This window comes from Salmo salar, chromosome 13 (genome assembly GCF_965601325.2).
Source record: "Salmo salar chromosome 13, fSalSal1, whole genome shotgun sequence".
Lineage (NCBI taxonomy): Eukaryota > Metazoa > Chordata > Actinopteri > Salmoniformes > Salmonidae > Salmo > Salmo salar.
This window is the reverse complement of record NC_138303.1, coordinates 79,177,108-79,296,010: the sequence shown is the minus strand read 5'-3', so window position 1 is coordinate 79,296,010 and position 118,903 is coordinate 79,177,108. Positions and strand designations below refer to the sequence as shown.

The following is a 118,903-nucleotide window of genomic DNA, read 5'->3' as shown; positions in this document are numbered from 1 at the left end:
ACCACCTTCCGGAGACACCTGAAACCCCACTTCTTCAAGGAATACCTGGGATAGGATAAAGTAATCCTTCTAACCCCCCCCTTAAAAGATTTAGATGCACTATTGTAAAGTGGTTGTTCCACTGGATACTATAAGGTGAATGCACCAATTTGTAAGTCGCTCTGGATAAGAGCGTCTGCTAAATGACTAAAATGTAAAAATGTAAAATGTAACATTTTCTGGCCGATGGTGTTGCATGTGAATGTTTATCCTTTTAAGCTTGGAAAAGAGACCCCAGAATTGGACCACACACCCTCTCCACTGAATAGCAGGCTAGTGATTGCTTTGCAACACTTGCAGTTAGCCACTGATTCCTTCCTAACCACTCATTGTTGAATTAGCGATTTCAAACTTGTTGTGTAATGTTTATGTCCAATGGCCAATGAGAACTGGGAACTCAAAGAAAAAAAAAGTTGAATCATGATGACGTCAGTGATCTTCAGGTCGTAGCTCTAGAAAGAGGTCCATGTTCCCAATTCCGAGTTGGATATAATATAATTCCCGAGTTGGGTGAAAGTTCAAAACTTATTTTCCCAGTCGTAGCTCGTTTTTCCCCGAGTTCCCACTTGTCTTCAGCTCACTAAAGTCAGATTTTGCAGTTCTGAGTTAACAGTTGTTTTGAGTGCAGCACAAATCATGCTTCAGTCCAATCAAAGCTACTGTAGATATAACGTGATTTGACATCATTTTATCGTCATTTTATCTCTTCACCCCCCAAAAGTCAATACTTTGTAGAGCCACCTTTTGCAGCAATTACAGCTGCAAGTCTCTTGGGGTATGTCTCTATTAGCTTGGCAAATCTAGCCACTGGGATTTTTGCCCATTCTTCAAGGCAAAACTGCTCCAGATCCTTCAAGTTGGACGGGTTCCGCTGGTGTACAGCAATCTTTATGTCATACCACAGATTCTGAATTGGATTGAGGTCTGGGCTTTGACTAGGACATTCCAAGACATTTAAACGTTTCCCCTTAAACCACTCGAGTGTTGCTTTAGCAGTATGCTTAGGGTCATTGTACTGCTGGAAGGTGAACCTCCATCCCAGTCTCAAATCTCTGGAAAACTGTATTTAGCGCCATCCATCATTCCTTCAATTCTGACCAGTTTCCCAGTCCCTGTCGATGAAAACAGGGATGGTGTTCTCGAAGTGATGAGAGGTGTTGGGTTTGAGCCAGACATAGCATTTTCCTTGATGACCAAAAAGCTCAATTTCACTCTCATCTGACCAGAGTACCTTATTCCATGTATTTGGGGAGTCTCTCACATCCCTTTTGGCAAACACCATAAACATCACTCTTCCATAAAGCCCAGCTCGGTGGAGTGTACGGCATAAAGTGGTCCTATGGACAGATACTCCAATCTCCGCTGTGGAGCTTTGCAGCTCCTTCAGGGTTATCTTTGGTCTCTTGTTGCCTCTCTGGTTAATGTCCTCCTTGCCTGGTCCGTGAGTTTTGGTGGGCGGCCCTCTCTTAGCAGGTTTGTTGTGGTGCCATATTCTTTCCATTTTTTAATAATGGATTTAATTGTGCTCCGTGGGATGTTCAAAGTTTCAGGTATTTTTTTAGAACCTAACCCTGATCTGTACTCCTCCACAACTTTGTCCCTGACCTGTTTGGAGAGCTCCTTGGTCTTCATGGTGCCGCTTGCTTGGTGGTGTCCCTTGCTTAGTGGTGTTGCAGACTCTGGGGCCTTTCAGAACAGGTGTATATCATGCGATCATGTGACAGATCATGTGACACTTAGATTGCACACAGGTGGACTTTATTTAACACATTCTGTGACTTCTGAAGATAATTGGTTGCACTAGATTTTATTTAGGGGCTTCATAGCAAAGGGGGTGAATATATACGCACGCACCACTTTCCAGGTTTTTTTAGTAATATTTTTTTATTTAAATTTCACTTCACCAATTTGGACTATTTTGTGTATGTCCATTATATGAAATCCAAATAAAAATCAATTTAAATTACAGGTTATAATGCAACAAAATAGGAAAAACGCCAAGGGGGATGAATACTTTTGCAAGGCACTGTACCTGCCCGAATGCATAGTGCCATCTGTAAAATTTGGTCAAGGGGTTGTTTTCATAGTTTGGGGTAAGCCCTTTAGTTTTCTATTTATTTAACCTTTATTTAACTAGGCAAGTCAGTTAAGAACAAATTCCTATTTACAATGATGGCCTACCCCGGCCAAACCCGGACAACGCTGGGCCAATTGTGCGCCACCCTATGGGGATCCCAGTCACGACCGGATGCGATACAGCCTGGATATTTCCAGCGAAGGAAATCTTAACGCTACAGCATGCAAAGTACAGAGAGATCCTTAATGAAAACCTGCTCCAGAGCGCTCAGGACCTCAGACTGGGGCGAATGTTCACCTTCCAACAGGACAACAACCCTAAGCACACAGCTAATACAACGGAGGATTGGCCTTGAGACAAGTCTCTGAATGCCATTGAGTGGCCCAGCCAGAGCATAGACTTGAACTCAATTGAACATCTCTGGAGAGACCTGGAAATAGCTGTGCAGTGACGCTCCCCATCCAACCTAACAGAGCTTGAGAGGATCTTCAAAGAACAATGGGAAAAACTCCCAAAATACAGGTGTGCCAAGCTTGTAGCGTCATACCCAAGAAGACACGAGGCTCTAATCGCTGCAAACGGTGCTTCAACAAAGTACTGAGTAAAGGGTCTGAATACTTATTTAAATGTGATATTTCCGTTTTTTTTTTTTTATAAACTTCCAAAAATGTCAAAATAATTGTTTTTGCTTTGTCATTATGAGGTTTTGTTTGTGGATTTATGAGGGGAAAAAACTATTTAAAATAGGGCTGTAACGTAAGAAAATGTGGAAAATGTCAAGGGGTCTGAATCCTTTCCAAATGCACTATACTTCATCCAAAGTAATCCCAATATGTACCTTAGCAAATATCTTCCCCAACAAGTCAGCTTTTACTTGATCAATTACGGCCATTTTTTTGACCCACAACCAAAACTAGAATTCGAGTGGACTTGCTTTTTCCAGTCATCTTCTTTAATATAGACCATACATCCCCCAGCTCAGTACCCCTGCCTATTGTAAAGCAGAACATGCATTTCTCTATGACAGATTTAAAGACCCTGCAAACTAAAGCTCTCTTTCCTTTGGAAATCAACTAGATTCTCAGTAGTCATATTCCTATGCAACACTCTGTAAGCCCCATTTCTTTCTTGAATAGCCGCAGTGCTCTCTTCAGTCCATCAATGAACCACCTTCCTTTTCTCACCCACTTCCCTCACTGGTACATATAAGTTCGCAGCACTCAAAATCAGAGAGGTCACAGAGGCAGCACATACATCAACCGGCCTTTCTAAAGACAACTCTCCAACATACATTAAACAATGATCACCAAACTTTTCCCAGTCTGCTTTATGAAAGCCCCATCTTCTGAATGGTACTCTATCTGGAATAATAACATCAAAGTTCATGGTACACGAAACCGGGAAATTATCCCTTCAAACAGTAGAATGTTTCATTACATTACATTCACACATAGATGCAATAGAGTTAGAAGCCATTGTGAGGTCCAGGCAGGATGTAACCCTCTAACAACATCAACTCATGTACCACATCCATCGTTAAGACATGCTAATGCTCTTGTTTCCATCATATCTTCCACAATAGTACCACTAGCATCTGTATGTCTACTTCCCCATAAACTACTATGTGCATTAAAACCGCCGCACCATATCTCTCTAGAGCTCAATTCTCCTGATATTTCATCAAACATCACTACAGATAGTTGACGACAAGGGTTGTACAAATTTTATAACTTAATATTACTACATGCACTGTAGATTTCCACCATCACACATTCATATTCAGATGGGACAGGTATATTATATACAACCACCACCCTGTACAATTGATCTATCAGATCTGATTGAGCAATAACCAGGAAAAATAAATCAAGATGTGGTCCAAGTCATGTTTCTTGAACACATATCACATCATGTTTGATCTCTAAATCAATTCCATATAAAGTTGAAGTCGGAAGTTTACATACACCTTAGCCAAATACATTTAAACTCAGTTTTTCACAATTCCTGACATTTAATCCTAGTAAAAATCCTCTGTTAGGATCACCACTTTATTTTAAGAATGTGAAATGTCAGAATAATAGTGGAGAGAGTGATTTATTTCAGCTTTTATTTCTTTCATCACATTCCCAGTGGGTCAGAAGATTACATACACTCAATTAGTATTTGGTAGCATTGCCTTTAAATTGTTTAACTTGGGTCAAACGTTTCGGGTAGCCTTCCACAATCTTCCCACAATAAGTTGGGTGAATTTTGGCCCATTCCTCCTGACAAAGCTGGTGTAACTGAGTCAGGTTTGTAGGCCTCCTTGCTCGCACACGCTTTTTCAGTTCTGGCCACAAATTTTCTATAGGCTTGAGGTCAGGGCTTGATGATGGCCACTCCAATACCTTGACTTTGTTGTCCTTAAGCCATTTTGCCACAACGTTGGAAGTATGCTTGGGGTCGTTGTCCATTTGGAATACCCATTTGCGGCCAAGCTTTAACTTCCTGACTGATGTCTTGAGTTGTTACTTCAATATATACATATAATTTTCCTCCCTCATGATGTCATCTATTTTGTGAAGTGCACCAGTCCTTCTTGCAGCAAAGCACCCCCACAACATGATGCTGCCACCCCCGTGCTTCACGGTTGGGATGGTGTTCTTCGGCTTGCCAGCCTCCCCCTTTTTCCTCCAAACATAATAATGGTTATTATGGCCAAACAGTTCTATTTTTGTTTCATCAGACCAGAGGACACTTCTCCAAAAAGTACGATCTTTGTCCTCATGTGCAGTTGCAAACTGTAGTCTGGCTTTTTCAGGGAGGTTTTGGAGAAGTGGCTTCTTCCTTGCTGAGCGGCCTTTCAGGTTATGTCGATATAGGACTCGTTTTACTGTGGATATAGATACTTTTGTACCTGTATCCTCCAGCATCTTCACAAGGTCCTTTGCTGTTGTTCTGGGATTGATTTGCACTTTTCGTACCAAAGTACGTTCATCTCTAGGAGAAAGAACGCGTCTCCTTCCTGAGCGGTATGATGGCTGCGTGGTCCCATGGTGTTTAAACTTGCATGTTATTGTTTGTATAGATGAACGTGGTACCTTCAGGCGTTTGGAATTTGCTCCCAAGGATGAACCAGATTTGTGGAGGTCTACAATTTGTTTTCTGAGGTCTTGGCTGATTTCTTTTGCTTTTCCCATGATGTCAAGCAAAGAGGCACTGAGTTTGAAGGTAGGCCTTGAAATACATCCACAGGTACACCTCCAATTGACTCAAATTATGTCAATTAGCCTATCAGAAGCTTCGAAAGCCATGACGGAATTTTCCAAGCTGTTCAAAGGCACAGTCAACTTAGTGTATGTAAACGTCTGACCAACTGGAATTGTGATACAGTGAATTATAAATTAAATAATCTGTCTGTAAACAATTGTTGGAAAAATTACTTGTGTCATGCACAAAGTAGATGTCCTAACCGACATGCCAAAATTTGTTTGTTAACAAGAAATTTGTGGAGTGGTTGAAAAACTAGTTTTAATGACTCCAACCTAAGTGTATGTAAACTTCCAACTTCAACTGTGTCTACCTCAAATGCCTCGTACCCCAGCATATTAATCTGGTAATGGTACTCCCTGGATATAGCGCCATTGACATATTTTATTCCTTGTGTTACTATTTTTATTTTCATTCTAATGTTTTACCTCTGCATTGTTGAGAAGGGCTCGTAAGCATTTCACGGTTGAGTCTACACCTGTTGTATTCAGCGCATGTGACAAGTCAAATTTGATTTGATATCAGCTGCGTGTGCGTCTATCCAATCATAGTGAGAAGGGTGCAACTGCAGCCCTCAATTCGGGGTGTTGCTGCATGTGGGCATTCCTGCATATGCAGGAACCCCTCTTTATACTTCTATTGGTCCATTTTTAAGCTATGACTCCAGTACATAGGTGGGAGGCAGTGCTGCTCCAGAACAGTAGATGGCGGTAACGCACCATAACCTTGGATGCCAACTGCTGATAAACCCTATCGAAGAAGAGGCACGGGTAACAATGGTAGCTAGCTATAGCAAGTACACACTGGTAGAGTTTCCTTCGCCACCTGCCTGCTCATCTGTGTGAACGTGCCTTAGTCATGCTGCAAGGAGGCATGAGAACTGCAGATGTGGCCAAGGAACTGCAATGTCCGTACTCTGAGACGCCTAAGACAGCGCTACAGGGAGACAGGATGGACAGCTGATCGTTCTCGCAGTGGCAGACCACGTGTAACATCACTTGCACAGGATCGGTACATCCGAACATCACACCTGCGGGACAGGTACAGGATGGCAACAACTGCCCGAGTTACACCAGGAATGCACAATCCCTCCATCAGTGCTCAGACTGTCCGCAATAGGCTGAGAGAGGCTGGACTGAGGGCTTGTAGGCCTGTTGTAAGGCAGGTCCTCACCAGACATCACCGGCAACAACGTCGCCTATGGGCACAAACCCATAGGACTGACAAAAAGTGTTCTTTACTGACGAGTCGCAGTTTTGTCTCACCAGGGATGATGGTCGGTGTCACGAGAATTTCTATCTCAATGTTCTAACTTAACTATTTTAAATCTCTGTCTAATTCCTGAAGGTTGTAAAGCTCCAGTTCAAAGAAATAGACAGTCTCAGCCAGCAATAGATCAATTCTTTATTTAGAGAGCGCTCTGCCCTTCAGAGCGAATCTTTTATACGCACACACAAACAAGTTGTCATCTTAAGCTACGCCTTGCTCAGACAGTCTGTACTTTTCCACTACACACATACATTGTTTATCATATTCTGCAACATGTTTCATAATTTTCTGCAAGTCAAACAGTTTCTCCACTCCACGGGTGGGGACAGAATGTTCTGTTATTGGTTTCACAGTTGCACAAGTTGTCTGTCGATAGCTCCTCTTATCATTTGTTTCACACTTGCACCCTGCTTACATAGCTAAAAAGTAACACAATGGCCTAATCTTAAAAGGTCTAGTCACACACATTATTGGATTATTGTCTTATGTCTCTAACACATTTAAAACAATGATATGGTTTCAGGGTGGAATACTTTAGTCATTATCTTAAACATACAAATTCTTCTATCAATCGGATTCACGTTTATCATTGAAGGAATGAGCGTTACACCGAGGCCTGTACTCTGGAGCGGGATCGATTTGTAGGTGGAGGGTCCGTCATGGTCTGGGGCGTTGTGTCACAGCATCATCGGACTGAGCTTGTTGTCATTGCAGGTAATCTCAACGCTGTGCGTTACAGGGAAGACATCCTCCTCACTCATGTGGTACCCTTCCTGCAGGCTCATTCTGACATGACAATGCCACCAGCCATACTGCTCCTTCTGTGCGTGATTTCCTGCAAGACAGGAATGTTAGTGTTCTGCCATGGCCAGCGAAGAGCCCGGATCTCAATCCCATTGAGCACGTCTGGGACCTGTTGAATCGGAGGGTGAGGGCTAGGGCCATTCCCCCCAGAAATGTCCGGGAACTTGCAGGTGCTTTGGTGGAAGAGTGGGGTAACTTCTCACAGCAAGAACTTGCAAATCTGGAGATGCACTGCAGTACTTAATGCTGCTGGTGGCCACACCAGATACTGACTGTTACTTTTGATTTTGACCCCCCCCCTTTGTTCAGAGACACATTATTCAATTTCTGTTAGTCACATGTCTGTGCAACCTGTTCAGTTTATGTCTCAGTTGTTGAATCTTATGTTCATACAAATATTTACACATGTTAAGTTTGCTGAAAATAAACACAGTTGACAGTGAGAGGACGTTTCTTTTTTTGCTGAGTTTATGTGCCTGTTAGCTACTACTTGCTAGCTTCATTGACAAAAAGAGTTGGAACAAAGGGCTCTTTTCAATCTGTAAAGGTGAAGCGTTACAGATTCCGCTATATAAATGTAAAGGTAATTTCCCATTGAACCAACATATGCAGCGTTTACCGTGAATGCAGTCTCTGCTAAAGCAGGAACATTGCCTTTTAAATTTCAATCATGCTGTAAAGCTGAACTTCCGTGATGCGGATTGAATAGAGCTAGCTAACAAGTGATTTTGGGCACTGATAAACAGCTTGTAGCTTGTGCTTTATGATAGCTTGAAAGCTTGTAGATGAGGAAGTTGTAGACATGTTATTGAATGCACTGACTAATTTTCATGCATTTTTTTACTTGAGAGTTACTGCATCAAACACCTTAGCTAAATGTAAAATAGCACGACTAAGACCTCCTCGGCAAGAACGTCAAAAGGAATTAAACATTTCTTGATTTATCTTAAATTAATTCTCACTATTTTAAGGAAGTGGCTATGTTGTTGCAATGGTGACTCAGGAGTGACAAACAACAGTACCTGCCAGGGTTCGATATGTGAACATAGCACACATTGACGCCAAACCACACCCCCAAGACAACTCTTGGTTTCAGTCATCACCGCTGGCATTTCTTAATGAGTAATCTTCAAAACGAGGCCAAATCAGGAAGTGCAGTTGCACTTTAAATTTCAATGGAGTTATAATGCGAAACTTCGGCAATATGGATTGAATATAGCCCTTGGTGATACTTTATCCATAGCATTTCACACCTGAATCTAGAATTCTGTGAGCAAAGCATAACTTTATATTTTAACAGCATACTACTTGCTTATGATTACTGTAAATCATGGACTCATTCTGACCAGTTTGGTGGACTGTCGGTCTCCATGAAAATTGTACATAAATACCCATTCACAAAGTTCATTGAAAGGTCACAGAATAATATCCCTTTGCCGCCGTCGATGAATCAACCCCTGCATTGCTCAAATGTCTCTCGATAGAGCGATACTGAACTGAACCCAGACCCTCCCCCCCCACCGTGCGCTCTTTATATAACTTCCAATTTCCATCCCTGCCAGACGGATCAAATCCAGCCAGTCCTGCAGATTTCACAGCTTGCTCTGGCTGTGTGACTTCCTGTCACTATTTTGCACCGGATTGCTTTGATACAATCAAAAGCACTGAATGTAATTGGTGCAATCACCGTACACCAGATGTTGCAGTTAAACGACAATGTGAGGCACAAGGGATATGTACACTATATGACCAAAAGTATGTGGACACCTGCACAGGGGCATTGTCATGCTGAAACAGGAAAGGGCCTTCCCCAAACTGTTGCCACAAAGTTGGAAGCACAGAATTGTCTAGAATGTCATTCTATCATGTAGCATTTAGATTTCTCTTCACTGGAACTAAGGGGCATGGAACACTATTCCTCCTCCACCAAACTTTACAGTTGGCACAATGCATTGGGTAGATAGCGTTCTCCTGGCATCCGCCAAACTCAGATTCGTCCGCCGGACTGCCAGATAGTGAAGCGTGATTCATCACAACGCGTTTCCACTGTTCCAGAGTCCAATGGTGGCGTGCTTTACACCACTCCAGCTGACACTTGGTATTGCGCATGGTGATCTTAGGCTTGTGGTGCAGCTGCTCGGCCATGGAAACCCATTTCATGAAGCTCTCGACGAACAGTTCTTGGGCTGACGTTTCTTCCAGAGGCAGTTTGGAACTCGGTGAGTGTGGCAACGGAGGACAGATGATTTTTACACGCTACGCGCTTCAGCACTCGCCGGTCCTATTCTGTGAGCTTGTGTAGCCTACCACTTCACGGTGGAGCGGTTGTTGCTCCTAGACGTTTCCACTTCACAATAACAGCACTTACAGTTGACCGGGGCAGCTCTAGCAGGATAGAAATGTGACAAACTGACTTGTTGGAAAGGTGGCATCCTATGACAGTGCCATGTTGAAAGTCACTGAGCTCTTCAGTAAGGCCATTCTACTGCCAATGTTTGTCTATGGAGATTGCATGGCTGTGTGCTCAATTTTATACACCCGTCAGCAATGGATGTGGCTGAAATAGCCAAATCCACTAATTTGAAGGGGTGTCCACATACTTCTGTATATATAGTGTATGCATAGCTAGCCTAAAATCATTCATCGATTGTTGACTTCCTAACTGGGTCCAAATGCAGCAACTGTTCTGAGGTTTCTGTACCTGATCGATATAGAGGCAAGGTGCGATCTAAAAATCAATGACTATGTGATGATGATGCAGGTAAATCTTTATTTCACACAGTAACCTACTATTGAAATGAAATTTGAGGGACTAAAATGGAAAAAACATGGAATACAGTCTTATCTAAGGAAATCATTCAAGCAATCAGGGGGTAACACTATAAACCTCAATGGGGGGGGGGGGGGGGGGGGGGTAACCCATGCAGATCTACTAGGCAGTGAGCAGACAGGTATATGGTCTGGACACAAACAAGGTTAAAAATATTCCAATTTGTTCCATCTGTTCTCATTGAATGAAGGGTAGTAAACGTATACATACAAATAGGCCTACTCATATTTGTAAGTTCTGTACGGCTCATCAAATAGGAGAACAGGCATTTGGGCATCAAAATAACATGACATCCATAGAACACTAATTTCAAAGCATAAATTAGACCTTTATTTAATTATTACAATATTACAAAAAGAGTAGCACAACTCTCACGCTTTTGCGTCTTCTGTCGTACAGCCAGAGTGACACGTAAAAGAAAGGCTTATTGGGCCTTCTTCCATTTCACAGCAATAGTAAAGGGAACAAAGACGAAAAATAAGATTTAAATAACAAGAAAATCAAGTATTATAAATAGTCACAACTGAAGCTTTGAAACTTTGATTTTTTTTGTTACAACCCAGTAACTACACATAGCTTTAAAATATAATTACAAAATATTACTCCATTTCTTCTTTTCATTAAAAAAAAGAATTTAAGGAATTGCTTTTTCTATTCAACAAAAACTTCATTAAAAAAATGTTTAACAGAAATTGCTGTTCCTCTGTATGTATCCTTGCAGTCTTCCTTCAATCATCATTTTTGATTTTCATTATAACCATGCTTGTTTTCAAAGGAAAGTCCAAGGACCAAATACTTAAGGCTTTTTAAGGGCTTTTTGGGAGGGAGGTGAACAGAATGTGTATGTCAGTGTCAACCCACTCTCACATACAGACACACACGAGCACATACACAACATACGTTTATACTCAACCCACGTCAGCAGGCATCATTCTCACACACACACACACTACACTTTAAAGTTAGAGTAGTATAGTAGGTAAGCCAGTGTACAATAAAATAAACAATGCATTTGCTGTTTAACTTAAGTCATTTTTGTTTACCTCCAAGTGATCTTGCAAGTGATCAATTTGGTCTCTTCAAGCACACTTCATATCAGAATCAGTAGCAACTACACCTAACTTAACGATAAATAAAACATTTAAAAAAACTCAGGATCAAAACTCTGATTTGGTTCATCGTTAGTTTCTAATATAATATTAGTAACAATTATATTTCTTCCACTCCAGTAGTAAGGTTTAGTCCTGCTAACTAGCGCCCTCCCTTCACTAAACAACTGCCAAACAGAACTTTGCATCTCAACAATTCAAGTAATAGTTTTCGGGTTTACCAAAATTATAGGAAAAAAATGTAACCAACATAAAATGGCACATATTTTAAAAGCTGTTTTTCCTTGTCAATTATGTGACTTTGGCCATTTCAGGATTCAGACAGAATGAACAGATTATAATTTATTTTTTCACTCCATTTAAATAAAAAGATGTTATTCCACAATCATGTTGCCAACCGCAATTGGCAATGGTGACAAAATGGTTTGTAATAGACACCTGAATTCATTGCAGCATTTTGAGCAAGAGAGCATCGGTTGGTTGGCTCCCCCAGTCAGTCCCCACATTAAATTGCTCCCTGCAGGATCTAGATGTCAATACAGTATATATCTATACTCTGTACAAACATCAACCTGATTAGATACTTCGATGATAAGACAGGAATCAACCTTGAACAGTGGGTGACCTGATTCATAAAACAGTCCTATTACACAAATAAATAAATACATAAAAAAAAAGCCTCTTTGTACATGTGCATATGGCAAGTGTCTCCGTCTGTACTTTGTAGTGTCCAGTGACTGACGGTTCCACACTGAACCATTCACTAATTATCTCGTCTCTGTGGTGATTTCAAGAGGAAAATATATATATGCTTTTAATTTCGATGTCACGACGAGATTCACATGTAAACGTAATAAGGGAAAATTAGCCACTAGCCAATAAAACTAGTCGGAGTGGAGAAATCCCCACTCGACCCTGTAAAAACATCAAGATCCTTATGAGAATGTATTTTCTTTCCTCCGTCAACGATCAGTGCGTTTTCATCCAGCGTCTGCAGGAGACATCTTTTATGCTTAAAAGAAAAAAACTCTCAGGACAGATCCGAAGTAAAAATAACTCCATATTCCTTAAATCCAGGCACACTGATAGACAGGTAGGATGGGAAAAAAGGTAGGGAATGACGACAATCACATACATAGGAAACGTTCCCTAGAGGGTGCCAACTGAAAGCACTCATTTACAAAATCAATTGATCACTTGCAAGATTGACTACAAAAAAAGAAAACACTGCTCTTTATTAAATATATTTGTCCTTTTTTTAATGTCAGTGTTCATTTTTACTTAATTTAATTGTATTTCATGTTTTTCCTTTCTTAAGACTAAAAGAAGAAGGTTCTTGTTTTTGATAACTGCTGTGTAGACAATGCCGGCAATAGCTTATCTTATCTGTACCCTGGGTGCTGGATGTGAGCGGTTCTGCCGTCCCCTGGGCCAACCTCGGGCCCCACCCTGTTCATTGGTGGCCTGTGCATCTTGCCCATCAGCCCCAGATTCTGATCTCGGAAGCAGGGCGTCTGAAAGTCCCCGCCCAAGTAATCTGCTGTTTTCATCAGACTAGTCTGGCTGGAGGAGGAGGAAGAGGAGGTGGAGCCGCCACCCCCGAGCCTGTAATGGCCTCCCCCAGGGGGCCCGCCGCAGTCTAGCGTGGTGGTGCCCCCTGAGGCCCCCCCATGGAACGGCATGGCCAGGTCCTGAGACCCGGAGCTGTCACTGTTGGGCGTGGGCAGGATGCTGCTGTTCCACACAGCGTGTGGCTGGAAGTAGTGGCCACCATTGGTGTAGTGGGCCAATGGACCCCCAGGCATTGCGTTGTTGTTGATGGGAGGAGAGGGGGTGGGCTTCTCTATAGGAGGCTTCAGGCTGTATGAATGGCCCACACACAGCTCCGGGGGGTAGCCCATGCGGGAAGGGTGCTTGCAGGGGTGGCCCCCACCGTCCTGCTGCATGTGCTGTAGATAAGCCAACTGGTGTTGGTTCCAGCGCATCTGCTGCTGCTGTTGGTGATTATGTTGTTGTTGTTGTTGTTGATGCTGCTGCTGTAAATGCCGTTGGTGTTGCTGTTGTAAATGCTGTTGGTGCTGCTGTTGTAAATTATGTTGGTGCTGCTGCTGTTTGAGATCATTGTGGTAAACAGGCATCCTGTTCATGGCAGCCATGTTGTTTTGGGGGTTAGCGGGGGCAGCAGCCTTGTCTGCGGGACACATGATGCAGTTGGGGTGTGGGGGCAGGCCGGGGGTGCAGGCGTTGGCGTGCGGGTTGCTGTGCATGGACACCCTGGAGCAGGCGTTGTTGAAGAGGTTGCGGCTGATGGGGCTGGGGTTGGCAATCTGGCCCTCACACATGGAGGTGGCTCCAGCCCCCTGGGCCCGGGCTTGGCAGAACTGGTTTATCTGGTGCACGATGCTGCTCAGGTCTGGCTGGTGGCTCTGGTTCAGGCCAGCAGCCATGGTGAGCGGAATGGTTGAGGTAGAGACTGTAACGTTAGGCGGTGCGTCGGCATCGGGCAGCTTCCGGCCAGGGCCACCCTGCAGTCCAGGAGGTGGCTGCCCCTGCTGCTGAAGGTGCTGTTGCTGCTGCTGTTGGAGCAAGAGGGTGAGACCAGAAGGAGGCTGGGGATGGCCCAGTGCTTGGGAGTGGGACAGTGTCTGGGGCCTGGGCAGACCCTGTTGCGGTTGCTGCTGTTGTGGCATGCAGGGTGGGTGTCTGAGGCCCTGCTGCTGCTGGGGGTGAGTCTGTTGTAGAGTCTGTGGGTGAGTCTGGCTCCCAAGTTGAGGGTTCAGGCTCTGCTGAGACTGGGACCCACCCTGGCCTTGGGAAGGGGGATGGTGGAGGTTTAAAGTGCTGGCCGAGGCAGCTGCTGTAAAGGGCCCCCCAGGGCCAGGGGGGTTCATGATGACCCCAGAGGGGTGCAGGCGCACCCGGCTGCCGTCAAAGTCTTTGAGGATGCCCTTGACGACAGGCACCTTGACGATGGCAAGGAGGCCGGCCTTGGCGTTGGCCTGAGAGGGGGGGTAGGGGCTGTAGCGCTGGCCTGAAGTATCCAGCCCGTTGACTGTGCGGCGCACGTGGTTCCTCTGGGGGACCTTGACGCTGTTGGGGAAGATCTTGATGGTCAGGGGGTTGTTGGCAATCTTCTTAGCATAAGCATCCAATTCCGCAGGGGTTGGATACTGAGCGGATCTCATCCTCTGTGTAGTGTCCCCTGGGGTGACAGAGACAGAAAGATAGAGAAGTGGGTGGAGAGAGGGAGAGCGCACGGGGGGGAAGGACAAAGGGGGGAGAGAGAGAGAAACGTGTTAACGCAGGTAAAAAGCTAAATGTCAGGTTTCTTGTCAGAAGAGCAGAAGTGTGGTAATCTGACCGGAGGTTCTAAGGTTCTCTTCTGAGAAGAACGGAACCGGACTGACTTCAACAACATTCTCACATTCCAAATCTCAGCACTTCCCCTAATATCAAAAACAGCACAGTGCTCTCAACATATCTCACAGGGACACTATAGAAGCTGAACCCCAAATGGTACCCTATTCTCTTTATAGTGCACTACTTTTGGTTAAAAGTAGTGCAGTATATAGGGAATAATGTGACATTTTGGACGCATACAGAGAGTTTGATCTTGACTGGATTCCCCGAAGCATGCAACACATTCCAATCTCTATTCCTATTCTGAAGTGCCGTAGTTGAGGTTTACAGTCAGTGAGTAACATTGAGGTCAGTAGCTTCGGGTCATTATGAGTTGTATCTAACAATAAGTGTGTGTGAGATGTGAATCAGAGAGTGACAAGGAAGAAAGGACTTACTTTGCCTGCTACTGATTCCCAGACTAAACAAGGCAACAGTAAACATGTCGTCCCCCACGAATGATGCAGCGCCCCCCCTTGGGCCAATTGAGATATCGCACGTGACTAACATATTTCAGTGAATTACAATAGCTCCTGCCTTGGGCCAAATCAGTGTAATTTTATAAATTCCGGATCTCGATGGTAAGACACATCATTCACCCAAGTTTAGAAAAAAATCGGGCCAGAGTTGTCCGAGATCTTGCATGTGACTAACGTATGAACGAATGGACGGACAGAGACAGATCCACAGTTCCCTCCCCGATTTCATTGTGGGGGACAACAAAGAGGAGTGAGGCAGAAAGGGAGAGGAGGCAGTGTTGGTGCCCTGTGTCTGCCAGGGGGATAGTTCTCCTCTGTCTCAAATGGGGAGGGAGGGAGGGGGGTAGGGAGGGAATGAGGGAGCGCAAGAGGCAGAGAGAGAGAAAGTGCAAGAGAGGTAGAGAAAGAGCGGAGCACATCCATGACAGCAGACAGTAATCACACAGCGTTTCTCTGATCTCTGGAACACCACTGAGCCCTCAGCCCTCTGAGACATTTGTTACAGCTACTAAGCACCTCACTGGCTATATTTAACAATGCCCCAGCGTGTCTGAAGATGCTGTAGTTTGAGTGTGTGTATGTTTTTGTGTTTGGGGGAGTGTAAGACCGATAAGGAGTGTGTTTGACATGTGCATTCAGGCGCCCGTGAGTGTGTCGTGTGTGTGTTCAGCATGTGCTAAGGTGATGGCGTGTTTCTGTCACTCGGTGAGACTCATTTTCTTTCCCCAACTGTAAAAGTCAGTTATAATGTAATATGAGAGAGAGGGGCCTGCCTCCAGCCATTGTGATCTGGGAGAGGTTCTGTATGCAACCTCACCAAGCCTCCCCTCCCCGGGCTGAGCCCTAGGCCTCAAACCCGGTCACCCTCCCTGCCCCAGCCAGCTAGCCTGACCTACATACATACACATGCAGTCGTGTCCCAAATGACACCCTATTCCCTACATAGTAAACTACTTTTGACCAGGGCCCATGGTGCCATTTTGGATACACCGACAGATAGTGAGACACAGGCAGTCCCACAGTGATGCCTTTTGAAAACACTGTCTGAACCAAAGTGAACCCTCATCTTTTAACATCCAAACCATACATTCTTATATTTAGTTATTGTATTAAATTACTATATCTAGTACAACATCCTTCTATTAAATACGTGGGTAAAAAAACAAAACTAGAGTTTTGGAGGGTGGCTAGTTCTGTGTTTACTGGGGACGAAATGTCTAAAATGTCAAGCAATGCTACCGGGTTCCATCACAGACTCATCTCCTAATGTGGATGTGAATAGGTTTCAGTCTTTCCACTCTAGCTGTAAGTCTCTCTCCATCTACCTCTCCTCAGCCTCACAGGCAGCATGCAGTGAGTGGGCTAGGCAGTGTGGCACTAGGCAGAGAGCTGAGCTGTGAAGACTGGCACGGTGGTGTCACAATGCTAAGGGGCTAATTAATCCGCTCTCTTTTTTAACGCACAGGAAACAAAGGATGGCAATATGATGGGCCCCATCGATGAGGAGGGGCGTGCTCTCGCTTCTGTCTCCTGTTGTACACGATAAGCTGCTTCTTTTTGTTGATGTTGAGGGAGAGGTTCTTTTCCGGGCACCTCCCTCTAGTCTCGTTGCTGTTAGTAATCAGGCCAACCACTGTCGTGTCGTCAGCAAACTTGATGATTGAGTTGGAGTTGGGCGTGGCCACGCAGTAATGGGTGAACAGGGAGTACAGGAGGGGGCTGAGCACACCCCTGGAGGCTCCAGTGTTGAAGATCAGTGTGGTGGAAGTGTTGTTGCCTACCCTCACCACCTGGGGTCGGCCCGTCAGGAAATCTAGGATCTAGTTGCACAGGGAGCATTTCAGACCCAAGGCCCGAGCTTAGTGACGAGAATGGAGCGCACTATGGTGTTAAAATTTGAGCTGTAATCGATAAACAGCATTTCAGATAGGTATTCCTCTTGCCAGGTGGGATAGGGCGGTGTGCAGTGCAACGGCGAGTGAGCCGTTGAATTGAGACTGTTTGGAGTTACTTTACTGTGGTTAAATGCGGTGGTTCACGCTTAAAGTTTGGCGTGAATTCTGCCATCTATCCACGGTTTCTGGTTTGGGTACGTTCTAATCGTCACAGTAGGAATAACATCCGATAATGCACTTCCTGATGAACCCAGAGACAGTCAGTGTATTCGTCAATGTTATTGCCAGAGGGGCCCAGTCCGTGATCAAAATAGTCCTGTAGCATGGATTCCAAAATCAATCATTTTTGCCCGCAAAAATCACAAAACAATCCTAACGAAATCCTGGAGGGAGTGCCCAATGGAGGAACACATAGAAAAAGTATTTCACAGTCAGTAACACAGACAACTGTTTTTACCAAACAATATTTAAACAGTAGGGGGGCCAAAGGCTGGCTGGCTCAGTCATTTCTCTCTCAAGACAAGAGTGACTTAACGAATCTCTTACTGTTTAAATTATGTGGACATAGGGAATGTAGTTGTGATCTACTTCAGATCTCCGTATCTCTCATGTAGCCCCTTCGGTAAAGTAGCTGCTGTACAGAGTAAAATTGTTCTGCCTGCTCCATTTGTTGTAGTTCTCTCTACAAGCTTCCTTCTCTGTGCTGTGGAGGAATCGGGGGGCCATTTCCACTTTCCAAGCTGCTGAGGTTAACAATCGCTCTCCCAACAGCATCAGACTCAGTTTGAGAACAAGCTGTTACTGTGTACTTGACCCACTCCTCTCCTCTGATAGTCCTCAACATTTCACAGGTATCGTGTGTGTGTGTGTGTTCTCATCTATTTAACATTGCTCTTCAGTCTCTCTCCCCAATGATAAATAAAGCTTCTGCCCTGAGCCCTATACTACGAATGTAGTTAGAGGAGTTAGCGAGGTAACTTTGGTCAACTCGGAGTTCAAACAGTACCACAGAAGTGGCTCACCTTTCAGCCAGCTAAATTTCTATGGCAACGAGTCCTTCAGATATAACCTGCTCCGGGCAGGCTAACTCAGGGCTTATTACATTTAACCGGAATTAAATGTCTGAGCTGCGAGTTGAAGACTAATGAAGTCAGATTTCCTCCCTCTCACAAAGATTGAGTCAACATAAACTTCATTTGCGGAAGACAACTGATTAAATATTGTATTAATCAAATGTGTTTTTGTGTGTTAAAAAATAGTAATGGTCAAATGCCTATCACGTTACACATTTAGAAATGACAAATGCATTTGAAACTTCACGCACAGTAAAACTTGTATGACTTATTACAATTATTTTATCGATAGGAATGGGAAAAAAGGTACTCGTTCATTGATAAACCAAATCAAACTTTTACTTTCAGCCCCTACTGCTTTGATGTAAATTACAGAACACAGCAGCGCAGCAAGCGACAGACATTATTACAGAGTGGACCTTTTTAAAACCAAACTTGTTCCACTGTACTCTGTCACATGCCTGCCAGAGGAGAGGAGGAGGAACAGAACAACATGGCGGACGTTGGCACTTAGTGAGACTCCCCCTCACTTGGCACTGTGCTCCTGGGGGTAGGCGGATTACAGTGATTCTGAAATTACAGTCTTGATGAGCCATAGATGGAGAGAGACAGTGTTTTATAACACACAAAACTGCTACAGGAACTATCTAGAGGGAGATAGAGATCTCTGTGCCTCAGGGAGAGGGGGAAAAGGGGGGAGATCTAAATCAAGCTGGTCTGTTGGGGTATGCCCTGGGTTGGGTCTGATCAATAATGCACAGAGAACGTAATCTAAAAGCTTTCCCACACTGATCGTTGGATTCAGTCTTTTAAGATAATTAGATGTCACACTGTGCGATGTTACCAAATACAATTTTTTGATATCAACCTAGACAGATTGTATGACTTGCTTGTTCTGTAGAAACATTGTGCGATTGGCTTGCGAGGCTATGTAAGCCGACGTAGGCTACGTCAACTGCAGCGGTGTATTAGATCTGCGCATGTACCAGCACCAGCCAGTATGCATCTTACAAATAGTTTTCATATACAAACTTTATATGTCCGAACTCAGATTTAAATAGGCTTCCCAAAAATAACATGGTCGCTATGGTAAAACGTTTATTTTGATTGGCGATTGTCCATTTATCAAAATCCCATCAGGTGGCCTGATTTCAGATATGTTATGTAAACAAGATTATTAGGGAAATCATTCGTCTTGCAAAGCATGTAAACGTTTAAATCATACTATTATATTAAATCGGACTATTCAAAATCGTATTGTTGTGCGCATACTCAGTGTAGGTCAAGTTCCTATTGGTCAGTCACCAGGATCGGCTCGTAACACCAGCCACACTGCACGATTAAGGCTCCATGTTTTTGCCAGAACTTTGTCGGAGCCTACGGCCGCACGTAGTGCTACATAAAAATCAACAGACCTCGACCCTGTCACAATGAGCGTGCCAAGACATTCCACAATCGTTTACGGCCTAAGATTTTGCACACAACGTGAACATTATGTCTGGACTGCAAAAACGTGGCATAAGATGGCCAACATCGTACAGTCGGAGAGCTTGGATAGGAGATTTGAGAAGATTTCTACAGGACTTGGCACCAGTTCTGAGGGACCAAAAAGACAGGAGAAAACATGAATGGGTGTCCATTGTTCAAAACAACATGCATCTCCTGTTACTCCTGTTTGGTTGTACATTTTGGGCAATGTAACCATCATGTGATCGTAAACCATAGGAATCTCAAATGAATTCAATAACAGCAAATACCGAAAATATTTAGGACTATCGACTGAAGTGTGCGTGCGTGTGTGTGAGAGAGATATGTCACCTGGGGTTGGGAGAGAGGGGGTGGGGGTGAGGTGGTATCACACGTTGAGATAGGTGAGACTGTGCGAGAAGGGTGTGTTGCTCACAGATGGGAAGAAGATGTTCACAGCTTTCTGTAAGTATACTTTTTATTTCTCAACTCAATTTTGAGCTCAATAGCAACTATTTTACAAACAAGATATTTGATATGGCTTTGACATACGGAAAGTGCGAATGTTGGCCATTGGATAGGCCTCATTGGGTGCTAGGCTACAACTGCAAAATGTATTTTTTTACATTACACGTGCTGTTAAGATTAATACATGGCCACTAGCAGGGGGTATTATCTTTAGAGTTAGTGATATAGCTAATGTGCTTTGAGTTTCCCCCAAAATTAGCCCATGATATTAGAGCACAAAGATTTTAGATTGTAGTGGACAAAGACGAAAAGAACATTGGCGGGGCCAAATGCAGGGCAACACGCTATTCAGGTAGGATGAAATTTTGGAACTTTAATTTTTCCGTATTAATAATAATTTGTTTTATTATTATTATTATTGTATTCATTATTATTGTAGGCCTGTTTATTCATCTAAACCAGTTCTTTAAAATATGGAAAATGTGTTTTGTTTCATTCTGTTCAGACATTTGTTTGCTAAATTAAGTTTAATCTGCCTCTAATTGTGTCCCCGTATTTACACTGAATAAAAACAACACACAACATGCAACAATTTCAAAAGGTTTTACTGAGTTACAGTTCATATAAGGAAATCTGTGGATTTGAATAAATTCAGTAGGTGCTAGTCTATGGATTTCACCTCATGCAGCACAACACCTCCTTCGCATAGAGTTGATCAGGCTGTTGATTGTGGCTTGTGAAATGTTGTCCCACTCCTCTTCAATGGCTGTGCGAAGTTGCTGGATATTAGCAGGAACCGGAACACGCTGTCGTACACGTCGATCCAGAGCATCCCAAACATGCTCAATGGGTGACATGTCTGGTGAGTATGCAGGCCATGGAAGAACTGGGACACAACTTACAGAAATTGTTCACAACATTGACATCAGCAAACCTGCTCGCCCACACAATGCCAAACATGCTATCTGCCATTTGCCCGGCACAGTTAAAACCGGGATTCATCTGTGAAGAGCACACTTGTCCAGCATGCCAGTGGCCATCGAAGTGGAGCATTTGCCCACTGAAGTCGGTTACGACGCCAAACTGCAGTCAGGTCAAGATCCTGGTGAGACCGTTTCTGACATCTTGTACAGAAATGATTCGGTTGTGCAAACCCACAGCTTCATCAGCTGTCTGGGTGGCTGGTCTCAGACGATCCTACAGGTGAAGAAGCCGGATGTGGAGGTCCTGGGCTGGCGTGGTTGGACGTACTGCCAAATTCTCTAAAACGACGTCAGACTCGGCTTATGGTAGAGAAATGAATATTAAATGATCTGGCAACAGCTCTGGTGGACATTTCTACAGTCAGCATGCTAATTGCACGCTCCCTCAAAACTTGAGACATCTGTGGCATTGTGTTGTGTGACAAAACTGCACATTTTACAGTGGCCTTTTATTATCCCGAGCACAAGGTAAACCTGTGTAATGATCATGCTATTTAATCAGCTTCTTGATATGCCACACCTGTCAGGTGGATGGATTATCTTGGCAAAGGAGAAATGCTCACTAACTGGGATGTAAATAAATTGGTGCATTTTAGTGAAATAAGCTTTTTGTGCTTATGGAATATTTCTGAGATCATTTATTTCAGCTCATGAAACATGGATCCAACAGTTGTTGCGTTTATATTTTTTTGTTCAGTATAGCTTATAAGTAGGACTGTTGTAAAATAAATATTAGCCTATTGCTGTCATTTGTTAGGTATGGTAGGCACGAGCCTTTCTTTTGTAATTGCTGCAATATAGCCCATGCAAAACTTTTGTGACAGTTTAAACCAGTTCGCAATTGTTTTGTTTCTTTCTGTTGAGCCATTTTCTTGCACAAAATTAAGTTACAACTGCAATGTTGTGTTTGCCACAACATAATATCCTGCTCGTATTTTCCCTATAAACAATGGTTTGACTTACTTCTGATATTACCCTTATAAAGTTTAGAAACTTTTGTTAAGTTTTGGTGTGGGTATTTGCCTATTATACTGCAGGCTTATGTTATGAAGGCAGTGAGCATCAATGCTTCAACTGACTCAGAGGGAGAAAGTTTTAGGACTACCATAATTACTCCTCTAATCTAACAATGCTCAACTTTATAAAAAAAAAATTGGATCGAAAATGTACGAATTAACCTCCTTCCGTACACCAATATCTGTATTGCGAGGTGGTATAACCCCGCTGCTACCTGTGCACTGCCTTTAAAAGACCTTGGGTCTTGTAAATGAAATGAATGACGTGTGTGTGTGAGAGAGAGAGGGAATGAATGACTTGTAAGTGTGTGTGAGTGTGTGTGTAGGAGAGTAGAGTAGAGACCCTTACATTTCTGAAGTCCAGTGTTCATCTGCGTGTGGGAAAGAAGCTGGAGGGAGAGGTCACCTGGCCCTGGCAGGCAGGCCAGCATTTCACAGAGACACTAATGCAACATGGGACATTCGTTGCTACTCACACTGCAGAGAGAGAGGGGGAGAGGGAGGAAGAGAGAGGACAGGAGAGAGGTCAGAACTCAGACATAACTGCAGGGACACATATGCTACATAGAGATACTATAGTAACAGTATAGAGCAGAGTGCTGGCTAATCGAACTCTCAGTCCTGGGGGGGGGGGGGGGGGGGGTCAGTTCATGCAGGACACAGTTACCTTTCAATTAGAAAGTGTTCCACACCTGGAGCATCAGGTAGAGGTGTCATTTGATGTGAATAACAACTTAAATTAAAACATCAAACAGCCAAGGTAAAACGTGGGGCAGACTCTTCCCCCAGGCCTTGGTAGGTTTAAAATTACTATGTCACAGAGTCAACCCCGCCCCACCCCCTCAAAAGCAAGTGAAATCGCAAAAAAAGCGTCAGCACCCTTCTACAACATTCATTTGGATATATATATATTTTTTTGTTGTTGATCTGGTTGTAAAAAAAGCAAACTTCTCCTTTAATTACAGATATGAACTCCACTCACAAAGAACCCACTCCAGAGAGCAATAGTAGGAACATGGCAGTAAGAAACAAATCAATACTACGGTCTAGGGCTGGGCGGTATATCGTATTTTACTATACACGGCCCGGGTTTTTACTTTACCTTCTATAACGCTATTTGAATGTTTGGGTTGTTAAATGTGATATACCGTGTGTAACCTCCATTTTTATAGTTTACTATGAGTCTTCCCTCTCCGCTCTATCTCCATGCCTCTTTCCACACAGACCTAGTCCCACCGTCACTCAAGGAGCGCATTTGTTGGTTGCTTGACCACGAGCCACGTTCGTTCAGTCTGCATGGTCAATGCAGCACATGCATCATTGATCTTAATATAAATCCACAAGCGCTCTATAATTACAATATTAGTTTGTGTTTCTTACATCTGCAAACAGCTAGTTTGTATTTTCTTAGCAAGTTAAGCTAAATAGTGTTAGCCGCTAATCGCTAGTTAGCTGGCTAGCGATTAGCTAACTACCTAATAAAAGTACTGAGTCAGAGCAAACGGAGCTAGCTAATACAGCTACTACCTAATAAAAGTACTGAGTCAGAGCAAACGGAGCTAGCTAATACAGCCTGATACCAGTACTGGTGGAGGCTTAAATAAGCATGTTGTTTGTGCAACAGTATCTTCTAAATCAAAAGAGGAATAGGCGAAGCATGAATATGTTGGTTATATGAATAAAGATTTAATGTAGCCAAAGATTATAGGGTCCCCTAGGAAACACGGAACATCACTTTGGTTCCTACCCTGTCACAAAACTCGTCCATGGCATTTTCATTCGTTATGTCAAACAACACTGCATTCAAAGTGCCCACTATTATTTATATTCTAACTATAGAATTATAATAAACATTCTATTTCCATGATTCCAAAAGTTCACCCAAGTGTTTTGATCTAAATCGCAATTGCAACATTTGGTTAAAAATAAGGTCTAGTATTTTTGCCCATATGGTGGCAGCGTGGAAATTATCTCAAATGAGTGCAGGAAATACAGAAATTGATGGAAATGCAAGAAATTATTTTAGGTTGAAGTTGAATGGAACAGTATAAAACAATCCGAATGAAGAAAGACCCATTGAAATAATTTAGAATATGCGTTTCCACCCTATGGTCACACACTACTCAAAGCAAATTTAGAACTTATTCATCAAAAACATAAAATACCGTCATAAATTTGAAAAATACCATGATATGCTATTTTGGCCATATCGCCCAGCCCTACTACGGTCCCCAACAAGGCCTCAAGAGGCATCAGCCACAACATGAGTACATTTAGGGGATATCAAACAATGGAGTAGAGAGACCGTTTAAAATTAAATAAATAACAAGGTACTTTAATAATGAGAGGCTGTATGTGTGTGAGAGCTTGCCACCCAGTAACATAATCAGAGGTAACATCAGCAGCAGAGAGAGAACAGCTTTAATTGCAGACTGCTTCACTTAGTTACAGTATTCAAAACACCACAGATGCTTGTACTGAAGAACAGTCAGGGAGCAAATTAAGTCGACAGAGTGTGTTGCCCCGTGCCCTTCTCCTTTGTTGCCGTGTGGCATCAGAACAAACACCGGAGCACAGACTAACACACACTGCGTTGTTATAAGGAAGGAAATTACCCACAAAACAACCTTGGCATGGCCGTCTGCCGCAGGGTGCCGGCTTAAAAGTGCCTGTCCCCTGTAGAAGGGGAGAGAGGGTGAGATGAACTCCCTTTAAAAAAATACAGGAGCTGAAAAAGGTCAGGATGACAGCTCATTTAAATCCTCCCTGGGAGGGGAAACAAAACAAGCCTTAATGAAGCTGGCAGTTACACAGAGAGAAAGACAGAGGTGGAAGGGCGGTTAGGGCTGGGGGAGGCTTGACGGGGGTAGTGGGCGGTAGAGGGAGTGCGCTTTCTTCACACCACCAGACAGATCATGGATTTGCTGCTGTTCTGTTCAATGTGGCAAGGGGTGATGCTGCGTCATCCTCCCTGACACCCCCTCCCCTCCTCCTTCAGTCCTGCACACTCTGCTTCCTGATTTACAGCCTGACCAGTGGCCAACCATATGGCAGCAATCCCTGCCCTTGATTCAACGTGTCACCACGCATTAACTTTAATTGGCCTGATAGGTTGGTTTTTCCCTCCCTGTAAGGATTTGAGGAATAGAAGATTTCAGCACCGGTCTTACAGCTGCAAGGAAGATTTTCCCGCTTTGCGCCGGTAAACCATTTTCCCCCCCTCTTTCCATTCTTTCATCTTAGTGCCAACGTTTCTCTACAAGGATGACAATCTTTTCAAGAACACAAAAGGCATTGGGGTGGAGGTAGTCAACCTCACATCAAATGCAGACATGTGGTTGCAGAGGAATATAGATAGACGAGGATGGGAGGGTTCAGTCAAAACAAGATCCCAATTTATTGGTTTGTTGCATACACACCCAGAGGAATGCATCAACACACACACACACACACACACACACACCAGGGCTTGACATTAACTTTTTTAGCCACTTGTTAAGACAAGTAGGACAGATTTTTTACTCATGTCACTTTTTTACTCAAGTTGCAACAAAAAAAATTATCTTACACCATGGGCCAAAACCATGACTTTACATTTTGCTGTATGATGCAAGGAACCACTTCACAAAATTAAATGCATGTTAATCACTGGTATTGACAATGGAAGGCTGCTGTTCTCTGATCCCATATTTTATATCTGCTACAGTTGTGGCTTTGAGCAAGGCACTTAACAAAACGAAGAAGCGGATCGTGGACTTCAGGAGACAGCAGAGGGAGCACGCCCCCTTCCACATCGACGGGGCCGCAGTGGAGAATGTGAAAAGCTTCAAGTTCCTTGGCGTACACATCATTGAAAATCTGAAATGGTCCACCCACACAGCCAGTGTGGTGAAGGTGGCTCAACTGCACCTCTTCAATCTCAGTAGGCTGAAGAAATTTGGCTTGGCCTTTAAGACACTCAAACTTTTACAGATGCACCATTGAAAGAATCCTGTTGGGCAGACCACACCACCCTCTGGAGAGCCCAACGCATCACCAGGGGCACACTGCCCTCCAGGACATCTATAGGACCAGGTGTCACAGGAAGGCCAAGAAAATCAAGGACCTCAGCCACCTGAGCCACGGCCTGTTCACCCCGCTATCATCCAGAAGGCGAGGTAAGTTCAGGGGCATCAAAGCTGGGACCGAGAGACTGAAGAACAGCTTCTATTTCAAGGCCATCAGACTGTTAAATAGTTAATACTGGCCGTCCTCCACCCAGTACCCTGCCCTGAACTTTTGTCACTGTTACTAGCCGGCTACCACCGGGTTACTCAACCCTGCACCTTAGCGCTATATATTTTTTTGCAACTGCACTTGAAGAAACGTTCAAAGTTCTTGAAATTTTCCAGATTGACTGACCTTCATGTCTTAAAGTAATGATGGACTGTTGTTTCTCTTTGCTTATTTGAGCTGTTCTTGCCAAAATACGGACTTGGTCTTTTCCCCAAATAGGGCTATCTTTTGTATACCACCCCTACCTTGTCACAACACAATTGACTGGCTGAAACACATTAAGAAGGAAAGAAATTCCACAAATTAACCTGTAACAAGGCACACCTGTTAATTAACTTTTAACAAGGCACACCTGTTAATTGAAATGCATTCCAGGTGACTACCTCATGAAGCTGGTTGACAGAATGCCAAGAGTGCAAAGCTGTCATCAAGGAAAAGGGTGGCTACTTTGAAGAATCTGTAGGTGTGTCCAAATGATCTATGTACCCCTATGTGGGGTATATAAACACCCACACAGTACCAGTCAAAAGTTTGGACACAACTACTCAATCAAGGGTTTTTCTATATTTTTACTATTTTCTACATTGTAGAATAATAGTGAAGTCATCAAAACGATGAAATAATACATATGAAATCATGTAGTAACCAAAAATGTATTAAACAAATGATATTTTAGATTCTTCAAAGTAGCCACCCTTTGCCTTGATGACAGCTTTGCACACTCTTGGCATTCTCTCAACCAGCTTCATGAAGTAGTCACCTGGAATGCATTTCAATTAATAGTTGTGCCTTGTTACAGGTTAATTTGTGGAATTTCTTTCCTCAATGCATTTGTGCCAATCAGTTACCTTTTTGAGCCAACGCCTACCTTGTTCTGACAAGGTAGGGGTGGAAAACAGAAGTCCATATTATGGCAAGAACAGCTCAAATAAGCAAAGAGAAACGACAGTCCATCATTACTTTAAGACATGAAGGTTAGTCAATCCTGAAAATTTCAAGAACTTTGAAAGTTTCTTCAAGTGAAGTCACAAAAACCATCAAGCACTATGATGAAACTGGCTCTCATGAGGAGAAGGACCACATCAGGAAAGGAAGACCCAGAGGAAGATCCTCTGCTGCAGAGGATAAGTTTGTTAGAGTTAACTGCACCTCAGATTGCGGCCCAAATAAATGCTTCAGAGTTCAAGTAACAGACAACTGTTCAGAGGAGACTGCATGAATTAGGCCTTCATAGTGAATTGCTGCAAAGAAACCAATACTAAAAGGACACTAATAGTAAGAAGAGACTTGCTTAGGCCAAGAAACACAAGCAATGGAGATTAGACTGGTGAAAATCTGTCCTTTGGTCTGATGAGTCAAAATGAGATTTGTGTTCTAACCGCCGTGTCTTTGTGAGACGCAGTGTAGGTGAACAGATGATCTACACATGTGTGGTTCCCACCGTGAAGCATGGAGGTGGTGTGATGGGTGCTTTGCTGGTGACACTGTCAGTGCTGTTTAGAATTCAAGGCACACTTAACCAGCATGGCTACCACAGTATTCTGCAGCGAAAAACCATCCCACCTGGTTTGCGTTTAATGAGACTATTATTTGTTTTTCAACCCGACAATAACCCAACACACCTCCAGGCTGTGTAAGGTCTAATTGACCAAGGAGAGTGATGGAGTGCTGCATCAGATGACGTGGCCTCCACAATCACACGATCAACCCATTTAAGATGGTTTGGGATGAGTTGGACCGCGAGTGAAGGAAAAGCAGCCAACAAGTGCTCAGCATATGTGAAGCTGGTTGAAAGAATGAAAGAATGCCAATACTGTGCAAAGCTATCATCAAGGCAAAGGGTGGCTACTTTGAAGAATCTAAAATATGCGTTATTTCTTAGTTTGATGTCGTCCATATTATTCTACAATGTAGAAAATAGTGAAAATAAAGAAAAACCCTTCAATGAGTAGGTGTGTCCAAACTTTTGACTGGTACTGTATGTGAGAACACTTAGTCAGATTGAGAGAGAGCAGCTGGAGTAGCAGTGTTCTCTGGGGTGATCCATGTCTCCATCATCGCCAAAAAGTCAAGGGACTGAAGGGTAGCATAGGCTGAAATGAACTCGTTCTTGACCGCAGATCGGCATTTCCAAACGCTGCCGGAGACCAGGAATTCTTAAGGCTAAAATATTTTCAGTGGAGCTCCTTGTCATTTAGGCTATTCTAAGAATATCTTTGAGAGGGGGGAACGTTGTCAGAAGTACTGAATAGGAGAATACCAGCATTCCAATGGTGTCAGAATTACACCCAATTCTGAGCACTTGAGACAGTTTTACAACCGGAGTATGCAGCATTGGTTTCATCAACTGTGCACCCGTATCAACTGCATGTTAGCCATTTGCGGTTATACACGAGTGCTGGTGGAACGGTTTTTAGTACATTGGAATGACAATTGCATTAATACATGCAACTAGCTAAATAGTTAACTAGTGAGGTAGCCAATTTAAAGCATATTGTGTCGTTTTGCTGGTTATCTATTTAGACGTATACCGGGGTATTTGGATATAGCCATGGGATGGTTTTACTGACAAGGTACAAATCTGTCGTTCTGCCCCTGAACAAGGCAGTTAATCCACTGTTCCTAGGCCGTCATTGAAAATAAGAATTTGTTCTTAACCTTTAGTTAAATAAAGGTTAAAAAAAATGTAGCTAAGTGGTTAGGGTCACTTGGTAACAGCAGAGAATCCCCTCTGGATCAAGAGTCTTGCTGTCTAATATTTGTTTTCTGCATGCAGCAAACTGAGTATAATTTTTTGTTACTTGAATAACTTTAAGAGTCTGTCCTGCAAATACTTTAGGTCAGAGACTCAAAATGTTCGCAATGTGCTCATTAGCATTTAGTTAGCATTCTCTATTGGATTTTACATGCATCTTTTCATTTTGCTAACCTTCGAATTACAGAGGATCAGTGAGGTTTGAAAAGGGTGCCCCTTGTGTTCAGTGCCGGTATTACCGAATATCCCGATATGGCTCAAGGTCGTTATGAAGGTATGGCAATCTGGATAACGCCCAAGTGCACTGGCACACGCAGGTAATGCATAACACCATGCCCTTTTCAGGATTTTCATGACTAACAATTAGCTATAACTGGGCAAATAACTCACTAACAAGCAATGAATATCAACCACGTGTACAGTAGGCTGACTTTGATCAAGAAAATGCAGGCCTCCAATAATTCTACTCCGAAGCGCTCTGCAGAGATTGGTAGGACAGCGCACAACACATGGCAACTGGAGGACACTTTGAACCCATTTTGATTGGAGTAGCCTAGTTGTTTGACATTGTGATTTTTGCGGGAATTTATTTTACTTGTCCATTCAGACAACTTAAATCTATAGTCTGCTTGGCCAATAGTATTTTTTTTGGGGGGGGGGGACGACGACACTTCCTTTGCACACAAACACCTCCCCCACAGCGCCCCTGAATGTCAGAAAACTGGGGAGCGCAGCAGCAAAGGTCAGCCTATGGTAATGCTCCAGCTGACACTCTGCTCTATAGTGGTAGAGAGACTACAGCAGGAGCTGGAACCAGACAGACAGGCAGACAGAAAGACAGACAGGGCAATGGTCTCCTACCCAGTGACTAGGCCACATCAACTTGAAATACATATATCAGACAGAAAAAAAACACAGGGTCTTTCAACAACACAAACACTCAGAAAGTGCAGTAAGACCATTGTTGATAGTCAGGCTCTCTTTAGCACAGCTTTGAGATATCAGATGCTGCAGCTTCATAAGATCAGTGCTCCTCCTCACCACACCCCTGTTCCCTATGTGTGTGCGTGGCCTCAGGAATCCGTTGGAGTAGCAAATTGCCCACATGGTATAACCCAGGTGGGTTAGATTGGTATGATATGGACTTTACTCTGCAGTGACCCAGGCAGGCACCTGTATCCAGCTGGATTACAAGCCTTACTAGCTGCAATTGACTGGACACTCAACATCCCTACATAGCTAACCTTGCAGAACACATTGCAAACCATATTGAATACCATTTTATGCACAGTGTACACAATCAGCCTGCAAAAGTGACTTTATTGTGGGAATTACAATGCCGTTAGCTAGCGTACTAACCTTGTTTCCTGTTAGCTAGCTTACTGGCTAAGACAGTACTATCCGATGCCCATTTCAAAACTACTGTAATGTTTAACACAGCTAAACTTTGCTCGATGAATGAACACAAAATGTGGAAGTGGGTTTTTGACTGGACTATACAAGCTTATTCGATGCTAGCTACCTGATTTATCAATGTGGACATTATGCATTTAGATCTGATGCCCTGGACAATGTGAAAATCACTGTGATTATAGCCTACAGCTGAATGAGCTGGAAAACGTATGCAAGTGGATGTTTGACCGGACTATACAGCTTGTTAATAATGATTGTTAGCATTTTATTTTTCCCCTCTCAAATTGGTAGTTTTAGCTTTTAGTTTATTCACTTCTTGATCAGGATCTAGATCAAAAAGCCATGAATAAAGCAGGTGCACTCTACCATTCCTATGTCGTTTTCATCTCTCTAATCTTGTGCTAGGAACTCAAAAAACGTCTAATATGTTCTAAAAGCATTTTCATAACATCACGTTCAACAACATCGACATGCGTTAGAGACCCATGACATGACGCAGCAAGTGACTCTTCAGTCTCCACCACAACTCATACATCTATAATAGTTGTCTATTTGAGTGAGCCTCTTTTTATAAGAGTTTAGTGATGAGACAATGCTGTACTTGAAAACTGATGCATGCAAGGTCACACGCAGAACTTCAAGGCATTTAGAGACGCCATGACATGTCATGTCAAATTGCTCCCATAATTTGACGCGACACAAGCCTATATCTTTCCTCCATTTCTCAGGGGCGTTAGAAAGACAGGCAGAACAACTCACCCATCTAAAAAAGTGTGAGAGGGCCATTTAGAAAATTACACCAGCCAGCTATAATTGCATTAGTCAATATCTCCCCACGTCAGGGCAATCTGCATTGGTTAAACATTCAGGAGGAAGTGTTATGAAATGGATCATAGGGATAATTGCAGAGAAAAACAACCCAATGCTGTCGGGGCAGGAAGAGACCGGGGTTCAGCTGTAGTGTAGCCTATGTAAGGGGAAAACTAGTGCATGTAAGTGTGTGAAAACTAAGAGTGCAGCATCAAAATAAGCACCATTAGAAAAGATGGGTTCCGAAAAATGCCTCCTTGCTATAAAAAGGTGAGAAAACCCTGTTTGGTTGGTTGTGAGTATTAACCACTAGTCCTTAGCAGTCTTTCCCATATGTAGGTGAAAGCAATTAAGAGAGCTAAGCCTCTGTGTTGTGATAATGTTTGTGATAATGACTGAGGGAGAAGGAGAGGAGAAAGCAGAACAGGCTGTGTGCTGCTGTTATTTAATTGCATGTTTACCCTGAGGTCATAAGGTCAGTAATAGAGCCAAGGAAAAATCTTGTTGGGAGAAATTAATTGTATCCTAGAGTGTGTGTGAGTGTGTGCATACTCCCAGGGACATAGAATTAAATTACTTTTCTTTTGCGAGCGAGGAGAGCTGAATGCCGGGGTAAAATAAAGAGAAAGGGGAACAGAAAGAAAATAGCTTTTTATCCTTGAATTCCAAACCGGAGCATTCTAAATGAAAAAAGCCCTCGCCTGCTCTTGTGCGTACTGTTCACATCAGTGTGGCCTTCATTAGCCCATCTGGGCTGTACAAACAGCAGAGGAGGAACAGGATTTGCTGAAACAGTGCTGTTGCTAGCCCGGGGCCCACAGGCATGTAAGCTGTCACTGTTCTGTTCCACTGTGTGTGTGTGTGTATACACATGGCGTGTATATGTGGTATATGGGTGTGTATACATGGAGTGTGAGTGTAGGTATGTGTGTGTATACATGTCGTGTGTGTGTGTGTGTGCGGTATATATGTGTGTGTGTGCGCGTGTTCGACATTCTCACACACAAGAGAGCCTGATGACTGTAGCAGATCCTTAGGTGTGTAGTCCAAGGCTGGGCTGGCTGACATTTTTATTTTTCAACCATAGAGATGCCAGCCCTCAACACGGAATGCTTTTTACAACAAAAGATAATGTGTGTGTAATACTGTGTACAGTGTATGTTAAAAATGAGTGAGGGAGGGGAGAGACAGTGAGAGAATGGAAAAAGGAGAAACGGAGACAGAGTCAGTATGGCACTGTTTCCAAACAGGCAACAGAAAAGTTCAGAAATCAAACAAAGAAATTGCAGCTGTGGTGATGAGGGAGAGAGAAGGGAGTCTAGAGCAACTCAGAGCTGGTTTAGACACTAAGAGCCTCTTCACACTTTGACTTTTCGTAAAAATACCGTCAGCTACACATATTATTCAAATGTAAACCTGCAAACTTGCTACATCTCGACCGCTACCTCCGGAGTTGAAGCACGACACTCGCCCGACAGTTGCCCCCTTTGAAGCAGGGCTGTGTAAACAGAACTGTCTCGTTGAGCCAACACTCCTACAGTATAAATGGTAATAGCAGAGCAATGTTTTTGCAACAGCTAAAATGTATAGACATTTTCCTAATATTTGATACTTGTTTTTTATTGAGTTTTTACCTGAAATTGCAGTAACAGCCTGTTACATTCTGAAATTGTTGCAGCAGCTGCCGTCTGCACTGAGCCACGTAAAACTATGGAAGCCCATCACCACCACCAAAAACATATAGATCATACAAATAGGAAATGTTTTTTCATTTGAAACATTGTGTGGTGAATTCAGAGGTGGCGCCACAGGTCCTAGTGTGGTGGTGGCGGGGGTTTGTTTTCCTGGTGCTCAGGCCATATGGTTAAAAAGAAATCCTATAAAAACTCCTGGCCCTAGGGAGGATGAAAACATTAGAAACGCTTTAAAACAGACAACTGCGAATGGACAATAACACTATATATACACACACAACTATATACATACACACAGTGGCAAGAAAGAGTATGTGATCCCTTTGGAATTACCTGGATTTCTGCATAAATTGGTAATTCAATTTGATCTGATCTTCATCTAGGTCACAACAATAGACACACATAGTGTGCTTAAACTAATAACACACAGATTGTATTTTTGTCAATATTGAATATATCATTTAAACATTCACAGTGTAGGTTGGAAAAAGTATGTGAACCCCTAGGCTAATGACTTCTCCAAAAGCTAATTGGAGTCAGGAGTCTGCTAACCTAGAGTCCAATCAATGAGACAAGATTGGAGATGTTGGTTAGAGCTGCCTTACCCGATTAAACATTTTTTTTTTTTTTGAGTTTGCTATTTACAAGAAGCATTGCCTTATGTCAACCATGCCTCGAACAAAATCCCTAAGATTAAGAATTGTTGACTTGCATAAAGCTGGAAAGGGTCACAAAAGGATCTCTAAATCCTTGATGTTCATCAGTCCACGGTAAGACAAATTGTCTATAAATGGAAAGTTCAGCACTGTTGCTACTCTCCCTAGGAGTGGCCGTCCTGCAAAGATGACTGCAAGAGCACAGCGCAGAATGCTCAATGAGGTTAAGAAGAATCCTAGAGTGTCAGCTAAAGACTTACAGAAATCTCTGGAACACGCTAACATCTCTGTTGACGAGTCTACGATACGTAAAACACTAAACAAGAATGGTGTTCATGGGAGGACACCACGGAAGAAGCCACTGCTGTCCAAAAAAAACCATTGCTGCATGTCTGAAGTTTGCAAAAGTGCACCTGGATGTTCCACAGTGCTACTGGCAAAATATTCTTTGGACAGATGAAACTACAGTTGAGTTGTTTGGAAAAAACACAACACTGGAGAAAAAAAGGCACAGCACACCAACATCAAAACCGCATCCCAACTGTAAAGTATGGTGGAGGGAGCATCATGGTTTGGGGCTGCTTTGCTGCCTCAGGGCCTTGACAGCTTGCTATCATCGACGTAAAAATGAATTCCCAAGTTTATCAAGACATTTTGCAGGAGAATGTTAGGCTATCTGTCCGCCAATTGAAGCTCAATAGAAGTTGGGTGATGCAACAAGACAACGACCCAAAACACAAAAGTAAATCAATAATAGAATGGCTTCAACAGAAGAAAATTTGCCTTCGGGAATGGCCCAGTCCGAGTCCTGACCTCAACCCGATTGAGATGCTGTGGCATGACCTCAAGAGAGCAGTTCACCCCTGACATCCCAAGAATATTGCTGAACTGAAATAGTTATGTAAAGAGGAATGGTAAAACATTCCTCCTGACCGTTGTGCAGGTCTGATCCCCAACTACAGAAAACGTTTCGTTGAGGTTATCGCTGCCAAAGGAGGGTCAACCAGTTATTAAATCCAAGGGTTCACATACTTTTTTCCACCCTGCACTGTGAATGTTTAAACGGTGTGTTCAATAGAGACATGAAAACTTAGAATTGTGTGTGTGTTATTAGTTTAAGCAGAGTGTTTGTCTATTGTTGTGACCTAGATGAAGATCAGATCAAATTTTATTACCAATTAATGCAGAAATCCAGGTATTTCCAGAGGGTTCACATACTTTTTCTTGCCACCACCCACACGCGTTCAAACGTTTGGGGTCACTTACAAATGTCCTTGTTTTTGAAAGAAAAACAACTTTTTTTGTCCATTAAAATATCAAATTCATCAGAAATACAGTGTAGACATTGTTAATGTTGTAAATTACTATTGTAGCTGGAAACAGCTGATTTTTAATGGAATATCTACATAGGCGTACAGATGCCCATTATCAGCAACCATCACTCCTGTGTTTAAATGGCACATTGATCATTTTAAAAGGCTAATTGATCATTAGAAAACCCTTTTGCACTTATGTTAGCACAGCTGAAAACTGTTGTACTGATTAAAGAAGCAATAAAACCGGCCTTCTTTAAACTAGTTGAGTATCTGGAGCATCAGCATTTGTAGGTTCAATTACAGGCTCAAAATGGCCAGAAGCAAAGTACTTTCTTCTGAAACTCGTCAGTCAATTCTTGTTCTGAGAAATGAAGGCTATTCCATGCGAGAAATTGCCAAGAAACTGAAGATCTCGTACAACACTGTGTACTACTCCCTTCACAGAACAGCGCAAACTGTCTCTAACCAGAATAGAAAGAGGAGTGGGAGGCCCCGGTGCACAACTGAGCAAGAGGACAAGTACATTAGAGAGTCTAGTTTGAGAAACAGACGCCTCACAAGTCCTCAACTGGTAGCTTCATTAAATAGTACCCGCAAAACACCAGTCTCAACATCAACAGTGAAGAGGTGACTCTGGAATGCTGAACTTCTAAGCTCGTCACGGTGAATTCATTTATACCCATGTTTCCAGTCGCAATTTGCTTTTACCACATGATTTTCATACAAATTAAGCCTGGTTTGTTGTAATGTTCTAAGGTAGGCCTACTTTACTTTTATATTGGTGAGAGAGTTAAACATTTATTTTTGATAGGCTAACGTTACTTGATAAAGACATGCTGTTATAGTAACTCTGTGCCTTTGTCATGAAGATAAAATGTAATGAGTGTAGCTTACACTAGCCTTCCCTGTAGCTCAGTTGGTAGAGCATGGTGTTTGCAACGCCAGGGTTGTGGGTTCGATTCCCACGGGGGGCCAGTACGGAAAAAATAAAATGTATGAAATGAAATGTATGCATTCACTACTGTAAGTCGCTCTGGATAAGAGCGTCTGCTAAAATGTTACAGACAAGAAAACAAACCCTTTGTCTGCAAAAGATGCTTGTGAATTGTTACATTATTTAAGAGAGCAATATGGTTTGGTTGCATTATGTTTTAGAACATTTTCATTGCTGAATAGTTTGTGCTTACTGGCTAGTGGTTACGGTGATCACTTATCACCCCATTGGCCTCATCCCTAATCCGTTGTGTTCTGTCGGTCATTAACCATCAGTGGCTCTCATTTTAAAAAGTGTTGCTAGGCGAACGAACGACTGTTTATTTAACCTTTATTTAAATAGGGAGTCACATTGAGATAAAACATTTATTTTACAAGAGCCTTGTATACATTACAATAAAAACAGAATAATAAAACAGGATTTCCCAAACTCGGTCCTGGGCCCCCCCTTGGTTTTTGCCCTAGCACTACACAGCTGAATCAAATAATCAAAGCTTGATGATGAGTTGGTTATTTGACTAGCACTGTGCAGTGCTAGGACAAAAAAAAAAAAAAACATGCACCAAGGTGGGGCCCCAGGAACGAAAACCCTGCCTTAAAAGACCTTCGCTTGAAAAATGAGAAAAAAAGCTGCAATTGACTGGTTTGCCCATCGTAGTCAGAATAACTCAAGAAATCTGTCATTCATTTTGACGTTTTTGCAGATCTTAGTCGCACAACTTTACATCTAAGATTCTAGGTGCAGTATTTATGTGAAAACATTTGCATAAAAACTATTTGTCTCTCATTGAATGACAAAACATTTCATTGAAGAATCCCTACTGTTGACCAATCACCGACAAAATGGGCGTAGAAGACCAAAAACATCACATAATATGCACGAATGGTTCCAAACTGTTTCGGATGGGAAGCATGAGGATGCCTTTAGCCTGAATGAGAGCCTCTGGGCCTGCCTAGCCAGTTAGCCAACAAAGTACTGATTGGCTCCTCATCCTCTAGCTGGGGGAGGAAACTGAGGGTGCGTCTGAAATGGGATCCTAGCTCTTATGGCCTGGTCAAACCTACCTACCTACCTACCTACCTACCTACCTACCTACCTACCTACCTACCTACCTACCTACCTACCTACCCACCCACACAGGGAATAGCGTGCCATATTAGACACATGGCTCCTAGGACTGGTAGAGTGAGTGTATGAGTCGGGAGATATTAACTGGAGGCGTCCTGACCTGATCTCATCCTGAGGCCAGTCATTACAACACACACCCACTAATTACCACTCACCCACTTGACTCCTTAATGTGGAAAGTGCGAGACAGGAGTGTGAGGCTACTTATTTACGTATCTATCTTTCCACTCTACCTCCATTCACAGTGCAGACAGAGGGTTGGAGAGGACATGCCTCAGTGAGGGAAAAACCAACTGCTTTCAGAGATGTGATAGTCTAAAAACCAACCACAGAGAGGGAGAGAATCCCCAATGGCTGACATGCATTAAAAACCATATTGAGATCTCTGGGCAGCGCTTCAGAGCTGTAGGTTTTTAAACAAAACAATTTAAAAGTCCTACATTTGATTTAGTCACACTAAATACATCTAGTGCTAAAAGCACCTAGCGCTAGCCTTTATAATTAATCAGCATGGGGATATTTATAAAAACAGCCGTGGCAAGGATCTGTGGTAGCCATTACTCTTCCTGCTTCGCAATTAAGAGTGACACTTGACAGTTAGGTTTGGAGCAGCCCTGGCCTGCATCTGTTCAAACACAGATTGGTACATGGCGGATGACTGATACCTGTGAGGGAGAGCGACTTGCACGCCACATGAGAGGAGAGACCCTACTCTGCAGTATACCCTCAGGGGTAGGCTAACCACACTACAGCCCTGAGATAGGCCTTATCGTCTTCATACAAGAGCAACATTGTCCCTTTTGTCTTTTCTAAATCCCACAGCAATGTAATCTAAGAGTTTTACTCTTTATCAAAAGGAGACAATGCAGCCAGGCAGTCACGTGGAGATGTCTGACACCAACACCAAGCTATGTAGTGTTTGTAAAAAGGCAATTCCACGATAACGGAATTGCGCTGAAAAATAATGTATGCTAAACAAAACCCAATGATTTCAAAGTTTAACAAACCATACAAGTCCATGCACAGGACTACTTATAACAATTTACACTGAACATTTTACAAAAACACATTTCCTGGCAGAATTGTGCAGATGCAAAGTTCAGTAACAGAATTTCTGTAAAATCTCCCTCTGTGTTTCCAAAAACTCTTAAATATCTGGTCCAATTTAAGATTCAACGATGTCTGCAGAAAGAATGGGGTGTCAGCTACGACATGACACATTGACTTTGAAAAATCTATTTTGGTTATTGAACTACAGTAAGTGAAGTGGATTTACACACGATAACTGAATTTCATCATCGGTCCCTGATCTGTACTACAAAGAAATGCATAATTATGGATATGAATGTCTTCATGGTGATGTTTCCCAAATAGGTACACAAAAGTTACAAATATGCAATATGCTTTTTTGTATATTGGGGTATGATTCTACACACTGGTTATTATTTTAATGAGCTCTGCCCCAACAATACAACATTTGGTTGGTCAAATCTGAACCAATCATAGACATGTGTTTGACATCAAAGTACATAACAGTAGAGCTCCGTAGAGTACAGTACAGCACAGAACAGTACAGTAGAGTTCAGTACTAGGGATGTTCACGGTTAACCATTGATCGGTTAGCTGCAGAAAATATATTTAACAGGTCATGCTTATCAGTTTATAGGTTAATCAGCACAATTTACTGGAATTAAATTGGCGCGGGTATATTTTCGTTAGTCATCATGTATCTTATCACATGCGCTAAAGAGAAAACTCTTGACATTTTAGCACATTTATACGTGTTTTTTTTAACAGATACCTTATTTACATAAGTATTCCAAACCCTTTGTTTTGAGACTTGAAATTTAGCTCAGGTAGATCCTGTTTACATTGACCATCCTTGAGATCTTTCTACAACTTGATTGGAGTCCACCTGTGGTAAATTCAATTGATTGGACATGATTTGAAAAGGCGCACACACCTGGTCTATATATGGTCCCACAGTTGACAGTGCATGTCAGAGCAAAAACCAAGCCATGAGGTTGAAGCAATTGTACGTAGAGCTCCAAGACAGGATTGTGTTGAGGCACATATCTGGGGAAAGGTACAAAAAAACAAAACAATTCTGCAACATTGAAGGTCCCCAAGAACACAGTTCCCTTCATCATTCTTAAATGGAAGAAGTTTGGAACCACCAAGACACGATGGTCACTGATAGAGCTTCAAAGTTCCTCTGTGGAGATGGGAGAACCTTCCAGAAGGACTGCCATCTCTGCAGTACTCCACCAATAAGGCCTTTATGGTAGAGTGGCCAGACGGAAGCCACGCCACAGCATTAGGCACATGACAGCCAGCTTGGAGTTTGCCAAAAGGCACCTAAAGACTCTCAGACCATGAGAAACAAGATTCTCTGGTCTGATGAAACCAAGATTGAACTATTTGGCCTGAATGCCAAGCATCACATCTGGAGGAAACCTTGCACCATCCCTATGATGAAGCACGGTGGTGGCAGCATCATGCTGTGGGGATGTTTTACAGCGGCAGGGACCAAGAGACTAGTCAGGATCGAGGGAAATATGAACGGAGCAAAGTACAGAGAGATCCTTAACAAAAACCTGCTCCAGAGTGCTCAGTACATCAGACTGAGGTGAAGGTATACCTTCCAACAGGACAACGGCCCTAAGCACAAAAGCGAAGACAATTCAGGAGTGGCTTCGGGACAAGTCTCTGAATGTCCTTGAGTGGCCCAGCCAGATCCCGGACTTGAACCCGATCCAACATCTCTGGAGAGCTGTGTAGCGATGCTCCCCAACCAACCTGACAGAGCTTGAGAGGATCATTTGACATTCTTAAAATAAAGTGGTGATGCTAACTGACCTAAGATAGGGTATTTTTACTAGGATTAAATGTCCGGAATTGTGAAAAACTGAGTTTAAATGTATTTGGCTAAGGTGTATGTAAACTTCCGACTTCAACTGTGTATGTATGTATGTATGTATGTATGTATGTATGTATGTATGTATGTATGTATGTATGTATGTATGCATATATATATACATACACACACACACACACACACACACATGTATGCATGCATTTGTGTATTCTGAAAGTATTCAGACCCCCAGTCTAGATACATCCATACAGTGCATTCAGAAAGTATTCAGACCTCTGGGCACACATGTATTTGGGGAGTTTCTCCCATTCTTCCCTGCAGACCCTCTCGAGCTCTGTCAGATTGGATGTTGCTGCACAGCCATTTTCAGGTCTCTCCAGAGATGTTCGATCGGGTTTTAGCCCGGGCTCTGGCTGAGCCACTCAAGGACATGTCCCAAAGCCACTCCTGCGTTGTCTTGGCTGTGTGCTTAGGGTCGTTCTCCTATTGGAAGGTGAACCTTCGCCCCAGTCTGAGGTCCTGAGCGCTCTGGAGCAGGTTTTCATCAAGGATATATCTCTGTATCTCTCTGATCTCTCTGTTCTTTGCTCCGTTCATCTTTGCCTTGAGCCTGACTAGTCTCCCAGTCCCTGCTGCTGAAAACACCACAGCATGCTGCCACCACGATGCTTCACCATAGGGATGGTGCCAGGTTTCATCCAGACGTGACACTTGGCATTCAGGCCAAAGAGTTCCATCTTGGTTTCAGCAGACCAGAGAATCTTGTTTCTCATAGTCTTTTAGGTGCCTTTTGGCAAACTCCAAGTGGGCTTTCATGTGCCTTTTTGGATTCCGTCTGGCCACTCTAGCGTAAAGGCCTGATTTGTGGAGTGCTGCAGAGATGGTTGTCCTTCTGGAAGGTTATCCCATCTCCACAGAGGGACACTAGAGCTCTGTCAGAGTAGCCATCGGATTCTTGGTCACCTCCCTTCTCCCCCGATTCCTCAGTTTGGCCGGGCGGCCAGCTCTAGGAAGAGCCTTGGTGGTTCCAAACTTCTTCCATTGAAGAATGGAGGCCACTGTGTTCTTGGGGACCATTGCTGCAGAAATGTTTTGGTACCCTTTTCCAGATCTGTGCCTCGACACAATCCTGTCTCTGAGCTTTACAGACAATTCCTTCGACCTCATGGCTTGATTTTTGCTGACATGCACTGTCAACTGTGGGACCTTATATAGACTTGTGTGCGTTTTCAAATCATATCCAATCAATTGAAATTTACCTCAGGTGGACTCCAATCAAGTTGTAGAAACATGTCAAGGATGCACCTGAGCTCAATTTCGAGTCTAATAGCAAAGGGTCTGAATACTTATGTAAATAAGATACGTTTTTATTTTTTAAGACATTTGCACACATTTCTAAACCTGTTTTCGCTTTGTTATTATGGGGTATTGTGTAGATTACTGAGGATTAGTATTTTTTTTTATCCATTTTAGAATAAGGCTGTAACGTAACAAAATGTGGAAAAAGTTAATGGGTCTGAATACTTTCCCAAGGCACTGTATATATATATTTATATATATATATATATATATATATTTTTTTACTTCAATGGAGACTTGCTCGCACACTACTTGTTTCAGCAGGAGGGTTGGTAAGGGGCGAGAGAGGAGCAAAGGCCGGTGTGTGTGACAGTCTATGTATGGATTGGGGGAGAGAAAGTAGCCAAACCGACTCACGCTAGTTAGACAAACTTGTTGCTGCCATAGTTATCTATCACAGGCCTCCTGAGTGGCGCAGTGGTCTAAGGCAGTGCTAGCTAGGGTTTCCCTGGCAGGGATGTCCTTGTCCCATCACGCACTAGCGACTCCTGTGGCGGGCCCGACGCAGTGCACGCTGACACAGTTGCCAGGTGGACAGTGTTTCCTCCGACACATTGGTGCGGCTGGCTTCTGGGTTAACATTTTTACATTTTAGTCATTTAGCAGACGCTCTTATCCAGAGCGACTTACAGTAGTGAATGCATACATTTCATACTTTTTTTTTTTTTTTCTGTGCTGGCCCCCTGTGGGATAAGTGGGCATTGTGTCAAGAAGCAGTGCAGTGCGGTTGGGTTGTGTTTAGGATGACGCTCGGCTCTCGACCTTCGCCTCTCCCGAGCCCGTATGGGAGTTGCAGCGATGAGACAGGACTAACTACCAAATTGGATACCACGAAATTGGGGAGAAAAAAAGGGGTAATACATTTAAAAAAATAAATAAATGTATTACACTATTTTGTCTACCTGGTAGTGCCTCTCTTGACTGAATCAAATTGTTGTAAAGAAGCTAGCTAACAAGGCTAATTGAGGCTATTTTGCTGCGCTGTACATCCAATGTCTACAACAACTCCATTCATATGAAACAAGAGCCTACCTGTTGCGAAATGTCTTTCCGTAGGAAAGCGGGGGGAATTTCATGAATATTCATGAGTCTCGACATAGCCCCCGTCGGGTGATGTCCCACAGATGCTCTACAGAGCCGTCTGTTTAGCTAGCTCATGCCATTTGGGAAACCCAGCTTAAACTTGATCACCAAATAATAAATAAAAGCATCACCAGCTAGCTACCAAGCTATTTTACTTTCACGGTCTGATCATTCACAAAAACAAGCCCACTAATTGTTATGTTTCCATTCCACAAATGGTCTGTGTTGCTTGACATGATCAAGTTAATCCAAAAGTATCAAAGAATAGGTCATGCGTCCACGATTAGTTAGTGGCTACTGCCTGACCAGTGATCTAGCTAGCTAGATTTCAGTGATTAGCTATCCTCCTAAAAGCGGTGGCCAGTGGATAAACTAGGTTGACGAGTTGAAAATATGTGTCTGAAAACAAACTAGTAGCCAGTTGTTGCATTATGGTGCAATCATATCTAACCAGCTGGCTGGCCCCTGAAACCTACAGTATGTCCCCATGAGGTCCCGAGTCTAGCTAACGGTAGCTAGCTAGCATTGCAAATGAGCATTTTACTAGCTAGCTGAGCTGTTCAATAAGAAAACGGCTGATATGAATCAAATACTGTAGCTAGCGTGCAAGCCGTCCTCAGAGACAATGTTATTGGGGCGCAGGAATGTCAGATTCGTATTAATGTCATTGAATTTGGTGGTTACTACTGGTTTCATATCCGAGGCGAGAGAAATTGTCCGCCATGTTTTGTGGTGTTTTGTCAAGGGCTCAGAGTGAAGTCATGCACTCAAGTCTCAACCGAATCACCTAATGGCTTCTATGTTGAGATGCATCAATATTTATGAAATTGCCCCCCGTCTTCCGTAGGTTGATCATTGTAGCCTCCTCTTCATTTAGCCAACTTAATTCTGCAATTTTTATTCCATTTTGCAATGATTAGAAATATCCCACTTCACTTCCTACACATGGAGACCGACTGACCGCTTTGATTGACTGACAACATTGTTTTTTTTTAATGGGGCACCCTCAAACTCAAAACTGTTGTTTTATTAAAATGTTGAATGTAATGCTCTATTAAAAAATGAATACTCTCCCAAGTAAATCGAATACTAACGTCCGTTCGGATACTGGAAGAAACGTGCCCATCCCTAGTACTGTGCTGTCCAAATTTGTGAACCCAACTGTGGTTTGTGACTACTATGATTTCCCATTGTTGCCAATCCAAATTGTAGAAATTCCGTTACCGATTTGGTATCAGTAAAAACACTAAATCGATAGGCCTCTCTTAACTTGTTACTTCTGTGAACTTTCATTATTCTCCCTTCTCATGAGGGAGAGAAATTAGAAAATATCTTAAAAGATGTGTTTTCGGTAACGGAATTTCAAGGCACAAAGCAATGTTTCTTCAAAATTAAATATAAGTGTTGATATTAGTTGGCAGGTGTCTTTACTTCAACATGATTGTGTTTTGATGCATTTCTAATACCCTTTAAGACCTTTTCTGGTAGATGTTTTCTAAGACCTCTCTTCTATCTGTTTGACCAGAAATCAAAGCCTTGGCTTATTCCAAATTTTTAATGACAGAAAAAGGTTGAAAAACATATACATGCCTTAATTTCTCTGAAATATAGGCTCAGCTTTCATTTGACACCCAATTTAACATGCTCATATGAACTTCACATGTTGGTGCTCATGGATCCTTTTACATGGAAATGACCAAAAGCACAACTGCAGATGGAGATACTACATTTACGTCATTTAGCAGACGCTCTTATCCAGAGCGACTACATCTGTAGATTGCACCTTGCACAAGCCAGACCACAGGAGTATGGTTGCAATTTTCCAGAAATCCTGGTTGGAGGATTCACAGATTTCCTGCTTAATCCCTCCCGATTCCATGAATCTTGAAACTGGGATTTCTAGGAAACCTGGGAATTTTGCAACCCTATACATTTATCGACCAATACAGAGAGAGAGAGAGAGAGCAGAGAGACAGAGAGAGAGACAGAGGAGAGAGAGAGAGAGAGAGAGAGAGAGAGAGAGAGTTGGCAGGGTGGGTTAAATGTGAGAATCCTGTGAGTTGTAAAGCAGCAGGAAGCTGTGATGCCCCCCCGAAGGGACACTAGGGTTTCAGAAGCACTAATGTGTCACATAGCTGTGGTGTGGGCCTACATCAGAGAAACCTACCACACAGCCACTTATGTATGGAATTACAGGTATGCCCAAGGTAACATTCCCAGCAAAAATGTGTGTATCAGCTGTGGGTGCTTCGAAATGTGTGCGTGTGAGATACTGTATGAGTGAGTCAAAATGTGACGTAAAAGGTGTGCGTACTGTGTAGCGTGATTCAAAATGTGGACGTGTGCTTCAAAATGTGTGTGATTGAGTGCATACTGCACAAGCAGGCAGGCAGAGAGAGGAGAGTGGGACAGATGCCAGTGTTGTGCGTTATCTGACTGGTCAAACTAGTGAAAAACAGTTTAATGCCTGTCAGCAGCCCAAACACATGACTGCGCACTCCACCCTCTCCATTTTGGTTTAGTCTCAAATGGGCTTGACTCAGTGTCTGTAGAAATGGCATCCTATTCCCTATATAGTGCCTGCCTATATAGTGCACTATATGGGCCCCAATGGGCCCTGGTCAAATGTAGTGCACTATATAGGAAATAGGGTGCCATTTCAGACCCAGCCTGAGTTTGTGTGTGGACAGAGCCGAGCTAATGCTCAACAGCATTGTTCCAGGCAGGCAAGCGTAGCAGCAAAGGGAAATGAAGATGGAGTGGCTTGATTTCATTTATGAGCAGGTGCATCCATTTTGTGCTGCTCTTCCCCTGCCTTGCTCGCTCACATTCAAGCGCTTATCAGAAATTGGACACGCCGGTGACAAATTGAGCCTGCGATTAAAGGGAGAAAGAGGAAAGCTTTTAAAGTGCTGCTGATTGGGATCCCAGGCTGTCCTCACATAGGAATCAGAGGTGGAGTTGTGTGTGTACACATGTGGAACAGTGGTTCCCGACACCCTCCTCTCTCTCTCTCCTGGTGTTCCAACGGCTATCATTTCTCCTCTGAGTGCTCAGCAAACAGATCCAAATCAATGCAGCTGTTCCTCGCTCTGAGGACAGACACACTCGCGAGAGGAGACTCCGGCGTAGGTCAGCAGCAGCACCAGGGTGTCAGGTGGCTTGATTTAGGAGGAGGCTCACTGCAGCTCCAGTAGTCTGAGCTGTGGGAGAGCTAAGGCCATTAAATCATCCTAAAAGGGCTTAACACACACAAACCACCATGTAGACAGGCAGTGTTACACAACCAGCCACAGAACTGAGCAGAGCACCGCCGCACTCAGTCTGGCTTGGAACATTTATCCACAGCGCCATTAAACTATCCTGATCTCTTATACATATAGCCTAAATACACAGACACATTCAGAGATGCACACCAAAATGTGGTGAGAGACTAAGCCTGCCCTGCCCTCCCTGTATGCCAGGCCCCTTTTCCCTCCATGTGCTGGATATCCTCGTCGATACAACCCAAAAGCCCAAACAATTATATTTTCTGTCCATGTACAGCAGCAGGTAAGGTCAGCTCAATTGCAATGTTGACATCAACACAGGGCCTGTCTGGGATAAAAGAGATCCTTCTCTGTGGCCAGGGTGTCTAAAGGTGTGTTGCCAGGGGAAGAGAGTGGCAGACATTTGGGATCCCTTCATGTCCTTTGTGTGTGCGTATGTGTGTGTGCCCCCACTGCGGAGTACGCCAGCTCCCGGCCCTTATCCTGCATGGCAAACATCTCACCCGTGTGTCTGCATGGGAACATCTGGCCCTCCCAGGCTCACAGAGCAGCAGCCCCGGCCAAAGCACACTGCACATCTGTCTGTCTGTCTGTCTGTCCAAAGCCAAAGCATACCACAGTCTATTTATTCACTACATCCGTCTGTCTGTCATAGCCAAAGCATACCAGTCTGTATGTCTCCCAAAGACAGTCAGCACCTCTCTGCCCTTGCCACTCACTGGGAGATGAGGAAGCATGGTCTGCATTGCAAATACCCGATTGTCACAAAATATATTATTCCCGAAAGAACTAGGAGTACACCAGTTTTGGTTAAAATGAGCAACACACACACTCTTGCATCATGCCTTCTCAAACTACCTAACTCACATAGCCATCTTTCCCCTAGCTGTCCAACGGTTAAAGACTGATGAGGCCCGCTCAAAGGTTTATGCAATTGAACGCAACATTAATGCACCCGACAGCACATTCTTCGCTATTGACCCTCTTTCTCCTGCAATAGGGCCCGGAGGCAACAGTCAGGCTGAGATAGCAGTCTTGAGCTGATGAAGGAGGGGACTTTGGATGGAGCAGCCTAATGATAAATGAATCTCTCAGTTATGGCTTGGCTAGAACAGCCCAGACCCAACCAGGGCAGCTCAGAGGACAAATTACCATTTATCAAAGTTTGACATGAACTGAACACCACCACCACCTCAATATCACATCAACACAGCTTATATAGGCCTACAGGACAGTACGTACTAGGCCTATTTAAAGTCAATCTGCTGTTGACATTTTAACATCTTGACCGTGTTCTGTTATAATATCCACCCTGCACAGCCAGAAGAGGACTGGCCACCCCTCATAGCCTGGTTCCTCTCTAGGTTTCTTCCTAGGTTTTTGGCCTTTCTAGGGAGTTTTTCCTAGGGAGTTTTTCCTAGCCACCGTGCTTCTTTCACATGCTTTGCTTGCTGTTTGGGGTTTTAGGCTGGGTTTCTGTACAGCACTTTGAGAATATCAGCTGATGTACGAAGGGCTATATAAAAATAAATTTGATTTTGATTTGATTTGTTGATGTGCACAAGTGGTTATTTCATGTGAACTATTTAGCAGAAATGAGACATGGCTTACGCTAACCATCCCATCACTATTCCAGCTGCCATGACATAGCTGCACTTCCTCTGCACCTTCAGGAGGTCTGCTAGTCAGGGATAATTGGGGTCTCTAAAGAGCAGACCCATCGGCCCCCCACACACTGCAGAGAGACAGAGAGAGATGGGTGGTACTGGGTAAAGGAATCCTCAGGGCAGGGTGTGGATGGCTGAGCTGTTATACCCTGTTCTGCTCCCTCTGTCACATGGGAGAGGCAGGCAGCAGGCAGTGACACAGGTGATTTAGTGAGGAGTCAGGCAGGGTGCAAGGTGGCTTAACACAGCCTGCTGGCCTTAGCAACAGACTAGACATCCATATGGAGTGCCACTGATAAGGCCCAGCTAGTATGTTCGTTTAGCTAGAGCACTGAATAATAGGTAAGGGAGGAAAAAACACTGGTGATAGGGAAACTGCACAGTTAAATACACTCCACATACAAAAACAACTTATACAATGTGTAGGTCGAGGTATGAGATTGTATTTGACCGTAATAAGATGGCATTTTATAAGTTAGAAGTTGTTCGAAAAAACATGCAGCGACTCAAACTCAAAGCGTGCGAATTACAGATGCAGGGAATGAGACTGAATGACAAATGAGTTTGAGGGGGTCTTTAGAGGGGTCTGCAATTCATTTGCTAATCCATCCATCTAACTGTGCGTGCCTCATCTAACGACAAGAGAGGTGAGTGGAGTGCTGCTGCTGCTGGTATTAAAAAGCTTGTTGTTCTGGGTGTGTGGGATTCTCTTAGGAAGCATGGCCCTTTGCCCTAAAAGCCTGGCCCAGGCTGTTGAATGGGTTCGGCACTTCACACAATTTTTAACTACGTTTTATTAACCCCAAAACTCAAATTGTGCATTTAATCTATTAGTTCATTGTAAAGCAGTATGTGGGTGGTGATATGGTGATACAAAGTGTGTGTGTGTGTTCGAGAGAGAGAGAGAGCACTGTAAAACAGTCCATTCGGGGGAATTAAAGAAGCCAAAAGGACAGGTTTGTTGTTCTTTCAAAACCAGCTGTCACTAGCAATCAAATCAAAATGTATTTGTCACATGTGCCGAATACAACAGGTGTAGAACTTACAGTGAAATGCTTACTTATAAGCCCTTTTAAACAACAATGCAGTTAGTGAATATTTACTAAATAAAAAAGCAACAAAACAAGAATAATGAGGCTACATACAGAGAGTACTGGCACCAAGTTAATGTGCAGGGGTATGGGTTAGTCGAGGTAATATGTACATGGAGGTCATTCAGGTCATTCGTTCAAAGAAGAGCAACAAACAGTAGCAATAGAAAGTCAGCAGTACCTTCAAGTATTAGCTCATACATACCACAGTGGTATGATGGTTCCTGTCAGCTTCATGGGAGTAGTACGGAATTTAAGGCAGGCACTCCTCCCTGAGTGGAAAGAAGATTTCCAGAAAGATTAACCCAGCTTCCTTTAATAGCCCCTGACAAGAGGTAAAATCAGACATTACAGGAAGCTATGCTAAACTGCCTCCTCACAGTAATTAGATCAGGAAAATGACTATTTCTCCCCCCGTGTACACACTGCTGTTGATCAAAACCCTAATGATGGCGTCAGTGGTGTGGGTTGGCAAAATCGAGATCTCCCTACAGGACAGGAGCCTGTCAGGCCTAAATCCTCGCTCTATACAAAAGGGGAAAAAAAGAGAGTGAAATGGGACTAACAATGCTTTACACAAAGTAGGCCTAACAAAAGACAAAATAACACACTCAGGGTAAAAAGTGATCGATAAACTGCACATTGTGAAAATAAACTGTTACAAGAGATTGTCTGGTCTTTTTGACGGTAGGTCTAACAAATCATTTCACATCTTTTTATCTGCCTGAGGACTGGGCCTATATCATGTCTTACGAGAGAGAGATACAAACAGTTGAAGTCAGAAGTTTACATACACTTATGTTAGTCATTAAAACTCGTTTTTCAACCACTCCACAAATTTCTTGTTAACAAACGATAGTTTTGGCAAGTCAGTTAGGACATCTACTTTGTGCATGACACAAGTAATTTTTCCAAACAATTGTTTACAGACAGATTATTTCACTGTATCACAATTCCATTGGGTCAGAAGTTTACATACACTAAGTTGACTGTGCCTTTAAACAGCTTAGAAAATTCCAGAAAATTATGTAATGACTTTAGAAGCTTCTGATAGGCTAATTGACATCATGAGTCAATTGGAGGTATTTGAAGGCCAACCTTCAAACTCAGTGCCTCTGCTTGACATCATGGGAAAAATCATAAGAAATCAGCCAAGACATCAGAAAAAAAAAATGGTAGACCTCCACAAGTCTGGTTCATCCTTGGGAGCAATTTCCAAACACCTGAAGGTACCACGTTCATCTGTACAAACAATAGTAGGCAAGTATAAACACCATGGGACCATGCAGCTGTCATACCGCTCAGGAAGGAGACACGTTCGGTCTCTTAGAGATGAACGTACTTTGGTGTGAAAAGTGCAAATCAATCCCAGAACAGCAGCAAAGGACCTTGTGAAGATGCTGGAGGAAACAGATACAAAAGTATCTATATCCACATTAAAACGAGTCCTATATCGACATAACATGAAAGGCCGCTCAGCAAGGAAGAAGCCACTGCTCCAAAATCGCCATAAAAAAGCCAGACTACGGTTTGCAACTGCACATGGGGCCAAAGATCGTACTTTTTGGAGAAATATCCAAAATATAACTGTTTGGCCATAATGACCATTGTTATGTTTGGATGAAAAGGGGGGGGGGGGGGGGGTCGCTTGCAAGACAAAGAACACCATCCCAACCATGAAGCACGGTGGTGGCAGCATCATGTTGTGGGGGTGCTTGCTGCAGGAGGGCCTGGTGCACTTCACAAAATAGATTGCATCATGAGGCAAGAACATTATGTCGATATATTGAAGCAACATCTCAAGACATCAGTCAGGAAGTTAAAGCTTGGTCGAACTGAAAAATTGTGTGCGAGCAAGGTCTACAAACCTGACTCAGTTACACCAGCTCTGTCAGGAGGAATGGGCCAAAAATTCACCCAACTTATTGTGGCAAGGTTGTGGAAGGCAACCCGAAACATTTGACCTAAGTTAAACAATTTAAGGCAATGCTACCAAATACGAATTGAGTGCATGTAAACTTCTAACCAACTGGGAATGTGATGAAAGAAATAAAAGCTGAAATAAATCATTCTCGCTACTATTATTCTGACATTTCACATTCTTAAAATAAAAGTGGTGATCCTAACTGACCTAAGACAGGTCATTTTTACTAGGATTGAATTGTGAGTTTAAATGTATTTGGCTAAGGTGTATGTAAACTTCCGACTTCAACTGTATGCACACACACACACACGTTTATTTTCTTTATTTGTATTATTTTCTACATTGTAGAATAACAGTCACATCAAAACTATGAAATAACAATATGGAATCATGTAATAACGAAAAATATATTTTATATTCTTCAAAGTAGCAACCCTTTGCCTTGACAGCTTTGCACACTCCATGCATTCTCTCAAACCAGCTTCATGAGGCAGTCACCTGGAATGCTTTTCCAGCAGTCTTGGAGTTCCCACATATGCTGAGCACTTGTTGGCTGCTTTTCCTTCACTCTGCGGTCCAAAGCATCCCAAACCATCTCAATTGGGTTGAGGTCGGGGGATTGTTGAGGCCAGGTCATCTGATGCAGCACTCCATCACTCTCCTTCTTGGTCAAATAGCCCTTACACAACCAGGTGGTGTGTTTTGGGCAGACGTTTAAAGTACTTAAGTAAAATTATTTTAAAGTTCTACTTAAGTCGTTTTTTGGGGTATCTGTCCTATACTTTAGTATTTATATTTTTTTACATTTACCTATACTCCACTACATTCCTAAAGAAAAAAAAAAAAGTATTTTACTCCCATTCATTTTCCCTGACACCAAAAAGTACTCAGGCAGGACAGAGTTATGGTCCAAGTCACACACACCCATCAATACAACGCATTGTCATACCTAGTGCCTCTGATCTGGCGGACTCATTAAACACAAATACTGCATTCGTAAATGATGTGCCCCTATCTGTCCGTAATTGTTTTAAAATAAAAACAAAATGAGCAGTCTGGTTTGCTTAATATGAGGAATTTGATATATAGCATTTACGTTGTACTTTTACACAAGTATGAAAATGTACTTTTTTCACCACTGTACTTAACCTGTTGGGGATAGGGGGCAGTATTTGCACGGCCGGATAAAAAACATACCCGATTTAATCTGGTTACTACTCCTGCCCAGTAACTAGAATATGCATATAATTGTTTGATTTGGATAGAAAACACCCTAAAGTTTCTAAAACTGTTTGAATGGTGTCTGAGTATAACAGAACTCATTTGGCAGGCCAAAACCTGAGAAGATTCCAAACAGGAAGCGCTCTCTCTGACTATTTCTTGGCCTTCTTGATCATCTCTATCCAAAACAGGGGATCTCTGGCATAACGTGACATTTTCTAACGCTCCCATAGGCTCTCAGAAGGCGCCAGAACGTTGAATGGTGACTTTGCAGGCCATGGCTGAAAAACAGTAGCGCATTTGGATAGTGGTCGATCTGAGAACAATGAGACTGGGGCGCGTGCACGAGCCGACACCATGTTTTTATTTTTTCGTCTTTGAACGAAAACAGGGTTTCCCGGTCGGAATATTATCGCTTTTTTACCAGAAAAATGGCATAAAAATTGATTTTAAACAGCGTTTGACATGCTTCGAAGTACGGTAATGGAATATTTTGAATTCTTTTGTCACGAAACGCACCGGCCGCGTCACCCTTCTTTACCCTTCGGATAGTGTCTTGAACGCACAAACAAAACGCCGCTATTTGGATACAACTATGGATTATTTGGAACCAAACCAACATTTGTTATTGAAGTAGAAGTCCTGGGAGTGCATTCTGACGAAGAACAGCAAAGGTAATCCAATTTTTCTAATAGTAAATCTGAGTTTGGTGAGTACCACACTTGGTGGGTGTCAAAATAGCTAGCCCGTGATATCTACTCAGAATATTGCAAAATGTGCTTTCACCGAAAAGCTATTTGAAAATCGGACACCGCGATTGCATAAAGGAGTTCTGTATCTATAATTCTTAAAATAATTGTTATGTTTTTTGTGAACGTTTATCGTGAGTAATTTAGTAAATTCACCGGAAGTGTTCGGTGGGAATGCTAGTCACATGCTAGTCACGTGCTAATGTAAAAAGCTGTTTTTTTTATATAAATATGAACTTGATTGAACAAAACATGCATGTATTGTATAACATAATGTCCTAGGAGTGTCATCTGATGAAGATCATCAAAGGTTAGTGCTGCATTTAGCTGTGGTTTGGGTTTATGTGACATTATATGCTAGCTTGAAAAATGGGTGTCTGATTATTTCTGGCTGGGTACTCTGCTGACGTAATCTAATGTTTTGCTTTCGTTGTAAAGCCTTTTTGAAATCGGACAGTGTGGTTAGATTAACGAGAGTCTTGTCTTTAAAATGGTGTAAAATAGTCATATGTTTGAGAAATTGAAGTAATAGCATTTCTACGGTATTTGAATATCGCGCCACGGGATTCCACTGGCTGTTGAGTAGGTGGGACGCAAGCGTCCCACTGGCCCAGAGAGGTTAAGTATATTTAAAAACAAGATTTTTTAAAACTTTTACTCAAGTAGTATTTTACTGGGTGACTAAATTCAGTCATTTGTTATTAAGGCATCTTTACTTTTACTCAAGTATGACAATTGAATACTTTTTACACCACTAGTTTGGGGTCTTTGTGCTTTTGAAAAACAAATGATAATCCCACTAAGCGCAAACCAGATGGGATGGTGTATCGCTGCAGAATGCTGTGGTAGCTATGCTGGTTAAGTGTGCCTTGAATTCAAAATAAATTGACAGTGTCACCAGCAAAGCACCCCCACACCATCTCCTCCATGCTTCACGGTGGGAACCACACATGCGGAGATCATCCGTTCACCTACTCTGCTTCTCACAAAGACACGGCGGTTGGAACCAAAAATTTCACATTTTGACTCATCAGACCAAAGGATAGATTTCCACCAGTCTAATGTCCATTGCTCGTGTTTCTTGGCCAAGCAAGTCTCTTCTTCTCAGTAGTGGTTTCTCCGCAGCAATTCAACCATAAAGGCCTGAGTCAAGCAGTTGAACTCCGAAGCATTTATTTGGGCTGAATTTCTGAGGCTGATAACTCTAATGAACTTATCGTCTGCAGCAGAGGTAACTCTGGGTCTTCTTTTCCTGTGGTGGTCCTCATGAGAGCCAGTTTCATCATAGCACTTGATGGGTTTTGCGGCCTGTTCACCCCGCTATCATCCAGAAGGCGAGGTAAGTTCAGGGGCATCAAAGCTGGGACCGAGAGACTGAAGAACAGCTTCTATTTCAAGGCCATCAGACTGTTAAATAGTTAATACTGGCCGTCCTCCACCCAGTACCCTGCCCTGAACTTTTGTCACTGTTACTAGCCGGCTACCACCCGGTTACTCAACCCTGCACCTTAGCGCTTTATGTTTTTTGCAACTGCACTTGAAGAAACGTTCAAAGTTCTTGAAATTTCCAGATTGACTGACCTTCGTGTCTCAAAGTAATGATGGACTGTCGTTTCTCTTTGCTTATTTGAGCTGTTCTTGCCATAATATGGACTTGGTATTTTACCAAATAGGGCTATCTTCTGTATTCCACCCCTACCTTGTCAAAACACAACTGATTGGCTCAAACGCATTAAGGAAAGAAACTCCACAAATTAACTTTTAACAAGGCACAAATGCATTCCAGGTGACTACCTCAAGAAGCTGGTTGAGAGAATGCAAAGGTGTGATCAAGGCAAAGGGTGGCTACTTTGAAGAATCTAAAATATCATTTGTTTAATACTTCTTTGATTACTACATGATTCCATATGTGTTATTTCCTAGTTTTGATGTCTTCACTATTATTCTACAATGTAGAAAAAGCTAAAATAAATAAACACCCTTGATTGAGTAGGTGTCCAAACTTTTGACTGGTACGGTGTTATATTTAATATATATAAGGGATGCACAATATATCGGTGAACATATCGGAATCAGACGATATTAGCTAAAAATGCCAACATCGGTGTCTAGTTTAACGTCCCGATGTGCAAAACCGATGTCAAAGCTGACGTGCAACTGTGAAGAGTTTATGCAAATATTAGCGTTGTAGCTCTTATCGCGGGACTGTGAGAAATCACCTCCCCAGTCAGCCCATTGTGTTTATTGAGATTCATATTGCACTGTACAGCTTTACCTAAGGATTGGGGATCAAATGGGGTATCAGTCTACTCAATAACCAAGATATTTCTTCCCAATGTCCTCCTCTGAGTTATCAAACTCCAAAACATCCACGCAGTATTGTTTTTTTCTCGGGAATAGTGTTCAATAAACATAGGTTGACAATAAATGTAGCTCAATTCAGTTGTTTCAGAGTCCCGCAATAAGAGCTACAATGCTAATGTTATCTGGGTGTCACTGAGTAGACTGATACCTATGGATTGTGGATCAATGACATGGGGTAAGGCTGTACAGTGAAATAAGTATGCCCCCAATGCAATTCTAAAGTATAATACATCCAGTGTGATTTCAGATTTGTCAAATTAACAAATTGTTTTTATATAACAACATTCCAACCTCGTTTAGCATGAGCTATTGAATTATGGAAAAATTATACTATTTGTATTCATTTGCATCACTGTCAAAGACTTACTTTTATTTTGAATGCTAACAGCAAAGTCCACTACTGTGGCTAATCCTTTTTGTGGCTAGCTTCACAGATGGGTCTGACCACCATTAATCAAATAATAACTGTCTTATAAATTAGGGTTATTTTAGATGACACCTAGCTATATAGTTAGCTAGCTAACTATAGCACCTTAAACAGATTGCCGTTTTGCTATGTTTCTGGGGAAGAACATTGTTTGCATCCATGAGCAACCTAGCTTTTTTTAAGACTGGCACAGAGTGCGCAAGACAACTTTACCAGCATCATAGCATACGTATCGATGGATCGTTGTGACATATGAAATACGAGTGATCGTGTAATAACTATGTAAAAAATTAATGAACGTGTTAAAATATGTGACGTGCAGTCATATTCAGGTCCTGATTGGTCAACAAGCCCATTTGATGTGCCTCTTTTTTGACACGCAAAGACCCAAACAGCGTTCATAAGAAATCCTGGTTGAGAATGAAACTACAGAACAAATGAACAACAAAACACAGCAAATAAGTGAAACAAACAGGTTTTGTCTATGTTTTACTGGTAATGGGGACATACGTAAATGCCCAAAAAATTACTTTTTGGTCAGTGTGGTGTGTAACCTTTATTTAACTAGGAAAGTCAGTTAAGAACACATTCTTATTTACAATGACGGCCTACACCGGCCAAACCCAGACGATGCTGGGCCAAATGTGCGCCGCTCTATGGGACTCCCAATCACAGCCGGGTGTGATACAGCCTGGATTCGAACTAGGGAGTGTAGTGACGCCTCTTGCACTGAGATGCAGTGCCATGTGCGTGTGTAAACAATTTAACTGTACTCGAATGCTTAAAGGCCGCAGAAATTGTAAATATATATTTTTTATTTTTTTTTTTCGGCAAGGAAAATAATGGATATCGGTATCGGCCAAAAACGTAATATCGGTGCATCACTAACATGTATACAGTGAGGGAAAAAAGTATTTGATCCCCTGCTGATTTTGTACGTTTGCCCACTGACAAAGAAATGATCAGTCTATAATTTTAATGGTAGGTTTATTTGAACAGTGAGAGACAGAATAACAAGAAAAAAAATCCAGAAAAACGCATGTCAAAAATGTTATAAAATGATTTGCATTTTAATGAGGGAAATAAGTATTTGATCCCTCTGCTAAACATGACTTAGTACTTGGTGGCAAAACCCTTGTTGGCAATCACAGAGTTCAGACGTTTCTTGTGGTTGGCCACCAGGTTTGCACACATCTCAGAAGGGATTTTGTCCCACTCCTCTTTGCAGATCTTCTCCAAGTCATTAAGGTTTCGAGGCTGACATTTGGCAACTCAAACCTTCAGCTCCCTCCACAGATTTTCTATGGGATTAAGGTCTGGAGACTGGCTAGGCCACTCCAGGACCTTAATGTGCTTCTTCTTGAGCCACTCCTTTGTTGCCTTGGCCGTGTGTTTTGGGTCATTGTCATGCTGGAATACCCATCCATGACCCATTTTCAATGCCCTGGCTGAGGGAAGGAGGTTTTCACCCAAGATTTGATGGTACATGGCCCCGTCCATCATCCCTTTGATCCGGTGAAGTTGTCCTGTCCCATTAGCATAAAAACACCCCCAAAGCATAATGTTTCCACCTCCATGTTTGACGGTGGGGATGGGGATAGTGGGGATTGTTTCTCAATACTGTGTTATATACCCTTTGTTGGCAATGACACAGGTCAAACGTTTTCTGTAAGTCTTCACAAGGTTTTCACACACTGTTGCTGGTATTTTGGCCCATTCCTCCATGCAGATCTCCTCTAGAGCAGTGATGTTTTGGGGCTGTCGCTGGGCAACAGACTTTCAACTCCCTCCAAAGATTTTCTATGGGGTTGAGATCTGGAGACTGGCTAGGCCACTCCAGGACCTTGAAAGGCTTCTTACGAAGCCACTCCTTCGTTGCCCGGGCGGTGTGTTTGGGATCATTGTCATGCTGAAAGACCCAGCCACGTTTCATCTTCAATGCCCTTGCTGATGGAAGGAGGTTTTCACTCAAAATCTCACGATACATGGTCCCATTCCTTCTTTCCTTTACACGGATCAGTCATCCTGGTCCCTTTGCAGAAAAACAGCCCCAAAGCATGATGTTTCCACCCCCATGCTTCACAGTAGGTATGGTGTTCTTTGGATGCAACTCAGCATTCTTTGTCCTCCAAACACGACGAGTTGAATTATTATCAAAAAGTTGTATTTTGGTTTCATCTGACCATATGACATTCTCCCAATCCTCTTCTGGATCATCCAAATGCTCTCTAGCAAACTTCAGACGGGCCTGGACATGTATTGGCTTAACCTCTCTGGGCTAGGCGGGACGAATTCGTCCCACCTACGTAACAGCCACTTGAAGCCTGTGGCGCGATTTTCAAAACCTTAAAAATCCTATTACTTCAATTTCTCAAACATATGACTATTTTACAGCTATTTAAAGACAAGACTCTCGTTAATCTAACCACACTGTCCGATTTCAAAAAGGCTTTACAACGAAAGCAAAACATTAGATTATGTCAGCAGAGTACCAAGCCAGAAATAATCAGACACCCATTTTTCAAGCTAGCATATAATGTCACAAAAACCCAGAAGACAGCTAAATGCAGCACTCACCTTTGATGATCTTCATCAGATGACAACCCTAGGACATTATGTTATACAATACATGCATGTTTTGTTCAATCAAGTTCATATTTATATCAAAAACCAGCTTTTTACATTAGCATGTGACGTTCAGAACTAGCATACTTCCGGGGAATTCGCTAACATTTTACTAAATTACTCACGATAAACGTTCACAAAAAGCATAACAATTATTTTAAGAATTATAGATACAGACCTCCTCTATGCACTCGATATGTCCGATTTTAAAATAGCTTTTTGGTGAAAGCACATTTTGCAATATTCTAAGTACATAGCCCAGGCATCACGGGCTAGCTATTTAGACACCCGGCAAGTTTAGCACTCACCACAATCATATTTACTATTATAAAAGTTTGATTACCTTTTGTTGTCTTCGTCAGAATGCACTCCCAGGACTGCTACTTCAATAACAAATGTTGGTTTGGTCCAAAATAATCCATCGTTATATCCGAATAGCGGCGTTTTGTTCGTGCGTTCCAGACACTATCCGAAATGGTAAAGAAGGGTCGGGCGCATGGCGCAATTCGTGACAAAAAAAATTCTAAATATTCCATTACCGTACTTCGAAGCATGTCAACCGCTGTTTAAAATAAATTTATGCCATTTTTCTCGTAGAAAAGAGATAATATTCCGACCGGGAATCTCCTTTTCGGCAAACAGAGGAAAAAAAAAATCACAAAGACGGGGGCGGTCAGGTCACGCGCCTAAGCCCAGAGTCCCTTGATCGGCCACTTGAGAAAGGCGATAATGTGTTTCAGCCTGGGGCTGGGATGACGACATTCAGGTTTTTCCCGGGCTCTGAGCGCCTATGGACGACGTAGGAAGTGTCACGTTAGAGCAGAGATCCTTAGTAAAAGATAGAAAAGAAGTTCAAGAAATGGTCAGACAGGCCACTTCCTGTAAAGGAATCTCTCAGGTTTTGACCTGCCATTTGAGTTCTGTTATACTCACAGACACCATTCAAACAGTTTTAGAAACTTTAGGGTGTTTTCTATCCATATTCTAGTTACTGGGTAGGAGTGGTAACCAGATTAAATCGGGTATGTTTTTTATCCAGCCGTGTCAATACTGCCCCCTAGCCCTAACAGGTTAAGCAGGGGGACACGTCTGGCACTGCAGGATTTGAGTCCCTGGCGGCGTAGTGTGTTACTGATGGTAGGCTTTGTTACTTTGGTCCCAGCTCTCTGCAGGTCATTCACTAGGTCCCCCCGTGTGGTTCTGGGATTTTTGCTCACCGTTCTTGTGATCATTTTGACCCCACGGGGTGAGATCTTGCGTGGAGCCCCAGATCGAGGGAGATTATCAGTGGTCTTGTATGTCTTACATTTCCTAATAATTGCTCCCACAGTTGATTTCTTCAAAACAAGCTGCTTAGCTATTGCAGATTCAGTCTTCCCAGCCTGGTGCAGGTCTATAATTTTGTTTCTGGTGTCCTTTGACAGCTCTTTGGTCTTGGCCATAGTGGAGTTACAGGTCTGTGAGAGCCAGAAATCTTGCTTGTTTGTAGGTGACCAAATACTTATTTTCCACCTTAATTTGCAAATAAATTAATAAAAAATCCTACAATGTGATTTTCTGTATTTTTTTTTCTCATTTTGTCTGTCATAGTTGACGTGTACCTATGATGAAAATTACAGGCCTCTCATCTTTTTAAGTGGGAGAACTTGCACAATTGGTAGCTGACTAAATACTTTTTTGCCCCACTGTATATGTGCTTTCTTGAGCAGGGGGACCTTGCGGGCGCTGCAGGATTTCAGTCCTTCACGGCGTAGTGTGTTACCAATTGTTTTCTTGGTGACTATTGTCATGACGTTGCCCTCTCTCTGGGTACAGAGAACACAGTTGAACCCCCTCCCTCTGCACCAGGCCTTTTCTATGCACCATCCACCGACCTCTATACTTCTGACACTGCTGTGGTGAGAGGGGTCGTAAAATTCCAAAGGAGACCGTCCTGCCTTATGGCCCAGTTTTGAGACAGAGAGGGGTTTCATAGAGAGACAAAGGAATTCTTCCAACTCACAGAATTGGGGAACCGAACGACATTTATGTTCTGGAGAAGGTATAAAAGATCGGTTAAGAATCCAGCTACGAACTGGTCCGCTTGGTACAATTTTGTGATACTCAGAGACAATATTGCCATATTACCATAATAATGTTTATATAATAGCCTCAGCTATGAGACTTACATCTAAATGGCTGTATACAATTATTTAATAAGATTAAAGCTATTTGGAATATGTTGAGAGGCTATGTACTGATGTTAACGTGATAGAAATGTATTTCTGTATAAAGCTTAACCTCTTACATCTAGATGTTCCGCTAGCAGAACACCTGCTCCAATATGCAATGATGGGCGTGGCGCGAAATACAAACTCCTCTAAAATCCGAAAACTTCCATTTTTCAAACATAGGAATATTTTACAGCATTTTAAAGACAAGACTCTCGTTAATCTAACCACACTGTCCGATTTCAAAAAGGCTTTACAGCGAAAGCAAAACATTAGATTATGTCAGCAGAGTACCCAGCCAGAAATAATCAGACACCCATTTTTCAAGCTAGCATATAATGTCACAAAAAACAAAACCACAGCTAAATGCAGCACTAACCTTTGATGATCTTCATCAGATGAGAGACTTGTCTTTCAAATGCTGTAAAATAGTCATATGTTTGAGAAATTGAAGTAATAGCAATTCTAAGGTATTTGAAAATCGCGCCACGGGATTACACTGGCTGTTGCGTAGGTGGGACGATTTCGTCCCGCCTAGCCCAGAGAGGTTATCTTGGGTCAAACTTTTTGGGTAGCCTTCCACAAGATGTTAGGTGAATTTTGGCCCAATCCTCCTGACAGAGCTGGTGTAACAGTCAGGTTTGTAGACCTTGCTCGCACACGCTTTTTCAGTTCTGCCCACAAATTTTCTATAGGATTGAGGTTAGGGCTTTGTGATGGCCACTCAAATCCCTTGACTTTGTTGTCCTTAAGCCATTTTGCCACAACTTTGGAAGTATGCTTGGGGTCATTGTCCATTTGGAAGACCAATTTGCGGACAAGCTTTAACTTCTTGACTAATGTCTTGAGCTGTTGCTTCAATATATCCACATAATTTTCCTCCCTCAAGATAACATCTATTTTGTGAAGTGCACCAGTCCCTCCTGCAGCAAAGCGCCGCCACATATTGATGCTGCCACCCTCGTGCTTCACGGTTGAGATGGTGTTCTTCGGCTTGCAAGCCTCCCCCTTTTTTCTCCAAACCTAACGATGATTATTTTCGACAAACAGTTCTATTTTAGTTTCATCAGAACAGAGGAAATTTCTACAAAAAGTATGATCTTTGTCCCCATGTGCAGTTGCAAACTGTAGTCTGGCTTTTTTAATGCCGGTTTTGGAGCAGTGGCTTCTTCCTTGCTGAGCAGCCTTTCAGGTTATGTCGATACAGGACTGGTTTTACTGTGGATATAGATACTTTTGTACCCGTTTCCTCCAGCATCTTCACAAGGTCCTTTTGCTTGACATAATGGGAAAATCAAAGAGGCACTGAGTTTGAAGGTAGGCCTTGAAATACATCCACAGGTCCACCTCCAATTGACTCAAATGATGTCAATTAGCCTATCAGAAGCTTCTAAAGCTATGACATCATTTGTGAAATTTCCAAGCTGTTTAAAGGCACAGTCAACTTAGTGTATGTAAACTTCTGACCCACTGGAATTGTGATACAGTGAATTATAAGTGAAATAATCTGTCTGTAAACAATTGTTGAAAAAATTACTTGTGTCATGCAAAATAGATGTACTAACCGACTTTCCAAAACTAGTTTGTTAACCTGTTGGGGCTAGGGGGCAGTATTTGCACGGCCGGATAAAAAACGTACCCGATTTAAACTGGTTACTACTCTTGCCCAGAAACGAGAATATGCATAGAATTAGTAGATTTGTATAGAAAACACTAACGCTTCTAAAACTGTTTGAATGGTGTCTGTGAGTATAACAGAACTCATATGGCAGGCCAAAACCTGAGAAGATTCCATACAGGAAATGCCCTGTCTGACAATTTGTTCTCCTTCTGCGGCATCTCTATCGAATATACAGCATCTCTGCTGTAACGTGACATTTTCTAAGGCTTCCAATGGCTCTCAGAAGGCGCCAGAAAGTGGAATGACGTCTCTCCAGTCTCTGGGCGAAAAACAGCAGGAGATTTTGTGAGTGGTCAGGCTGAGAACAGTGACACCATCACTGGACCAGACAGGACTGGCAAAAAGTGCTCTTCACTGACGAGTCTGTCGGGTCTGTCATGGTCTGGGGTGGTGTGTCACAGCATCATCGGACTGAGCTTGTTGTCATTGCAGGCAATCTCAATGCTGTGCGTTACAGGTAAGACATCCTCCTCCCTCATGTGGTACCCTTCCTGTCGGCTCATCCTGAGATGACCCTCCAGCATGACAATGCCACCAGCCATACTGCTCCTTCTGTGCGTGATTTCCTGCAAGACAGGAATTTCAGTGTTCTGCCATGGCCAGCGAAAAGCCCGGATCTCAATCCCATTGAGCACGTCTGGGACCTGTTGGATCGGAGGGTGAGGGCTAGGGCCATTCCCCCCAGAAATGTCTGGGAACTTGCAGGTGCCTTGGTGGAAGAGTGGGGTAACATCTCACAGCAAACACTGGCAAATCTGCAGTCCATGAGGAGAAGATGCACTGCAGTACTTAATGCAGCTGGTGGCCACACCAGATACTGACTGTTACTTTTAATTTTGATTCCATTTCTGTTAGACACGTCTGTGGAACTTGTGCAGTTTATGTCTCAGTTGTTGAATCTTATGTTCATACAAATATTTACACATGTTAAGTTTGCTGAAAATAAAACGCAGTTGACAGTGAGAGGACGTTTATTTTTTTTGCTGAGTTTATACACACACAACCATTCAAAAGTTTTGGGTCACTTGGAAAACCTGGACATTTCTAAGAAAACATACATGAAATGAGTTCCAAAATGAATAGGAAATAGTTAAGATATTGACAAGGTTATAAATAATGATTTTTAATGTAATTAATAATTGTGTCCATCAAACTTAGCTTTTGTCAAAGAATCCTCCATTCACAGCAATTACAGCCTTGCAGACTTTTCGCATTCTCGAAGTCAATTTGTTGTAATCTGAAGAGATTTTACCCCATGCTTCCTGAAGCACCTCCCACAAATTGGATTGATGGGCACTTATGTACCATACGGTCAAGCTGCTCCCACAACAGCTCAATAGGGATGAGATCCGGTGACTGTGCTGGCCACGCCATTATAGACAGAATACCAGCTGACTGCTTCCCTAAATAGTTTGTGCATAGTTTGGAGCTGTGTTTTGGGTCATTGTCCTGTTGTAGTAGGAAATTGGCTCCAATTAAGCACCGTCCACAGGGTATGGCATGGCGTTGCAAAATGGAGTGATTTCCTTCCTTCTTCAAGATCCCTTTTACCCTGTACAAATCTCCCACTTTACCACCACCAAAGCACCCCCAGACCATCACATTGCCTCCACCATGCTTGACAGATGGCGTCAAGCACGCCTCTGGCCTCCGTTCATTTTTTCTGCGTCTCAATGTTCTTCTTTGTGATCCGAACACCTCAAACTTAGATTTGTCTGTCCTTAACACTTTTTCCCCCAATCTTCCTCTGTCCAGTGTCTGTGTTATTTTGCCCATCTTAATCTTTTATTTTTTATATGTCAGTCTAAGATATGTCTTTTTCTTTGCAACTCTGCCTAGAAGGCCAGCATCCCGGATTCGCCTCTTCACTGTTGACATTTAGACGGGTGTTTTGCGGGTACTATTTAATGAAGCTGCCAGTTGAGGACTTCTGAGGCGTCTGTTTCTCAAACTAGACACTAATGTACTTGTCCTCTTGCTCAGTTGTGCACCGGGGCCTCCCACTCCTCTTCTATTCTGCTTAGAGCCAGTTTGTGCTGTTCTGTGAAGGGAGTAGTACAGAGCGTTGTACGAGACCTTCAGTTTCTTGGCAATTTCTCGCATGGAATAGCCTTCCTTTCTCAGAACAAGAACAGACTGACAAGTTTCAGGAAGGAAGGTCTTTGTTTCTGGCCATTTTGAGCCTGTAATCGAACCCACAAATGCTGACGCTTTAGATACTCAACTAGTCTAAAGAAGGACAGTTTTATTGCTTCTTAAATCAGAACAACAGTTCTCAGCTGTGCTAACATAATTGCAAAAGGGTTTTCTAATGATCAATTAGCCTTTTAAAATGATCAACTTGGATTAGCTAACAACGTGCCATTGGAACACAGGGGTGATGGTTGCTGATAATGGGCCTCTGTACGCCTATGTAGATATTCCATTAAACATAAGGCATTAACAATGTCTACACTGTATTTCTGATCAATTTGATGTTATTTTAATTGACTTTTTTTCGTAACTTTTTTTTTTTCTTTCAAAAAAAATTCTAAGTGACCCCAAACTTTTGAACGGGTGGGTGTAATATATATACACAGTAATGGAGATGGGTGAGAGATGGTGGTGGTGAGAGAGAAGACAGCAATTAACATTTTGAATGTTCTCCGGTATCCACTCTCCTCCATCCCTGGTCAGCTGGTGGTGTTGATGTAGCTAGACCTTATTTGGGGCCTCATTTATCAACCGTGCGTAAATGTCTTACTAAATTCTGGCGTATGTGGAGATTCTAGGATGTGGAGATTAAATTATTGGGATGTATCAAACTGTTGCACGCAACGTATACACGTTTTCATTGATAAATCAGAGCCTTATTATATTTGTGTGGTCGTGAACGAGCGCTACAATCCCGCTGGAAAACACCCTCAAATCACCTTTTATTGGTAAAACACCCTCATTTGCTGTACGATTTGGAGATGTTGGAACTGGGCCAAGACTGTTCCTAAAATAAAGCACAATGGCAAATTTGATCACATATTTCTGTAGAGTTGTGGGTAGAATGTTGTAAATTTTCCAAGCAAAAAATGCATGCAGCCCTGCGAGTGCCTAACCTTGGCCGCGCATTCTGCAAGATTGGTTGTCCTTTCAAACAATTGAAAAGTAAATGCTACAGCCCACACGTCAATGCAAAATACTAATTGTCCAATATTTTGTTTATCAATACATGATTGTGCATCCATCTCTTGCCTTCATATTGGCTCTGAAATTAAATAGGCTACGTCAAGCTCCTACTATTTGTTGTGTAGCGGTAATAATTTAAAAGCAGTTAAGTCAGAAAAGGACATTTTCTTCAATATGATTAAAGCCTTTATAATAAAAGTTAAATATACATTAGACGACATGTTGCTGTGCGATTCCCTTACCAATGGCAAATGCATCCGTTTTATCATTAGGCCTACGTTTTGATGATTTTATTAGCTTACCATTGTTATAATTCCTGTGCATCAAACACCTGCCATTTACCTCAAAGTAAGAATAAGCCTATTTCCTTGCAATTCAGTTGATCAACCTACTAGAAGTTTTGTGCAGGCACGGTTTGAGATTTGGTGGAGATACACACTTTCTAGTAAAGTTCAAAATGGATAAATACTAACCTTGCGGGAAAACTGGAGCACACAATGTTTAGAGTATTTTTTGTGCGCACGCACCTTGACAAATGAGGGCCAGGCCCCTGGTCCCTGATGGGGTGAGAGCAGGGGGGCAATTTACGATTCATTACAGAAAGCTGACACGACGGCCTGGTCAACCCGTGCCACGAAACCCTGGATTGTCAAATACAGGAAGACGGGTGATTCCCTTTGACTGAGCGCACACACACACACACAGTCAGGCTTGCACAAGCACTTTAAAATGTGGCTCCAGCCTTTCAAATTCCAGCAAGCTTCCATCTCAATCCACGGCAATCTGCAGCTGAATGAAGTGAAAGTACTTCTGTTCTGGGGCCATTTTTCACAATGTGAGTAATAAAAAAGGATGTGCAGCAGCCTCTACACAACTACATGATAGAAGTTAACATTCTTGCTTCAATTCAATGCATCCTTTGTAACCCCCCCCCCCCTTTAATAGGAATACATGTAGGCTATACACACACACACACACACACACACACACACACACTAGCCGGACGTAATGGAATTTCATAATTCACTCCAGAGCTCGACAACCGCAGACAAAGGAGGGAAATGGCAAGAGATCCGCCAATCATTGATCACTGAAAGATTTCAGACAAAGGGAGTCAAAACAAAACGAGGCTGCTGCTTTTCTTCCCTGTGGCATGTTCTGTGTCACTCCACAGCTCCATTGCAACCAAATCCTCACAATAAAGGAGGTCACTGACAAGAGACTCTCTTACAAGAGCACTGACCCCATTTTAACCCTATACAGGTGGCATTGTGCTGCTAAAACAGGAAGCAAAAGCCCTTTTCAAAGGATGTAGGACCAAGCTAGGAGGTTAAAAGAGTGCTCTTTATAGTCCTATCTGTAAAGATAATTCATGCTACAAAAAAAAGGTGGCTCATAGGTGTGGTGGTTAGTGAGGAAAATGCAGCCTAGCCTAACCTTCTGACAAGCAAAACAACTCCAGTAAGACTGAAATAGCGTGGCAGATTGAGACGGCACATCACATAATGCATTCTTATGCCCAAATCCTGGGAAGAGATAAAGCGTATGACCTAAAACACTTTCTAATATGGAAATGACACTACTTGAACACATCCGATTGCTTGCCGTGACTCGATTCAGAATAAATTGAATATTGACTGCCGTAGTTCCCTGGGTGATTTCCATGGCTGGATTCTCTGGTATTCATGTCATACTGCCTAACCTAGTGGACTACATCAACACTGACTATGAACTGTGATTACAGCCAGCCAAACTCCCTCCTGCAGAAACACCATCATCAGCCCTGCACTGTTCACACACACACACTCCAGGAAATGCAGCCAGCTGAAGAGGACAAAAACATGGGACTAGAGGAGACATAAACAACATACGCTAAGCTGGTTTGAGCTGAGCACTGAGCAGCACCCTTGTTTACTACCTCTATAGCAGGGGTGTCAAACTCATTCCATGGAGGGCCGAGGGTTTTTCCTTTCAATTAAGACCTAGACCAGGGGTTCTTTATCCACCTGGGGCCCCTATTCCAGCATTGGGGATCATCCCGCACCCCACCTGCGCAAGCCCCGTCTATTTCTATGGGCACAAGCACTGTTCATGACACAAACTGTTCACACCCCTCTTATTGGTGGAGAGAATTTTGCAGGTTTAAAGCTTAATTCCTGCAATTCTACCCATTTTGTCATGGAGTGCAAAGAAAATGTAGCAGTTTAAAGCTAATCTTCTTGCAATTCTATACATGTGACATTTAAGTGACAAAAAAAATTACAACAATATTTATGGGCTAAAAAACATTAGCTGACATGGGCTAGTTGATCTGGACATTTTTGACAAGTTATAAATAGTTCTCTAAGGTATGCAATGACTGACATGACAAGAGGAACTGATGATGCACTACCTAATTTTGAAATTGTACCCTGTGCAATCTACCATTTCAACTTTCAAGAGTAAGTTTAAAGCCGGACTAAGTTCCTTTAAAAACATTTTTTTTTTAAGTATGGGAACCACTGACCTAGACAACCAGGTGAGGGGAGTTCCTTACTAATTAGTGAACTTAATTCATCAATCAAGTACAAGGATGAAGCGAAAACCCACAGACACACGGCCCTCTGTAGAATGAGTTTGACACGTGCTCTATATGGTATTAAAACTAGTGCAGGGCATTTCACCCCGGTGCTGATTTCAGGCAGTATTTCAGGCAGTAGCCCAATTCAGCAGGCAGTGCAGAGCAGACAGGCGCTGGCTGCTAAATCCACCAGTCTGTGTACAGAGGGCTCAGTCTCTGACTGGTTACTGGCATTTGGACAATGCAGGTGTCAGACAGAACACAACGCCTGTCTGGAATAGCAATTCAGCTCAGTGCATCTGCGGAGGGACTTGTTTAAAGTGGAGGTCAAACAAGAAGTGACAGTTGGATTTTACTGCTCTGACTGAGTGACAACCGTTGCTAATACTTCAAGTTTTATATTGCTGTATTTCCTCCAGCCTGGCTCCTATGGCTGCTGTCCTCAAGCCTCTCTGACTGTCGCTATCAGCAAAAATAGAGAAAGAATCTGCCACTTTTTCTGACTTGGAAACAAACAGCCATTGACTGACATGCAAGAGATTACCCTGTGAAGGTCACAATTTATCCTAGCCTTCAGACCCCCTTTCACAACAGAATCCCAAGCCCTTTTTACAACAATAACGTAATTTCCAAATCTCAAGGCATGGTGGTACCATTCACTTTCAGCAACAATGGTCTCTAACAGGACCAGAGGGTTAGGCTGTATAAAAGCCTATATTCTGATTAGCTCTCTCTAACACAACACATTTTTTGTCATTTAAATCTTATCCAGAGCGACTTACAGTAGTGAGATGCATAGATGTTCTTACTTTTTTGTTCTGGTCTCCCGTGGGAATCGAACCCACAATCCTGGTGTTGCATGCGCCATGCTCTACCAACTGAGCCACATGGGACCCACACATGCCATTGAGAGGTGCTGCTGATGATAAACTAAGCAGGTTACGGCAAAGTGCCATAGCACCGACCACCACTCACCTCACTAGCTCTTGCTCGCTCTCTCTCTCTCTCTCTGCCCAGTTTGCCTCTGCTGCACCTCACCCAGCCCTGCAGTCAGTGCTGGGTCAGCACTGCTCTGATCTGAGGCTCAGGCTGAGCCACTGACTGCTCAATCAGGCCCACAGAAACACTAGCTCCCTGTCGGCTCAGATAACCAACCGCTTTATCACTTGAGAACACAACAGCCATGACACACTAAGCTCTTTCATACTTCTCATTACATCCAGGGATAAGATTACAAAGGGCAAAACAAAATAATAAAATCTTCTCATGCAAAACTTTCCACAGCCAGCGCCTTATCTTCAAACTAAAGTAAACAAAAACATTGACCTCGAAAAACCAGAAGAATGTTGTTTTGGTCACGCTCAGTTTATGTTCTTGTTAAGAAATGATAGTGGAACAGTACCTCAGTCTCTCACCCCGGGAGTGATGACCAATGGACTTGGGGTATTTGATATATGGCACACCAAAATTAGCATCCCACAATGTCCAGGATGCAGATTTGAGACCAGGAAAGCAAAAAGGCTGGTGAAATTCAACTAAAGACACCCTTTGACCCAACCACATCCAAGCGAGTCACATTTTAGTAACTAAGCAGGGCCTACAACAAATCACCTGCTGTTTTCGCAGACTTTCACGGTTGTCAGAAAACAAACTCTCAGACACTGAACTCACGACCAGGATCACAGCCAGCCAGGCCAACTCAGTCTTTTGTGATTAATTAGAAAATAAAATAATAAAAAAAATCTATATTGTAATATATCCATCATCTTGTGTCTCAACCCTGCCAGCTTGATGTTCATGGGGTGGTAGGTAGCCTAGTGGTTGGAGCATTGGACTAGTAACAGAAAGGTTGCAAGAGCGAATCCCCGAGCTGACAAGGTAAAAATCTGTCATTCTGCCCCTGAACAAGGCAGTTAACCCACTGTTCCTAGGCCGTCATTGAAAATAAGAATTTATTCTTAACTGATTTGCCTAGTGAAATAAATAAATATTTCTAAAAAAAGGTAAAATACATTGCATTTCAAACAGTCAGCAAAAATCTAACGAATTCAGACCTTGTGATATTATACATAGGCTAAATATGAGCCTTCCACAAATATTAAGACCCACTAATAATGACATTATTTTATCAACATACTTTAACCTTGTTTTAAAAAGAAAAATGTAGTCACTGATTTGGCTTTCAAGTCAATCTATCAAAATGCCCTTTTTGTTACACATTGAACCAGAACCATGCATAATGCACATTCACTAGTGGTGTAACGGACCGTAGTTGATCCGTTACCTCCCACGGTTCGGCATGCATGTGAACCGCGGATCAATTTCAAAGTTTAACCATCATAGTGTGAAATACAGTTTTTACTGCCGCTGTTACTTTTTAAAGTAATAATTCCCTAAATCTCGATGCAGAGTTGCAGTGAAAAGATAGACAAGACAGATGTGTGCTGTGTTATACTTTGAATCCTGAAGGTTGATTTGATAATTTTTTTAAAAGCAGTTGTGTCTACTGTTCACGTGAACGGGGCATGTTAAATCCCAACGAATCAATCCTGGATGCTCGCGTTGCAAAAGTCAATGAAGAAAAAAAGAGCAGTGACAGGCATGGCTAGCTGAGGAGCTGAAGAACTGGAAAAGCCTCCTGCTTTATTTAAGTCTCATGTATGGGAGCATTTTGGCATCCCTGTCAAATATGATGACGGAAGAAGGGTGGTGGACAACACCATTACAGTGTATAGGCATTGTGCCACAAGAAAGCCGTATGATCATGGAAATACATCGAGCATGTGTAACAGTGTAGGTTCCGTCCCTCTCTTCGCCCCAACCCGGGCTCGAACCAGGGACCCTTGCACACATCAACAACTGACACCCCACGAAGCATCGTTACCCATCGCGCCACAAAAGCCGCGGCCCTTGCAACGCAAGGGGAAACCCTACTTCAAGTCTCAGAGCGAGTGACGTCACTGATTGAAATGCTATTAGCGCGCACCACCGCTAACTAACTAGCCATTTCACATCGGTTACACATGGCCACACATTTAAAGCGTCATCACCCTGGTGTGTCAGTGACGGGAGACAACTCAGCTAAGAGACAAACTTCTCACCGCGGCATTTAAGCAGCCCTTTGCTGCAGAATCAGACCGGACTAAAGTCATCACCAAATCTATTGGGATGTTTATCGCTGCAGACATGAGGCCATATTCTGTTGTGGAAAACAAAGGGTTTAAAAATATGGTGAAAGTGCTTGAGCCATGCTACGAAATCCCCTCGCACACCCACTTCAGTATGAAGATTGTGCCAGATCTTTATGAACAGGAAAATATCAAAATTGTCAACAAATTATCCAAGGCATCCTCTGTTGCCCTCACCACAGACGGGTGGACCTCCAGGGCAACAGAAAACTACGTGACTATGACTGCTCACTACACCACAGAGGAGTGGACCTCCAGGGCAACAGAAAGCTACGTGACTGTTCACTACACCACAGAGGAGTGGACCTCCAGGGCAACAGAAAGCTACGTGACTGTTCACTACACCACAGAGGAGTGGGAGATGAAGTCCGGTGCTACAGACACGCCCCCTCGATGAGAGTCACAGGCACAAATCCGGCGCAGGTACTGCTAGGAGCAGTAGCAGAGTGGAAGCTAGCAACAGCAACATCCCAACCACCACAGATAATGCCAAGAACCAAGTAAATGCAGTGATAGATGCTGGGGCCACAGATAGCTTGCTTTGCACATGTGATCAATTTAGCATCCCAAAGGGGAATCTCAGTGAACCAGATGGACCGCCTCCTTGGGAGGATCAGGAAGGTGGTTTCCTTTTTCCACCGATGCACAACAGCCGCTCATGTGCTTAACACCAAGCAAGAAATGCTACAGCTACTGACCCACAAGCTCATACACGGTGTCACAAGATGGAAATCCACTTATGACATGTTGAAGCGCCATCTTGAGCAGCAGGCAACTGTATACTCTGCACTGACAGACAAGACCCTGAAAAAATAAATAAAGACATCCTCACCTTGTCTGATGATGTGAAAGTGGCAGGGGAGGTCCTCCAGGTGCTCAAACCCCTCAAAACAGTTACAACCCTATTGAGCACTGAAACTGCACCATCTGTTTCCATGATCCTACCTCTGAAAACAAGAATTCTACAATCCATGGCCCCAAGTGAGGAAGACAGTACCATCACTAGAGATGTCAAGGCTGCCATTAGAGAGGACCTGAACCCCAAATACCCCCTAATGTACAGGACTACCTTCATAGATCTACTGCACTGGATCCAAGGTTCAAGTCTCTGTCTCACCTAGACCCTGCCCTACACCGGAGGACATACAGTGATCTCACCACTGAGATTGTTGCCACTGAAGAGGTAAACAAATTAAATAATGAGTGAATTACTTAATATACTGCAGTCAAATCTTAGTCTATGCTATTGCTATTAGAATCACCCATTTTTTATTTGGAATAATAATGGCTTTTATTAAATGTTATTGCCACAATTATAGTTCCATGAAATATGAAAATAAATAATTTGTTAGTTTAATAGATCAAGTCATTTTTTTCTGCAGGGTCAAGGCACAGAGCCTATGGGGGTGCCACAGGGTTCAATTCTCAGGCCGACTCTCTTCTCTGTATACATCAATGATGTCGCTCTTGCTGCTGGTGATTCCCTGATCCACCTCTACGCAGACGACACCATTCTGTATATCTCTGGCCCTTCTTTGGACACTTAACTAACCTCCAGACGAGCTTCAATGCCATACAACTCTCCTTCCGTGGCCTCCAACTGCTCTTAAATGCAAGTAAAACTAAATGCATGCTATTCAACCGATCGCTGCCCGCACCTGCCCACCCGTCCAGCATCACTACTCTGGACGGTTCTGACTTAGAATATGTGGACAACTACAAATACCTAGGTGTCTGGTTAGACTGTAAACTCTCCTTCCAGACTCACATTAAGCATCTCCAATCCAAAATTAAATCTAGAATCGGCTTCCTATTTCACAACAAAGCATCCTTCACTCATGCTGCCAAACATACCCTCGTAAAACTGACCATCCTACCGATCCTCGACTTCGGTGATGTCATTTACAAAATAGCCTCCAACACTCTACTCAACAAATTGGATGCAGTCTATCACAGTGCCATCCGTTTTGTCATGCGCTCCAGCAGTTACATCTCACTTGTCACCCCCAAAGCCAATTCTTCCTTTGGCCGCCTTTCCTTCCAGTTCTCTGCTGCCAATGGAACGAACTGCAAAAATCACTGAAGCTGGAGACTCATATCTCCCTCACTAACTTTAAGCACCAGCTGTCAGAGCAGCTCACAGATCACTGCACATAGCCCATCTGTAAATAGCCCATCCAACTACCTCATACTGTATTTATTTATCTTGCTCCTTTGCACCCCAGGATCTCTACTTGCACATTCATCTTCTGCACATCTACCATCCCAGTGTTTAATTGCTATATTGTAATTAGTTCGCCACCATGGCCTATTTATTGCCTTACCTCCCTTATCCTACCTCATTTGCACATACTGTGTATAGACTTTTTCTACTGTATGTTTGTTTATTCCATGTGTAACTCTGTTGTTGTATGTGTCAAACTGCTTTGCTTTATCTTGGCCAGGTCACAGTTGCAAATGAGAACTTGTTCTCAACTAGCCTACCTGGTTAAATAAAGGTGAAATAAAAACATGTTTAATAAAAAAGAGCCGACAGGAACAGACTCAGAGGCATCTCCTCCACAAAATAATTAGGCCATGAAGGAGATTGTCGGGGAGACCTTCGCAAACAAGGACACAGGGAAGACGTTTGCCAACACCAAAGGGGAGGTGGCATCCTACAAGGCAGCAAGCGGCAATTCCAGTGGATGGTGATCCACTGGCATGGTGGAAAACCAATGAGTGTAAATAACCTCACATTGCCAAGGTGGCAAGATGTCACCTGGGTGTGCCTGGCACTTCAGTTCCTAGCGAGAGGGTGTTCTCCACGGCAGGGGACATAGTGACTGCAAAGAGGTCTACCCTCTCCCCAGACAATGTAGACATCCTAATCTGTTTGAAAAATAATTTGAAGTTATAAGCTCAGGTCTGCTTTGCTTTCCTTTGATGATGTGGACACAGGCTATTTTTTCATTCACTATTGTTCAAAGGAAGAAGGTATCATGCCTCCTATTGCTTTAATTTAACGATTGAGTATTGAATATTTTACTTTAAGATTTTATTTAAACATTGAAAAGTTCCTTGCTTTAAGTGTTCTTTAAGTAATAAACGGAAAGCAAAGTTGTCTCCCTTCTTTTTCTTTGCTGATCCGGAAAATTATCAGATCCTTGACTCCAAACCGTGATCCGATCCGAACTTTGAGTTTTGTGATCCATTGCACCACTAACGATCAACTTCTTGTCGCAGGCATGATAGAAAATTAACACCACAAGGTCTCAAACAATCTCACGTGCTAGTGAGTAGCCAGGAAATTGTTAGCTGGCAAATAGATCCAACATGGTAGAAAAGTTTAATTGTTATGAAAACATAGCCTAAATATTATGGATGCACAATAAAAAAAAATAATAATAATAAAAAAATACAAAATCGGTGAACATATCGGAATAGGCCGATATTAGCAAAAAATGCCAACATCGGTATTGGCCGATGTCTAGTTTAACGTCGATGCTAAAAACCGATGTCAAAGCCACCATGCATATCTATATAATGTAGGTACATGACGTAATGACGCCACGTAAAATTGTGTGTGGATCAAGCAGTCAACAAGTCGAGCAGTCATTTGAAAGGTAAGACAATTTCAGCGAGACAATTCAAAGGCGAAATCCATTAAAGCCAAGATAATGGAATTCATTGCCCTTGACAATCAACCGTTCTCTGTCATGGGTGATGTTGGCTTTCGCGACTGGTCGAGCACCGGTACACACTACCAAGTGCACTATTTTTCAGATGCTGCCCTACCGGAGTTACACAGTAATAGCGTCACTGCTATTAGCTTCACGACATACATAGTATTGAATGCTGTTTGGGTCTTTGAGCGTCAAAAAACATACAGTAGCACTGTCAAAGCTGTACAAATAAAGTCTGTAAACAAGCACCGGCCACGAACGATGTGTTTACAATACCGCATTGGTAATAAAGTATAATTTGTTTGACTGCAACTTCTGGGGTAGCTAGCTTTACTTTGTAGCTAGCTAGCACCAATACAACCAGCCTGAAAACAATGACCAGTAGAAACTGCAGTCATTTTCATTATTCTTAGCAATGATTTCAGAATCCTAGAGAGTAAGTATTAGCTAGGTAGCCACTTGTTGTTCGCCTATAGAAATTGATCTTCAGTTCAAGAAAATAAATAGCTAGCCAGCTACTTAACCCTGTTGCCCAAAGCTAACGTTATAAGCAGCCAGCTAGCTTCATCTGGCTAGTGAGGCTCGACTGTACCTTGTGTTGTGAAGCTAGCCACAATAAGGATTAGGCATAATAGCGGTTTGCCTTCAAAATAAAAGTGTGTCATTGACAGTGATGCAAATGAATACAAATATAATTATGCCATACCTTTATTCTGAAGGCTAAACACAAAGTCCACTATTGTGGCTAATCCTTATTGTGGCTAGCTTCACATAGATGGGTCCGACCACCATTAATCAAATACGAACTGTCTTATAAATTAGGGTTATTTTAGATGATGAAACCTAGATTGTCATTTTGCTATGTTTTTGGGGAAGAACATTGTTTGCATCCATGAGCTAGCTAGCTTTACCAGCATCATAGCATACGTATCGATGGATCGTTCTGACATATGAAATACGAGTGATAGTGTAATCAATGTGTAATAACTACGTAAAAAAAAAATGTATGAAAGCATTAAATTATGTGACTTGCAGTCATATTTAGGTCCCGGTTGGTCAACAAGCTTATTTGGCACATCAAATAGTGTAATTTTGTTTGACATGCGAAGACCCAAAAGGCGTTCCATAGAAATCCTGGTTGAGAATGAAACGACTAAACAAATGAACAACGAAACAGCACAGCAAGTTAGTGAAAGAAATAGGTTTTGATTATGTTTTACTGGTAATGGGGACATGCGTAAATGCCAACAAAATAACTTTTTGGTCAGTGTGGTGTGTGTGTAACCTTTATTTGACTAGGCAAGTCAGTTAAGAACAAATTCTTATTTACAATGATGGCCTACCCCGGCCAAACCCGGACAACACTGGGCCAATTGTTCGCCACCCTATGGGACTCCCAATCACGGCCGGACGTGATAAGGCCTGGATTCGAACCAGGGACTGTAGTGATGCTTCTTGCACTGAGATGCAGTGCCTTAGACTGCTGCATCCATGTGTGTGTTAACTATTTAACTGTACTAGAATGCTTAAAAGGGCGCTAAAATGTTAAATATTGGTATCGGTTTTTTGGGCAAGGAAAATAACGGATATCGGTCATAAACGTAACATCGGTGCATCACTAAAAATGTCTCAATGTGTTTTGGTGTCCATATGAGCGATTCTGTTGGACAAAAACTCAAATACATATAGCGAATTGAAACAGCTTGTTTTCAGAGAGGAAGAAGTAATCTTTCATCTTTGTTGTTCTGAGTGGCAGGGACTGGGAGGAGCTTGGTGTGTGTAAATAGAAACGTGCAAAGTCACAGCAGAAGGAGAGAAGGAGACAAGACCAAAAAAACAACATGAGAACAAGTGGACAAATAAAAACTTGATTTGAGCGACACAGGCATTTGGAATATCGTTCTAAAACATACATTAAAATTAATAAAATGAATTATATGAACCAGATCACACTAAAAACAATTTCTGCGTTGCAATAAATTGCCAGATTTGTTCTTACTTTGTACAGTTGCTGGAAAACCTGTGTTGCAGAAGTACAGACCTGCTAATGGTATCTTTTAGGATTACTCAGAATGATATGTGACTCGCCTGGCAGCCCCTTGTTAGGAGGAGGGCCTGTTGTGGGTGAGAGGCGGGTCAGTGATCCGATTCGGGCAGCCTTATCTCATGCCATAAACAGATAACCGTATCAGACTGGCCTCATCCTCTAACTGTTCCTGTCAGATAGAGGAAGGGGCACAAACAACCCTCATGTCCCCAGTGCCTCTACTGGGAAACCTACCCAGGCCAGATCAGCAACTCTGATCATGTTGCCCTGCCCTGTGCTAGTTTAGTAAGGACTGTCACTCCTGCTACTGCATTGCTGTTGTTGTTGTTGTTGAACAAATAGGTAGGAGGCAATGAAGTGTAGTGTGGCTGTGTGGGTCTAGATTCCTGTAATTGCCCTGAAGCTGAAGACAAAACAACTTCATAGTACAAAGTTATGCAACTGGAGGCCATTGGGCCTGGTGTGGGGTGGAGTGGGGCTGATTATGCAGGCTTTACCAGCTAGACGATGAGGACTTTTTGACCTAATTTCACCTGCTGGCTAACATACAAATCCCCATGAAAAACAGAACACACTACGAAGATATAGCCTGGTCCCAGATCTGTTTGTGCTGTCTTGCCAACTCCTATGACCAGATCTGGGACCAGGCTAACTAAGATACTGAAACTGGAAGAGAGTTCTAATCAGGCTCATTCCCTCTGCTGTCCTAATGGAACAACATCAACATGACACCGTCCATGTGAATTACCAAACAAAACACCATGTAACAGCAGACGCACAACCTCAGCCCTGCAAGCTAATCACCTGCTCTGAAAACCATGTCGTGACACTACAGGCACCAGCCCTCTGACTGGAATTTAAAGGAGCTGATTGAAACATCCCACTTATAAAACCCAACCATAATCTTTCTTTACCCCCAACCGGAGCGCTCTTGTTAATTGGGATGTTTAATAAAACCACATTCTTCCTTTACCCCCTACCGGACCCTTGTTCTTGTTTCTAAGCCCTTCCATGTGACTCACTGCCCAGTAAGAGACAACCAAACACCTACCCCAACCTTTCTTAAAGTATGGGTCGCGACGGGACATGTTAATGGTGGGTCACGACATTGGGTAGGCCAGTTGAGATCCCGAGAGTTAGAATATTCAAATACAATTAGCAATTTCTACATGTGGTTGTGCCTCGGTCAGTGACTGACATAACAAGAGAAACTGCAGTCACTCAAGACTTAGCCATGTCAGCTAAAAAAAAAAAAAAGATTGGTAAATTAGTCTAGCCAGATATCAAACTTGAAGTAATCATAGTGAATACTGAATGGGTATGCATGGGACGAGCCCAGGGGCACTGACTTCGAGGGGGCCACAAACTTCCAGGGGGCCACCATTGATTTTGTTAGTCACTCATCACACAAATATCATTAACATGGCATAAGTCATGGCTAAATGTGTAGAATTGCAGGAAATTATCGGTAAAGCTGAAAACAATTTCCTCTATAGCCCCATGGCAAAATAGGTAGAATTGCATCATTTATTTTATAAAATTGCATCATTTTGTCTCTGCCCCATCGCAAAATGTGTAGAAACTTGCTTTCAGAGCATTATTTTCTCTACATCCCATGGCAAAATGTGTAGAATTACAGGAAATTAAAAAGGACACTTCAGGATTTTGGCAATGAGGGAAGTTAGAGGTAGTTGCGCTAACGCTAGTTAGCATTGGCTCCTAGTTCCTACAGTGCATTTGGAAAGTATTCAGACCCCTTGACTTATTCCACATTGTTACGTTCCAACCTTACTCTGAAATTGATTAAATGTTTATCTACACACAATAAATACCCGATAATGACAAAGCAAAAACAGGTTTAGATATTTTTGCAAATGTATATAAAAACAGAAATACCTTAATTACATAAGTATTCAGACCCTTTGCTATGATACTCAAAATTGAGCGCTGGTGCATCCTGTTTCCATTGATCATCCTCAAGTTGTTTCTACAACTTGGAGTCCACATGTGGTAAATTCAATTGATTGACATGATTTGGAAAGGCACGCACCTGTCTATATAAAAAGGTACCACAGTTGCCAGTGCATGTCAGAGCAAAAACCAAGCCATGAGGTTGAGCGAATTGTCCGTAGAGCTCCGAGAGAGGATTGTGTCAAGGCACAGATCTTGGGAAGGGTACCAAAACATTTCTGCAGCATTGAAGGTCTTAGAACACAGTGGCCTCCATCATTCTTAAATGGAAGAAGTTTGGAACCACCAAGACTCTTCCTAGAGCTGGCCGCCCGGCCAAACTGAGCAATCGGGGGAGAAGGACCGTGGTCAGGGAAGTGACCAAGAACCCGATGGCCACTCTGACAGAGCTCCAGAGTTCCTCTGTTGAGATGGGAGAACCTTCCAGAAGGACAACCATCTCTGCAACACTCCACTAATCAGGCCTTGATTGTAAAGTGGCCAGACGGAAGCCACTCCTCAGTAAAAGGCACATGACAGCCCACTTGGAGTTTGCCAAAAGGCACATAAAGGACTCTCAGACCATGAGAAACAAGATTCTCTGGTCTGATGAAACTTAGATTGAACTATTTGGCCTGAATGCCAAGCATCACATCTGGAGGCAACCTGGCACCATCCCTATGGTGAAGCATGGTGGCAGCATCATGCTGTGGAGATGTTTTTCAGCGGCAGGGACTGGGAGACTAGTCAGGATCGAGGGAATGATGAACGGAACAAAGTACAGAGAGATCCTTGATGATAACCTGCTCCAGAGCCCTCAGGACCTCAGACTGGGGCGAAGGTTCACCTTCCAACAGGACAATTTTTTATTTCACCTTTATTTAACCAGGTAGCCTAGTTGAGAACAAGTTCTCATTTGCAACTGCGACCTGGCCAAGATAAAGCAAAGCAGTTCGACACAGAGTTACACATGGAATAAACAGACATACAGTCAATAATACAGTAGAAAATGTCTATATACAGTATGTGCAAATGAGGTAGAATAAGGGAGGTAGGGCAATAAATAGGCCATAGTGGCGAAGTAATTACAATATAGCAATTAAACACTGGAATGGTAGATGTGCAGAAATATATATATATATATAAAAATTTGCAAGTAGAGATACTGGGGTGCAAAGGAGCAAGATAAATAAATACAGTATGGGATGAGGTAGTTGGATGGGCTATTTACAGATGTGTACAGGTGCAGTGATCTGCTCGGACAGCTGGTGCTTAAAGCTAGTGAGGAAGAGATGAGTCTCCAGCTTCAGTGATTTTTGCAGTTCGTTCCAGTCATTGGCAGCAGAGAACTGGAAGGAAAGGCAGCCAAAGGAAGAATTGGCTTTGGGGGTGACCAGTGAGATATACCTGCTGGAGCGCGTGCTACGGGTGGGTGCTGCTATGGTGACCAGTGAGCTGAGATAAGGCAGGGCTTTACCTAGCAGTGAACCTAAGCACACAGCCAAGACAATGCAAGAGTGGCTTTGGGACAAGTCTCAATGTCCTTAAGTAGTCCAGCCAGAGCCCGGACTTGAACCCGATCCAACATCTCTGGAGAGACCTGAAAATAGTTGTTATGCGACGCTCCGCATCCAACCTAACAGAGCTTGAAAGGATCTGCAGAGAAGAATGGGAGAAACTCTCCAAATACAGGTGTGCCAAGCTTGTACCGCTATACCCAAGAAGACTTGAGGCTGTAATCACTGCCAAGGGTGCTTAAAGTACTGAGTAAAGGGTCTGAATACTTATGTAAATGTCATATTTCCAGTTTTGCTTTGTCATTATGGGTTATTGTGTGTAGACTGATGAGAGAAAACAACTATTAAACCATTTTAGAATAAGGCTGTATAGTAAGACAAAAAAATATGATTTTTTTATTTATTTTTTTTATGGAAAAAGACAAGTGGTCTTAATACTTTCCGAATGCATTGTAAGTCGAACTTCCTTCATACTGGACACAAAGACACAAATGGTATCCATGAGTTCATATGACTCTGGGGAAGTAGATAAACGTCCTCCTTGCACAATTTCCCTAAGTATCCATTTAACTTCAATTTATTTTTCCGCCGTCAAGAGGGAGGGCCACTAAAATGCTTTGCCTGTGAGGTTGACCCCCAAAAGGGAGCATGTTTTCATGTGCTTGGGTACCAGGAAAACATAGAATTTCTAATTTGGGTACCAGGCTGAAAAGGTTTAAGAAACCCTGACCTACCCCCTTTTAAGAACCCAGTCTGGTAGGGATGAGAAAACAGTGTGGCTTGACAGCTAGTCTCTCTCCAAAAGCACAGGGACTCAAGTGTGGTGAATGTGGGGTACAGTGGTTTGACAGCTGTGCTGGAGATCTGAGCTCAACAGAGGTGGGTTATTAATAATGACAGTAGCTAGTAGCCACCTCAGAGATCAGATTCGTAATACCTTCCTGTACAGGAAAAGAGGGTGGCCTGTAGCCTCGCTGTGCAAATGGATGATATTCCAAAAATGTTAGTCATGTAAGACAAGCCAAGTCACCTGAGGCCATCTGCTATGCAAACAGAAAATATCTTATGCGCACAAAACCCAAACAGACACCTGCAAGTGATTTAACATTCATAACCTCTTCTAGAATTTGGAAAGGATGATAAAATGTGATTGTGTAGGTAGAGTACATTGTTTTGGAGAAAATGTTCATTTGCCTCTAAAACACAACATTAAATGACTGGCTTAAAATAAAACAAAATGATAAGCAGCCAAGTGGCTCATTCCACACAGAAAATTCTTGCAACATAAAAGTCTGTTTTTTTTATACTGTATTTCACAGTAAACTGGCGGGTGCTGAATGCTAATTGCCACTAATCAATGCATCTTAATCAGCTGAAACATCAGAAAAGTGACTCAAGTTCTGTCTGTGATCTGTTATTCATAGCCTAGAACTTGGAGGTCTCAGCAAAATTAAGCATGGCTTTGATGTAATCCGGTGTTCCATTGCCACTGCTTAAAATGAGTATGTATGGAGATTCTATAGGCCTAGCCTACATTTTGACCTCAGTACAGAATATTTTGAAGCATAAAATGTCCACTGATGTGGTGTACCTGAGTCACACTCTGTGAAGGCAACAATCATCTTCACTTACAATTACCTATTATTAAATACATTAGCAACAGCTGAATATTAGGTCAGATCTAGAGCAGGGATGTGCAACTGGCGGCCCGCATGACCCCCATTTTAAGGCCCTCAGATTAATCCCCCGCCCCCCCGGGTCTCAATTTACCGTTGAAAGAGTATGACATGAAAGAATACATTCATGAGGAGCAATTTCGAAATTTGGTTGTACATCACAGTCTCTCTTGTTGTCAGTCACTGATAGTCAATTAGCCCATATACGGATTTTGTTTTCAGATTGCGAAATTAGTTAAGCAGCCAGCTATCTAAAATTGTTATCGTGGTCGAATTACCAGGCGGGGGGGCCCCCCCAAAAAAATTTGGTCAGTCTCAATCAGCTATCATATTAAAAACTGCAAATATTTCTCTCCGCCCCATGGCAAAATGAGTAGAATTGCATGAAATGAGTTATGAAATTGGTAAATCTTCTCTTCACCATGGCAAAATGTGAAGAATTGAAGCAAACTTGCTTTAAAACTGCAACATTTCCTTTACACTCCATGGCAAAGTGTAGAATTGCATGAAATGAACAAACTTTTGTTTTTTCTCCGCTGTCAAGAGGGGGGCCACTAAAAGTATTTTTTGGGGGGGGGGTAAGCAGAGCCGTGAGCAACTGCGGCCTCTCATGACGAGTTCAGATTTTTCTGTGGCCCCCACTAAAGTTGCCACCCCTGATCTAGAGCTAAGTATCATGGTGAATGAATCCCATTGGATGCTTGAAGTTTCTCATTTTCTAAATTAGCCTCATTGTCAAATATCTCACCAATTGCTTTCAAGTTTCCTTAAAACTTATTTGACACTAAAACCATGTAAACTTTATATGGGAATGTGTCAGTCAAATTCATTAAGAAAAGTTTAGGCTACATGGTTTGAGATTTTAGCTAACCATTTCTGCCCTCTTATTTAAACTACTCTACACACTGATTAATATCCACTATATTGCTCCGCCAGGCTGAAGTGGATTAATGAAAAAAAACATTAACAAACATGCTTTCCTCTTTATTTGCTCTCAGCTAAAGTCATGTTGCACTTGCAGGTCAATTAAACATGAACATTAGAAAACACTTATAAAGCCAGTATGGTGTCTTCTTGCATTGGCTAATTAGCACATGCATAGGTCACCAAGCATTGTGGTGCTTTGCACTTGAGAACAATGCATTTTCTAAATGAGAGCCCATTTATCTAGCCACCCTCTCTTCATAATGAATGCATTGTTACAAAGCAATGCTATTTGAAAGAGCAGAGCCTGTAAAGATAATAACATGATGAATAATATGCTCAATAATATGATAATGTGTATGAGAGGGGATAATAATAATTTCATTTTCTCATCAAGATGTTTTAATACATTAAAGCAAATTTAGACAGCATTTCCATTCTATGCATGTCCTAGTCCAACCATTGAGCCGTCATAATTCTAAACTTGAAATGAGAACAAATAGAGTAGTACTGCATCACGAATGTAATAGTCTTGACTCTTGAGCATCAAGACAAAACTGTCTGGGATTCATTGAAGAATGTTAAATCACTTTAATGGCTCTTCATTGTGATGGAAACGTAGCACCCAGACAACAAAATTATTCCTTACAATACTCGATAATTTCACTGAGTCAAGGAGCCTGCGTTTCACAGGAAACAAGGGTCTGAAATGTAATTATTCACCCTTTGGAAAATGTAGGGCAACTGCACAACGATGTAAAACAGCACTCTCGGGCAAACTAATGTCAAGCTCTCATTTTTGACAGAGTAAGCAGAAGATATCAGAGAGCAGAACGATTAGATCTTCTCTGTTGTAAATTAAATAACCACTCTGGCAGTCGGCAAAGGAAATGCACTTTAAAGAAGTGCCAGACTCCACGAGTAAGGACAGGACATAACAATGCTACATTATACAACCTCTTGGAGGACACTGACATTTTAATTTGTGATCAGCAACTGTACATTAGTGACAAAAAAATCACACCCCATGTCATCACCACTGATATTAAATCACAGATGTATTACACTATTATAAACTGCAGTGGTTCTGCAACAATGAATAAAAGACAACCGTTAATCAGAATAATGATGCAACAGCAATTGGCCTACATCCCATCACACAAGACAGTGCAAAACTGAGATGTTATTTTGACAGCACAAGTAGCTGAGCAGTAACAGAATAAAACTGACCATTTGACAAAAACGTAACGTTACTCCAGGCTCCAATTGATCATGGGTGGTATTTGATGAATCCGCACAAATACAGCAAAGATTCCATCTGCTAAAAATGCATCGTAATAGATTTCCAGAATTGCAGCAGAATAAAATCCACACTTTGTAATGAGGAGCCACCTAAACCAGATCTGTCGAGGCACACAGGCTGAAACATCCCCCTTTCTCGCCCTCAACTCTGCCCATATATATGTACCCTTTTTTCCCCTCATTAACCCGGAAGTCACATTTTGGTTCATCCTGATTGGATCTCGTCAAATCAGGAAGACTTCCAGCATGTTTACCAATCAAATAGCTTTCTCCAATGTAAAAAGAGTAGGGATTCCATGCGCAAGGTCGTGTGGCTGCAGGATGAGCATGATGTAAACCTTTTGTTACCTTACCAAACCTCTCACTGGTTTGTGCAAGAGGAGGTGGAGATTTCACTTAAGGACCAACGGAACTGTCTAAAATGTACAAACTCCGCCCACCCAGGGCACCATGCCTTGCAAAAGGAACTCCACCAGTGTTTACTTTGGACTCATCCTGCACAAACTAATAATATGTTGATGTGTAAAGAGAGACAACTAAAAGCTGGGTTGTCGAGGTAGATTTTAGTCAGGCTGAACAGCAAGAAGGCAACAATACTGAGAGTCTGTCTATGAAAAAGATAGTAGCCATTATAGAACATCGGAAAAGAAGCCATACAAAATGCTAACACTTGCTGACATCACGTTCAAACCGCATGTTGACTGTCAGATCAATCACGATATGGTGGCATTGACGCATACCCGCCCCCTGTCTTGTTTCAAAGGCCACTGTTATTAGCTAAGTCAGGTGCTTCTCCGGTCTCTCGCTCAGCCTCCACCCCACAGAGACAGACCCCACATAAAAGGGTTACTAATTTATCTCTTGGATGGCTACTGGATGATTCAAAGTCTGATCAAAGGAGCACAGCAATGGGGCACCACACTGCCTACTATACGCACAACAAATTCGATCTGGACCACCCACCAGCGGCAGGTTGTCCAAATGTAGAAAGCTGGCAATCAATTCAATATCCATCCCCCACAATAGAACAACACAGCCGCTATTCGCCCCTCGCCGAGATGAGAATATTTGAAGGAGGTGGCAGGCTTGTAAACTACATAGTTGACTCGTTAATCAGCGAAATGAAAATCAACCTGAGTCTAATTGAAAGCAATTAGCTTGTGGCACAATAAAGAAAGGCAAAGTAAAGACATTCCTGATATTCTAGTTAACCAATTGATTACGGTAGATAGTTAGATGGCACATGTACCACAAAATGGTTAGGTAACGTAAGATAATGCATAATTCATTTAGTTAGAATATAATGTAAAGGTAACAGTTCAGCCTCATTGTATAGCCATCTTACAGTCCATTCAATTATGATTGACATATCATCAACATTAGTTAGCTGACATAATGCTGGCTAGTTGACACATTCAATAGTGAAAACTGAAGTCTCTCGTTATGACAAAAGCTTGAATTCAGAGTTATTTGAACAAAGGAGAGGCTTTTAATCAAATGTGTTGCTAGTGCAATATCAATAGCCAGCAGTTAGCATGCTAACTCGCAGATAGCTAACGTTAACTAATGAAACACAGAGCTAGCGGATTGATAGCTAACGTTAGAATGACTCCTTTGTTGCCGTCTCGGCTTTGCACACACTTATGACAAGTAATTACCTTCCAATGATGAATGAAATCTCATATTTGATAGAAATACTTACTCTCCATGTACCTCCTCGAAAGGCACTGCTTAAAAAATCATCATGGTTTACAAATTCAAAAACAGATTTTTTGCTGTTGTACTGCTGCTGTCTGCGGCAGCAACTTCCGGCGCATGCGCAAATTTCTCAGCACCCAGCCAAGTCAATATAGTGTAATTACGGACCACAATTCGGGGCGTTTCTTGATATGAGTATTCACTGATATCAGGAAACGCCCATTGATACCTGCCATTGGTCAGTTCCGGTGTTATGAGACTGACGGTTTCTCGACAGGTAATTTGTTTACAGAGCTAGCAGGTTAGGATAACTAAGGTGCCAGGTTAGGATAATTAACGTAACAGGTTAGGTGAATTAGCCATGGCAGATTAGGAGACTGATGTTAAGTTTAGGAAAATGATCAAGGTTAGGCCAAAGATTATGGATATACTGACAAGATACATGTCTCTCCGCCCTAACAATGTGAGTCGTTGTCCACAAAGTCGTCTAACTCCCTCCTATCTTTTCTTTGGATTGGTGGATACATCTCATTATTGTAATCCTTTTTTAAATATTTGATGAGGGTTGTTGACGTTAATCGCCTGTATTGTCTACTGTATTTTAGCCTATGCCGCTCTGACATTGCTCGTCTATATATTCATATATTCTTAATTCCATTCCTTTACTTAGATTTGTGTGTATTGGGTATATGTTGTGAAATTGTTAGATATTGTTGCACTGTCAGAACTAGAACCACAAGTATTTCGCTACACCCCGCAATAACATCTGCTGAACACATGTGTGTGACTGACTTGCCTGGCTAAACAAAGGTAAAATATATATATTTTAAAATTGCTGCGATGTCACGTGTCCTACTTATATCAGTACACTCGTAACAATTTAAGCATTATGAAACTTATATTAGATTAAATAAATCTCACGTTGCAAATAAGCCATACATTTTTGTTGTTGACCAAATTTCGACACTCTCCTTGCTTGGTGGACGAAACAACGAAGAAGATTTTCTGCCGAGTTGGGCCTTTCTTTTCCTGTTCCTCTTTGGTTCTGTTTAGCTACAATCGATGACATATATAAAACACTGGATTGCTGATGCTATGTATTGGCCATTGAGAACTTTTAAGCCCCCCCCGGTCGGCCATATTAGTAGGAGTAGGAGCTCCTTAGTAGGAGCAGTCCTCCATAGGAATGAATGTAATTCTACAGTATTTCAATTAAATGTTTAAAGGAAAACATTACATGTATTTAAGTCCTTTTTTGTAGTGGGGACAGAAACATTAGTACTCTCTAAAAAAAATACTATGAGAAAAAAAATGTGAGCATACTAATGTGCATACAATGTGCATATAATTATATAAGCTCACATAATATAATTTCAAAGTATGCATTAAGATGTCTGTAACAGAATATACGTGTAAAAAAACCGAACGTAGACATTAATAAATGCATTTCTATAGCTTCCAAAATATTTTTTACAATTGAGGAAGAGTACCAAGATGGCTATGCGGTGGCTTCAATACAATGCCTCCTGTCAATCATCCAGGGTTTATACACATTATTGGCTACAATGCCACAGTTGTCAAAAACTGTTGTCCCCGCGAAAAAAACGGCAACTGACTAATGGCGAGCATCAATGGGTGTAACTTAATATGAAGAAACGCCTATATCAGAAAACGCCCCTAATTGCGATCTGCAATTACACCCTTCTCAGCCAAGTCAGTCTTTCTAGCTGGAAGTTCTTCCCAGGGACTGATCTAAGATCAGTTAGGTTTATTTTCCAAATAATGGATTAAGGTTTTGACAGGGTTAGGCTTAGCTGGTTCTAGAACTGTGATTAGGGACACCTTCTACCTGAAACAAGTCCCAAGAAAAGAATGGGAGAAATGTCATAATCTATTTAATAAACGTATGCTTGTAATTATGAAATGCAATGCTCTACTTAACATTTCCAGAACATTTTATAAGGTCAACTATTAATATCCTTCATTATTGTGACAACAACAATGGTGTGGAACATGATCATATTGATGGCAATATTCAATGCATAACATCTTGGTAAATAGGCCTACACAATATTTGACTGAGCAAAAGTTTCATAATCCAAATCATTTAATATTACTACATTTGCAAGACTAGATTACAATTCATTGCTTATTACAGTAATCCAAATAGTTTGTATGTACACAGAATCCAGTGTTCAAGTCTTTCACCCACCTTGGTTTGTGATTTGATGAAGAATTAAATTGTGCAGTCTGAATTCTCTAATCAAAGACATACACTACCAGTCAAAAGTTTGGACACCTACTCATTCAAGATTTGTCTTTATTTTTACTATTTTCTACATTGTAGAGTAATAGTGAAGACATCAAAACTATGAAATAACACATATGGAATCATGTAGTAACCAAAAAAGTATTACACTTATTTTATACTTGAGATTCTTCAAAGTAGCCACCCTTTTTTTTTACCCCCTTTTTTCTCCCCAATTTCGGGGTATCCAATTGGTAGTAGTTACAGCCTTGATGACAGCTTTGCACACTTGGCATTCTCTCAACCAGCTTCATGAGGTAGTTACCTGGAATGCATTGCAATTAACAGGTGTGTCTTGTTAAAAGTTAATTTGTCGAATTTCATTCCTTCTTAATGCATTTGAGCCAATCAGTTGTGTTGTGACAAGGTAGTGGTGGTACACAGAAGAAATCCCTAATTGATAAAAAACGAAGTCCAAATTATGGCAAGAACAGCTCAAATAAGCAAAGAGAAACGACAGTCCATCATTACTTTAAGACATGAAGGTCAGTCAATATGGAACATCTCAAGAACTTTGAACGTTTCTTCAAGTGCAGTCGCAAAAACCATCAAGAGCTATGATGAAACTGGCTCTCATGAGGACCGCCACAGGAAAGGAAGACCCAGAGTTACCTCTGCTGCAGTGGATAAGTTCATTAGAGTCAACTGCACCTCAGATTGCAGCCCAAATAAATGATTCACAGAGTTCAAGTAACAGACACATCTCAACATCAACTGCTCAGAGGAGACAGCGTGAATCAGGCCTCCATGGTCAAATTGCTGCAAAGAAACCACTACTAAAGGACACCAATAATAAGAAGAGACTTGCATGGGCCAAGAAACTTGAGCAATGGACATTAGACCGGTGGAAGCCTGTTCTTTGGTCTGATGAGTCCAAATTTGCAATTTTTGATTCCAACCGTTATGTCTTCGTGAGACACAGAGTAGGTGAATGGGTGATCTCCGCATGTGTGGTTCCCACCGTGAAGAATGGAGGAGGAGGTGTGATGGTGTGGGGGTGCTTTGCTGGTGAAACTGTCTGTGACTTATTTAGAATTCAAGGCACACTTAACCAGCATGGCTACCACAGCATTCTGCAGCGATACGCCATCCCATCTGGTTTGCGCTTAGTGGGATTATCATTTGTTTTTCAACAGGACAATGACCCAACACACCTCCAGGCTATGTAAGGGCTATTTGACCAAGAAGGAGAGTGATGGTGCTGCATCACATGACCTGGCCTACACAATCCCCTGACTTCAAACAAATTGAGATGGTTTGGGATGAGTTGGACCGCAGAGTGAAGGAAAAGCAGCCAACAAGTGCTCAGCATATGTGGGAACTCATTCAAGACTGTTGGCAAATCATTCCTCATGAAGCTGGTTGAGAGAATGCCAAGAGTGTGCAAATAAGTCATCAAGGCAAAGGGTGGCTACTTTGAAGAATCTAAAATCTAAAATATATTTTGATTTGTTTCACACATTTTTGGTTACTACATGATTCCATATGTGTTATTTCATAGTTTTGATGTCTTCACTATTATTCTACAATGTAGAAAATAGTAAAAATAAAGAAAAACCCTTGAATGAGTAGGTGTGTCCAAACTTTTGACTGGTACTGTATATCTGTAACAAATGAAATAAATGACCCCTTTACATCCACCCACCTGCCCGCTGCTCCCCCATTATTGATACCATTTTGAGGCTTGGAGAAAATGGCAGTCATACATTGAGAGAATGTATCATTCCATTGTATAGTATATACCATCATGTCTGCCATCATGTCTGTTGAGAGGCAGGTAATGATACATTTGTGATATAGGAATTAATATCTTTCTGCTGGGGGAAAGACAACAACAAAACAAGTTATATAGGCAACATTTAAAAAATATTGAATGGTGATTTGAATCGGCAATACTACTTTACAATAAATTATTATAATTAGCAAGTATATGATATAACTGATTGTATGTGTCTATTTAGGATCCATATAGATTCTATGAGACATGGAAATGCCTTGGTTATCTTCCAGACCAGACTATTACAATGCCTCAAGCCAAATCCTGCCTAGCCTGCAAGCATTACTACATCCACACACCACCACCATCAAGTGAGAAGGGCCCAGGGGGGAGAGCTCTGTCTGAAAGCCCAATCACAGTGGCGTCAGCTGGGGATGGGGAAGTAGCAGCACAGCAGTGGGCACCATCAGGCCATAGTAAAGTTAATGATGCAGAATGGTGTCTTTTCTCCTGCCCCAGAAGAATGTCAATACAGGATGTTTAAGAATGCTGTACCTAATTACGCTTTTTAAATTCACAGCCGACATGATTGATGATTTTTGAAAGGAAGGCATTATCGATCCACCTCACAGACAAGTCCTATTGATTGCAAGTCTAGATTGACTATTACTTTTTTTCTTTAGGCCGTCATTGTAAATAAGAATTTGTTCTTAACTGACTTGACTAGTTAAATATAGGTTAAATAAAAAAAAATTAAAAACAATCTGTGCATCTGCAGTATGTGACCTGGTGGGTGTTTTTTCAGTGGTGGTGGGGGCTAAATTATTACTTAAAAAGTACTTTGATGAAGGCCTTATAGAGGATGTGGCAGTTGCAGCTGCTGTATTGTGTTACTGACTGCAATCATCTGTAATGGATTGGTGAATGCGCGGTTGCATTGGCAGCTCCTGCCTGCCTTCTCCTACAGCTCCCTCTTGACATGCTCATGTCGCAAGCTTATTATATCATCAACTTTGTTATTCCTCACCAGCAGCAAGGTTGACAGCATCACTCTAGCACCTGCCTGTTACTGCACATCTAATGCTAGTCTGACTGCTATAGGAGATTCTGGGTAAATTTGATGTGACATAAGTTACTTTCCGCCTGGAGTCAACATAGAGGAGCAGGAGGAATGGAATTCCCTGTATGTTTTGGGGAAGGTTCAAGGCTCCATTGTCAATGACAATTAAGAAACATTACTGCTATCAAACATCACAGACGCAAGATAGAGAATTTGAATGAATTGGAAAATGAACCAGAACAGAAAATAGATCATCAAGGACAATAACCACCCAAGCCACTGCTTGTTCACCCCGCTATCATCCAGAAGGCGAGGTCAGTACAGGTGCATCAAAGCTGGGACTGAGAGGCTGAAAACAGCTTCTATCTCAAGGCCATCAGACTGTTAAAATATGTTAAATAGCCATCACTAGCACATTAGAGGTTAATGCCCTATATACATAGACTTAGAATCACTGGCCACTTTAATAATGGAACACTAGTCACTTTAATAATGTTTACATATTTTGCATTACTCATCTCATATTTATATACTGTATTCTATCCTATTCTACTGTATCTAAGTCTATGCCGCTTTGACATTGCTCGCCCAATATTTATATATTCTTAATTCCATTCCTTTACTTTCGATTTGTGTGTATTGTTGTGAAATTGTTAGATATTACTGTTAAATATTACTTCACTGTTAGAGCTAGAAACACAAGCATTTTGCGACACACGCAATAACATCTGCTAAACATGTGTATGTGACAAATAACATTTGATTTGATTTGATCTTCTATGACATTATTCCAAGTGCACTTTAAATGGCAACATGGGCTCTACAATTGATAATTCAATTGTTTGCAGGCACAGTCATTTTGTTATTTTTGGAGGGAGCCCTTTCCCTTTGTGTAAATGGTTTGCAGGCACATTCATTTTGTTATTTTTGGAGAGAGCCCTTTCCCTTTTTGAAGGCCAAAGTTAATGCAGTCATAGAAAGAACTCTGATGGCCATGTGAGGAAAGCCCTGAGGGAGCAATGGCCTTGAATGAATGTGTGGCTGTGCGTGAATGCATGCGTGTGTGCGTGTTTGAAAGTGAGAGAGAGAGAGAGAGAGAGAGAGCTCAGTTCAAACATACTGATCCTCAAATATCCTTTAGTTTCTAGTTCCATTAAAAGTCTATTCTACAGTGAGTGTCTGCTAAAGGCTCTATTTTTGCTGCTCCCTCTTTTTCGGCAGAGCTTTCAGTTAAATTATGACAGATTGTGAGCTATCTGATATCCTTCATCATTCTTCCCAGTGGAGGTGTTTGTTCTGCCTTGAGTGGGTCCTGGAGGACTAACAAGCAGCCGGCATGTTTAAAGGACTATGGAGAAACATCTGCTCTCTCTTGCTTTAGTTGCGATGAGAATGAAAACAACATAATAAAATAGAACAAATCAATCTATCAACTACAAATACACTCCCCTATTCTCAAATTAACCTTAGTGCAGACTTTTGGATGATCAAATCCCCTTTTTGTAAATTTCTTGTGGTAAATTGAGTTTGCAAGAAAGGAATTTCACTGTACTAATGCATGTGACATTAAAAACTTGAAATTAGTAAGCAAGGCCATTTTGGCATCTTTGCTGCATATTCCTCATGATAACGCATTGCTTTAAATCCTAAAGCCCAGGGTGTTTCGACTACAGTGTTTTTCCAAACTGTGGTGCATGTGGGCACCCCCAGGGGTAAACAAGTCAGCTGGAAGGTGTACACACATAGCCCACTTGGACTGACAATCTGTAATGGCAGACTTGTCTGTTGCTATATTTTTCATGTATATTATCAAGCCATTTTTATCAGTTTGATGATCCATAGGCCTATATTATCATTAAAAGTTCAAGTTAATTTACTTTCAGTTGAGTATTATTTTGCCAGAGATCATTTGCAGAGAGATTGCTATTATGGCCAATAGCAATGGCTCAGAAGATTATTTATTTATCATGGATGTAATATGCTCCTTCTCTATGTTATGTGGTTTTCCATATTGTGTTCCAAAATTGCTTTAACCAGTTTCGATTGGGGTTGAGAGCATTTGACAGATGTCGTCAGAAGCCAAGTAAGAAAGATCACTGGCGTTTCTTCCTCTTGTTCGCTAGGGGGCAGTAAAGCCAATGCTCGCCACAATCACCAAGCGGACACTCTTCCAAGACAAAACCACTCTTTGGTTTGTCCATCATGGCTGCGCCCCTAGTTCAATATGAACGTAAGAGATCATGCTGCCATGAAGTAACCTTGCGTTTCGTATAGTCACCGAAGTATGTTGGAATTTCAGCGATAGCTCGGCCAGATAAGTTTATATCATAAATGGCTTTCCGTGTGAGTATCTCGACTTTCGGGAAATCTTTACGTGTTCGGAGAGTTGCTAACGTGTCTGCGCCACTGGCAAATGCGTCACCGTTTCTCCGAACGGGTCAGTCATCTACCTTATCTGCTAAACTAGATTTAATATCTCAAATTATTAAACGATCATGCAAATGTAATAGCCTTTCCCCTACCCAGATATATACTTAATTTTGTCCGAAACAAAAGTCTTATTATATTTTCTTGTCGGGCATGACAGCCATACCGTATTATCAGCTGGCTAGCTGATCAGATAAAGTCAGCCAACGTTAGACCAATTTCCTCAAAATGTAATAACTATTGATGTCAGGTTACATACATGTAATTTAGCTATAATTAGTTTGAAAAAAAAGTCAGATTCGTGCGTCATTGTAAACTAACGTTAGGCATAACAGTTGTATAAATTACCTGGCAAATCTACGCAGTAATGGTGATAATCTCGATGTCTCTGTTGCTTTGGTTTAGGATGGGCTGCCCGTCCTCCAGGGACCAATAATGGACACGGTTTTCGCTTCACTCCTGCCTGTTTTATTACATCGGATGCGTTTTTGAGCAGACTGGCGAAAGGCAAAGCGGAGACAGATGACACTCATTATCACCATCCAGCCTCAGTTCTGCCCGACAGCGGTAATCACAACTGCTGCCTCTGAAAATAAAAGAGTTGGTTACCTCCGGGTTTAGGGCATCGCAGTACAGTTTCGCCTTATCCAAATGCTGCGCACTGAATGAATGAATGTCTAAGAATATTATATATATATATATATATATATATATATATATATATATATATGCCCTTGTATTCTGTTGATCTGTATTATGTATTTCATATTTTACTCATACATCAGGTAAGTCAACCCCTAAACTCTCGTTTCAGCTGAACAATTATCATTGCTGGTGAAGGATCCAGATCAACCAGAGAACTCAAAGGTTTTAAGAGTGGCCATCATTGGTGCCCCAAATGCTGGGAAGTCCACACTGTCCAACCAACTGCTTGGCAGAAAGGTACTTAACCTTATTGTACTGGGCAGTTTCTTCACTTTAAGTTGTACACATACACATCATAAGTCAGTCTGGAGTGTATTTTCATGAACACCAGTTTCTCTGAACATGATCATAGGTGTTTGCTGTTTCCAAGAAAGTGCACACCACACGGGCCCGTGCCCTTGGCGTTCTCACAGAAGACGACACACAAATTGTAAGTGAGAATCAGCTCACAGACCATGCATTTAGCATAGCAGCAATTTGGCAAGTGTTTGTTTGTTTTTCAGGGCAGTCTTACATTATGTACAGTATCTGTTCAATATACAAACTTTAGACGTATTAGATAACCAAACTTGTACATGCGTACTTATACATTCTCTCTCTAGATTTTACTGGACACTCCTGGACTCACTACACCCACAAAAGTCAAGAGGTGATTTGTTACACAGGTTTCATTACTGTGGTATTATAGTGATAAAACGAAATAGGTGAATTTCCAACGGTGCTATTTATCTTCTCCACAGGCACCAGCTGGAGAAGTCTCTCCTCGAGGATCCTTGGAATACAGTCAAGGAAGCTGGTCTTGGTACTGCATGACTCTTCACTTTTTTGCAACTTTTCGGGCACTCAGATGATCGGCCATAACTCGCCCATTGCTTTTCAGACAGTCTAGTATGTGGTCCCCAAGTATGTGGTCCCCAAAATGTATGTGGTCCCATACATTTTCACAATTCCTTTTAAATAAATAATTTTGTGGGCAAATGTCGATGCACTGCATTGACACAAGTGGATCTGGCATGTATATATAGGATTATGCGTGTCACTGGCCTATGCCATCATGTTAATGTCCTCTTCTTGTTGTTATTGCTTCAGTGGTGGTAATGGTAGATGTGTCAGACAAGTGGGCCTGCAACAAGCTAGACTTTGAGGTTCTGAAATGCCTGACCCAACACCCAGATGTCCCAGCAGTCCTAGTTCTCAATAAGGTACAACTTATTTATCACATGCATGCAAACCTCATCCTCTCCATGGCCTTGTCAATAATAACTTATCATATGTACTGAGGTGAGATCATGGTTGTCATATGATATTATGCATTATTATGATGTAATAAATTAGGAACTGTCTACTACATGAATTGGCACATGAACCGTGTAATGTGTATGGTACAGGTTGACCTGCTGAAGAGCAAGAGCAGGTTGTTGGAGATCACAGCAGATCTGACATGTGGAGTGGTGAATGGCCGGAAGCTGCAGGTCCGCAGGGTGATCAAGCCCCCCTGGGCTGAGAGGAGGACAGACAGGGAGGCTAGGACATCAGGGTCTGGAGATGAGGAAAAGCCGGGTGGTGATGTGGCTGATGGTGAGGGCAGTGAGGCCTTGTCAGGGCTGAGTAAGGAGCAGCTTAGGGCTCTGAAGACCCAACAGGGCTGGGCTCACTTCAAGGATGTCTTCATGGTCTCTGCTGTGGATGGAGAGGATGTGGAGACACTGAAGGTAATGTTAGCAAATGGTGATATAGGGACTTATGAAACAATGTATCTAATACTAAGTTGACAAGTACATTTATTGTAGAATTATTTGAGTTATTTGAAAGCCATGGACATCAATTCTAGATATGTTGATGTATAACACTTAACTAACCATTAACAATTGCTGTTGACATCTGTCTGTCTGCTCTACAGAGATACCTAGTAGTGGGGGCAAAGCCTGGGTCTTGGCAATACCACAGTGATGTCCTGACGGATCAGACTCCTGAGGAGATCTGCACCAACACTGTCAGAGAGAAGCTTTTGGAATATCTGCCCAAAGAAGTCCCTTACACAATGACGCAGGTGACTCGTCATTACAGACACACACAGACTGCAGAGCCAGACAATTCACTGCACTCATATAGCCATATGCAGATATTGTGCGTGTGCATGTGTCAACCATTTTAACTGTGAAGCACTATCTCCCATCCCAGCTTGAGATGTATTGTAGGTCCAGTGTCCAATCACAATGATTACTGACTCTTTAGCCCCTAATATCTATCTGTGTGCCAGATATAGATGTTGTAGCACATATAGAGAAATACTCATGGTAGTACTACCTTTGAAATTATATTAACTTTTTATTTCTCGCAATTGCAGGCCATTGACTTGTGGCACGACAGGGAGAATGGAGAGCTGGATATAGCAGTAAAACTGTATGTGAAGAAAGAAAGTCACATGGTAAGTGTGCTGCATTTCTCAGTACTATTTTCAATGTAGATTTCGATATGTCCCCTGTTGTGAAACATGTCAAGGAGCACCACTACCAACCTAACTACATTACTAATGAACACGTGAGAAGCCATCAGTGGAAGGAGATGAAGACGAGGAGAAAAGCTACGGGAACTTTCTCGTAGACGGAGCGAGGCTCCACGCTCTATGGTCCGGCCCTTCACATAGACCTGTCAATGTGTCGATAGACAGTAAATCTGAACCGGCTCTTTTTTGACTTATTTTCCTCCCCCCTTAAAATCACATCCCCATGGTGAGTCTACAGCTTGATTCTACGTGATATCTCTATCAGGGTTGGGGTCAATTTCACTTCAATTTAGTAAATTCAGGAAGTAAATTGAAATTGAAAATGGCAATTCTGAGCAATGAGGAAAATTGGAATTTCAGTTTACTTTCTGAGTTGAAATGGAGTTTAGGCCAACTGATCTGTGTCCCGTCACACCCATCTCCACCTAATGTTGGAGATATGAAGCTGCTCTGCCATGTGTTCTCATACTGATAGTTACACAGTGTAGATAAACTGTGTCCTCAGACTCATGAGGTTCAAGTCACTATGCCTGGAGTCTTCTTTAGCCTGTAATACCTTGTAAATATTTGAGCACTCCTTTTTAAACCATACATTTTTAATGGCAGACAGACTGGATGAATGTGAGCCTACATCTGCGTTGGTGCAGCAGTGCTCAAAGTGATTCAAACCTGACCCCTGCACCAGACTGCTCTCTAGGTTTTTATTCAGCTAAGGGAATGACGACAAAGTTGAAAATCATTGATTTACTGTATATTTAGTTGTTAGGTCCTAGTGATTATTACAGTATACATTCTTCATATCTGCTGTGGTAACTGTGGCCCTCTTGTGGACTTAAAACATTGACATATTGAAACGCATGCTCATATTAATATACTGTATTTCCTCTGTCCTTCATTTCTCCTGATGACAGAAAATGGTGATTGGCCAGGCTGGTCAGATGGTTGCCAGGATAGCCAGAGAGGCTGGAGATGACCTGAGCACAGTGTTCCTCAGGGAGGTCAAGCTGAGGCTCTCTGTGAAGGTGAAGAACTGACGAGGATTATGATAAACTGAGTATTATGATCATCTGGGGGACAGTTTTATGCTGGCCTTGTGAATAGGAAATGAACACTGTTGGACTCACTATTTTCAAGGAATGATCTGACTGGTTTCTACTTCTTGACTATCAAATCAAGGTTTATTTGCCACGTGCGCCGAATACAACAGGTGTAGACCTTACAGTGAAATGCTTACTTACAGGCTCTAACCAATAGTGCAAAAAAGGTATTAAGGGAACAATAGGTAAGTAAAGAAATAAAAACAACAGTAAAAAGACAGTGAGAAATAACAGTAGCGAGGCTATATTCAGTAGCGAGGCTACATACAGACACCAGTTAGTCGGGCTGATTGAGGTAGTATGTACATGTAGATATGGTTAAAGTGACTATGCATATATGATGAACAGAGAGTAGCAGTAAAGTAAAAGAGGGGTTGGGGGGGCACACAATGCAAATAGTCCGGGTAGCCATTTGATTACCTGTTCAGGAGTCTTATGGCTTGAGGGTAAAAACTGTTGAGAAGCCTTTTTGTCCTAGACTTGGTGCTCCGGTACCACTTGCCATTACTCTAGTAGAGAGAACAGTCTATGACTGGGGTGGCTGGGGTCTTTGTCAATTTTTAGGGCCTTTCTCTGACACCGCCTAGTGTAGAGGTCCTGGATGGCAGGAAGCTTTGCCCCAGTGATGTACTGGGCCGTACGCACTATCCTCTGTAGTGCCAAGCAGTCGGAGGCCGAGCAATTGCCGTACCAGGCAGTGATGCAACCAGTCAGGATGCTCTCTGTTGCAGCTGTAGAACCCTTTGAGGATCTAAGCACCCATGCCAAATCTTTTTAGTTTCCTGAGGGGGAATAGGCTTTGGACAGACCTGTAGCTAAAATGTGCTGCTGAGACCTTGTAAAGGCTCATCATGAGTCAGCTAGTGAGAGAGCTATCAGAAACAGAGACAGCGCTCTCTCCCCTGGAACTTGGTCCCAGCCTCATCTACAGTCACTTCTCTCAAGGGTCAGCATACTGTGTTCTTGCATAAGCATTCTTCTTAAATAAAAGATGACTTGCAGATATTTGTTTTTCCTTTCAGAGCTTCTGTAACATTTTCTTTTAATTTCAATTTTGACCTCTTAATTAAACAGCTATATTTTGATGTGGAGTGTGTGTGGTGAGGGTTGGGCCGAGCTGTGAAAAGGTTGCTGCTTTATCATGGGCTTCCAGAAGCTTCCCCTTGGCAGTAAACCTCTGCTAGCCTGGCCTGCTGATAATTGAACTGGGAGTAGCACAGTCATGTTCTGTCTGTTGAATGTCCCTGTTGTTCTACCCAGCCTCTGCCTATCTCTGTCTCGCACGCTCTTGCTCAGCTGCCCATAGAATTGCAGTCCCCTCAAGCCTCCATTTCTATCGCTCTTTCTTTTGTCTCTCTCATAGCAAAACTCAGCCCGAGAACTGAATTGTCAACTCTTTAATGGAAGGCAAAATGGAGCGCTAACCTGCTTGTAAAATGGGTCAGATAATAGTGATTAGGTTCAGTTCTCCCCCTCCCTGTGAGTTTGCTCTGAGCTTCTTTCTCTATCCAGGCTGTCTTGATGAATAACAAGTGTGTGCCCTCTGTGGCCTTAAGGAAGGGCAAAGAGCGGAGAAGAGAGGAAAGGCTGGAGTGTCTCAATGAAGAGACAGAGAGCTGTGATGTATGTTTACTCTTTACAGGAACAGCTGCTCTCCATTGATTACTGACATTTACCCTGCTAACTTGTGTAGAATACTAGACGTGATCTCAGATTAGACAAACCAACTGCCTTTAAAAGCTGTACACTGTGTATATGAAATTATACATAAACTAAACATTCATACAATTTTATGTGTAACCTGCAAATGCATTAAGGTGGTAACCTTGGTACAGTATTCCACCTTTAGAGTAAGATGTAAACCCAGACATTGATAGTCATTTGGTTTTGAATTAAAACATTTATTTCACAAGTCAACAAACACCTTACAATTAAAATATCTAAATCAGTTCTTATACACAATTCTGGTTCTTGGTATTACTAATTTGTTGTAAACAAATGCTCCTTGTTGCAAGGAAGAAAAGTCCAGTCCACCCGTTTTTAGTTTCCTTTATCGCAACTCCAGATGACATTGAGAAGCAGCAATAGAACCTTTACCATTGCTAAAACTCAGTAATGGTAACGGTTTGATCGCCACCCTCTAGCTTCCAACCGCGTCTGTCCATCCGTTTGTGTGTGTACTACTGTAGCTATTACATTGAGAGGTGTCAATAGAACCTTTACCATTGCTAAAACTCAGTAATGGTAACGGTTTGATCGCCACCCTCTAGCTTCCAACCGCTAGCAGCGTCTGTCCGTCCGTTTGCGTGTGTACAAATGTAGCTATGACATTGAGAGGCGTCAATAGAACCCTTACCATTGCTAAAACTCAGTAATGGTAACGGTTAGATTGCCACCCTCTAGCTTCCAACCATCAACAGTGTGTGTGGGTGCTGATAGTGGCAAGAAGGGGGAATGAGACCCTGGATAGTACATCATCTATACTGTAGTGTCACCATAACGAACTTACAGTATATGATGATATCCTGTCCAGGGTACAAGACCAACAAACAATGTCCCATGATGACTTTACCTAAATGAATAAACCTGTTGGAAAAAAGAGAATGGATATTACATATTAAACACACACAAACCAATGTAGAGAAACAGGTTAGAGTCGATATGTTGTTAATGTGTTAACATTGAGAAGTCAACCACCCTGGGTATGAATACAATATGCATGCTATATTCTAGAATTATATTATATTTTCCCAGACATAAAATGCATGCTTGATCCACAGAAATGTCAGATGTCCAAATCTTTTTGAGGAGTCCTATTACAAGACTAACCAAGTGCAGGTCACACATTGCATTATATCGATAGCGTGTACATGCGTTCCTTTGATGCAATTGCTTGTGGTTAACAAAAAAAAAAACACTTGCAGATCAGCATAATAGAGGACCTTCTCTAAACATCAGCTCTCTCCCCTAATTATCCACCTTCAAATGAAGCACAACCGACAGCATTAGATGTTTAGTGACTTGGTTAGGTGATCAAAAAGGTCTGTAAATATCACAGAATGGGCCTTTAAGTGCTCACCTCCACATCTGTCCTGTCTGCGTTGTCCTCAGTCTCCTCTTGAAGAACAAAGTGTTATTTAAGGCTGTTGATGGTGCTCTTAACACGCTGCTCTGGTTTCCAACCACCAGCACATCTCCAACAGCACCAGGTTGTTCAGACCCCTGACAGCTTGGAATGGCCTCCTTTAAGGCCACCAGCTCATTTACATATGGTGATGACATCACAGCTGTGGTCCCCTTATCTATCATGTTCTGCGTCTGGTCCAGTTTGTCTCTGACCAATGACATGCCCCCACCCCTTCTAATCAGACCCCAAACAGATTTGCAATAGCAGGTGTTTGACATCTCGCCTCGACGCCCCTCCATGCCCCCATACAAAGTACGTTTTTTGGCAAAGAGATACTAGGACCTTATTTTGGCATGTTTATTTGACCTACACCATATACAGTGCATTCGGGAAAGTATTCAGATGCATGACTTTTTACACATTTTGTTACATTACAGCCTTATTCTAAAATTGATTAAATTGTTTTTTCCCCTCATCAATCTACACACAATACCCCATTATGACAAAGCAGAAACAAGTTTTTAGAAATGACGCTACAAGCTTGGCACATTTGGGGAGTTTCTCCCATTCTCTGCAGATCCTCTCAAGCTCTGTCAGGTTAGATGGGGAGCGTTGCTGCACAGCTATTTTCAGGTCTCCAGAGATGTTGGATTGGGTTCAAGTCCGGGCTCTGCCTGGGCCACTCAAGGACATTCAAAGACTTGTCCCGAAGCCACTCCTGCATTATCTTGGCTGTGTGCTTAGGGTCATTGTCCTGTTGGGAGGTGAATCTTCGCCCCAGTCTGAGCTCCTATGCGCTCTGGAGCAGGTTATCATCAAGGATCTCTGTACTTTGTTCCGTTCATCTTTCCCTCGATCCTGACTAGTCTCCCAGTCCCTGCCGCTGAAAAAATAAAATATAATAAAAAACTCCAAGCGGGCTGTCATGTGCCTTTTGCTCAGGAGTGGCTTCTGTCTGGCCACTCTACCATAAAGGCATTATTGGTGGAGTGTTGCAGAGATGGTTGTCCATCTGGAAGGTTCTCCCATCTCCACAGAGGAACTCTGGAGCTCTGTCAGTGACCATCAGATTCTTGGTCACCTCCCTGACAAAGGCCTTTCTCCCCCGATTGCTCAGTTTGGCCGGGCGGCCAGCTCTAGGAAGAGACCTGGTGGTTCCAAACTTCTTCCATTTAAGAATGATGGAGGCCACTGTGTTCTTGGGGACCTTCAATGCTGCAGAAATGTTTTGGTACCCTTCCCCAGATCTGTGCCTCGACACAATCCTGAGCTCTACAGACAATTCCTTCGACCTCATGGCTTGGTTTTTGCTCTGACATGCACTGTCAACTGTGGGACCTTATATAGACAGGTGTGTACTTTTCCAAATCATGTACAATCAATTGAATTTACCACAGGTGTACTTCAAGTTGTTGAAACATCTCAAGGATGATCAATGGAAACAGGATGCACCTGAGCTCAATTTTGAGTTTCATAGCAAAGGGTCTGAATACTTATGTAAATAAGGTATCTGTTTTTTGTTTTTTATAAATTAGCCAAAATGTATCAACTTGTTTTCGCCGTGGTCATTATGTTGTATTGTGTGTAGATTGAGGGAAACATTTAATTTAATCCATTTTAGGTTAAGGCTGTAACGTAACAAAATGTGGTAAAAGAGAAGGGGTCTGAATACTTTCCAAATGCACTGTATACACACAAGAGTATGTGAACACCCCTTCAAAATTGTGAATTTGGCTATTTCAGCCACACTCATTGCTGACAGGTGTATAAAATCGAGCACACCAACATGCAATCTCCATAGACAAACATTGGCAGTAGAATAGCCTTGCTGAAGAGCTCAGTGACTTTCAACGTGTCACCGTGATAGGATGCCACCTTTATAACAAGTCAGTTCGTCAAATTTCTCTCTCCGTCAACTGTAAGTGCTGTTATTGTGAAGTGGAAACATCTAGGAGTAACAACGGCTCACCCGCGAAGTGGTAGGCCACACAAGCTCACAGAACTGGACTGCTGAGTGCGCAGAAATCGTCTGTCCTCGGTTGCAAAACTCACTAGCGAGTTCCAAACTGCCTCTGGAAGCAACGTCAGCACAATAACCTTTTGGTTGGAGCTTCATGAAATCGGTTTCCGTGGCCGAGAGCCGCACACTAGCCTAAGATCAGCATACACAATGCCAAGCGTTGGCTGGAGTGGTGTAAAGCTCGCCGCCATTGGACTCTGGAGCAGTGTAAACGCGTTCTCTGGAGTGATGAATCATGCTTCACCATCTGGTAGTCCAACATACAAATCTCGGTTTGGCGGATGCAAGGGGAACGCTACAGTGCCTTGCAAAATTATTAATCCCCCTTGCCGTTTTTCCTATTTTGTTGCATTACAACCTGTAATTTAAATGGATTTTTAATTGGATTTAATGTAATGGACATACACAAAATAGTTTAAATTGGTCAGGTCAAATGGAAAAAAATATCTTGTTTCAAAAACATTCCCTAAATAATAATAATAATAATTTTAAAAAATTAAAAATGATCCGAAACTTTGAACATCCCATGGAGAACCATTAAATCCATTATTAAAAAATGTGAAGTATATACCACAACAAACCTGCCAAGAGAGGGCTGCCCACCAAAACTCACAGACCAGGCAAGGAGGGTATTATTCAGAGGCAACAAAGAGACCAAAGATAACCCTGAAGGAGCTGCAAAGCTCCGCAGCGAAGATTGGAGTATCTGCCCATTGGACCACTTTAAGCCGTACACTCCACGGAGCTGGGCTTTACGGAAGAGTGTCCAGAAAAAAGACATAGCTTATTTTATTTTTCAAAGAGGTTAAGCAAACACGTTTGGTGTTCGCCAAAAGGCATGTGGGAGACTCCCCAAACATATGAAAGAAGGTACTCTGGTCAGATGAGACTAAAATTGAGCTTTTTGTCCATAAAGGAAAACGCTATTTCTGACGCAAACCCAACACCTCTCATCATCCTGAAAACACCAACACCATGATGTTTTTCATCAGCAGGGACTGTGAAACTGGTCAGAATTTAAGTAATGATGGATGGTGCTAAATACAGGGAAATTCTTGAAAGGAAACCTGTTTCAGTCTTCCAGAGATTTGAGACTGGGATGGATGTTCACCTTCCAGCAGGACAATGACCCTAAGCATACTGCTAAAGGAACACTCGAGTGGTTTAAGGAAAAACATTTAAATGTCTTGGAATGGCCTAGTCAAAGCCCAGACCTCAATCCAATTGAGAATCTGTGGTATGACTTAAAGATTGCTGTACTCCAGCAGAACCCATCCAACTTGAAGGAGCTGGAGCAGTTTTGCCTTGAAGAATGGGCAAAAATCCTAGTGGCTAGATGTGCCAAGCTTATAGAGACATACCCCCAAGAGACTTGCAGCTGTAATTGCTGCAAAAGGTGGCTCTACAAAGTATTGATTTGGGGGGTGAATAGTTATGCACGCTCAGGTTTTCTTATTTTTTTCTAATTTCCTGTTTGTTTCAACCAAAAAATATTTTGCATCTTCAAAGTGGTAGGCATGTTGGGTAAATCAAATGGTACAATCCCCTCCCCCAAAAAAATCGATTTTAATTCCAGGTTGTAAGGCAACAAAATAGGAAAAATGCCAAGGGGGGTGAATACTTTCGCAAGCCACTGTACCTGCCCCAATGCATAATGCCAACTGTAAAGTTTGGTGGAGGAGGAATAATGATCTGGAGCTGCTTTTCATGGTTCAGGCTAGGCCCCTTAGTTCCAGCGAAGGGAAATATTAACGCTACAACATACAATGACATTCTCGACGATTCTGTGGTTTCCAAATTTGTGGCAACAGTTCTGGAAAGGCCCTTTCCTGTTTTAGCATGACAATGCCCCCTTGCACAAAGCGAGGTCCATACAAAAATGGTTTGTCGAGATCGGTGTGGCCTTGACTGGCCTGCACAGAGCCCTGACCTCAAACCCATCAAAAACCTTTCGGATGAATCGGAATGCCAACTGCGAGCCTGGCCTAATCGCCCAACATCAGTGCCCGACCTCACTAAAGCTTGTGGCTGAATGGAAGCATGTACCCGCAGCAATGTTCCAACATCTAGTGGAAAGCCTTCCCAGAAGAGTGGAGACTGTTATAGCAGCAAAGGGGGGGCAACCAACTCCATATTAATGGCCATGATTTTTAGAATGAGATGTTTGACGAACAGGTGTCCATATACTTTTGGTCCTTTCCACCGTCGCATTTTAAGAGGTGTTTTGTTTTACATCTTGTCTAAGTCTCTTTTGTCAACATTCAAACACACCCAAGCAAACATTGTTCAAACATGACGCGAACTTAACTGGTTATTGAAGTAACTGAATAATTTAACATTATGACTTGAAGAGAACCACCTAAGAAACAGACAACTGAGATGATTCCTCTTGAAACTTTCAAAGATTTGTTGCAACAGCACATCCTATTGTACAGTTTTTCCCCACCACACATACTTTATAGTTCACGCCATGGCAATGCAATCAATTGTGACTTAGATCTTGACTACGAAGGAAAGGGTACCCAAGCATCAGCAGCTCATTTCAACTGAATAGGATGCAATGACTCTTCTTGATGTAGATGTTTGTGGTTTGAATCATCTACATATCAAATATAACTGCAACCATCTTCCAGGAGCTTTCATTGTGGGTGGCATTATATTATATGGCACCATATTTGTATAATATTTCAACAAAATTAAATAGATGGATGATGCACGTGGGAGGTGTCAGGTGACACAGTTTAGGGTGAGGGCGACAACTTAGCACAGTCACAGTGGAGACTGACTCCCCAGTTTGGGTGCGGACCAAGGGTGTTTGATTGGTCGGGTTGAGCCTAAAGATAAAGACGTTAGCAGGCCTATCTGCGCGGCACCAGACTATCAGCTGGGGAAATAGATTTCCGTGAATTTTACATCACATTCAAATAAATTATTTTCTGTGGCCAGGCAGACATGAAAGAGCACGAGGACATGCATTTATTTGAGTGTTGAATGATAAAAAAAAAATTGTAATACACATTGCTTTACTCTGTAAGGATTGTTTCACATTTCACATGTGATAAGTGACATTAAATTATTGACATTGACATTGAATTATCAGATACAGGTATTGGAAAAAGAAAAAATGACCTAAAATATCCCCAAAAGAAACTGATCATGCAGGTCTCTTGGGTAATAAGCCTGATGCAGTGAATTTTGTAGTGTAGTAAGTTGAGTGAAAGTAAGTTACTATTTATATACATTTATAGAATTGTTCTGTGATGTTCTGTTTTACCTCTGCATAACATGAGTCTCCAGTCCATACAGGTTCTTTGAGGGCCCTGTATCTTCTTATGCTGGGAGAAGATATTTGTAAGCTCTATGAGATGTGCATTTAATATGTAGAATGACATATCCATTCCTAATGATCATTTGATGTGTGTGTCGGGGAAGCTACTCTGAAAAGATTGTTTACCAAGCTACCAAATACTTCACACTGAAAGAAGTTAAGTAAACTATATTTTTCTTACTGGTAGATTATCTAAAAAGGTACTTTGAAAAAGTATACTGAACAAAATTATAAACGCAACATCCAAACATTTTAACAATTTTACTGAGTTACAGTTCATATAAGGAAATCAGTTAATTGAAATAAATTAATCAGGCCCTAATCTATGGATTTCACATGACTGGGCAGGGGCGCAGCCATGGGTGGGCCTGGGAGGGCATAGGCTTACCCACTGGGAGCCAGGCCTACCCAATCAGAATGAGTTTTTCCCAACAATTGCGCTTTATTATAGACAGGAGGCCTTTACTGAGTGTGTAAGATGTCACTCCAAACCAGGGGTAGACAACTAGATTCAGCTTTCTTTTTTTAGGTGAGGATGGTTCGGAACATCATTTGTACACATCAAATTGACCATGTCACTCTGTATAAAGATAGGAGACAAGCGAGGAATACGAAAGTTCTTTTAATTTTCTCCACCCAAATAAAAGAGCGAGGTGTAAACCTCTAAATAATACACGGGATGAGGCCCGTAAAACAAGTGCACAATAATACGTAGCATGGAAGCCGATAACAACAGCACTGGTGCTCACAAGACCAAGGAACATGGTAACAATAACCGACAATGGGGAACAGAGGGCACATATATACACATACTAATCAGGGGGAATGGGAACCAGGTGTGCGTAATTAGACAAGACAGTCCGGGGTTGGTGGTAATGAATCCAGTTCAGTGACGCCTAGAAGGCCGGTGATGTAAACCTCAGGAGCTGGTGAACGGAATGAGCAGCAGTACCAAGGGGATCCGTGACAGACCACAATAAGAGATTATTTTAAATTACAATCATTTCATATCTTGATTACATTGAGAATTAAAAAATATATTTTTTTGGAATACAGATTTCATTTTTAGCTGATACATTTTTAGCTGAATTCCTGGTGATTTTACTGTCTTTTTTTAACCTAACCCCATATAAACACAATTTTCTTTTGCGGGGGGGCAAAAAACACTTGCGGACTGGTTTTGGCTCGCAGGCTGCCTGTTGACGACCCCTGCTCTAAACACATCTCTGCATTGACACTCCCCTGCCTTCTGTGCTTTTAATACAAGGACACAGGACCTGTTATAATTTGCAGGTGAAACTGCCCAGGTGATTAGCGCAGTAGCGGTGCGTTGGTAAAATCACTGGGGAAGCCAAGGCTCCCCCCTACAAAAAACATATTACAACCTATGTGTTGTGATAATTGTGTTGTTTGCTCTATAATCTGTTACTTCATAATCCTTGCGACCTTGATATATAGGCCGAGACAATAAGACAGTGGCAGAATAAATTCAACCAGACCTTTGTTTTATGATAAAACCGCATAGCAACTTCTGTCCAGTAAAGTCCACAGAGCATATTGCATGTACAGTAAGACAGTTACATGACCTACAGCATGGTCAAGCAACTTAATGCAACATTTTCGGAACACTAAACTATTGATTTAGAACCACTGAGAGTTACCGCAAGTCGCAAAGAAAACAGGAGCCGACTCCACTATTCCATCACCATTTCAACTTCATCATCAAGTCACCTTTGCTTAGTCTAATACAGTGACAACTAAAAGATACCAAAAACAATTTAGTCCATTCAACGTAAGCTAAATATGATGTGCCTGTCCATGGATCTGATTTGTTTGTGTGTGTGTGTGTGTGTGTGTGTGTGTGTGTGTGTGTGTGTGTGTGTGTGTGTGTGTGTGTGTGTGTGTGTGTGTGTGTGTGTGTGTGTGTGTGCGCGCAAGTAGAAAGACATGTTGACTCACTGTACTTGTAGAGAAATGCCATCCTCCTCTCTTTCATGTTGACAAAACGGTCTATCACTCTGTCGTACAGTACACAGTTTATTTTTTGTTGTCCTAGGCTACCTGGCTAAAATGCTTGCTTGCTAGCTTAACTTCCATTCATGGGCTACGTTCGCTAGTTAACTTTAGTCTTTTAGCTACATATTGAACTTCCATCCTCACAGGCCAGGGGCACAATGTATGAATTAATGGTTGAATCAGAATCGCCGTTATAATCATTGGCCAGTATGGAGAATTAAGTAAAACCACAAGTCCAAATCTCCATCCATGGCTAATTTAGCAAAGGGACAATTTTGCTAGCTGGCTAGCTAGCCACCGGAGGACAACAATACAATGAGATGCAAAAATGTACGTTCTGTCAATTATGTATGCTCTGGGATTTGATAGGAGTGATGCCAAATCCAAGCTGGCTTCCCTTGACACTTTTTCTTGGTGCACCAGGACCATTCACAGTTGAGCTCACTCAGTTTAGCTCAGTGCTGATTGGCTAATTATTTATATCCTTTTTGTCAAGGAGGCCAGATGCTCGCTGGCTTCTCTTTTTCCTTCATTGTTACAGGCGGAAACAATGTCATACTCGTTTGGACCAGACAGCATCAGATAGATGGAATCAGAGAGGTGCAGGGGGCTGCCATAATCGATATCCACGTCTTAGACGTTCGGGAACAGTGGGTTAACTGCCTTGCTCAGGGCAAAGGACAATTATGAAACACAGAGAGATGAAAGATAATTTTATTTTATTATTTTTTTGTCCATTTTTTGGGGAAGCCTGGCTTCCCTTGGCATCCATGAACACACACCACAGGATTAGCGCCTTGCCTGGGAGTTGGGGGTTTTGAAGTTGGGGAACCCCAATGTCACTGACTATACTGAACACATTCTTCCCCCGCCCTGCTCCCCTCTTTTCACACAACAACATTTAGGCTCCTCTAAACTGAAAGATCAAAGTGGGGTTCCGATTGATGTCTCAACACCTCACACACCTCTGTCTTGTCTTCCATATGGGAGGAAAAAGTGTAGGGGATTGCTGCCTGAATCAGATTTCAAGTGCAGATCACTGAACTCAGTATGAGTTTGGAGTAAATCAGAGTGGGATAACAACAAGAGCACTCACTGACTGGTAAGGCCATGTATCTGTATGAGAAGCCGCTGTGTGGTGATTACCCATTTATTTAAAAAAAATGTTAACCTTTATTTAACTCGGCAAGTGAGTTAAGAACAAATTGTTATTTACAATGACAGCCTACCATGACAGACAAATGGCCGCCTGTGGGGATGGGGGCTGGGATTAAAAAGAAAAAGAAATTAAATAAAAATATAGGACAAAACACACATCACAAGAAAGACACCACAACACTACATAAAGAGAGACCTAAGACAATAACATAGCATGGCAGCAACACATGACAACACAGCATGGTAGCAACACAACATGACAACAACATGGTAGCATCAGGGGCGGAAATCCCGGGGGGGACGGGGGGGACACGACCCCCCCATCCTGGGAAAAATATGATTTGTCCCCCCCAATATATCACTGAAACATAACTATGTAATTTAAATAATATTAATAATACGCAATGAAAGCAATTGTGCTGATTATAGACACTTAATAGCCCGTTTTTAAGTTTCAAAAGATTGCGACCCCCCACCCTTTGCCTCACAATGGTTTGATCCACTGCCAGTTCCTTAGTTGGCAAGGTAACAGAGGGGTCGTGTCTACTGTAAGTTAGTGCTTCAAAGTCCCTGTGATAAGGTTAGCGATAAACTGAAGTCCAAACTGAACAGAACTACACTCTCTTCTACCATTGTCTTAAATATATTTAATGGTCTCGTTGCAAAAGCTAAATTGTCGCAAGGGAACTTTTATTTATTTATTTTATTTAACCCGGGTAGCAAAGATTATAGCAAACATCACTGAAACGGAATTGGTGCTCGCTTGCTTTGCAAATTCAGCTATTGTTGGAAGCCAACCAATATGAAACAAACTATTAAAATTACAAAAGGTTGCAGCATATGTTGTGTAAATGGTGAACTCATACAGCTGTCAACTCTTGTCATTTTAATCCGTTTCACATTTGCTAGCTACCTTTTAGATCGAAGCCCAAATAGAATGATAAAAGATAAGATGATAGAAGCCCATCTCCTACTGTAAATAACCTACACACTGTGTGTGTGTGTAGCCAGCCAGCCAGGTAGAAAAATGGCAGAAAAATGAAAGACGGACATCAGAGTATTTTTCAGTACACCAAAACGCAAAGTAAGAACCCTAGTAGCCTAATATCTCAAAGACTAGTTGATAAAATGTTCATAAGAAAGAAATGAAATTCTAATGGAAATGTTTCACAATGATGTCATTAGGCAGAGCAGGCAACAGATGGCACACAGACAGCAGAGTTGGGGACAGATATGCAGGGACAGACTGGCAGAGACGGAGTCTCAGGTAAGTTTGTTGAGTCTTTGTTTGGCAACATTATGAAAGGTTCTCAATTTTTTTGACTTGTAAAATAGGAACATAATTGGAAAATGCCATGGATACCCCCACTCTCAACTTAAACTGGTGACTGAACTAAGATTTGTTAAAGGCAATGGTATTGCTGTTGTGATTAGTTGTGTAGTTTTGGGTACCGGTAGTTAGGAGTACGGCAAGCACCTTATTTCTTTGGTTTCTCAATATACATTTACCATATTACAATGTAGGCTATGTGTTACAGCACTACTTTTGTTGTCCCCCTCAGGAATTGCTCTTGAGAAAATTTCATGTAATTGTCCCCTCCAAAGTTGATATCAGATTTTCGCCCCTGGGTAGCATCACAACATGGCAGCAACACAACATGGTAGCAGCACAAAAAAGGGGACAAACATTATTGGGAACAGACAACAGCACAAAGGGCAAGAAGGTAGAGACAACAATACATTGCGCAAAGCAGCCACAACTGTCAGTAAGTGTCCATGATTGAGTCTTTGAATGACGAGATGGAGATAAACCTATCCTGTTTGAGTGTTTGATGCAGCTCGTTCCAGTCGCTAGCTGTAGCGAACTGAAAAGACGAGCGACCCAAGGATGTGTGTGCTTTGGGGACCTTTAACAGAATGTGACTGGCAGAACGGGTGTTGTATGTGGAGGATGAGGGCTGCAGTAGATTTCTCAGATAGGGGTGAGTGAGGCCTAAGAGGGTTTTATAAATAAGCCTCAACCAGTGGGTTTTGCGAGGGGTATACAGAGATAACCAGTTTACAGAAGAGTATGGAGTGCAGTGATGTGTCCTATAAGGAGCATTGGTTGCAAATCTGATGGCCGAATTATAAAGAACATCTAGCCGCTCGAGAGCACCCTTACCTGCCGATCTATAAATTACGTCTTCGAATCCAGCATGGGTAGGATGGTCATCTGAATCAGGGTTAGTTTGGCAGCTGGGGTGAAAGAGGAGCGATTACGATAGAGGAAACCATGTCTAGATTTAACTTTAGCCTGCAGCTTTGATATGTGCTGAGAGAAGGACAGTGTACCGTCTAGCCATACTCCAAAGTATTTGTATGAGGTGACTACCTCAAGCTCTAAACCCTCAGAGGTAGTAATCACACCTGTGGGGAGAGGGGCATTCTTCTTACCAAACCACATGACCTTTGTTTTGGAGGTGTTTAGAACAAGGTTATAGACAGAGAAAGCTTGTTGGACACTAAGAAAGCTTTGTAGTAGAGCATTTAACACAACATCCAGCTTTGTATAAGACTGCATCTGCATATAAATGAATGAGAGAGCTTCCTACTGCCTGAGCTATGTTGTTGATGTAAATTGAGAAGAGCGTGTGGCTTAGGATCGAGCCTTGGGGCACACCCTTGGTGACAGGCAGTGTCCTGAGACAGCAGATGTTCTGACTTTATACACTGCACTGTTTGAGAGAGGTAGTTAGCAAATCAGGCCAAAGACTCCTCTGAGACACCAATACTCCTTAGCCGGCCCACAATAATGGAATGGTCTACCGTATCAAAAGCTTTGGCCATGTCAATAAAAATAGCAGCACCACATTGCTTAGAATCAAGGGCAATGGTGACATCATTGAGGACCTTTAAGGTTGCAGTGACACATCCATAACCTCAGCGGAAACCAGAATGCATACCATTGAGAATACTATAGACATCAAGAAAGCCAGTCAGTTGATTATTGACAAGTTTTTCCAACACTTTTGATAAACAGGGCAAAATAGAAATAGGCCTATAACAGCTAGGATCAGCTTGATCTCCACCTTTAAATAAAGGACGGACTGTGGCTGCCTTCCAAGCAATGGGAATCTCCCCAGAGAGGAGAGACAGGTTAAAAAGGTCAGAGATAGGCTTGGCGATTATAGGTGCAGCAACCTTAAAGAAGAAAGGGTCTAAACCATCTGACCCAGATGGTTTTTTGGGGTCAAGTTTAGCACTTCTGACTTAGTGACCGCCTGCAGTGAGAAACTTTGTAGCGGGGCAGGGGAAAAAATAGGGAGGAGCATCGGGGCTAGTCGCATTAGAAGGGGTGGGAGATGAGGAAATGTTGGACGGGCAGGGAGGCATGGCTGAGTCAAATTGGAATCCTGACTTAATGAAGTGATGAATAAAAAGCTAAGACATGTGCTTCTTGTCAGTAGCAACCACCTCATCAACTTTAAGGGACATGGGCAGCTGTGAGGAGGAGGGTTTATTCTCCAGGTCTTTAACCGTTTTCCAGAACTTCTTGGGGTTAGACCCACAGAGTGAGAACTGCTCCTTAAAGTAACTAACTTTGGTCTTCCGGATAGGCTGAGTGCACATATTTCTCATTTGCCTGAATGAGAGCCAGTCAGCCTGAGTATGCGTGTGCCAAGCCTTTCGCCAAATGCAATTCTTGAGGTGTAGTAACAAGATCACGGTCGTACCAGGGGCTGAACCTGTTTTTAATTCTTATTTCCTTTAAGGGAGACGTGTTTGTTCTTAAGGATCCGCCCATTTTTTTAAATTTTCGCCTAAAATGACATACCCAAATCGAACTGCCTGTAGCTCTGGCCCTGAAGCAAGGATATGCATATTCTTGGTACCATTTGAAAGGAAACACTTTGAAGTTTGTGGAAATGTGAAAGGAATGTAGGAGAATATAACACAATAGATCTGGTAAAAGATAATACAAAGAAAAAACCAACCGTTCTTTTGTATGTTTTTTGTACCATCATCTTTGAAATGCAAGATAAAGGCCATAATGTATTATTCCAGCCCAGGTGCAATTTAGATTTTGGTCACTAGATGGCAGCAGTGTATGGGCAAAGTTTTAGACTGATCCAATGAACCATTGCATTTCTGTTCAAAATGTTGTATCAAGACTGCCCAAATGTGCCAAATTTGTTTATTAATAACTTTTCAAGTTAAAAACTGTGCACACTCCTCAAACAATGGTATGGTATTCTTTCACTGTAATAGTTACTGTAAATTGGACAGTGCAGTTAGATTAACAAGAATTTAAGCTTTCTGCCCATATAAGATATGTTTATGTCCTGGGAAATGTTCTTGTTACTTACAACCTCATGCTAATCGCATTAGCCGACGTTAGCTCAACCTTCCCGTGGTTCGGACACCGATCCGGAAGAAGTTTGAACAATATCACTGAAAATGTAACAAAAGAAGGCCTTAGCATCTTCGACAGAGAGAATCAAGCTGATTCTATACCATTTTACAGAGGCCAGGTCATGAAGGAAGGCTTGCTCATTAAAGTTTTTTAGCAAGCGTCGATGACAAATCAGGACAGGTTGTTTCATTGAGCAGCCATTACGAACACAGTTTGTAAAACAGTGATCACTAATGTCCTTACAGAAAACACCAGACTGATACCTATCAGGATTATTTGTGAGGATAACATCGAGGAGAGTAGCCTTTTCTGGGTGTTTGGAGTCATACTTTGTGGGATTGGTAATATACAACTCTCAGTCCAAGAACTACGACTATTGTCCACCAGGTATGTTTGTGTTTCATGGATAGACCTTGACAACATGACTAAATGTTATTGGATATGTTGCATGATAGTGTTCAAGTGGTCCTAATTGAGCCTTCCAATACAGTTATTGCTCTTTTCCTATTGAGAGGGGTATAATTAGCATATGCAGTCTATTGTCATAGGTCTGTGGAAATAATCTATAACCAAATAGGCTAAACTTGTCCTAAATGACGCAAATAAATATATTGTACTAGATTGGAAGGATGCGGTTCGGCGACGCAGTTCTTGGAACGTCAGCGGTAAAATTGGGGGTGAAATCAAGTTTTCAACTCTTCAAGTCCGCGTGTCGCTCCAGGGTCACGAGCTATGGGAACAGTTTTGAGATATAGGAACAGAGATGCTTATCACCGAAACAGGAAGGTAGAATGTGTGGATGGATGATAAATAATTACCGGTAGCCATTTATAATAATCCCTTGTCCTAGCTGTGTCATTTTTTGGGAGAAGAAATGCTTTTAAAGAGTTATGCTGTGTTGGAAGTTTATTAGAGAAATGATATGTTTCTTTCATAATGACAATTTATCATTATAATTTCATGGAAAAGCTGTATTGTCTATCCTGCCGCTCCATGTGATTGAATAAACGATTGAGGCGACCTGTTAGTTCAAATTTACCGCCTGATGTTATAGGCGCATGTTTCCAAACTGCGTAGTCACTGTGACAGGGTTAAATCCTCGGGCAAAGTACATGCTGGTGATGGACATAGTCTAGTCTGATGATAACAAATACAAGGTAGGCCTACCTCACATACCCCTCTCAGCATGAATGTTTATTTCTATTTTGTTATCTATTGGCTACTGTCTTGTTTTGCACGCTTTGTACAAAATAATAAAATGCAGTACTACAGGATATTTCTTAACGTAGCTCTTTATTAGCTAGCTACAACTGGCATGTTCACCTATCTCCAACCATGATCAACTGACCATGACCTAACCCTCTGGGTGGTCTTAACCAATCATAGCAGAGTATGATATGGCGGTAAAGTGCATCCAATTATAATTCAGTATTTTTACACATATGAATATTACAGTGACCATGTTTAACAAACAGTTGCAGGGTAGGGATTGTGTTTATAGAGATTGATAAGCTTTTACTAATGTATGCTTGTATATTAACAGCAGAAGGTGCTTTTGTTACTGTGTTATCCATGTATATTGACACTATATACATCTGTCCTGTGCAGTGGAGCAGGGATCGCTGGGTGGTGAGTGGTATGACTGAGCTCCACCTTCCCAACCGCTTCTTCATCCACCCAAACTCACCCTCCCTGGGGGAGAGGTGGATGCAGTGCCCAGTCTCTTTCCACAAGCAAACTCACCAACACCCTCAACTCCAATAGCCTGGTAAGGCTAGGCACGGAAGACCCTGGCACTATCTGTGACTCTAAAAGTGCCATGTCACCATGATACTGTTGCAATAGATGATAACCACTGAATGTTAAGTTTGGTGATACGACGCAGTAATAGATGCTTTGCTTTCATATCAGATACCTCTGTAAATACATCAGATACTGCTGCAGATATGAGGATATCACCATGTGGAATGAGATGGAGAGTATTGGCAGGCATACTTGCTTTGGCAGGTTGCCTAGTTTGAATGCAGTGGGTGAGGTAGGTAATACAGGTGTCCCGGTTAGAGGCCAAGGATTGGGAGAGAATTGAGGTTCCGTTTTAGAGAGAGTCTGCTGCTGTTTATTTCCTCTAATCAAACATAATTCATGATCATTTCCATAGATTTTGTGTTCTAAAAATAAACAGAACATATTTGCATCAGCATATTTTACATCATAAACAATATTACTTGTCACATTCCAACACAATCTCAGAGCCAGCAGTCAAATCGTAATTAAAACTCTCCAAAGCATTTTACAAATAGATTCATTTCAAGGTATAAATGAGGTCCTTCCAACATGCAAACATTTCTATCAATATGTGACAACAACTCAACATTTCACCTAATGAACAACAGTGAGTCTTTAAATGCACATCAATTGAAACATGAAAAGAAAGTAAAATGTAAACAATATTGTGGGTTACTTATATTTGGTTAATGTGATGCACAGATAATAGAAATAAAGGGATGATTGCTGGAGAGGTTTGTACTACTGCCTGGCACTGAAACTAAAAGACAAAGGAATTCAAGTATTTAGCAAATGAAATGAGTTGCAGGTGTGCTCAGAGCATAGAGCTCTCTAGTACCCAAAGGGCAATATTAACATGGCCAGCGCCATTGTAGACTGATACATTTGGATCTCTATGGCTCAGAGGTGCCTGCAATTAAATGGACAGTTAGCTAAAAAGTGCAATTCAAGGAACAGTAAACTTAAGTGTGATTAAAAGTCCATGAAAAATGATTGCCTTTTCTACAATGCTAGCACAGGAGGTTGGTCGCACCTTAATTGGGGAGAAGGTGCTCATGGTAATGGCTGGAGTGGAATAAGAGGAATGGTATCAAATACGTCAAACACATGGTTTCCATGTTTGATGCCATTCCATTTGCACCGTTCCAGCCATTATTATGAGCCGTTCTCCCCTCAGCAGCCTCCACTGAATACTAGTAACAGGTATCATATGTTTTGCAGGTGGTTCTCCACTCCATGCATAAATACCAGCCCCGCCTGCACATTGTCCTGTCTCCAGACCTCCACAGCCCTCTGTTAGGGAACTACCTGCGCTTCACCTTCCCTGAGGCAGCCTTTATCGTTGTCACTGCCTACCAGAACTCAGAGGTAAGGCCACGACACCTTTAGCATCTCACAGGAGATACTGGAACAACTGTATTCTGATTGTGTTGATAAGAGTGCCCTCTGGAGGGTGAATATGGACTGTGCATGTAAAATCTGGGACGTCAAATGCTTCTGCTACAAAGAGCATAATAAGAGATGTGTAAAACTATCATTAATGAGGCGTGCTAATTTACCCAACAGATAACAAAACTCAAGATAGACAACAATCCCTTTGCAAAAGGCTTTCGTGACAACGGGCTGAACAGAAAAAGGTGAGAGCCCTTCAGATAGCCTTCTAGTAGCTTGAAACATGAACAGCAACTCTCACTTGAAAGTGATACAATAATGACTCAGAATAACATCATCATATTTGTTGATCAATCATCTATTCCCCAATATGTTCCTCTTGGTAAACCTGTTAGCGCAGTGGGAAATATGATGATTGTGCAGAATTGGAATGGGAGTTAGTTGACTCACTGATCAATTAAGTGCCATGTTCTTTTACTCTTTACTGGTACACATCACTATCATGTTACTAATAAACTTTGAATAATGTGTATTATTTCTCTCTGTAGGTTCAGAGAAAAGGAAGGTCAGAGTTCTGACAAACGAAATGTAAGACAACGCCTGATGGAATCAAAACCTTCCAATGGTAGTCACATAGGCCTACAGAATGTATCATGTTTGAAACATCTGTAAGGGAAATTGTAAACATTACACCTAATTTCTAAATAGGGGATTTCTATTTTATATGAAAAGTCTAGCCATGATAGTCAAGCCAGCTATCTATTGATCTTGCCAGACATTGAAAAGAAAACTGCTCACGAAAATAGCCAGCAGGTGTCATTATTTCCTCTTGAGACAATCCACCAGTAGGCTATCTACAGTACGTAGTCATTGTTCTGTACCTATCCTCTAACGTTTATATTAGATCATTTCAAAGAGTTGGTCAAAGTGAAGGGTGAAGGAATCTCCATGCGTCATCTCTGTTCTAGCATTCTGGGCCTGTATTCATAAAGTGAAATCAAAATCAAATCAAGTTGTATACATACTACCTCAATTGGCCCGACCAACCAGTGCTCCCGCACATTGGCTAACTGGGCTATCTGCATTGTGTCCCACCACCCGCCAACTCCTCTTTTTACGCTACTGCTACTCTCTGTTCATCATATATGCATAGTCACTTTAACCATACCCACATGTACATACTACCTCAATAAGCCTGTCTAACCGGTGTCTGTATGTAGCCTTGCTACTGTTGTTTTCAAATGTCTTTTTACTGTTGTTTTATTTCTTTACTTACCTACACACACACACACATACCTTTTTCCCCACGCACTATTGGTTAGAGCCTGTAAGTAAGCATTTCACTGTTAAGTCTACACCTGTTGTATTCGGCCCACGTGACAAATAAACTTTGATTTGATTCAGTGCATGTGACAAATACAATAGGTGAAAATACTTACTGTGAAATGCTCACGAGCCCTTAACCATCAATGCAGAGTTTTAAAAAAGTAAATAAGAAAAATATGCTAAATAAACTGAGTGCTGGAGTGCTGATCTAGGAACCATGTAATCATATCCATTGTTATCTAAAAGTTATACTGATCCTAGATCAATACCCCTTCTCTGAGACACTTTATGAATACGGGCCCTCTTCTGTCCTGTCCTTATTGTCTCAGTACGATCCAGACCAGTGGAGTCAAATGATGAGGCTGATGTTACCATCTCCAGCTCTAGCTCAGTGGATTCCCATGGTGCAGTAGGATACAGGACTGATGACATCACGTCTCTCTCTGCTGTCCCTGACCCCTTCATCTCTGCCTTCATGAACTGGAGAGCTGCAGCCCTGCCCTGTGGCCAAGGGTGATGGGGGGTTCTGAGAGCGCCCTGTGTAGCCTGGAGATGAGCCCCTCCTCCTCTGTGTCCGGCAGCCCCCGGCCCCTTACTGACATCCTCAACAGGATCCACTCAGGAAGCACCCAGTGGAAGCTGCTCCAGCCCCAGGCCCAGTATGAGAGGCCAGGCCTGGGGCTGGACAGGGAGCTCCGGCCACCACAGCCCTACCCACCGCTACCTGACCACGGGCCAGAGTACATGTCTCTCCATAGCATGATGCTCTACCACCAGAACAGCTTGATGGGCTCTGTGGGGCCACTAAGAGATAGCCATGTGGACATTCAAGTCCCCTCCTCCTCTCTAGAATACCCCTATAAGGCACCTATGCTTGACTTGGATTTTGATGAACAGAGAAGTAAAGCAATCTCTTGTTCAGTAAACACAACAGGTCAGGTTGACGTTGAAATTTTGCCTCACAACTTGTCGACCTCTAGTGCCACCTCTGGGTAGAGTTGAGACAAATGAATGCAATATTGAGTCATTCCAAGGTAACTGTATAGTGCATTTCTCTTTGCTATGTTAGATGTTGTTTAGATGTACATATTTTTCAGTTGTAG

The 118,903-nt window shown here is 42.2% G+C and overlaps 2 protein-coding genes, 1 long non-coding RNA gene and 1 other non-coding gene across 15 annotated transcripts; 2 read left to right on the top strand and 2 right to left on the bottom strand.

Annotated features, from left to right (window-relative positions):
• Window positions 1-10,188: 10,188 nt before the first annotated feature.
• On the bottom strand, window positions 10,189-93,431 carry LOC106567988 (protein FAM222B-like). 11 transcript variants are annotated; one of them, XM_014137944.3, is made up of 4 exons: window positions 93,293-93,431; window positions 48,727-48,817; window positions 22,507-22,634; window positions 10,189-14,579 (listed from the first exon to the last, which is right to left on the bottom strand). In XM_014137944.3, exons 3-4 carry the CDS (start codon window positions 22,586-22,588, stop codon window positions 12,760-12,762), a joined length of 1,902 nt encoding a protein of 633 aa, XP_013993419.1. In that variant the 5' UTR covers window positions 22,589-22,634; window positions 48,727-48,817; window positions 93,293-93,431; the 3' UTR covers window positions 10,189-12,759. The 11 variants fall into 11 exon arrangements, with proteins under 11 accessions (XP_013993419.1, XP_013993422.1, XP_013993416.1 ...); XM_014137947.3 differs by having other exon boundaries at window positions 48,751-48,817; XM_014137941.3 differs by lacking the exon at window positions 93,293-93,431 and adding an exon at window positions 85,437-85,581.
• eral1 (Era-like 12S mitochondrial rRNA chaperone 1) lies at window positions 92,705-98,253 on the top strand. Of its 2 annotated transcripts, NM_001140073.1 has the most exons (11): window positions 92,719-92,954; window positions 93,350-93,511; window positions 93,759-93,886; window positions 94,002-94,079; window positions 94,252-94,298; window positions 94,390-94,451; window positions 94,739-94,851; window positions 95,038-95,361; window positions 95,550-95,699; window positions 95,997-96,077; window positions 97,067-98,253. In NM_001140073.1, exons 1-11 carry the CDS (start codon window positions 92,849-92,851, stop codon window positions 97,187-97,189), a joined length of 1,374 nt encoding a protein of 457 aa, NP_001133545.1. In that variant the 5' UTR covers window positions 92,719-92,848; the 3' UTR covers window positions 97,190-98,253. The 2 variants fall into 2 exon arrangements, with proteins under 2 accessions (XP_013992893.1, NP_001133545.1); XM_014137418.2 differs by lacking the exon at window positions 93,350-93,511 and having other exon boundaries at window positions 92,705-92,747.
• An 879-nt stretch (window positions 98,254-99,132) lies between these two features.
• LOC106567990 (uncharacterized) lies at window positions 99,133-100,617 on the bottom strand. Its single transcript, XR_001320214.3, has 2 exons — window positions 100,332-100,617; window positions 99,133-99,838 (listed from the first exon to the last, which is right to left on the bottom strand). It is a non-coding gene; the product is annotated as an uncharacterized LOC106567990 (long non-coding RNA).
• Window positions 100,618-113,832: 13,215 nt separating this feature from the next.
• Window positions 113,833-117,158, top strand: LOC106567992 (uncharacterized). The gene is made up of 4 exons (XR_014380159.1): window positions 113,833-115,065; window positions 116,304-116,450; window positions 116,649-116,719; window positions 117,023-117,158. It is a non-coding gene; the product is annotated as an uncharacterized LOC106567992 (transcript).
• The last annotated feature ends 1,745 nt before the right edge of the window (window positions 117,159-118,903 follow it).

Excerpts from the sequence above, each read along its gene's own strand:
- LOC106567988 (XM_014137944.3), bottom strand. The coding sequence starts at position 22,588 with ATGCTGGCCTGCCTGCCAGGGCCAGGTGACCTCTCCCTCCAGCTTCTT. Across the intron at positions 14,580-22,506 it reads GAACACTGGACTTCAGAAAT|GGGACACTACACAGAGGATG; the intron begins GTAAGGGTCTCT and ends CTGTCACCCCAG.
- eral1 (NM_001140073.1), top strand. The coding sequence starts at position 92,849 with ATGGCTTTCCGTGTGAGTATCTCGACTTTCGGGAAATCTTTACGTGTT. Across the intron at positions 94,080-94,251 it reads CAGAAGACGACACACAAATT|ATTTTACTGGACACTCCTGG; the intron begins GTAAGTGAGAAT and ends TTCTCTCTCTAG. Across the intron at positions 95,700-95,996 it reads TCCCTTACACAATGACGCAG|GCCATTGACTTGTGGCACGA; the intron begins GTGACTCGTCAT and ends TCGCAATTGCAG.